Below are 144,179 nucleotides of genomic sequence, written 5' to 3' on the forward strand. Positions count from 1 at the left end.
ATTCAGTAAATAAAGTAAAACAAGTGTAACTTTTAAAATAAAAGAATTTTTTTGTCCAGCCGTCAGTTTTCTTTATTTTTGATAATATAAAATCTTTCGCTACTACATTAACTCAGACTTTCGGATGTTTTTCGTGAAGCGTTTTAAAAAAATTGAAATCCCATCTAAAATGATTTTTTTTTTGGCAATTTTCTTACATATCTTTTTAAAAGTTTTTTTTTAAATAATTAGGCGGCCGTAACTAAACAATTTTGATACTTAAACATGCTCATCTGATTTACATAGAAGTAATAGATACATATTTTATATATATTATTTTCATGTTCTAAAAAGACCAATTAGTTTTGATGAAACAGGAAAAGTATCATTATCTTAAATTTTTCAGATGCAGTAACACTTTAAGAAGATCTTTTGTAGTAGATGGATTTGGAATGAAATCTTATACGTCAAATTTTCTTTCATCAATTTTATACCTTTTCACTGCTTTTGATTGGCAATATGAATCGCTGTACTATTTTACATGTACATGTGATGTATACTAGTCTATTGCTTGTTTGATGTACATTTTCCTTTTATCATTTTAACTGTTACTGAGAAAAATAAATCGCATAGGACAAAATAAAATTAATTTTAATTTGTCTCTCTCCTTTCAGAAGTTTCTATCGGGAAATATATTTAATTTTATACTTGAACATTTATGTAAAATTTCAATTGTATTAAAAAGGAAACTTATTTTAATTATTGTTCTGTTAATGTAAAGTTTACGGAAAGCTGTCTCATTCAATTTGGAACTCATACCAACTCATCCCCGGAAATCTTCTTGCATTTATATTGTACATGTATTTGCAGAATTTTTATTTTTTTATTTATCGAATCATGGAAGTATTATATATGTCAATTTAATACTTCCATGATCGAATGAATGAGATAGTTGGAATCGTTAAAATTTAATATTATACATGCAAACAGATGCCTGCGACCCCTGTTGTTTCGATTGGCATGTTTTCTAAAGATATCCTTGTGAAGTTCACAAATTTCATCATTCATTTGATCACCTGTTGTGAATTTCAGATAACACTGTCAAGTTCAGTCAAATCCGTGGTTTAAAATTTCCTATACATATCAGTAATATTATTTTCCGGGTAGGGTATCCCCCCTTTTTTTTTATATATTATACTCGGAACATTATTGTAAACACTTTTTCTGTGGGACTTTCTTTACGGTTTTAGGAAAATTTGAGAATATCAGTATATAAATTCATTAGTATGTGCTTCGATTGGCTTATATCTATATAAAAAAAAGTAATCTAAGACTATCTCATTATTGTAAGTGAGAGACCTTTCCATCCATCAACGAACATGTGAAGCGTGTATAAATATTGTTGAAACTGAGAAATATGTATTGATATAGTGTCCATTCTAAGATCACCTGCAAACTGATCTTTTATAGAAAAACTTTGTCACTTCGGAACATCCAAACTTTTAAAAAACAATCCAATTTGAAAAATTGTCTATTGTTTTATAGGTAGCCAGTGAATGTGATAGAAGTGCCAAAATCTGCAATCTTATTTTACATAGAAGACGCTGCTTTTCAAATCGTTAAACAGTTTGTCTTAACTGAAGACATTTTTAAAGAAATTTGAAAATTTAGCTGTACATTTATACGTATTCATTATTAATACGACATTTGTCTTTCTTTCACATAGCAAAATTAAAGCTATTTAAAGAACAATACGTTGATGTACTGTAGCGTGTTTTCCATTGTGATTTATAAACAAATTGCATCGTCGCGGGCAAAAGTACTATTAAACTGCATCGTCGCGGACAAACGTACTATTAAGCATTTAGTGTTGAAGGCCATTTTTTCTCTCAGAAATCATGGCTGAAAAGTTAGAGCAAATATTGATAAACAAACAATTCTGGGAGGTAACTGAAAATAAGAGTAAAATTAGAGACTGAATTTATTCTTTTAATAAAAAAGCAAAATGTTGCAATGAGTTTGTGTTTGTGTATGTATATTCAAATTCTACGCTGTCTCATATTCGGGTTTACGTCGAAAGATATATATATATATATATGTTTGGTAATCATGATCTCATATTTGTCCTTTTTCGACTTTTTATTTTGTATGCATGGTTTGATATTCGGTAAAATCGAATTGTATATCTTTCGGGAAATAAAGTCAGTTTATAATCTTTATACAACTCGTATTCATGCCGCGGAACCTAGCATGCTACAGTGTCATATATTTATAATATTGTTTACTTAGGGTAGTCAAATTATTTACGAGTGTCAACATTGTCTTTACAAACTCAGCATGTTGTCTTGATAAGATATCACACACAGAAAAGACTGATGAGACGGATAAGAAATCAAAATCATGCGCGATAACTCGTACTGGCTTACACTGAGGACAATAGTTGGCCATGATATAACAATATAGCTAATTTTTCTTCATCTATGTTAATACCAATATTCAAAGCATTAATGTCATCAACCAAATTATTTATATATATATTAAACATTATAGACGATAAAACACAACCTTGTTTCAATCCAGAATCAACATTAAACCAGTCAGTCATTTTACCATTAATACGCACACTACATTCTACATTAGAGTATAAAGCTTTTAAAGAATACATAAACTTTGAACTTATACCTAGATTTTCTAGTTTGTTGAACAAAAAAACTCTATTAATTGAGTCATATGCTTTCTTAAAGTCTATAAAAGCTACATATGTTGATAATTTACACTTTTTCCTGGTTTCTATTATTGATGTTATAGTGCTTATATGATCAATTGTACTTTTGCCTTTCATAAAACCGTTTTGCTCGTCGTTAATTATCTCCCTTTCATCTAACCATTTGACTAATCTTTCATTTAAAATACTACAATACATCTTGTATGTGAATGGAGCTAGAGTTATGCCCCTATAAGATAAGGGGTCTCTAGGATCTGATGTAGAACATTTTGGTATTGGGGTTATAATTCCCTTATTCCATATATTTGGTACATTACCAGAACTGAAACATAAGTTAAATAATTTATGTAAAATAGAAATAATAGAGATATTTTTACAAAACTCAGCTTGAATAGGGTCAATTCCTGCACTTTTACAATTTTTTGCATTCATTACAACTTTGTGAACCTCATCAATAGTAATTTCCTTATCTAAATCAATACAAATAATATTTTCTTTAAGAATACAATTATCAACCTTATTATAATCTGCATTTACATTTGGGTTTAATAAACTGTGAAAACTGTTTTTCCATTTACTTAAAACAGTTTCTAAATTGTTAGATATAGTTCCATCATCCAAAGTAACTTCATTCGGAATACGCATCTGTCTCTCGTTACCAATACCAATTTGACCAATTCTACGCCAAAACTGATTCGTATCATTGTCACTAAAATTAACCAGCTCTTCCTGACAGCGGTACCAATACTGACGCTTATATTTTTGTGTAAGCTTGTCAAAGTCTTTGCGTTTATCAACAAAGTCTTTTCGCAATTGTTGTTTTAAGCTACCCTGTTTACAAGTTACATAGTCTCTTTCTGCCGTGCAAACAATGTTCCATTTATTTGTTAGTTTGTCATTCCACCATCATGATGGTTTCTTTATTCGTCTTTTTCGATTGTTTGTACTGTTCAGAATACATTTGGGGAGTTCGTGCAGAAAACGTATGGATTTGATTACACGGGAGGGAAACAAAATCATCGTGATTCAATTTGGTTTAACACAGAATGCCGTCGGGAAAGGAGGGCGTTTAGAAAATCAAAAAGGTTATATAAACGATATGGTTCACGTATATTCAAGGAACGTTTGAGACGTAGTGAGACTGTATATAAAAAGACTATGGATAAAAATATTAGATCATTTAACGTTGATTTACGTTCAAAAATAAAGAAAAGATGAGATAAAAAAACCCGAAAGAATTTTGGAAAATTATAAATCGAGGTAGACAAAAGAAAAAAAATGATATTAATATTGAAGATTTGTTTTCTTTTTTTAAGGATTTGAATAAAAATAACGAAACAGAAGATCGGTACATTTTAGAAAATGATGTTAACGAAAATTCATCAAATGTATTTCTTAATGCTTGTATCACTAAAGATGAAATATTGAAGGCCATAAAAAGCCTGAAAAATAATAAGACACCTGGTGATGATCTTATTGTAAATGAGTATATATGCTCGTCTGTTGAATTTTTTATTGATGTTTATGTGTGTTTATTTAATCTTATTTTTGACACAGTATTGTTGCCTGAGGCATGGTTAATAGGGAATGTAATTCCATTGTTTAAAAACAAAGGCTCTGAAAATGATCCACAAAACTATAGGCCTATAACGTTATTGTCTACTCTGGGTAAACTTTTTACCTCAATATTGAACACAAGATTATGTAATTATCTTGATGAATTATGTATACTAAATGAAAACCAAGCAGGTTTCAGAAGGGATTATTCTACGACTGAACATATTTTTACTATACATATTTTATTTGAATTATTAAAATTGGGAAAGAAAAAGTTACATTGTGCTTTTATCGACTTTGAAAAAGCGTCTGACTCTCTACAGCGAAATTTACTACTGTTCAAATTATTGCAGAATGAAGTAAATGGGAAATTTTTTCGTGTTATTCAGAGTATGTATGATTATGCCAAATCTCGTATTATTCATCAGGGTAAAAAATCTGATTTCTTCCCTTGTGAGATGGGGGTTCGGCAAGGGGAAAACCTTTCACCTGCTTTGTTTTCTATATTTTTAAATGATCTTTCAACTTTTTTTGAAAAGAAAAATATAACAGGCTTAAAATCTATATCACAAGAAATCGAAAATGAGCTGACAGTATTTTTGAAATTATTTTTACTTTTATATGCAGATGATACTGTTTTATTAGCAGAAAATAGCACTGATCTACAATACATGTTAAATACATTTTACGAATATTGTGAAGAATGGAAAATGAAAATAAATACAAATAAAACTAAAGTTTTGATCTTTTCGAGTGGCAGAATGCCAGCAAATCTCAAGTTCACAGTTAATTGTAACGACATTGAAATTGTAAAAGAATACAAATATTTAGGTATTTTATTTTCTAGAAGTGGATCCTTTTTATCAAATAGAAAATATTTAAAAGAACAAGCCACAAAAGCTATGTATAGTGTTTTAAAAAAGGTAGACAAAACAATTTGTCAATAGAATGTCAACTTGATTTATTTGACAAAATGGTTTTACCTATTTTGTTATATGGATCAGAAATATGGGGTTTTGAAAACATAGATATTCTTGAACGTGTACATTTACAATTTTGTAAAATGATTTTACATTTAAAACAGTCTACTCCAAATTTCATAGTGTATGCAGAACTTGGCAGATACCCTATTACTGTGTCTGTAAAACTGCGAATGATTAATTTTTGGAGTAGACTTCTTAATGGGAAAGAAAGTAAAATTTGTGCTCTATTATATAAACTTGTATTTTTATATTATATTGATTACGGAATAGACAGTAAGTGGATATCATATATTAAAAATATTTTTGATAATTGTGGTATGTCCAATATATGGAATGCACAGTTTTCTGATAAATGGGTGTCAAAATGTATTGAGCAAAAACTCAAAGATCAGTTTCAACAAGAATGCTTTGCATTTGTTGCAGAATCACCTAAAACTTTATGCTATCGTATTTTTAAAAATAATTTTCAATTGGAAAAATATTTTTCTGTTTTACCTTACAAATTCATTTATACATTATGCAAATATAGATGTGGTAGTCACCACTTGCCGATTGAGTCTGGAAGGTGGCAGGGTTTACCGAGAGAAGACAGAATCTGCCGTCTCTGTGACTCAAACGACATTGGTGACGAGTACCATTACATTATGAATTGTGGATCTTTTATGTTTGAAAGAAAGAAATTTTTACCTACATACTGCTGGTCAAACCCTAATATCTATAAATTTAATCAACTGTTTAATTCATGTAATATTGTAATATTAGAAAAACTATGTAAATTTATCAAAGTTATAAATGTGAAAGTCAGTCCTCCAAGTTAATTTCATTGTATTGTTCACACATGCTTGTAAAAATTGTACCTTTAATTATATTTATGTATGTTCTCTATAACTATGTAATTGTAGTTTTATGAGAAATAAAGTATTCGTATTCGACAATTATTAATCTATTCAAATACATTATGGTAAGGTCTATCTAGAATTTTGACCGTTAATCCAAGCGTAAACAAAATGATAAAATAATTAAAAGCATCAATTAAAATCAACTAATCATTATCTCTGGGCAATCCAATTCAGAAAATCAGCATCTCATTAGCTGCAATTTTCACTTCTATGTGACCGTATCACCATAGAACTACCAACACTGTAAATTATCTTCACATGGACACTCCCATGAACCTTCAACTAGTATAAGCAACCCTTCTCGGTTAACTTAACTACACCCAATACGCCCACTCTCGTAATAACAAGAGATTAAAAATTAGCTTAATCAAACATGTGTAATACAAAATAAAATGCAAAAAAACATATACAATAAAATACTAAACCTAGGCATACTACATTCTGAATGGATAAAAACATTTATGAAAACTTAAAGTTATTTACAAAAATGAAAATATTGTCCACATGCATGACTTCTTCGGTTTGAACGTGCGGAGCCACTTCTTCTAATCTTTCAACAGGGGTGCCATTTTCCTTCATTTCTGACGGTCCCTGTAGATAGGTTGTCTGTTATGGATCGACAGTTTCGGCAGTCCATACTGGTATTTACATATATACATTGACACAAACACAAAAGTTTCGATAAACACGTTTACTGCTTGTCTTTTATCACATCTCACAGTCATCTCGGGTTTCTATTCATCAAAAATTCTCACAAGCGTACGTTCTTCTAATGTTCTTCAAAGTTCGAGGATAATGCGTTTCCATAAAAATTAAATTGACTGACACAAAAGTTTCACAAATATTTACAGCAAGTCACTTCATTACATTATGGCATAAACAAAGTCATCCTATTTTAATCTCTCGTCTAATTTGATCAGAACTGCTCCGCTAGTCTCACTTGAATGAAATCGAAAAGTGTTTCTTCTTTCTGCACACGCCATGACTTTGCACATTCGTCCCAATTTCGCGTACATCATAAATCCAGTCAACATTGTGAACTCGGGTACCTCAACCAGATATAACGGGGCTTTCTTGTGTGTGTCTTAGAACTATGTCATTATTTCGGATCTACGTATCCGGGATCGTAATCCATGTTGCCCGTTAACATAGGGAACTAGCTATTGTATATGTTCCGGACCATATGAGTATCTGGACCATACGCGTATGGTCATGACCATATGGGTATATACTCATATGGTCCGACCATACGCGTATGGTCGGACCGTACGCGTATGGTCGGGGTAATCAACACGTATACTTTTAAACTCTTCATTAGGTGTGACCCTTCGGATTGTTACGTCACTAAAATGTAATTTTATGCATATTAAAAAAAAATTATTTAAAAAAAACAGTTTCGCACAGTTAATATTTCTCACTATTTGTAAGTACAATTATAAAAAGATGCCAAAATTAAATGAACATATTGTACAAGGAATTTAATTCTTTAAAGTAGGTGACATCACCGGCAAGGATCATGATATTTTTTAAAGATCATGATATTTTTTAAGACATTTTAAAAGTAAAATATTAAAAGTGTATGTTTCTTTATTTTTTCTATTCTTTTTTTCTATACTTCTATTTAACCTTAATTATAAGACGGTAAAATAGCATTTAAGAGTTATGAAATAGCCACTGTCTTTATCTAATTTGATCTGTGAAATTCATTTTACGATATTGAAGATCTAGAGTTTCTCAAAAACACCGTAGACACATCGGAATTGTCCGAGTCGATATCACTGCACGCAGCCAAAACAAGCAATCTCAGAAAAACTACATGTATGGTACCGTGTGAATTTCATTTTAAGTATACAAAAGCATACACGAATACAATTAGCGATGAAAACTAAGATCAACTGACTGTGGCATCAATATTTAATGTTTATGTAGCTTTTGACATGTAAAATTAATACATTGTTTTGTAAACACATTTGTTTTTAAGATAAATTTTATTGTATTATTTCTATTGTATATTTGAAAAAATACCTATATGGTCCAAAAACTCATATGGTCCGGTCCGTTAATAACCAAACGAGTATAATACTCATATGGTCCGACCATACGCGTACGGTCGGACCATACGCGTATGGTCGGACCATATGAGTATACGCATATGGTCATGACCATACGCGTATGGTCCAAATACTCATATGGTCCGGAACATATATATGCCACAATAAAGTAACTGTTAGAATTGAACGAAGTCTCCTTAATGTTCACATGTTTAATCGTCTAAAAGTACATGTAGATATAATATATATTTGAAGGTTCACAACTATAACTTCCAATACAAAACGTTACTAAATTCCAGCTCTATAAAACAACATGTTACTTCAAGCTACTACTCCAATATAACTCTGACCAATACCTAAAGTTTCTCACAAGATCGAGCTATAAACATGTTCTTAATTTATGTAAGGCATTGATTAATGGTCTTAGATTATTTGGATAAACTATTGCAGTTCAACTGTGCAACTAATGTATCGTATTAAGTGTCACATTAAACAAGATGAAAGGTCATTAAACTGTTTAAGAACTGACCATCAAATCTTAGATGGAATTGATTACGCCACACTTAAACGAAATAAATAATAATCAGTCTATATGATATTATATAATTATTGCTTATTTAACATACCCGTAGCCAGGGGGGGTCGGACGAACCCCCCATTAAATAAGCACTGTAAAAGGCAACGTTCTGTTCAAATTGTGACATTTTCTTTCAATTGTCTTGTGTAATAACAAATACGAATACGAATATTTTATTCTCATAAACATACATAGTTACAGAGAAATTAGTATACAATTATAATATAATAATAGTGCATGCGTAAATAAATATGGAAAAAGACAGTTCACTTAATTGTGTATGTTAAACACAATTTAACTAACCAGGAGGGACGACAATTGATAATACATGTTTAATGAATCTTGCTAGTTTTTCTAATACAATAATATCAGTTGATGAGAATAACTGATTAAATTTTGCAGTATTTGCATTTTTTTGACAATATTTCGGTAACAATTTCTTTCTTTCTGAACTAAAAAAGTTACAAACTAAAATATAATGGTACTCATCACCTATTTCATTTGAGTTACATATAATGCATGTTCTTTCGTCTCTTTGAATTTTATGCCATCTGCCCGATTCAATTGGCAAACGATGACAGCCACATCTGAATTTACATATATAATACATAAGATATGTGGGTAATAACGATAAATAACGTTCAAAACAGAATTCATTCTTAAATATTCTATAACAAATTGTTTTACTTGAATTAAAAATGTCAGACGACCATTCTTGCTTAAATTGGTCTTTTAATCTAAGTTCTACACAGTTTTCTATCCATTCTGTAGAAAAATGAGACTGGGATCTCCATACATTTGATAGACCACAGTTATCAAAAATGCTTTTAACAAATTTCAACCATTTGCTTTCAAAGCCATAATTCTCAAAATATACAAACAGCAATTTGTAAAGAATTGAGGAGATTTTTTCCTCTTCACCATTTACTAATCTACACCAAAATTTTATCATTCGCATCTTAACTGTTAGCGAGATCGGAAATCGTCCGAGTTCTCCATAAATAATGCTATTTGGCGTTGTCTGCTTTAGGTTTAATATGAGCTTGCAAAAACGCAAGTGTACTTTTTCTAAAACATCTAAATTTTCAAAACCCCAGATCTCTGAACTGTAAAGTAATACTGGTAAAATGGCTTTATCGAACATATCTAATTGACATTCAATTGATAAATTATGTCTTCGACATTTTTTTAATAAACTATACATTGCTTTTGTTCCCTGGTCTCTTAAATATTTTCTTGTGGTTAAAAAAGATCCACTTCTTGCAAAAAATACACCAAGATACTTGTAGTCTTTGACAATTTCTATTTCTTTATTACAAAAATAAAATTTTTCTTTTTCTGAAATTCTTCCTCTAGAAAATATAAGAATTTTTGTTTTTTCAATATTAACTTTCAGTTTCCAATTTTCACAATAATTTGAAAACGTATCCAACATAAACTGTAAATCCTTGCTTGATTCTGATAACAAAATAGTATCGTCTGCATATAAAAACAATAGAATTTTAAGATAGATCGTTAACTCATTTTCAATGTCGCAACTGATTGATTCTAACCCTTTTATATTATGTTCTTCTAAATATGATTGAAGATCATTAAGATACAATGAAAAAAGTACAGGAGATAGATTTTCACCTTGTCTAACTCCTAGTTCACACTTAAAAAACCCTGAACATTCGTCATTATGTCTAATATATGATTTAATACCTTCATAAATATTTTGAATAATACGTAAAAATCTACCATTTACATTATTTTGCAAAAGTTTAAAAAATAAAGAATTTCTATGAACAAAGTCGAACGCCTTCTCAAAGTCCACAAATGCACAATGGAGTTTTTTCTTTTTAAAACGCAATAGCTCAAATAAAGCATATAAAGAAAAAATGTGGTCATTTGTAGAAAAACCACTTCTAAAACCAGCTTGGTTTTGATGTAATAACATGTATTCATCAAGATAATTATTTAATCTAGTGTTCAATACACATACATACACATAGGGTACAAGCCGATCCCCAAGCTAGCTGATACATACAACCTTAAAATTAATATATTGACTATATTCGATATTACAAAAGAAAAGGTGTTATATAGAAACCTCTGATGTTACCTGAAACAAAAATACAATTAATTATTATTATATACACCAAACAAAAGATCGAATTATAAAGACCTTGTTGATTACGTAACTTTAATTAATCAGGATTTGATTGAATTAAGTGATTACGAGTGGCATTACCTTAGTTCACAATCATCAGACAGTTGTTGAATAAACAAACTAATGATTTCGTTTATATATACTGTTCAAATTTGTCACAAATTCCTCCATATAGTGAATATAGTTTATTCATATTTTATTATGGGGCCGGATCGACTTGGGCCGAATCGACTTTGGGCCGGTTTGACTTTGGGCCGGAACGACCCGATACCGATGGATTTATGTACCCACTATTTTGTACTTGGAAAGCGCAACGAAAGGTAAATATTATCTTACACATGTTTTGAATGGATAAAAGCAGATGCTAGTGCTATAATTTACAACCTTTTGACTTTATACCGGCGTACAACATGTCGCAAAGTCGGGGTTGCATTTAAGAATTGAATGCTTCTTTTTGTAAATTTATTGGGGTGTAAAAGCGTTGACCGAAGTACATTTTGTTTCCGCCGCTTCATTCTAAAAATGTACGCACGGTCAACGCTATACAACCCTTTAAAATTACAAAAAGAAGCATTCAATACTTATAATAACATTTTGTAGCTATGATCATGAAAACACGAATTTTATATATATTTCATTATTCAATTCACCTGTGCACTTTATTGTTGGAGCACGTGTTATCATGAATGAAAAAGTTGTATGAGCAATACAACTTCTTACAGAATAACATGTGATGTGCAGTTAGCCAATCAGAATAAAATATTATGATGAAACACACATCTAATGTAATTATATATGAGCAGTGGCGGATCCAGAAATTTTCATAAGTTGGGGCCCACTGACTGACCTAAGAGGGGGCCCGCTCCAGTCACGCTTCAATGATTCCCTATATAAGCAACCAAATTTTTTTCCAAAAAGGGGGGGGGGGGCGCCCCCCTCTAAATCCGCCTCTGATGAGTAAACCTGGCAAAGTGTAAAAAACCCCTGTGATGCATGTATTAAACCCGTGAAGATTCATGTGGACCCTTTGCCTATAAAAATGGCCGTATTTTTACATAAAAATGTACTCTTGAGTACAAACAAAACTGTGCATCTGTAAAAGTTTTAAGGCATATATGTAAAGCAAAATTATATCCAGGTGAAATTTGATCGGGAGGAAAAAATGTCACAGTTGTTGTTATTTTTCCTTATTTTTTCTTTGCCCTGAAATTCTATCTGGGTAGTTAACTTATTGAATAGTTATTAGAAAAAACTTATCCTTTAAAAATACTATGAAATAATAATAGTGTTTTTTAAATAAAGCGAAATTGTTAAAAAAAGAAATGTAGGATCATGTATTATAATGGGAAATAATTTCACAAATTATCCTTGAGAAAAATTTCCTCAAATATTCAAGTCAATAGCATCCTTTTAAAAAGAAAATTATCATGAAACATAGGGAGGAAAACCAGAAGTAATTTCAAAGATTGTAATTGTGAAAATAATATCATGATTAAGTAAGGTTTGTGAAATACATGTAAAAGTGAGTTGTTCTCAGATCTCAGTACAAATATAAATTTAAAAGTAAGGTAGAAATATAGTTGCATTACTACTGTTTACAGTAATAGAAGAATTTGATTATGATAATATTTTTAACAATATAGATAGTTTTGTCTGGGGACAGAGATGTAGTTGTTGATTATATGGAAATCAGATAAATCATAATATATATATATAATCAAACAATATATTGGAACAAAAGCATGTTTAACAGCTGGATAGTTTTTATCTGTGAAATGTTATCTGTCTTATTAAATCAAGTTGTAAGTCATCTTTTTATATAAATGAATATATATATATAAAAGATAATTTAAGATTCAAGAAAAAATTTCACTATAAATTAAAATAGATTCAGAAATATATTATATTAAAATCTTTAAAATATAAATTGCTCATAATTACCGCCTTTGATAAATTATGCAAATTTGGTCTACCTTTGTGAAACATTTTATAATTATAGTCAGGTATATATTGATTGTGAGTACCTTACATAGTAGTTAATGGGACTCTATTTCACACGGTTCTGTGAAATATAGTACAGCAAATATATACCGGTACATACTATCTGCATAACACAGATAGATTTTCACTCCTCTGGAAAAAATCAACCTGTGAAAAAATTACCAGGATAAAATATCACAGAGGAAGAAACAAACCGTTACACATACACAGCTACTTTTGCATAGGTACTATTTCTGTACTAAAAATCTGTAGTACTGTAAATCTACTTTTAAAATTCAGTACTATTTTGTTACTTTAAAATCATTGTAATATTTAGGTACCTGTATTTTACAGTACTTAATTTGTACTTGAAATTTAGCTACTACAGATTTTTGGTTACTACCGTTTCATTTTCAGAATTTTGAAAGTTTTTCTATTTCAAATCTCTTAAAATTATGATTTTCAAACATGGAATATTGTATTGTTTCTGTACCAAAATATTTAGTACAAATCAAGTACTGTAAAATAAAAGTACCTAAATATTACAATAATTTTAAAGTAAAGAAATAGTACTAAATATTAAAAGTAAATCTCCAGTACTACATATTTTAAGTACAGAAATAGTACCTATGCAAAAGTAGCTGTGTAGTATGCACTAGATAAATGAGGGCCTGGACAGGGTTTTGGGAGCATGGGAGAGCAGGGGCGGGAGAAGGGAGAGAGGGGATGGCAGAAAAGAGAGAAGGGGCGGAAGAAAGGAGAGAAGGGGGGTAAAAGGGAGACAAAAATGTATATTAAAATTATTAAAATTTATCAAGAAAACAATTAATTAATAAATCAGTTAATCAAAGATTCAAGAAAATAATAACAAACAAAACGACTCCGTAGAAATATAAAAATGGAAAGTCCTTCATCTAACTACAAAATCAAACAAACGGATAACTGTTATATTCCGAATCGGTACCGGCATTTTCTTATGTAGGAAATGGTGGACTGGACCTGGTTTTATGGCTAGCCAAACCTTTCACTTGTATTACAGTCGCAGAAAATTTCCCAAAATGGCATAGTAACGAAAAAATATTCTGAACATCGTCTGACACTTAATTCATTACTATCTCTTATATATGGAGAAAGTCTAAAAAAAATAACAATTTCCAGGATTTTATTGTGAGCCTATGCATGTATAGAGACACATGTCACCAACCTTGGTTTTTTTTTAAAGATAAATGGCTTCAAAGTTAACCGATATGCATATAATTTGGCAGAAAAAGGATAACATTACTTAATATAGAGTAATGTGTTTTTTCCTGATAGGTATTGGAAAACTATGAAACGAGATCTGAATGGTGTTTGTTATTTTGTTTTCATTTCCTTTGTCTGGTTTCGTAAATTTCCTATTAATTCTACTGATTTAGTTTTATTTCCAACTAACAGGGTGCCCATTCAGCTTTAAAAAGGTTATTGAGTGGTCAGTGATTTTCAAGTACAATTTGAATTGATTGATTTGAGGTTGCAAATATATGCATTTGCAAATATTTCAGGCATGTTCAGGACGATACAATACAATTTGAAATTGTTGTGTCTAAAAGACGCATTGCTAATGCAGCCATCAAACAAGGTTACTAATAAAAACATTCCGTCAGTTGTAAAAGTGAAAGATAAATAATACATGTTTTTAATATAGTATATTCTCTAGATCTGTATGATGTAAACGTTTGGGTAGTGTGAATAGTTGCAGACAAACCTAGCAAATTGTATTAAATGTAAGTTCAACATTCTGTCATTCGTGAAAAATGATACAATAAAAAAATCTGAGAACATACATGCATCCTCTATAAGTAAAACTCGGTACATAAAAAGTCATTATAAAAGTTCCACCATGAAATTGTACAATGTAGAAAGAGGAAGGCGGACTATGTGCTCTGCGTGCCTGTGTATACCAAATTTAGCAACCTGTCATTTAGAAAATTCTTGACTGTATATGCGCACTTTGGTATATTTAAAGTTGACATAAAGAAAATGTAGCTTTGAAATAGGTTGTATAAACGCTAAGCTACATCCTATATACGGATAACGTGAGGGACGGGTGGCCAAATGGACACCGGTAAACAGTAGTTCGAGGCAGTTTGTCTAGGGACCAAAATATATAATAAGCGTTTATGATTGTGTTCTATTTTACAAAGCATTTGGTGACAACATTTATTTTTGAATAAGCAGCTCATAGTGGAATATGAAAAGTGACATTTTTTAGCATATTTGATAGATTTTTCACATGAAAGGTAGAATCGTAGCATTTTTAATGAGTGAATCAGTTAAAATCTTTCGCAAAAAATGGTTGAAGCAATTGAAATAGACATTTAGGGCATACGATACAGTAGAGATCCCTCGTTGATTTTTTCTTAAAATTTTGATACAAGGTCAATTTCAATGTGTACTTTTCAAATATGCAAAGAAAAAAGTACCTTCATGACTTACTTTTTGAGATAATTTGGTTTGCAATTTGCATAATTGGAAAAAAATCCCTGAAATTTCATTAATTATGACTTTTAAAGAAAGTTACCATACTTTTGAACGAAAAGTTATAACTTAACCAGGTTTTTTGTAAAATATTCCCTTGATCCATGGCATCAACATGCTGAAATAAGTTTAAGGTTAAACCAAATCATCATGTTCTGGATTTAGATTGCTATATCCGAAAAATAAAAAAGTTGACCATATTTTTGCGTCTTTTCGGGAGTGCAGAAAAAATTTGATGTTGATTTTTTCCTGAAATTTTGGCGGAGTGTTCTTGAAATAGTACTTGATTGATTGCAAAAGAAAAATATCGGGGTCCATGTGCTTGTTTTTTCAATAAAAGCCATATACCTTAATTTTTTACAATGTCTGTCAGTATGACGCTAAATTACGTTAAATTAAGTTTTAATCGCAACAACGTTGTGCAATCATTACTGTCAAGTATATGCAGGTGTTTTTCAAAGCATTGATACTTATCATAAAAACTTATAAGATGGTTAATCATAAAACGGAAAAACATTTTTGCTAAACATTTACGAAACGAAATTTGGACAGGAACCTTTTCATAATAAAAAAAAAGACTATAAAAAAGAATTTTAGCAGATTGCTTTGTTAGATGTACAGCAAAAAAGAAAATCTGATATTAGTATAAAGGTGCATCTCTGTCCGACATTAGTTCTAAATTACTTCATGTACTGTAAGAGGATAGACAACATTATTGACATGACAAAATGTGAACCAACTATAAATTAAGTGAGGCGATACCATAAATTGACAACATTATAACCTTCAACAATGACAAAACCGATACCATATAGTCAACTTAAAAAAAGGTCCCGACGTACTTTGATTTTTTATACGACCGCAAAATTTGAAAATTACTAATTATATTGCTATCACATTGGCGTCGTCGTCTGCATCGTCATCTGCTTTGCGTCCGAATACTTTTAGTTTTCGCACTCTAACTTTAGTAAAAGTGAATGGAAATCTATGAAATTTTAACACAAGGTTTATGACCACAAAAGGAAGGTTGGTATTGATTTTGGGAGTTTTGGTCCCAACATTTTAGGAATTAGGGGCCAAAAAGGGCCCAAATAAGCATTTTCTTGGTTTTCGCACTATAACTTTAGTTTAAGTTAATAGAAATCTATGAAATTTTGACATGAGGTTTATGACCACAAAAGAACGGTTGGGATTGATTTTGGGAGTTTTGGTTTCAACAGTTTAGGAATTAGGGGCCAAAAAAGGGCCCAAATAAGCATTATTCTTGGTTTTCGCACAATAACTTTAGTTTAAGTAAATAGAAATCTATGAAATTTAAACACAAGGTTTATGACCATAAAAGGAAGGTTGGTATTGATTTTGGGAGTTTTGGTCCCAACAGAATAAGGGGCCCAAAGGGTCCAAAATTAAACTTTGTTTGATTTCATCAAAATTGAATAATTGGGGTTCTTTGATATGCCGAATCTAACTGTCATGACTGTGTATGTAGATTCTTAACTTTTGGTCCCGTTTTCAAATTGGTCTACATTAAGGTCCAAAGGGTCCAAAATTAAACTTAGTTTGATTTTGACAAAAAATGAATCAATTAGGTTCTTTGATATGCTGAATCTAAAAATGTACTTAGATTCTTGATTATTAGCCCAGTTTTCAAGTTGGTCCAAATCGGGGTCCAAAATTAAACTTTGTTTGATTTCATCAAAAATTGAATAAATGGGGTTCTTTGATATACCAAATCTAACTGTGTATGTAGATTCTTCATTTTTGGTCCTGTTTTCAAATAGGTCTACACTAAAGTCCAAAGGGTCCATAATTAAACTTAGTCTGATTTTAACAAAAATTGAAATCTTGGGGTTCTTTGATATGCTGAATCCAAAAATGTACTTAGATTTTTTATTATTGGCCCAGTTTCAAGTTGGTCCAAATCAGGATCTAAAATTATTATATTAAGTATTGTGCAATAGCAAGTCTTTTCAATTGCACAGTATTGCGCAATGGCAAGAAATATCTAATTGCACAATATTGTGAAATAGCAAATTTTTTTTTAATTAGAGTTATCTTTTTTTGTCCAGAATAGTAAGCAAGAAATATCTAATTGCAAAATATTGTGCAATAGCAAGATTTTTTTTAATTGGAGTTATCTTTCTTTGTCCAGAATCAACTTAAATCTTTGTTATATACAATATACAATGTATATTCACTTTTTACTACCAACTGATAAATTAAAATAATCTTTACCATTCAGTGATTTATAACAAGCAGTTTTTTTACATCTTAATATTTTATGATGTATTTAAATGAGTAGTTATTGTTGCAAACTCCATTAGAAATTTTAATTGAGATTAGTTTTGGAATAAGGGAAAGGGGGATGTGATTAAAAAAATTGGGTTCAATTTTTCTCATTTGAAATTTCATAAATAAAAAAGAAAATTTCTTCAAACATTTTTTTGAGAGGATTAATATTCAACAGCATAGTGAATTGCTCTAAGAGAAAACAAAAAATTTAAGTTCATTAGAACACATTCATTCTGTGTCAGAAACCTATGCTGTGTCAACTATTTAATCACAATCTAAATTTAGAGCTGAATCCAGCTTAAATGTTGTGTCCATACTTGCCCCAACCGTTCAGGGTTCAACCTCTGCGGTCATATAAAGCTACGCCCTGCAGAGCATCTGGTTTTTTTTACATTCAAAAGATAATCATCTTTCAAATTTAAATTATAAGCAGTACTTCTTGTTTTATATAAAGAGCTGTTTTGTGCAATTTAACTCTTGCCATTATTGCCTCAATCGACAGAAAATGAAGTTGTAATATAATATTTCAATGGAAGTACAGCAGACGTTATAAGAGAATAATATTGAACAAGGTCTTTATCAATAGATAAGTTACATAACCTTTTTTACGGCGTATACGTATGGATATTGGCGTACTTGTTTGTCTAGAAGTAGAGCTATATTGAAAACACTTTGTTCTTCTGTCCGATCGTCTAACTATACGACAAGTTTTAACTTGTGTTCACTTTCTGATCTGTCTGTCTGCAATTAGTGTACATTTGCTGATACTTCAATTTTTATCTCTTTTACATTGAAGTACAATAGGGACATGCTTATACAAATAAGAAGACGTGGTATGATTACCAATGAGGCAAATCTCAATCAGAGACCAAATGGCTAAACGACTTTAGGACATCGGACGGCCTTCAACAATGAGTAAAACCCATACCACATAGTAAGCTATGAAAGGCCCTACATGACAAATGCAAAACAACTCCAACGGGAAACTACCGGCCTGATTTAAGTACGAAACAATGAACAAAATACAAATATGATGAACATGATACCAAAAGACACCGTTTAATTACAAGCCCTTTTAACAGCATGTGAATGGGTGTTTTCATGTTTTATTCTATTCATAGATGTATCAATGGTCTATAACATCTAGTTTCATATACAAAAAGAATACAACCAATTAAACAAACTAACGTGTGACAATTCTGCATCTATTGGTAATATTTTGCTTAAATTCAAACCAAAAACGACACCAATATATTTTTTTGACGGACTGTTATTGACAGTTTTTCTACATATACACATACAATATTATATGTTTTCAAAATATCAATTAAAATCGGCAATTTTTTTTTTATGTATCAATTTCAAGTCCAGAACAGGATGAGACACTCTCTTTATTCATTATTTTATTTACGAATAGGGTTGTTATACGACCTTGTCTACCAATGAGGGTCTCGCACATGTAGTCGGTTTTGTTCTTTATTGATAGTCTGTTAAATTTGGCCTTACAATGAATATTCTCCGTAATATTTGGAGGCTGCCAAATGCTAAACAAGAAAAAAAAAAAAAGACACTAACTTTACTATTTTGATTCTGATGTTTTTCAATTCAAGATAGTATTATTTACTTCAAATTCATTGTCAATAAATGAAAACACCCTACGCGCCATAGATTTTGTTATTTTTTCTCATTAATCACGGGTTCATACGTTTTCTCATTTCTTTAAGTTTCATTAAAATAACAAGAAACGGCATGGCCACTTTTTTAGCAGGTACTTTTTTGAAATTCGCGCAACCGAAATTATTGACATCAGTGTATATTCCGCAAAATATGACTTCTTTTAAAGTGACGTCGGGAAATGTTAACGTTCTTATTAGAAACATCGGGAAATTACAACGTTCTGGTTACCAATGTCGCGAAAACAACACGAACAGCAGTGAGAACGTTATTATTGGCCCCTGCTACTGTATCGTATTCCCTTAAGTGTTAAAAAAGTGTCCAAAATCTTTTGTCAGATGAACTTGAAATTTGAGGCCAAAACTGGGCCTTACCGGACCTACTCCTTTAATACAGGATATTTCTAAGGGACGACATCAAAAGATCGATGTAGAATAAAAAACTTAAATCAAATAGTTTGGGGGTGGGGGGGGGGGGGGTCAACATTGCTGCAAGTTTTGTTAATCTAAAATCGATTTTACATATATCCCTATTGGTCAATCAATTTTTCCCAAATTAAGTTAAGAGGAGGGGGTGGGGGCAGTGAAAAAACTATGTGAATTCAAGTTTTTTATCCTTCATTGAACTTTTGATGTCGTCCCTAAATTGGCACATTTTGTAACTACTGATTATTATATTTATTTGCAGGGAGTCGGCGGATGCTTGATGTTATGGATGTTAATACTCAGAAAGGGATTGAGATGTCCATGAGAGACTGGGTCCAGTATTATGAGAATACTGAAAGGTCAAGGTTATTAAATGTCATCAGTTTAGAATTTAGTCACACCAAGTTAGAGAACTATGTGGAATCACCAGCTTTGGTAAGTAACAAGAGGGGCGTAAAGGGGGGTATCTGCAGGGAAGAACGCGAAATAAAATTGCCATTTCACGATAAAAGAACAATTAAAAATTTCTTGCACGTTGATCTTTTACCGATTTCACGAAATAGGGTGAATAACGAACATTTTTCACGGCTGCACATGAAATAAAAATGGTAAAACATGTTGCACGAAAATAACCCTTTACCACCCTCTTAAAGTCAGTTACATAAAGTCTATATTACTGAATACGTAGCTATTATTTTGTCTGCCTTGCAACTGCAAGACATAGGGCTAACAATCCTGTCGTGGATGTGACAGCTTGTACTTTTTGTATAAAGCTTTATATTTCAGATAGGCACAAAGACTAATAAACATCAAATATATAAAATTTCGTTTTGTGGTGGAAAAAAAGAAAATGCCTACCTACCTACCTACCTACTGTCTCAACCTTAGTAGGGTTTGGGCAAACCAAATATTTCAAGTGTGGCCTGATTCAAGAAAAAGCAGGCAACTTTGATTTATAATTGTCTCATTGGAAATCATACCACATCTCCTTAATTTTATAAGATATTTCAGGATGTGCAAACATGTTTAAACCTCAAGGACCAGTAGTACATGGGTGTTTTAGCCTAGATTTGTATGCATTCAGTCAGGAATACAATTGAAACATGTGTCAGAAAGGTGTCAAACTATTTCTGTTTGAACTCATCCTGGTTTTCTTACTACAGCTGGAAACTTCATGCAACATGTACCATGTTTACTATTGGTATTGGTGACATTAGAAAATTGAACTCCCTAAAATTTGAACCTGGGTCAATTTTCCAACCATTGGTGAAATGAGGAAAATAATAGGACCCGAGTGGTGTTATTGTCAACGCCATTGTCCTATATTATTCATATTTAACATTGAATCCTTTGATTCTCTAATTTAACATCATGGTGGCTAACAAATTGACCTCAGTATTTTAGATTTTCAAAATAATGGTAAAATCTTAACACAGGATATGATCAAAAATAACTGATGACAGACTCAACTAATTTTACTGATTCTGTGTAATATTTAATAAAAATATATACAATTTACTTATTGTTGTACATGTATCAATGTCAGGTAAAATCATTTGATTTCTTAATGTATATTTTATCCAGAAGATAAATTGAATTTTGTCAAGTTTTTGCCTTCGAAATCATAAATAAAACCTGAAGACTCATTTTGATTCAAACAAATACACATAGGATTCTTCAGTCCATCACTAAGCAGTACTTTACTCTCCTTTCCATCTTTTGATATTACTATTATTCTATCAGAATTCTTGTCTGCTACAATAATGTTACCATAAGTATCAATACAAAGTCCATTTGGTCCTGATAAATCCTGTGTATATTGCCAGATCTGTTTACCTAATTGATCAACACAGTATACTGCTTTACCATGATAGTCACTATAGATTACTCTGTCATTACAGTAAACAAGGTGAAACAGGTATGATTCACTCTTAACTTGTATTGACTTCAGTGTATTTCCATCCAAGTCTATAATACGGATTTCATCATCAATCAAACCTACAACAAGAGAATCATCTGATGATGATAATCCCCAGCAAACTTTGTCTAATGTGATAACTTTGGTTACCGTTTCATTCTCCATATTGAAGATCTTAATGGATTTCTCACAAGGATAAGTTATGGCTATAGTGTCCTGATTGATCTGTGTAACACTGAAGGCTTCACCAGGTATAGGTAACTTTTTCAGTAGTTTGCCATCAGGAGTAAGTAGGTTAACTTTGGCATCCCATTCGACTATTATAAGTCTTCCATCCATCAGACAAATCATGTCGCTTATGACCTTCCTAATGTTGATCTCTATCTTTTTCTCAATGTTGATGGTCATGTTGTTTATGTTTGATTGTTCTTGTGATTCTACTTGTGCTTCCCTACTCACACCTGTCTCTTTCTTCAAATCCATATCTGTTTTAACAACAGTTAATTTTCCTAAGGATCCTAACTTTTTTATTATCTTTTCTACTTCATTATTTTCCTCCATTTTGATGGTAAATTCTTTTGCCCTGTCGTCTTTTTCCAGATCATCTATGTATCGTTGACATTGATGTACTTTTTGTTCAATCTTATGTATGCCTAAAAATGATTGGAGTTTTGAAATGTGTGGTATGACTGTATGTAACTGGTCTTGCATTTTCTTTAAGTTTTTCTGTTTTTCTGCAATTTCAGCAATTAAATCTGTGGCTTTTGATTTTTCTTCATTCAGGATGGTATCTGCCTCATTGCATATCTTCTTCTCTAGGTGGGTTAAATGTTTATCTATTTCATTGCGTATTTTTACAATGAATTCTTTAATGCTTTCATATTCTTGTTCTCCTCTTTTAATGTTTTGTGATTTGTCATTTACAATTTTACCTAAGAGTTGTAAGATGGAGTTAATTTCTTTCTCTACAGATTCTTTAGATTTTTCAATCTTGGTTTTCTCCACAATGCTAGCTAAACTTTTTATTCCGGTACACTTTGAATGACTTCTGGAAATACATTGATCACAGCAAGGCATTAAATGACAGGGACAATACAAGTTAAGCTGTTGACCATGTTTGTCACATTCTGTTCTAATAGCTTGGACAGATGGTTTATAATTTTTGATATCAATAATCTTATGATCACGTGACAACTTAGATCTTTTGTGATGACCAGAACATGATGAACACAATCCTTCATCACAGTTGTAACACCAGATATCAGCTTTAGTGTTTACTTTTCCTGCTATACAAGGTCCACATGGAATAGGTTTACTGGATGCCATGATCTGGAAATATCCAAGATAAAAGTTATATTGCTTTATTGTCAAGGTCCAAATAGTTAATGGTGAATGGATGGTGATACTTGGCCCGAAATGACAAATGTAAAAAAATTTAAAGGAGAAAACTAACACACTATTTATGGACATAACAATGAACAAATGTATGATCTCTATGTTTCCTGTCCAATAATCTATGGAAATTTGCCTATTTCCAATGATTTTTTCGTGGAAATATAATATTCAGTACAACTTGTGACGTCATCATAAAATGCAGGAATATGAATTTTCAACAAAATGGTTTATTTCCTACTTATCACTGTATTAGCTATAATTTATTGTGATATTGCTCAATAAATCCTAACATGAAATTTACGCTAAAAAAGGGGGCCACTTTAGGACCTTACCCAACTTACTCCTCTGAACAATAAGACATATTTTTTACAATGTATGGACATAGGTTACCTACACATTACTGTGCATTTTATACCTAGTCATTAAATAAAATAACTAATAATTTAACCAAATACCTGTTGATTTTGTTATGACAAAAGTTTAGTTCTCTATCACCATTTCTTCAATGTCAACCAACCAGGAAGTTATTTAGGACATGTCTATACCTGATTCAGCTAATTATTAAATATTTAAATGACATAGAAAATAACTGACCCAAATTATAAAAGTTTAAAATATTTTTTTGTCATTAAGACATTTACAGGATTTAAATTTTCTAATAAAGAAAAATGGTGTATGTTAACTGGGACTATTATACAAACAGATGTTAATAATGTTTCTCAATAGTATTTAATACAGAAATATTCTTTTTGAAGAATCTTGATATATTTTGTTTCTCATCTTATCTGTAGGATGACAAAATATTTGCTATTTGTATTATACAGGCCCCTAGCCAAGAATTTCCAAGGGGGGTATTTGGACTCACAAACTCGACTTTAACAGTCACAATTCGAACAAAGCGTTGACTTTAACAGTGCTTATTTGTTTTTAAGGGGGGGGGGGGTCGTCCGAAACACCCGAACCCCCCTGGCTACGGGTATGTTATAGTGTAATTTTGCTATAATTATAACCTTGTCAATATGTAGAAACAAATGTTTTCTATACAATAACAATTGTTTCAGTTTAGGAATCATCCTGTCAATAGGTATCTCAATGAGCCTCACTATAATAAAACTAAATAATTTTTTTGTTAAGGTGGTACCTAACACTACAGGGAGATAACTCTGTAATATCAGCTAAACGTTTTAGGAATCATGTTGCGTTGTGAAGGCAATATAAAGCTTCACAATGATCAAAATTAGTGTTTGTCAAACTGCTATATAACCAGTGTAGTTTTTCTGATAAAATGCTTGGTTCAAATTTTTTGATTTTTTTTATATTTTTGTAAAAGGGTCAAAGTAAATTATTTGTCGAAATTTTATGAAAATTAAATTAGCCAAATTAATTTTAGTGAAAGTGTTGGGTACCACCTTAAATGACTATATTTGGCTTCAACACAAAGTCTAATGTCTAATCTAATGTCTTTACTAATCTATAAACAAAACACACCAGCAACATGTACCTGAAAATAATAGAAACAAAATAATAGAAAACACAATAGTTAAAATTTTTGCCCTGCCTGCCACAAAAGTCATTGTATGCGAAACAAAGGGATTAATATCTGGAGTCAGCATAAACTATATGTAAATTTATAAAGCTGAATATTTCAAAATGTAGAAGACCAGGATGCTTCGTACCTTGTATGCCTATTCTGTATTTTACAAAGATTCTGTCTTTCATTTGTCCATTGTCATTGCCTCATTTTCAAGATTCAGTGACTGCTTGAAATATCAGTGATTAAGGTTAAAGTTACATGACTAGGTAAACTATATGTGGTGTATGGATTGATTTTATATGAAAAACATGTGTAATAATCCATGGTCATTGTAAAGGGTCTAGCTCCTTCAGGGGCACATCCAGCCATTTAAAAAAAAAGGGGGGGGTGTTCCAACTATATGCCCCCATTCAAATGCAGTGATCGTCCAAAAAAGGGGGGGTTGCAATCCTAGGAAACAACCCCACTGGATCCATCACTGTACTGGTTAGATGATACGATACTGCTTGATGAAAGGGTCAACTAAAGTTATTTATTATTTCTTTGTAGGTCAGACAAGTGGATTGGGTGGATACAGTATGGCCAAGACACTACAAAGATTGTCAGACAGAATCCACTAACATAATTGACAAAATGAAATACCCAAAAGTTCAAAAGTAGGTTTAAATCTGAGGCAACTTTTCTACCATCAAGATTTTAGTATATGACATTACTTCCACAGGCACTCATCTCAGAAAAATGTTTCGGTATATAGGGAAATAAAATTCTAAGACAAGTGCCTGTGGTTAATTCATCTAGTGTTTTGATCAATGGTTAGACTAGCTGCTCTGTTAGAATGTATAACAATGATGTTTAGCTACAAAAAGAGAAGTGGTATTTCTAGCATTAAAAAAAATAATTTAAGTTTTCTATTTCTGAAAAAATGAGCATGTGGACCAACATTTGTTTCTTTTGATACCTACTATGTACGACTTAAGAAAGTTACAATTGTTTTTGTCGAGTCTGTGATTTTTGTCACAGAAAGCTCGACATAGGGTTAGTGATCTGGCAGCAGCTTCTTCATATTTTAGAAGGTGGGAGACCTGGATGCTTCATACTTTGTATATGGATGCCTCATGTTATGAAGTTTCCGTCAGTCACATGTCCAATGTCCAATGTCCTTAACCTCATTTTCATGGTTCAGTGACTACTTGAAAAAAAAGTTAAGATTTTTTGTAATGTTCAATACTCTCTTATTATAGGTAATAGGACAACTATATTTGGTATGTGGGTACCTTGCATAGTTCTCATCCCGTCAGACAGTTTACACTTGACCTCGACCTCATTTCATGGATCAGTGAACAAGGTTAATTTTTGGTGGTCATGTCCATATCTCAGATACTATAAGCAATAGGTCTAGTATATTCAGTGTATTGAAGGACTGTAAGGTGAACATGTTCAATTGACAGGTGTCATCTGACCTTGACCTCATTTTCATGGTTCAGTAGTTATAGTTAAGTTTTTGTGTTTTAGTCTTTTTTTTCTTAAACTTTTAAGCAATTGGTCAACTATATTTGTTGTAAGGAAGAATTGTTAGCTGTACATGCCTGCCTGGCATGGTTCATCTGACCTTGACCTCATTTTCATTGTTCATTGGTCAATGTTTAGTTTTCTTTGTTAATGTTAAGTTTATGTGACAGTTGTCATAAAGCTTTATATTGAGGACTATCAACATAATATCAATGATTAGTAAAAGCGAGACATTTCAGTGTGTGCACTCTTGTTGTCAAGAGCTTTTGATTTTGCCATTTGATTATCATTAGGGACATTATGTTTTGAATTTTCCTAAGAGTTAAGTATATTTTATCATAGATATAAGAAGATGTGGAATGAGTGCCAATGAGACACCTCTCCATCCAAGTCACAATTTATAAAAGTAAACCATTATAGGTTAAAGTACATGTATCAGTTTGTGATTAGGTCAGTTCAATGGGAACCATTAGTGGTAGGCCAATGCTGATTAGTATACAGTTGCATAAGCATTAGCACATCTTAGTTCCATCGCTTATAATTGGCCTATTGACTTTGAATCTTTTGCTTAGTTTATATACATGTATAAGTTTGTCATTGATCAGTTTAAGACGGACTGCTAATGTTAAGTCAATAATATTTGGTATGCAATTTTTTTTGGCATTTGCAAGTATTGTTCTATGGAAATTATATAGCCCCACCCCCTCATCATTGTTCATTGACTGACACTTTTACATAGTAAACAAGTTTGTGTTTAGGGTTGGTTAAATGAAACAGCTTACGATAAGTCATGGTTTATCAACTTTGATTATTCACAAAACTTACATGTTAAAGTATTGCTATTTTAATTTCAATATTTGCAATATAAAAATAACAAAAAGGCAAGACATATCTCTGTGATAACATTTTATATTATATATATTAACATTTTTTATCATGATTTTAGGTATTGTTTAATGAGTGTGAAGGGATGTTATACAGATTTCCATGTAGACTTTGGGGGGACATCTGTATGGTATCATATACTACATGGGAAAAAGTAAGTGCAAGTTGTATAGATCTAAGAAGATGTGGTATGTGTGCCAATGAGATAACTCTCAATCCAAATCACAATTTGAAAAAAAAGTAAATCAATATTATAAGTTATATGGTTAGCTACTGACCCCATACGGATCCATAGAGGGTTAGTAAAATCCATAGGGGGTGAGGCCGGAGGCCGAGTCCCCTATGCATTTTATTCACCCTCTATGGATCCGTAGGGGGTCAGTAGTTAACCGTATAACGAATTTATCGGACGCTAGACTTTTTCTGCGGCGTTTTGTTGAAAAATAAACAATGAAACACAACATTAATAGATGACGTCGCCATTAACGCGTCATGAACCCCATATGAAACTTTAATACAAACCCCATACAGTCTCATAGGGGGTCACTACGTGACGGCGTTTTACCAATCACAACGTGATAATTCATCTGTGGTCTGATAATCGTCAATGAATGGTCTTTAACATAACCTTGGTTCACACTAAACAGCAATTCTATAAAGGGCCCCAAAAATGACATGTGTAAAACCATTCGAACAGGGAAACCAATGGTCTAATCTACACAAAAAATGAGAAACGCGTATGAATCACATTAACACACAACAACTACTGAACATCAGATCACTGAATTAGGACAGGTGCAAACAAATGCAGCAGGTTTAAACGTTTTAATAGGTACAAAGCTTATGCTGTAATATACCATAAGATACCATAATATTCATAATATTGTAAATTTAAAAAAAATTTTTTTTTTACTTAAAAGCCCATGATCAGTGTAATAAAATGATGTTAATCTGAATCTAGTCATACTTTATAAATAAAATATGTTATTAAAAATTTCGTATTTTTAAAAGTTGCAGATCTATACAGTATAAGGTGTATGAATGAATCTTAAGTGTTACGGACAAGGGGAAATAACTCTAGTTGAATTGTTTTTTTGTCTAAAATATTTCCATTGCTTTAATATTAAATACAATTCAGTTCAAACTGTCAAATAATAGCAATCAAAAGCACTTTGATTTTTATATTAAGATTTTCTTCACAATTTTGGCTGACAGTGTTTTGTCCATCAGCTCATATACATAATTTTGTCATATGACTGTGACGTCATCAACATTTTTTCATGATTTACTCTGGCTTAAATTGAATTGAATTATAAGGAATATTCAAAATAACATAAAAAAATGTGGTGCACACTTTAAAATAACCAGCTACACAGGTTATTAAGTGTGCACCACATTTTTTGTGTTAGTTCTTCAGAGACAGAAAAAATATTACAGTTTTTCCTTAAATAAAATTGAAAAAAGAAACAGCATAGAAACAGCATATACAAAGTAGATTAAGATAATTTTGTTTTCAGGTATTTTGGTTAATTCCACCAACACCCAAAAACATGGAAATCTACTTAACTTGGGTGTTGTCAGGGAAACAAGGTGACATTTTCTTGGCAGACAAGGTTGAGGGATGTGAGAGAATTACATTGCATGCTGGGTACACTTTCATCATACCATCAGGTAAGTAGTTACCATGGAAACTGAAACTATATGTGTATTTCAGTTAATGGTTTTAAATGGTAGACAATTTATTGCAAGTAAGACAGTAGTGTTATAGAATAAAGAAAATTAATTTTGTAAAAGGAAAAAAGAGTTCAAACAGTTTGTTTCAAGATATCTTTCCCAGAAAAATTCACAATGGATATCTGTTTTAAAAAAAAAACAGCTGAAAAGAGTTCAGTTTATGTTGGTTGAGAAAGACCATTCGTAATCAAAGAAAGATCATCTACCGGCGGTAAGATTTATTGATTGGTTGTTGATTGCAAACTGACTATCATAGAAAAGTCAGATTGGAGTCTGTCTTTTGGTGACAAAACACAGATTGCAGTCTGTCTTTTGGTGACAAACCACAGATTGGAGTCTGTCTTTTGGTGACAAACCACTGTGCCATGAGATGCACTACCTAGACCATTTAGATGTTGGGGCCCTTCAAGATGTTTGAACCTTAGTGAATATTAAAAACTTTAGACACATGCTTCATCTTGTTTTTTTTTAAGATTGAAAGATACATTAATTTTTTCCTCCCTCATTTGTCAAAATTTTATATTTAAATATATAGATATTTTACTGACGTATTGATAATGGTATGAATGAAATAAATATAAAACTTGAGATCAATATAACCTATAATACTTATTATGTGTTTTTAGGTTGGATTCATGGAGTTTATACACCTGAAGACTCTCTAGTGTTTGGAGGTAATTTTCTTCACAATTACAACATGGAGACCCAGTTAACCGTGTCTGATATTGAGGACAGAACACATGTAAGTAATTTTTAGTGGATTTTGTGGGTATAAGTGAATCACAAAATTAAATGTTCATCAAATGACACATTCCCTTTTGTATGCAAACTTGTGCAAACCACTTAATTAAATATCCACCAACTTGCAAGTTTTCCACGAAATTGGTCGCACGAAAATAACTAAATCCACAGTATCACATGTTTAATAAAATTGATATCAAAAGTTTGAATCTGCAAGATTTTTTATGAGTCAAAAGTCAGCATTGATCAACTATTGTACATGATCTTATGTTTGATATATATATATACTTTTAATTAGTATAACAGTAAACATTTCAGATAATCCTGCAATAATTGCTTAAAAGTTAACTCCCTTTATAATTCCTTATTACCTTATCTGAAATTACAAATGGCCACCATCATACCTGCAAACTTTTCAAAATGCCCATGGGGGTTTTGCGTGCAAGATGGCTCTCATAGTCCTACAAAACCTTTAAGGGGGCCTTCAAATATATTTTGAAGTTGTTTTTTGGCTTCTTCATACTTTTTGAAGTCTATAGTCATTGTAAAATTAATTGTTTTGTTTAAATTGTGGACACAATTGCTCTTTTAAAATTTCCATTTGGGATCTCCATGGGGGGAAATCCTTCCACCAATAGTGACAGTTGGCAGGTATGCACCATCTGAGGTCACATTTGACATTTAAACTCTCTAGGAAATGGCAGGTTTTTTTTCAATAGTAGATAAGTAAATTGAAAACAAATCGTTTCCTCGAAGGTACTTACCAAATGTTGTTACTTTGACTTTAGCATCATTTCTAGAATCACTAAACAAAGTGAAACCAAACTTATTTTCAAAGATCTTTTCTAGAATCACTAAACAAAGTGAAACCAAACTTATTTTCAAAGATCTTTTCTAGAATCACTAAACAAAGTGAAACCAAACTTATTTTCAAAGATCTTTTCTAGAATCACTAAACAAAGTGAAACCAAACTTGCTACATATGTTTTGTGTTTTGATTTATGTACTGATAAAAATCTTATTTTAAGGCTATTTTGGCAAAATAAATAAAAGTGATCAATTCAGGCACCTTGCATCCTCTGATTTTGTCATGTTCAGGTCAGGATGATAGATGAATAAAATTGAGAATGGAAATGGGGAATGTGTCAAAGAGACAACAACCCGCCCAAATAAAAAACAACAGCAGAGGGTCACCAACAAGTGTTCAATGTAGCGAGAAATTCCCGCACCTGGAGGCGTCCTTCAGCTGGCCCCTAAACAAATATATACTAGTCCAGTGATAATGAACGCCATACTAATTTCCAAATTGTACACAAGAAACTAAAATTAAAATAATACAAGACTAACAAAGGCCAGAGGCTCCTGACTTGGGACAGGCGCAAAAATGCGGCGGGGTTAAACATGTTTGTGAGATCTCAACCCTCCCCTATACCTCTAACCAATGTGGTAAAGTAAACGCATAACAATACGCACATTAAAATTCAGTTCAAGAGAAATCCGAGTCTGATGTCAGAAGATGTAACCAAAGAAAATAAACAAAATGACAATAATACATAAATAACAACAGACTACTAGCAGTTAACTGACATGCCAGCTCCAGACTTCAACTAAACTGACTGAAAGATTATGATTTCATCATATGAACATCAGGCACAATCCTTCCCGTTAGGGGTTTAGTATCATACCATCATAACATATATGAGAAGAACATAACCCGTGTCATGCCAACAACTGTTTTTAGAATAAATGTGTTTAGTTCCGATGCAAAGACCTTATCAATGACTCAATATTAACGCCAAAATATGCAATCTTTAATGACTTGACAACAGTATCGTAATTATATCCCTTCTTAAGTCTATTCAAAGGTTTTGTAAGTTTCTGAGGTGAATACTGACACCTTTGTGCTTTATAAAGAATATTACCATAAAAAATTGGATGTGAAATACCTGAACGTATTAAAAGTCTGCATGTTGAGCTATATTTACGAATAATGTCTTTATACCGATGATAAAATTTAGTAAATGTTTTGACTAGTTTGTGATATCGAAAACCCTGGTGTAATAATTTTTCAGTAATACATAAATTTCTCTCTTAAAATCTAAAACATTGTTACATACACGAGCGAATCGTACAAGTTGAGATATATAAACACCGTAAGATGGTGACAAGGGAACGTCACCATCTAAAAACGGATAATTAACGATAGGAAATGAAAAATCATCCCTTTTATCATAAATTTTAGTATTCAGCTTTCCATTAGTGATATAGATATCAAGATCGAGAAAAGGGCAGTGGTCATTGTTAGTATTAGCTTTATTTAAAGTAAGTTCAACAGGATAAATTTCATTAATATACATACTGAAGTCGTCATTATTGAGAGCCAAAATATCATCCAAATATCTAAAAATATTATTAAATTTGTTTATCAGATGTTGTTTCGATGGGTCTTTGCTTATTTTTGTCATAAATTGTAACTCATAACAATACAAAAACAGGTCCGCAATAAGTGGTGCACAGTTAGTCCCCATTGGAATTCCGATAATCTGACGATATACGGAATCCCCAAAGCGAACAAAAATGTTATCTAGTAAAAATTCAAGGGCATATATAGTATCAAAGCATGTCCAATTAACATAGTTTTTTTGTTTATTGCTACTAAAAAATTACCTAAAAGAGTTTGAACATATATATTCACATTCTGATTTTTTGAATGCCCATTTAATTAGGTGTGTGAATTTTTTCTTAATGAGAATGTGAGGCAATGTGGTATACAGGGTAGAAAAATCAAAACTTTGAACAGATTCAAAATCACCAATATAAGCATGCAATTTATCAAGTACTTCCAACGAGTTCTTGACACTCCAAAAGTAATTTATTCCACTATTTTCGAAGGCCTTATTTGAACAATTTATTATCAGGTTTTTAATTGTACCAAGTGTGCTGGTAAGAAGAATAGACAATTTAGTTGTTGAACAATGGCTTGAAGACGAAATAAATCTATATTTGTAAGGGGTTTTGTGTAGCTTCGGAAGCCAATACATAGTTGGGACTTTCATTGTATTTGGCTCTGCTTGTAAAGCCAACAATTATTGTGAATAATGGTTACACACTAAATGGGGGTCTCATTGGGGAGTTCCTATCCCGGATCCCGCTCACTGTTTTGTCAGATTCCCATATCCCGCTTACACTATGTACATAAGCAATTCTCATATTTTTGTCATTTCCCGGGTCCCACTAGACCTCATTTCCCGTTTTCACGACACAATAATTTGACTTTCACGAGTCACGCTTACAAAAAATCGGCAATCCCGCGACCCACCTGAATGTGTGGATTGATTTCTTATTATTTAAATATAATTCAATTTTGGATGTAACGCGTCTTCTGATTGGCTGACGTTATTTTGTTATGAGCCCATAGACATAATTTAGTCATGTGACCGTGACGTAATTAACGTTTTTTCATGGTTTTCTAAGGTTTAAAATGGAATTTAGAATTAAATTATAAGAAATGACTGTAATATTTTTTCTGTCTATTCGAAATAACATAAAAAATGTGGTGCACACTGTTAAATAACCCGCTACACGCGTTATTTAGTGTGCACCAAATTTTTTTATGTTATTTCTGCATAGACAGAAAAAATATTACAGTCATTCCTTAAATAAGGAAAATAATACCTTCATCATTTTAAATCACAGTCATTTGTATATCCTGACATGATTCAAACGCCAAAAATAAGAACACCTGAATTTGTTGTAACAAATCAAATTGATACTTTTATACCATGTACTTAAACAAGTTTGGCAACCATACCTGTGATTCTGATTATGACAGATTTATTTCTATTTACAGGTGCCTCATAAATTTCGATATCCATTTTATGCCGAAATAGCATGGTATGTTTTGGCTCAATACTTGTGCTGTCTGACAGGGAAGCAGTGCATTGAACTTCCATCTGAGAATCAGGAGGACGAGAAACCAGATTGTCAAGATGATTCTAGACCCTCGTCAAGATGTTCACAAGAAAATGGACAAATGGAATCAAAAAATTCTCCGGAAATTGGAACTTCAAATATTTCAAAAAGTATCAAAATAGAACTCACTAGGATAGACCACCAAAGTGTGAAAAAATCTCCTTCCGCTGATGATGAAAAATCGGCAATAAAGTTGAAACAATCACCTCGGAAATCTACATCTGATAGTTGTAGTTCTGCAGACACTGAAATATACGAGAGACCAGATGATATTGCTGGTCACCATGGTGATATTGATTTTTCAAATGTATCAAAAGAAATAACTTCCAAAGCAAGCAAATTGAAAATGAATGAGGATTCAAATAGTTCGGCAGGATCAATCGAATTCAGACGAACGAAAAGAGAACGTAAGAATGTTCATTTAACCAAGTGGGAGATAAAAGGATTGAAAAAAATGATTGAATGGTTGGAAGACTTACCTCCATCTAAGAAAGGTATCCCTAAAGATCTGATTGATCCTGAGGGTGTACTCAGAGAGGCAAAGGTAAGTTACTAAGAAAACAGAATATCAAGATACAGTGAAACCTACTATAAAGGGGGTCTCATATTGTTGGGTTTGATCCAGGATTCCGCTTACTGTTTTGTCAGATTACCGTATCCCGCTTACACTATGTATGTAAGCAATTCTCAATTTTTTGTAATTTCCTGTGTCCCTATAGACTTCATATCCCGTTTTCATGGCACAATAATTTGACTTTCACATGTCACGCTTACAAAAAATCAGCAATTCCACGTTGCACTAAGACCTCAATGAGACCCACTATAAAAGTCACTTCTTTTGCATACAGTCAAACCTGCAATAAAGGTATTTTCTATAACATGTAGCCCTATTTTGTCATGTCAATTTCTTTTCCCACTGTAAAAAAATGTTTGAATTACAAACTTCAATTCAAAGTTTACATTTGATAATGTCAGTTTTCTCTGTGTCTGAAGATGATCTTTTTATGCAAGTTTAAGTAACATCAATTCCAGAAAATCCATCACCCTGATATTGTCCTGGCTAGTTAAAAACTTGACCAACAGACGACTGATTTGTTTTGTGTTTATTTTAATATATGATTTAAACTATATTGAATTAAATATAAATAAAATAAAATTAACTATATAACATATACATTTTCTTTACAAGTGACTTTTTAAGTTATCAGGTTGCTGTTTCATTAATTATTGTTATACATGTACCTTCATTATAAAATTTTAAGGCATTAAATTAACTGTTGTTCTTTTGATAAAGATTATATTTTCAAAAGGGAGATAATTTTGCAGGTTTTTCGGAAAAGAAATTGTATTTTTTCAAATAGTTAATGAAAGCTTGTCATCTTGATTATTTTTGACAAAGAGGAGAACAAATTTTGAACATTTTCTTGTTAAACTTAAAAGTTTTTGAAGCTTTTAAACTATCCAAGTTAATTAGTAATGTGTGTTGTTGCAGCAATTGGTAATAGACCATCTTCAAGACAATGCACAGCTTGCAATCACAGGAGAGGCAATTACTTATTGGCCACCATCAAAAAAGGTGAGAGTATATATGATGGAAATTACATAAGATCTTAAGTGGTTAATTAAAATTCTACTTGAACATTTTTATGCCCCCGCCGTAGCCCTTGTCCGTCTGTATGTCCGTCCATACTTGCGTCCCAAAATTGGTTTCTGTTCTCTAACTTGAGTTTGCCTCAACCAATTGCTTTGAAACTTATACACAATGCTTATTACCACAATATATAGATCAATTTTGATGTTTTGTGGTGTCACTTTTAATGTTCTTGAGTTGTGCCCCTTTACACATGTTACAAATGAAAAATTGCTTGATTTTTCATTAAGGTTCTCTTACTAAAGTTTACCTCAACTAAATGTTTTGAAACGTATACACAATGCTCATTTCAACAAAACTCAGATCAAGAACAAATTTGAATAGTGTCACTTTTACAGTTCTTGAGTTATATTCCTTTAACATTATATGCCAAAAAGGGGGGGGGGGGATCATCTGTCCCATGTATATTCCTCATTTATTTGGCATCAGACAATCATATAGGAATATGGATTTTAAATAAATGTGAAATTTTATAAAATCTTACTTAAATTATTTATATAAAACCCCTAAAAATTTCATGAAAGTTTTATTTCTGATGTTTTTATTAAACTTATTGGTAGATAAATTTACACTGTTATGTTAAATAAATAGTTGCAGGGTTCTTGGTCATAAAACTTTACACTGCAATATTGTATAAGTGATCATTTTGACTATTTATGAAATATTTGCCACTGGACTTTAAGCTAACAACAAGAAATCAGTTATCTGAGTGCTTCTAGTCCTTGGTTATCCTGACTATAACATTTATAATAACAAAATCGTGCATTTCAGTCAAAAATGACAAAATCTCAACAATAAATGCATGCAATAATTTCTAAATTTACCGTAGTTAGTTATTTCTTAATTACATCCCAGCTCCTTTGTTCTAACAGGGGTGATCTGAGCCGGATCACCCCTACCAGATCACATCAGTTTGAGTGTCTTTGTTATGCATGCTTTCCTTTGTTCTGTAACATTTTGGCGGGAATGCCAAATCCACTATAAAACTTATAATTAATTATACGGAAAAGACTATCAAAATTCACGTAGAAAAAATCCAGTGTACATGCTGGGACTCGAACTCAAGACCTTTAGCATATCAAGCCACGACACGTTCCACTACACCAGGACGACTGGATACGAACTACTAGTAATTTAACATACTTAAAGGAAGCAAGATATTTTTATAAATGGGGCGAGTTGTCAGACCTGTATTCAGTGGGGTTTCAACCCTTTTCGTTAATAAGTGAGTTGTCAGACTGATTGTTCAATTTGATTTTACACTTTTTCAAATTGGGGCGAGTCGGTAAACAAGAGTTGGGCATTTTTTTTTTATAAAGTGGCGATACAGTGTGGGCCGATTGGCCAGTGGGGCGAGTTGACATTATTTGATATCTACTCATCGTGTTCGGGGGTCATTAAGGGTATACATCATATAGTAATATATAAATTATAATATAATAGTTGTGTGGCGTTCTAAACTAGATTTTATGATTTGTAAATGGTTTTTCGTCTAATCTAAAACAGCTGGGATGTAAAATAGTTATCCCATTCGGACTTGGTGTGTCAGTGTTAGATCACTCTCTGGCCTCCGGCCATCGGGGTGATCTTACACTGACACACCGCGTCATCATGGGATAACTATTAATGAAATATCATTACATTTCTTATCAATTTTCCAGAATTCAAAACTATGCCCATGTGACTATTCCAGGTTCAAAATATTCCTTACTTGATTTGAAAATAGAGATCCGATGACAGTTCACCAATGAAATCAATCAAAACCACCCCTGACAGGAAAAAAAACCCATTTATTTTATATCAACAATACTCAAAACTACAGTTTAATTTGCAATACCAAACCCCATGAAAAAGGGTATCCTTAGAAGGGTAAGGGTTTCTAACTTTATATGCAACAATTAATATTGTTATAATGATGTTTAATTAAAATAAAATATAAGATTACAGTATTAATTTATCTGTATTTTCTGCTACAGGTTATCAAACCAAAAAAGCAGTATACCTCCACTGGACAGAAAGCACCCAAGGCTGCAAAGGGAAAATTACAAAAGTCGGAGGTTGTGCGTCGTCGGAGAACAAGATGTAAGAAATGTGAACCATGCACACGGTCAGATTGTGGGGAATGTAATTTCTGTAAAGATATGAAGAAGTTTGGTGGATCAGGCAGAATGAAGCAATGTTGTAAAAGCAAGCAGTGTCTTTCTGTAAGTATAGCGAAAGCTGGAAAGCTGGAAACAATAAATGGCAGCAGTGATTCATCCAATCAAGTTAAAATGGCCTAAATTGTATGTAGTTCAAAGGACAAGGTTCACTTATGGCACAAAATGGCCTTTAATATCAACTTTATCATAAAACACCATAAAGGTCCCAATTTGGTTCATAAATGGGTCTATTTCATAAATCTTAATGCTAGATACATCAGTTCTTCTCATTAAAGTACATAATATTCTCTAAAGTAAGCCCATTTTGGACAGTTTGTCAAAATATGATGATTTTGTGCAATTTTCTGACCTAAATCTTAAGAAACACATTGGCCGCCACCTACGATCCAGAATGTGTTGGTACCAAAAGATTCCATTTTTTTCGGATCGTGGATGGAGGCCATGGTTAATTATGCCAAAAACAATTGAAATTATGGGGAAAAAGTATCAAAATTGACCTTAAAGGGATAATTCGCGATTTTTCACTTTTCATCTTATTATGTTCATAATACCATAAAAAACATATTCACCAAGTTTTATTTTGATATGAAATCTAATAAAGAAGAAAATTGGGAATTATTAATTTTATTTTTTGAAACTTCCTGACTTATGTGACGTAGTTTAAGTCTTTGATGCATGCTGGGAGTGAAAATATCTCATTTAAGTCTTGTTCGTTAACCATCTAATAACGCGATTTAAAGCGCATCGACGACATTTGGTGTAGCTATTAACCAACGAAAAATAAGTGATAGCCATGCAACTTTTAAAATTAGATCGTGTGGATATTTTAAAACAAATTTTAATAATAAAATTAATTCATACAATAGAAATTTTTTATGATTTTTTTTCTACAAATACTTTAAACAAACATATGAAATTGACATGACCAATAATGTATTAAAAATACATGTTTGTAGTCTGACCTTTTTGCTTCATTCCATCAAACATTTTCACTTGCTTGTACGGTGGAAATAAAATGTGTATTGTTTTGTGACACCTAAAGAATGTTGAATGCGTAGGTTAACTCAAGGTAATTAAAAGATTACCATTATGTAATTCTAATCCTTTGATCCTCATTCAGTGAAATCTAGGTGTCACGGTTTACTGGCATTGCAGGTGTGAACAACATTTCGTATGAATTGTAAACGAGAGTCAGTCAAAGTTTTAGACACAGAAATGTAAAAAAAATAATTAAAATTAATTAATGGGAATAATAACTAAGGTCGCACAATAACTGGATAGCTGTTGTATATTTTTATATTTTGCATAAGCATGCTAAAATCACTTTTAAATGAATTATGACTTTTGATTAATTCAGTAACGATAAAATACTTAATTATTTTAATTGAAGTATAAATTCATAAATAAAAACAGCCTTCTAATCACGAGTGTATGAACTAAAAATTGTACTATTTTAGATTAGGATCGGCAGCCTTAAATATTTCGAACAGATCATTAACAATTGCAATTATATAATTTGGTCCATCCAAAGTTATCTTTAATTACCTTTTTGGGAATTAATGTTCTCATCAAAATATTTCAAACCTCACAACGCATGAATACTTCAGATATTTGAAAAAAAAATGCTTTAAAAAATTGACAGAAAATTTAAGAATCTTTTTGGAATGGAATCGAAATTTACGAACATATTTGCTTTTCAAGTGTGAAAAACTTCAACAAAATTTATACATAATCGGGAATGTCCTTAACAAAATAGTCTTCGTCTCACACCGTAACTATATCGGGCCCAACTATATATAATACTTTAGCTATTTGACCAACGATGTATAAAAAAACCCAGAACGAATTTAATGTCATCTTTTCCTATTGTTTAATGTAATTATAAGTCTGTTTCAACTGGCAAGAATACCACTAAAGCGGACAAGCATTTTGTTCTTTAAATTGCTGTCATTGAATATCAAGAAAGAAAATAAATCCTGAAATTGATTTGAAACTTTGATACTTTATAGTTTTCCTGGAAAATATTCACATCCCTTAGGGATTATTAGTGTACGTCCAGTTGCGTACATATTACATGCATGTCGGAACAATTGTGTTGATGACGAATTTCTTCCTTTATTCGAGAACAATCTAATTGATATATAAATGTCCATGACTTCGATGAGCCAAAGAAAGTTATATATCGACCTGTATTTAAATCTCTTCTTCTTCTTCTTTTGGTATACAATAGTCTTTCGACATTTGATGATTACATACCGTTGGCATACGTGGACTAGTCAATTAAAAAAACTTTTACCCCAATTTACACAAAATGTATGTTTCTTTCTTATGTACAATGTATACATGTATATATTTGAATTTGCGCTATAGTTCTGAAACTTATTATCCAGGCGTATATACGAATGGTCGACAAGTGCGTACATTTTTTTAAATCAATATTTCTGGTATGGTCCGATCTGTCCTTCACCATTGACAACGAGTATAAATTACATTTTACCAAATTTACCCTTGGAAAAAATATGTATATAGATTTTTATTTCATCAAATCTGTTGTTTATTTTTAGGTATTATTTATATTTTTATAAATAATTTTCTTTACACCAGAAATGTTATTCATAAACAAGCGTATGAGTTTAGTAATGACTAGTATATTATATCACTTTCGGACACGCAAGATAGAGATGCATATTATACACCGAATAGTTCAAAATGGAAAGTTTTAAGTTATCGGCCGTGTACACTGATCAATACCCTACGAAGTGAAACGATGATGAATTTGCAAGCTCGACAGGAAATCGCTTGAATACCTGGACGTGTCACCTCACATCCCCTGCAATACCTTTGGGAGTAATACCTTTAGCCATGCGGGTGATCAGTGGAGCGAAGATCCTAATTTATTTGAATAAAATTTATAACATAAAAGAATTATGAACTTATTAGATTTCCGAAAACAATTCAAGTTTCACGGACCACTATAATTATTTATTGAAATTTTTACTTTTTAACTAATTCCAATATTATCATTATTGTTATAAATGACAGATCATGACGTCGATCATGGTTATCAAAAAAAAAAAGATCAGAAAATTTTCCGTATCAACTTAGTTAACTAGTCGGATAAAACAACCGTACGATTGACAAGATTATATCGACACGCAATTACGACTACATCGGGTTACTGTAGTTTTGGTCCTTAGACATATCGTGGGGCAAATCGGAGAAGGTGACAAAATGGCTGACCGCAGAGAATTGATACTCTAAATTTAAAATCGATGGTGATCTCTTATTTAGCAGAATAAAACTTTAATATCTATGAATTTGAGCATTTTTATACAGAATGAACATAATTTCAATTTTTGATTTTTTTGCGAAGTTTCCCTTTAAAATACAAATAATGTTTTTTTAAGGGGTCATAGCTTCATAAATTGTAAAGGAAGGTGCCAGAAAAATATGTTTTTGTCTTAATAGTATTATTACAAGTACTTCTTTGTGAAATTTGTAATTTTTTAACCCGTTTTGAAAAACATCAAAAATTTAGGGCCAATTTTAACTCTTCGTGAACCTTCTCCTTTTATGATTTCAAGGACCAAATCTGACTGATATTTCATTTTTTAGCATTCTTATTTCGTGGTTCCTTTCATTCACAAAATTAGGAAAAGTAAAGTCATTACCCAAATTTCCCGCTATATATTAATTTCTCTATTTGCTTTGGTCCTGCTAAAAAAAAGCCTCTTCAGCTATTATTTTTACATGTTACAGCCTGTACTACCACACAATGCCACCTGTCTGATTTGTAATAGCTATTATTTTTACATGTTACAGCCTGTACTACCACACAATGCCACCTGTTTGATTTGTAATAGCTATTATTTCTTCATGTTACAGCCTGTACTACCACACAATGCCACCTGTTTGATTTGTAATAACTATTATTTTTACATGTTACAGCCTGTAGTGTTGTTCCGATGATCGGAATAAGTCGGAAATCAGTTGGTTGGGCCAGGCGATGTCGATAATCGATTGGGATTTTGTTCAATCGATTGTCGTTATAGTTTCCGGACTTTTAGCTTATCAACTTCCGGTCCGTTTGAGGTTTGCATTTTACATGCGCTGTTAAACAAATAATAACAAAAAATATCAGTCGATGACAATAATTAGGGAGCTACCATTTGATTTTTATGGGGGGGGCTAGGATGAAAAATTTTGTCCTGCATTTTTTTTTAGCTGTAATCTCTGTCCTGCCTTTTTATTTTTCACTCTGTTCGGTCCTGCCTTTTTTTTTTTAGTTTATCCTGACTTTTTTTTACCTAAATTGTCGTCCTGACTTTTTTTTTTTTGCAAGTGTCTCATCCTGCCTTTTTTTTTAACTCAAAACTCCTGTCCTGCCTATTTTTTTCAAATTTCATCCTAGCCCCCCCATAAAAATCAAATGGTTGCTCCCTTAACAATGTCAAACATTCTATAATTAAAGACATAACCAATTTCCGTCTTTATAAACATGACTAAAGCATTGACTATTAATATATACAGATTGATGGCATGTTATTTAAAATAAATAACTTTGTATGAAATACTTTTTCAATACCCGTACTTGTTACTTGAGAGCGTACATAAAATCATTCCGATTTTAGACAAAATAATTTCTTTGCTTCATTATAACGTGTTTCAAATTGCCTTTTATTAATGTTTGATCCATTTGTAGCATCAAAACGTCATATTCATTTCCAAATTGCTTGTCAAACATCGTTTATTTTTGTAAATTTTCCGAAATTTGTCCGCCATTTTAAAATATAAGAATCACGAATTGGATACGGTTCAACTATGTAATAATTCCGCATTCTTGCAATTATAAGTTCAGACGCACGAATGACAAAATTGACAGAAAAATAATGACCACAAAAGTGAAAAAAACGCATTCTACACGAATTAACAGACATTGGCTTAATCCCCTGTGTTAACTGTATATAATTCAATGCAAATGCATTGTTTTATTTTTTTCTGTTAATTTTGAATTTCTTAAAGTTAAAAAGTTTAAATATCTTTTCTTAACTACAATCATTCAAATGTTTAAACAGCTATGTTATTGAAATTTTAATGTGAGTTACACCATTGGACTTTAGAAATGTTAGTGTGACTGTTGGTAATTAATGTTGTAATTATGAGATACAATATGTTCAATCTGAATCTGGATTCTAATTAATTCATTGTTTTAATTGCTAAATAGATAGTTATCAAAGGTACCAGGATTATAATTTAGTATGCTAGAATATGAAAAGGAAACAAAAGATCAAATATGAATATATAAACTCTGCAATGATATGGAATATACACATTAGACATGTACAATGAGACTAAATGCATGATTTCATTTAAAAAAAAAAGGGCAATGTATTATGATGCGATTATAACCGATAGTCAGTTGGTTGCTGTCAACCGATTGTAATAGATAATCGGTTGGTAATTTCAACCGATTATCCAACACTAACAGCCTGTATTACCACACAATGCCACCTGTTTGATTTGTAATAACTATTATTTTTACATGTTACAGCCTGTACTACATTTTACAGCCTGTATTACCACACAATGCCACCTGTTTGATTTGTAATAGCTATTATTTTTACATGTTACAGCTTGTACTACCACACAATGCCAACTGTTTGATTTGTAATAGCTATTATTTTTACATGTTACAGTCTGTACTACCACACAATGCCACCTGTTTGATTTGTAATAGCTATTATTTTTTCATGTTACAGCCTGTACTACCACACAATGCCACCTATTTGATTTGTAATAGCTATTATTTTTACATGTTACAGCCTGTACTACCACACAATGCCACCTGTTTGATTTGTAATAGCTATTATTTTTTCATGTTACAGCCTGTACTACCACACAATGCCACCTATTTGATTTGTAATAGCTATTATTTTTACATGTTACAGCCTGTACTACCACACAATGCCACCTATTTGATTTGTAATAGCTATTATTTTTACATGTTACAGCCTGTACTACCACACAATGCCACCTATTTGATTTGTAATAGCTATTATTTTTACATGTTACAGCCTGTATTACCACACAATGCCACCTGTTTGATTTGTAATAGCTATTATTTTTACATGTTACAGCCTGTATTACCACACAATGCCACCTGTCTGATTTGTAATAGCTATTATTTTTACATGTTACAGCCTGTATTACCACACAATGCCACCTGTTTGATTTGTAGCTATTATTTTTACATGTTACAGCCTGTATTACCACACAATGCCACCTGTTTGATTTGTAATAACTATTATTTTTACATGTTACAGCCTGTACTACATGTTACAGCCTGTATTACCACACAATGCCACCTGTTTGATTTGTAATAGCTATTATTTTTACATGTTACAGCCTGTTCTACCACACAATGCCACCTGTTTGATTTGTAATAGCTATTATTTTTACATGTTACAGCCTGTACTACCACACAATGTCACCTGTTTGATTTGTAATAGCTATTATTTTTACATGTTACAGCCTGTATTACCACACAATGCCACCTGTTTGATTTGTAATAACTATTATTTTTACATGTTACAGCCTGTACTACATGTTACAGCCTGTACTACATGTTACAGGCTGTATTACCACACAATGCCACCTGTTTGATTTGTAATAACTATTAGTTTTACATGTTACAGCCTGTATTACCACACAATGCCACCTGTTTGATTTGTAATAACTATTATTTTTACATGTTACAGCCTGTATTACCACACAATGCCACCTGTTTGATTTGTAATAGCTATTATTTTTTCATGTTACAGCCTGTACTACCACACAATGCCACCTATTTGATTTGTAATAGCTATTATTTTTACATGTTACAGCCTGTATTACCACACAATGCCACCTGTCTGATTTGTAATAGCTATTATTTTTACATGTTACAGCCTGTATTACCACACAATGCCACCTGTTTGATTTGTAATAACTATTATTTTTACATGTTACAGCCTGTATTACCACACAATGCCACCTGTTTGATTTGTAATAACTATTATTTTTACATGTTACAGCCTGTACTACATGTTACAGCCTGTATTACCACACAATGCCACCTGTTTGATTTGTAATAACTATTATTTTTACATGTTACAGCCTGTACTACATGTTACAGCCTGTATTACCACACAATGCCACCTGTTTGATTTGTAATAGCTATTATTTTTACATGTTACAGCCTGTTCTACCACACAATGCCACCTGTTTGATTTGTAATAGCTATTATTTTTACATGTTACAGCCTGTACTACCACACAATGCCACCTGTTTGATTTGTAATAGCTATTATTTTTACATGTTACAGCCTGTATTACCACACAATGCCACCTGTTTGATTTGTAATAACTATTATTTTTACATGTTACAGCCTGTACTACATGTTACAGGCTGTATTACCACACAATGCCACCTGTTTGATTTGTAATAACTATTAGTTTTACATGTTACAGCCTGTATTACCACACAATGCCACCTGTTTGATTTGTAATAACTATTATTTTTACATGTTACAGCCTGTATTACCACACAATGCCACCTGTTTGATTTGTAATAGCTATTATTTTTTCATGTTACAGCCTGTACTACCACACAATGCCACCTATTTGATTTGTAATAGCTATTATTTTTACATGTAACAGCCTGTATTACCACACAATGCCACCTGTCTGATTTGTAATAGCTATTATTTTTACATGTTACAGCCTGTATTACCACACAATGCCACCTGTTTGATTTGTAATAACTATTATTTTTACATGTTACAGCCTGTATTACCACACAATGCCACCTGTTTGATTTGTAATAACTATTATTTTTACATGTTACAGCCTGTACTACATGTTACAGCCTGTATTACCACACAATGCCACCTGTTTGATTTGTAATAACTATTATTTTTACATGTTACAGCCTGTATTACCACACAATGCCACCTGTTTGATTTGTAATAACTATTATTTTTACATGTTACAGCCTGTACTACATGTTACAGGCTGTATTACCACACAATGCCATCTGTTTGATTTGTAATAGCTATTATTTTTACATGTTACAGTCTGTACTACCACACAATGCCACCTGTTTGATTTGTAATAGCTATTATTTTTTCATGTTACAGTCTGTACTACCACACAATGCCACCTATTTGATTTGTAATAGCTATTATTTTTACATGTTACAGCCTGTACTACCACACAATGCCACCTGTTTGATTTGTAATAGCTATTATTTTTACATGTTACAGCCTGTACTACCACACAATGCCACCTGTTTGATTTGTAATACCTATTATTTTTACATGTTACAGCCTGTACTACCACACAATGCCACCTGTTTGATTTGTAATACCTATTATTTTTACATGTTACAGCCTGTACTACCACACAATGCCACCTGTTTGATTTGTAATACCTATTATTTTTACATGTTACAGCCTGTATTACCACACAATGCCACCTGTTTGATTTGTAATACCTATTATTTTTACATGTTACAGCCTGTATTACCACACAATGCCACCTGTTTGATTTGTAATACCTATTATTTTTACATGTTACAGCCTGTACTACCACACAATGCCACCTGTTTGATTTGTAATACCTATTATTTTTACATGTTGCAGCCTGTACTACCACACAATGCCACCTGTTTGATATGTAATAAAGCCGACCAACCAGAACCAAACCAGTTAATGGAATGCAGTTTGTGTTGGGAGATTATCCACGTTCCTTGTTTACATCAGAAGTACGAGAACTTAAACAGCGAGGGTGTTATCAACGAAGACATCCGACAACAATGGGAATGTCCCAAGTGTTTACATGATACTTCAAAGGGACCACTACAGGTAGAGATTTGTGTACTTTTAATGTGTAACCACACAAATATGTACTTGCACACATACATTCTACCACAATAGAATTGTTTGAATATGTTTACAGGATTCTTAAAGGGATCATTAAATGAAATTACGTACAGAAAAATCAGTGTTAGATTCTAAGGGAAATGTGTACAAAAATGTCAATTGTAATGTCATAAATAGTTTATGTCGCAGTTAGAAATGGTCACTCTTGTATATGAAATGGCTTTACAACTTCTATAATACTTAAGATTGTTGAACAGAATTTTATTACTGAAAATATAATAGCCATAGTTTTAAATTAACACCTTGTACAGCGACTAATGAACCAAGAGTGGTAGTGGTTAGTACCCTTAAAATAACTACTTTCCACGGGTGAAAGCATGCAATGTACTCATAGATATAGGAAGATTTGGTGTGAGTGCCAATGAGACAACTCATGCATGTAAATATTAGAAACATGTATAGAAATTCATGGCATTGCAGGTCACATCAGGTCAGCTCCCATATGAACTCATGAATATGAATGTATATGAATATATGAAATAATAGCAGTACATGCATATGAAACCAAAGTGATTATGATTGAGAAAAAAATGAATACGAAAAAATATGAACAAATTATCTGTGACATATATGATGATCATTTACTAATGTTAAGCAAATGAGTAAGTTTGAATTAAAATTTGCATGGTTCCAAAGTGGTTCCAAAGGCTCTGAGAAATCAACTGGACATTTGGTCCGGTAAACCATTCTTGTTAATTGTACCAGACTCTTTTTTACAGGACATTTACACATATGATTTGGATAAAGTTAAAAAAATTACTGGTCATTTGGTCCAGTAACGCATATCACTTAACTGGACTTAACCAATTTTTACTGGATTTTGACCAATGCCTGACAACCTTCAGAATGACTGGTTCCACATAGACCTGTCTATCATGGATATTTAAAAATAAGCAGATGTTATGTAATTGCCAATGAGAAAACTCTTCACCAGAGACCAAAAAAGTAGAAGTTAACAACAATAGGTCATCGTAGGGCCTTCAACAATGAGCAAACCCAATATTGTATAGTAAGCTACCAAAGACCCTGAAATGACATTTGTTACACAATCCAATCAAGAAAATTAACAGTCTAATTTACTGGGTATGTACAAAACAAGAAACGAAAAACAAATATGATGTACAGCAACAAAGGACAACCACTGAATTAGAGGCTCCTGACTTGGGACAGGCACATACAGAATGTTGTGAGGTTAGACATGTTTGCTGGGACAAAACCCTCCCGCTAACCTGGGACAGTTGTGTAACAGTACAATATCGGAACAAACATAAAAATCACTTGAAGAGGGCCAAACTCATCAGATCAATACAAAGCACACAAAAAAACCCTAAGTAAACCAAAAAAGACACTAAGTACAGATCTGAGAGTATTTGCATTTATTGTAGAAATTTGTTAACTTGAGTAATATAAGTGGAAAATACTCTTGTTGACTTTCTACAAAATAAAATACAATGTAATTATTTAAAGCTGTAATGAAATAAAACTGTACTATAAAAGTACTTTACAAAATCACTGAAAAGATACTTTGAAGTTTACAATCTGAACCCTGATGGATCAACTGAAACTTTTTCATCACACTTTTCTCAGAAAGATGTCATATTTGGTCATCAGCTCAAAAGTCATGTGTGTGAAATTTTGGGATCTGTCCGACATCTATTTGTCTGACACTTTGAATTACAAGTAGGGATATGCTTAGCACAACAACACATGCAATATTGTTCACCGTTAAATTTTTATCAACCAATTTTAAAAATTTCAATAGAATACCTTATTTAAATTATGTAATGTCTGTTGCAGCTTAGGGTTAAAACTGAAGTAAAAAATGAGGATCCAATAGCAGTACCAGCAGTATCGATACCTGATGTCAAAAATATACCAAAGGAAACTGAAGGAAAACGGGTTACAGTCAAAGAACAGATGGTAAAATAGGACTTAAAATCATATTGATTATTCCGGTTCAATTATTTTGAATCAATGGTGCTGATAGAATGACGATCAGTGTACAATTCTTCTTCGAACTGTCTTATGTGTATCTAAGGGAATTGTCATTTTAAATTCCTAAATTTTGACATGGAATTTCTCCAAGATAAGCAAAAATCACATTTTGCAGCTAGAAATCAACTTGCTTGTAAATTTTATTACATTTTGAGGTGTGCGTGAAGCCAGGAATGTCCAGTGTTTACCTATCATACACCCAACATACTTATGACATCAACTAGCTGTGCTGTCAAAGAAAACATTTCTCTGAATTTTCATTTAATGAAAATAATACGCCAAAATAATGGCTACAATTCTTGATTTGTTTATTTTACATTAGAATAGAGATGACTGTATGGTATTTGAAGCTATGCGGACATTCATTAGAAGTTTTACTGTCACAAATATCCAATTACTTGTTACCCCTTCATGTCACCAGGTAAACAGTAAAACTACCAATGGAGTCTGCAATTCTTCAGGGCTCTCCTTTTCTGGGGAAAATTTGGTTTATTATAAATGGAATCACTGAAGCATGACCAGAGCTGGTCCCCTCTTTGGCAGTCAGTAGGTCCCCCACTCATAAAAATTTCTGGATCTGCCACTGGTATGTATTTTTATTATACGACCGCAAAAATTGAAATTTTTTTAATTGATTTTAAATTTGTTTCCAGCACTCTCCAATATCCTATGCCAGTGAAACAGATTTAGACGAAGTGGCTTTAGAAATGGAATGTTATGATGATGCAGCTGTATCACCGCAAAAAGTAACAACAGACAACCAGGAACCAATCAAAGGGAAGAAAGATGGTCTGAAAAAGAAGTTGACAGCAAAAAGGAAAATAACTGATGGAATCAAAGAAAAAAAGTCATCACCGGCAATGTCTAAACAGAGATCTCCTCTTAAAATGGTAAATAATTGTTGAAAATTATTTAATTTGTTTTAACAATGGATTAAAATGAAGCAAAATAATTGAAAAATTTAAGGCCAGCTGAAGGACGCCCCTGGGTGCGAGAATTTCTCGTTGCATTGAAGACCTGTTGGTGACCTTCTGCTGTTGTCTGTTCTATGGTCGGGTTGTTGTATTCCCCATTTCCATTCTCAATTTTATTACAATCCTATAAGACTTTAACTCCACTTTAATGATGTTGTGACAAAATTAGTCTATCAGTTTGTATAGGTATATTATAGTCATTTCCATGCTGAAGGAACTGTTATTATTTTGAATTGCTATAAAAATGTCAATACTAAGCTTTCATATAGTTTTTCTTTCTAAAAGTATTCTATATTCATAAGAATTTGCTCTTTATAGTCAATTTTTGACAATTTTCACCATAAAGTTTTGTAAATTTTTTACAAAATATTTTCCACTGTAATTACTGGGCCAAGTTCATTATAGATAAAGATAAAGTTCAGTAAAGTAAGATCTACAAACACATCACCATCAACAAAGCACAATTTTGTCACAAATTTATCTGCGTCCATTGTTTAATATGCACATAGACCAAGGTGAGCAACACAGGCTCTTGAGAGCCTCTAGTTACAACTTTCTCCAATATAAATCATCGTGAAAATTTAAAGCTACATCAAGTAAATATGAAAATAGCAAAATTAAGTCGCCACGTATTGGGAAACAAAAGGCTAAATGCAAAATGAAGCAAAATAAGTTGGTTTACAGAAGCTGGAATTGAGCATGCATTCTAACTGTATATTTAATCTATTGTAGAAGAAGTCTATAACAAATGTCAAAGCTTCTCCGTTAAAGAAAACCATCAAACCTGACGACCATGGTGATGTTATTGATGACCCTCTACCAACGTCAGAGGAAGTACAAGGGACACCCAAGGGAGATAACCCAAAAACAAATGGAGTTGCAAAAACACCAGAGTCTGTCAAAACAAGATCTGGACGAACCATAAAAAGGTCACCGACTCTGAGCGATGAAAACATGACGTCAGATCACATGGCTAAGCGACCGAGACGTGAGGTAGTTACACCTCGTAGATTTTTGGACTATTGTTAATATTCGTTATTAATGTTCATAGTTTCTTTCAGGGGATATTCAAAACTTGCCGTGTATCATTGCTCAAATCTGTTGTACTTTTTTCTTTTTTTCTCGGTGTATATAATTTTATAAAGGCCAGTATGGGTAAAAGAAAATGACGGTTTAATCTTTGGTACATCAAGGATGTTGAAAAATAAAAGTTGGGAACCAAAAAGTATATTTAACTTCCTTTATATTTTAAACAAGATAAAAATAAGGCATGGATTTCATTTTTGTTCTAAATTGCTAATGTTTGTATTAGATATAGGGCAATATACTAAAAAGATTTATGGCGGTTGAAATAATTTCTGTTCATGTCATCATTATTACTTTTGTGTAATCAGCTGATTTTTATCTTATTTTTTTTATTTGGATACTGATTTAGGTTATTAATTGTTTTTTTTTTTTTTTTTAAAGTATAATGAATTAATCCAATGATCTCAATTCCATATATGTTTAATTTATTTTCTATATGTTTTGTTTTGTTCCACGATTTCATTTTAATTAAAAAGGGAGGGTATTTTTCATAGGAAAGAAGGAAAGGTTTTGCAGTGACAAGTTTTATTGAATAAATAAATGACAAAATAAAAAGACAAAATTCATAAAATTTATAAAATTATCAGATAACTAATTATACCTGTTCAGTAAAGTAAGCTTTTTTAAAAATTTTACTCGAAAAAAGTGGATATTGGACAAATTATGAGCATAATATACATAACATAAAATTATATGACCATTCATACATTCTATAATATCATGATACTGTAATATAGATATCAAAATTTTTTCAACTTAAAAATGTACCTACTGAGACGAGAGTAAATAATTATAATAAAAAAAAGGATAATAAACTGTACTAAAACTAAAAGAATAATAAAGTTCTGAGGTTTTATAAAAGTAGATTAGTATGAAAATTATCCAAATTTATGCTCTTGCGATCCAATATTCCAAATTGACATTACTAGGGTTGTATACAAATCCTTATGTATATATATATATATATATATATTAAAGAACATTTTGTTAATGAATATCTGAATGTGCCAATTTTGTTATTACATATCGAAAAAAAGAAGAGAAATTGTGATTATTGTTAATATAATGTAATTAGATAATTTTTAAAGGTAAGTTAATTTTAGTTTCATCATTTCGAAAGGAAGTATGAATGTTTAATCAACCATTACAAATTCTACATTGGTTGCCTTATTATATATTGTAAAAGTTCACAAATTGTTATAAATTGACTGATTTTGTTTTCCTGTAAAAATTTTCGTTTTATTTTTTTCAATGATTAATTTTAAGAAAAATAAGTGTTATCCCCAATAATGAATACTCAACTTATTCATATTTAAATCTAAAATCAAAATAACACATTTGCTTTTCCTAACATTAAAATTTTGAATTCATTAATGAAATGTGTAAGAGATATCAGTAATTTTTTTTTTTATCAATGTGAAAAATTCAACAATTTTTGACACACTTTAGTTAATTTTCAAATTTATCTTCGATTATAATTTTAAAATTGTTTTTCTTTATTCTAACACCTAGTGATACTAATTTTGCCAAAAAACTAATTTTTAAATTTCTTGAAAAAAATCCTCATATTTTCAACAAACAAACAATTCTGTCAGATCCTTCATATATTTCTGTATGTTGAATATTTTATGACTGAATTAGATAGCAGACAAGGAGTGTTCCGTTCTTTATCATTGCATTATCTGAAGAAGGTGAATCATTCCTTTTTTAATGGGCTTTTGGGGCAATGAAAGGTATTAGAAAATGGCTTTTTTTATTAGGTATCCTGTTTTTATGTGTATATAAATAAATAATATGTTTGTTTTAATGGACTGTGGATTCATTATTGTTCGTGGGATACCAACTTTCGTGAATAAGCCTAAAGTAGGAATTCAGATATTGGACAAAGTACAAATTTCTATAGTCCTCAATCATTACAGACTTTGGAAAAGCCTTGAAATTAAATCTCCACTAAATACTCTTTTTCTCAAACTACGACTATTGGTACCCACAAAAATAAATGAATCAACAGTAATCGTCTTAAATTCACACAACGCTACCTCTTCATTTAGTATGATTGTTTATGTAATATTATTGAGGGGAATATATGAGGGACAGTTTACATAAATCACATAGCATATTACTTCATTGGTAATTTTGTAATATAATGCCATACTATCAGGTTTAAGTTATGTATATAAGTTATTAAAATTTTATTCATTTTATGTATATTAAATAATATTGGAAGTAAATCAACTCATTTTAAAATACTGTAAATTCAGAAATTGCTGTGTACATTTTTTATTAAGACTGTTGAAGAATGGATAACAATGTGAGATTATATGTAATTATTTCAGGAATGGCTCCATACAAATAATGCAGTCAGAATTTTAAAATGCAAGTTTTTTAATTTTCATGATATCTTCAACTTCCTATCCTAAGTTTCAGGATAATAGAAACATCACAAAATTTCTGAATTTACAGTATTCAATTATTAAATTAATTTGATTTCTTTGAATCGCAAAAAAAAAGAAGAAACAAACAAATTTGTTTTTAAATTGTTACATCATCAAAATGAAAAAGTTCTCTGAAATTTGTTTTTCTTATAATGTATAGGAAGTACTGGATAAAAAGACCAAGCTATTCTTTTTTACCTTTTTGGTATTCAATCACAGCAAAATTTATGGAACAATCACAAATTTCATTTTTGTGAGTAAAAAAATCGAAATTCAATAGAATTTTCCATTGCACTATACTTTTAAGATCATTAATCAGAAAAACAAGATTTCATTTTGATGTTTCTTTTAATTGATTGTTTGATATGTTTTTGAATGAATAAATTTTATATAGTTCAAACTGAATTTGTGTTGTTCTTCCTCCCAACCTTTGACCTTGAGAAATGAAAATGGTGTAAAAAAAGCCAAAAAAAGTTGATAAATAAAAAATCTTGAATTAACATTTTCCTTCTAGCTGTTTCTTGAACAGAGAAGATCCAACACAAATTCAGACCAGGAACTAGTTTGTGAACTTTGAAATTGGAACATCAGTGTCCTTAACTCCACATCTTTGTACTTATAGGCACTTACATCACCAAGGGGAAGACGTCTTTATGGATTCAAAAAGTTCAGGAGGTCTGCTGGGTCAAAGGTCAGAAAGAAATTGTCAACAGAGGCATTAGATTTAGTTGAAAATGTTATGGACATTGATGTTCCATCTACTTCATACGTCGAACATGGAGCCAATCACACACCTTCAAAGTCAGGTTTCAGAGGTCCAGGTCAAGGCAAGAAGAGAAAAAAACTGATTGAGAGTGCACCAAATAATACTAATGATTTGCAGAAACCAAATAAACTGTTTGCACCTGGAAGAGGGGACATAACTCCAGAAATAATTGCACCACTAAAAATAGAACCTCTGAAAGATATAAAGCGATATGTGATACGTCCCCCACCCCCACCTCCACCAGCAGACTATTTTGTAATGAACAATGGTAAAAATCATCCACTCTGTAGAGAAATATGGATGAAAATATTTGCTCATCTAAATCCAACATCCTTGGTTAAAAGTTTGGGATGCTGTAAGACTTGGAATCGATGGTGCATGCATCATACATTATGGAAAACTATAAATCTCAGTGGAAAATACATTTATCAAGTTCATTTGATTGGTATTGTGAAACGACAGCCGTCAACATTAATTCTTAAATCATCAAAACTTACACACAAACAATTAGCTTGGTTGTTAGCTAGAATTCCTCAGCTGAAAACTCTTTCTTTGTCGTCATGTTCATGGGCCGTTGTTAGTGCATTAGGATTTGCTGTTTGTCCTCTTTTGTATGCTCTTGACATCAGCTGGATTACGATGTCCGACGAACAGTTTCGGGACATAATTCGTCCCCCAGCAGACAGACACCCAGGGATGGTAGATATAAGTCGTCTGCATAAATTAAAACATCTTTCGGTAGCAGGGACAGAAATTTCGAATACATCACTATCAGAAATTCCCAATCATTTAATATCACTAGAAAAATTAGACATCAGCTACTGCCCAAGGATGACTGACGATGGTATCCGACAGTTACTGTTGCCAGGCAACTCTGTGACTCAGTCTTTGATTGCTTTGGATATAAGTGGATGCACAAAGATCACAGATCGTGCAGGAGATTCATTCCAACATTGTACACAATTACAAACAGTTAAGATGGCTTCCTCTCCGCATATCTCTGCTAAGATACGGAAGAAATGTCCTGTGGTCTCGTTTATCACACAATCCTCATTCCAGATCACATGACTTGTCACATGATATGAGTTGCCTCAGGTAGAAATTGACCTTATGCAAGTCCTCCTGTACGTGTACATGTATAAGATGTTGACCAAGTTTCAAACTTAAAGTAATAGATTAACTTTGGTCTGTGTTGTAGGGTTTTTATGTCACTAAATTTGTAAACAGTTACAAAATTGGAATACTAGTAAGAATTTCTTTCAACCAGAAAAAATGTTAAAAAAAATATGTATTGATATTCAATTGATAATCATTTGCATATGTTGATTTCTATCCGAAACAGGTCATATTTTGATTTTGATAGTGCTTAGCAAAATAGGATAGATTAGTACTTAGGTATTGTTGTTTACGAAATTACTTTCAGAAGTAATTGGAGTCATTAAAGCATTTACAGGCATACTACTTACTATACATACACACATATATATACAAGAATATTAGCAGAATGTTATCATTTTATTTTAATTGACCACAACTGCTAAGCAAAGAGAGTTGAAGTTTATCAAACAAAGTTTAGAGGATGTGACCTTATGAAATAGAAGGTTAAGTTAATTATATCAGTTAGCCATTACCGGTACTCATATTGGCATTGCCATGAACAAAGTACAAAGGTTAAAATTAAAGTGGCATCAGAAAAATGAGTAAAGCTAAACTAGATGTTATCAGCTTAAACAAAGTGTTTAATGCCTATTAGAAGTGTCGCTTTTTTCTGACCATATTGCCTGTTTTCTTTGACTTGACAGCATAATTTACCATATTTAAGTTCCAGCATAAAACCGTGTGTAAGATTTATAAAGGGTAACATTTACCTTATGTATGTAAGTTATCATGCGACAATTTTGTATACTTTTGAAATCATGTTATATATTTTTATATTTACTTTTTGTCGTCTTTTTTTTTAAAGTGTTTCTGTCCACAATTGTGTGCATAGTTTTCTATCTTGACCCAAAGAGGTTATATAAATACGCAAGTTAAATTAAGCTAATGTAACCTATATTTCATTTCAATATTCATACCTATGGTTATGCAATCAGGTCATCTTTATGAATAGATTGGTTTGAATTGATATACTCTGAGTTTCATGTTTAAGTTGTTTCCCTTGGTCGCCATTTTAGACAGATTGATGGTTTAATTTCTTGTTTGACTAACCAAAATGCAGCATGCCATACATCGATTGATTGATTGGCGTTTAAAGCCACTTTCAACAGTATTGTGCTATTTCGTGGCAGTCACGTGCAGTTTTTATAAGTTGAGGAAGCTGGAGAGAACCAGCTATATGCTATACAACCAAGTCTAATACGAGATCCTTATTATGGGATAGGGATGAGTTAAAAGCAAGGCTATACAAAATTTAAATTGTTCAGAAATTTATTTTTTACTCAAGTCTAGCGGTCTGTATAACAGTTGAATTTGACTAATTTATGCAAGATTCTTTAAAAGAGTTTGTGCACTTAAACCTCCAAAATGGTATTATAAGGGAAGTAACTCTTGCTGAATTTGTATCAATTGAAAGGTAAACATACAGTATGAAATATAAGTCAACAGTTTTGGGTTTACAATCTTTAATATCAAATTATTTATAGTCATTTCATTTTGATGGAGGCAGGTCTTCCTTATTTTTCATTCCAGTTTAATAGGACATGTTATGTTTTGATATTCTTGAATATTTTTATAGACATCAAAAATCAAAGGTATTAGTTGTTACTGTATACTGGTAGTTGATGATGATGATTTAGCTTTTATGTTTTTTTGTTGTACAAATGTATTTTGTAAACATACTTTTTCTACCTCCTTTTTTCAATTCATTGCCACAGGTATCAAAAGTCTTATGTCTTGCATGCAAAATCTCAGTGCTATTATGCAAACTGATAAAAATCAGGACTTTTGTTAAGCATTGCTGATCCTGAAATTGCTATAGTTTCAAGAATGCAGTGTCAGGTCATAATCCTGGAAAAAGTCTATTATATCTAATGTTTACAAGCATGGTTCTTGTACATTGTTTTATGTTAATTGTATGAAGTTTTTTTGATAGTTTATTTGTAGCATGTTTACTTAGAATTTAGCTAGTTTTTTTTTTATATATGAAGTACAATTTCCTTCAGTTCCAAAAGCTTTTATTCAATAAGAATGACATTGTCTGGAAAACCATTTTTAGAGTTTAAACCAAAGTCATTCAGTAGAAGTAAGAGTAAATGATAGTTTCTTCCTCCCATAATCTTATTCAATACAATCATTGAAAATAGGTCTTGAAGAAATCTTAGAAAAATCCTTGGAATTTTTGTAAAAAATTTTGTAATGTGAAAAACCATATATGAAAATGTCTTTGAAGTTGAGGTAAAATCTGTGACAATTGTCATATAAAATTTTGTACTGTAAGTTATATGGTTCGCTACTGACCCCCAACCGATCCATAGAGGGTTAGTAAAATCCATAGGGGGTGAGGCTGGAGGCTGAATCCCCTTTTGATTTTATTCACCCTCTATGGTCAGTAGGGGGTCAGTAATTAACTGTATCACAAATTTATGGCACGCTGGAATTTTTCTGCTGTTTATTTGAAAAATAAACAATGAAACACAACAACATTAACAGATGACGTCATCATTAACAGTAGACATGACGACACGAACCCCCTATGAAATTTACTAACCCCTATTAAACTCACAAACCGAATGTATTTGCAGGAGTCATATTAAAAAGTTCATCATTTTGTTTACATTGTAGAATTCTGCTGTTTTGTGACTTTAAATATAGAAGTAGAGATCTTGATATGTATATGTTTACTGGTAGTATTTATAGTTTATTTGTTATTATTGGTCTGTGATAATAAGACGCCTCAATTCACATAAAATAAAACATATAACACAACATTTCATGTTTGATATTACTCAAAGTAAGTTATAGTTAGTAAAACTGGACTATGGGCTTTGTTTGCTCATTGTTGAAGGCTGCACAGTGACTAATAGTTGTTAATTTAATTATTTAAGTGTCATTTGGTCTCTTGTGAAGAGATGTCTCATTAGCAATCACACCGCATCTTGTTTTTTAAGCCCCACCTACGATAGTACAGGGGTTATGTTTTCTGGTCTGTGTGTCTGTTTGTCCATCTGTTTGTGTATTCTTCTGTTCATCCATCTGTCCTGCTTCAGGTTAAAGTATTTGGTCAAGGTAGGTTTGATGAAGTTGAAGTCCAATCAACTTGAAACTTAGAACACATGTTCCCTTATGATATGATCTTTCTAATTTAATTGCCAGATTAGAGTTTTTATCCTAATTTCATGGTCCACTTAACATAGAAAATGATAGTGCGAGTAAGGCACCCGTGTACTATGCACACATTCATGTTATATCTCTAGATAGAGTGGGTAAAACTGGCATACTCCGTTTGAGCTAGGAATGTTGCACCAAGCCTCCAAGGACATATCCTTCTACTTGTAACTCCCAGTCTTTTTCCTAAATGTCAGATGTTTTGTTAAAGAAGCAACAAATACCATTTTTAAACTTGTTTGGCTTGACCCAGAAAGGGATGAAACTTAATGACTACTATACACTACAACATGGAAACCTGAGGCAATTCCTATTAATTTAAAATACTGTAAATTCAGAAATAATGGCGTGCATTTATTATTGCGATTTTGTCATTTTAGACTTAAATGCAATTTTGAGAAAAATCCTGTTTATTTTATATAAAATATCTCAAAATGAGTGTTTAAATTATTGCGTTTACAACTCGGTCGCATTTTTTGCAATAATTTCTGAATTTACAGAAATGACAGAGGAAGAAATATAAAGAATCCAATAAATTAGAGCTATTTTTCTAAGATCTTTTAATGCTTGCAGTTTAAAAGTTTGGCTTGCTTGCTTGCTTTGTTTGTATAAAATTGAGAATGGAAATGGGGAATGTTTCAAAGAGACAACAACCAGACCATAGATCAGACAATAGTGAAAGCCACCATTGGGTGTATATAAAAATGTATACATGCTTGTTCAAGCACTGTAATTAAGATTGACATCTGAAAGTGAAAGATAGCCAGGGCTTCAGTTTGTATACATTATATTCTGCATTATATTTAGCATCCAACAACATTCAAGTACACAAACTGAAGCCCTGTCTATCTATTGATTGCATATATGCTCTTAATTACAACGATAAAAGCAAACATTTATAAATTTATACAAACAAAGCAACCAAACAAACCAAACCTAGAAATAAATTACATTAGGAAAATTACATAATGATGCCTTTTGACGCCTGTGTAGTGCCTCAGTTGAAACGTCTTACGGTACCTAAGGCAAATCTGATCAGACTTGATAAAATTTGTATCTAATATAAAAAGGATATACATGAGAATATCTGACTGAATTCCAGTCAGATATTCTCCTGTATATCCTTTTTATATTAGATACAAATTTTATCAAGTCTGATTCAGATTTTAGCAAACAGGGAAGTATGAGAAATGAATTTTTGATAATATGGTGACCAGTACACGGTGACACAAGGCCTCTCTTCTGCTCTCTACTGCAAGTTCTATAATTTTCAAGTCTTTCCATGGGTACACAACAACAAGGAAAACTAAGGCAATTCCTACACAGGCAAAAGTGCCATGCATGATTTACGCATGAAGGCCATTACATGCGTATATCATGCGTAAATCATGCGAAATATGAAGTATGCGTAAATCGCATGATCTTTATGTGGGGTTTTTGCATGTTTCAAACATGCATGTATCGCATAATTTCTAAAACGCATGATTTACGCATGAAGGCTATTACATGCGTAAATCATGTGTGAATCGTGCGAAAATCATGCGGTGTCTGGAGGATGCGTTAAACGCATGATCTTCACATGCGGTTTTCGCACGTAATAAATACATGCGTGTATCACATATATCATATATTGTAAACGCATGATTTACACATGAAAGCTAAGTACATGAGAAAGTCATTTGTGTATTATGCTCAACTCATCCGATTTATGTAATAGTTGTAAATTTCATGTGTTGTATATAAATCATTATATATACTGCACATATAAAGTCAATTCTTTACTTGCTTTTAACATTCTGCATGCCAGATCATGCCAGATGTACATGCATATTGTAAATCTCTGCTTAAAGCTTTGAACTTAAAATATTGGGATATGAGTACAAATGGAGTGATTTCTTTCCAGCAAAGACCACATGATTAATCTAATTTAATTAAAAATATGAAATATAAAAATAATTTAATACAGCAATTTAATGAAAAGGGTATTGTAATATACAAAATAAAATGGGCAGCCTCTCTTGACAACAGTTTCACATTTTTTTATATGATGAAAAGACAGTGAGTTTCTTAACGCTGATTTTTTTTAAATTTCTTCATGTACAATGAATTTATTTAATTTAAAATATTTTTGTACCATCAACATGATCAACCATAAACATATCTCTTCAGAAAAAAACAATGTTGATTTAAAGAATAGGTTTTTCCTGTACATTGTATGTAATTGAAAAAAATCTTTCTTTTAAATTTGAAGTTTATGTGTGTCCCTGACAGTCGGAAACCAGGTTGAAATAGAACAAAAGAATCGAAGCTCTTTGTTAGAGAAGGCGACAAAATTTTTAAAAGTTAATAGAAACAAACAAAATTGCAATTTTCTTCTCAATTACGAGGTGTTTTATTTCAAAAACACCATTTGCATAAGTTTTCAATTTATCTACTAGTACATAGTTAAGCAGAACAATTAGATATCAAGTCGACGACATGGGTATCTTTCAAGTTGGATGAAGAAAATGCATAACCTCCGATTTTTATGAAAAAAAATACCACGGACGGAAAACATGTCAATCTATTAGTTCAGTAATTTTCGTGTCTGCCCTTCTATTATGTGACTGAAGAAAAAATTCAAAAAAATGGGTAACAATTGTATCGAAAAGAGAAAATTGAGTGCACCTTTTTATGTTAGGGCGTGTTTGAGTTGAGTATTTTGTCTTGATATCGTACAAAGTAAGAATATTTCATACATCGTCTCGCTTCAGATTCCATCATTTTTATATATTAAAGCTACAGGTTGACTTTATAACACAAAAAAAAATCACAGTACTAAAAGATGAAATATATGGGTCAAGTGATCTCAAGTGAAATACCTATCTAATGAGTCACAAAAACAGAGAAGGTGTGTTCGAATAGCTATTTTTTTACTGAAAGTACTTGACGACAGTCTTTCAAGTTGGATGATGAAAATGCATATCTTCGAAAAATTTTAATTTTTTGTGTGTGATTACTAGGGTTTATAGTCTTCATACACTAAAAAAATCTAGTCTGCCCTTCCACGAAATATTTAATTAGAATTTTTCTAAATGTTTATGAATTTTCGAAAATTCCACCTGACAACCGATCAGACAATAGTTTTAAGTTAAATCAATGCAGCCAAGATTATTAACTGATGCTCATTAGCTAGTTGATGCATTTGTCTTTTAAAATACAACTGACATATAAGGATCGTAATGGTGCAATGTGAATAAATTTATCGGTTTCCAAGAGCAATATTGGTAGCGCGTCATCCCTACAATGGCTTCCATTTCTACGATTGTGAAAATGAACTGGCGTAATGGGGAGATAATTTTGACGAAGTAGACTCCTGACTGCTGAGTTACAAAAAGTGCCTAGTGTCTTCCCAACAAACAACTAAAGTAATGGTGGATGGCATATCAGTTAATGTTTTTCTTTATTTGAAGAATTTGGTGTTAACATGGTTAATGACAGATCTTTTGTTCTTGATTTATCACCACTTTGGAAAAAAAAAGTTTAAACTAATGATATAGAACTTGGAATATCTAAATGTGTTGTGTTGTGTTAATATTGTTATCGAGTATATATAACTTTCTCAAAAGTTTAGTACAATACCTTACATCTCTTTTTCTGTTTATATGTATATGTGTGCCAACTATCCGGCCCCCCCCCCCCAAATCTTTGACCAAAAGGCAGTTACATGTAGATGTATTTTAGACTTTAAAAGGTGCTTCATACAGTTATGACTATAATCAAATTAAAGTAGCCATTTACTTCGTCCCTAATAGTCCGGCCATATACAATGACAGAACAATGTACCATTATAAATTTATCATACATTTCTTCTTCTTTGGAGAGGAATATAAAAATCAAAAGACATAACTACCTGCTTCTATTCTATTTGTGTTTTAAGCAAGCATGTGGGAGAGGTTTACTGTTACATGTATAAACTTCCATTTGTGACCACCTCCTGCATGTCCTGCGGGTGGTTTCAAAAGTTACCCGCGCTTCTGGTTTTTCATTGGCAAATCCAGAGGGGGGTTCCGGGGGTTGGAACCCCCCTTTTTTTGGCCAATCAATGCATTTGAATGGGGACATATAGCTGGAGCTCACCCTTTATCCTGGGTTGGGAACCCCCCCCTTTTTTAAATGGCTGGATCAGCGCCTGTTTTTCAAAGTTCATAACTCCTCAATTCTTTATTCTATACATGTATAAAGGAAACAAAAAATGTCAATTTTCGAGGCATTTATAAATACCAGTGTGCGGGAAAACATTCACGGAACGGATTTTGATTAAAGTACTGCAAAGAAGTCGTTAGTTAAGATCAAATGTGAACACATTTTAAAATTGCGATTTATACCATGCAGACTTGGTAAGAAATTTTGACAGATTAGAAAGATGAAAGATAAGATAAAAAATAACAATACATGGTCTTTAGCTGTGTGTCTGCTGTTAACCGTGAAATCAAAGGAGGATACAAATTAATATTTTAATTTATTACCATAAATCCAATAAAACGAGAAAGCCTTAAATATAAAATGTTCATGCAGTAAAACACCAATAACTTTACATTACCATTACAAAGAAACTATAACGATTGTGCCAGGGACGGATCCAGAAATTTTGATAACTTTAAAAGAGGGAGGGCACTGACTGCTACTTGAAAGATTTTCCGCTCTATAGTCATGCTTCAGTGGTTCCCTATATATAATCCATTGCCTTCTTTGGGGAACACGAACCTCCAAAATACATGGGTGAACTTAGGTACTATAAATGGTAAACAGTTCGGAACGTTCTGCTGTCAACATGTGGCAACCTAGCCTCAGCAGGTTTTAGTAAAATTACAAATGAAGCTGGGACTATTATACTAACATAGTGAACATAAGGTTTGGCGAGCTTTTCGTGGAATATAAGAGATAGTGTTAAAAGTATGTGCATAGTTAATAAATCCATGAGTTGATTATTATAAAAGAAAAACATATTGTTTAACCTTGGACCAATAGATCGAGTCCAAAATTTAGCCATTTCCAGGATCAACTATGCTGATAATGTAGGCTAGCACTGGCTATTATTTGTGTATACCGTAGACCTTTGTAGAGTGTGCAATTCTAAGTCACAAAGACAGTAGCAAACTTAAAGTATATTTTCTAATAATATAACACGTCTTTAAATTCAGATTAGTAAAATGTATAATTCACTTATTAAATGAATATATTTGCATCCAAGACTTATTGATTAATCATTTTTGCGCCACTGTCAACAGTATTGACTATTTCTCAAAGGTTATTTCGTGGTGGTAAGTTTTTATTAATGGAAGAAGCTGGAGAGATCTTCGACAGGAACACTAACAAACCAAGAGTATTCCTATGTGTTGTATTTTATTTATTCACACTCTAAGATTTCTAAATTCTCTGATTTGATTAATTCTCGTTTGTCAACTTTCCCAAATTCCATCTCCCCCTTCTCCACAAACACACTACATCCCACATCACAAAAGGGGGCACAGCCTGAAGAATGTCAACCCCTCAGCAGAGTAACTTGATTCTGAATCATGGAAAAAATGTAAAATAAGTTAATGACTTAAACGAAATAAATAATAATCAGTCTATATGATATTATATAATTATTGCTTATTTATCATACCCGTAGCCAGGGGGGGGGGGGGGGGGGGGGTCGGACGAACCCCCCTTAAATAAGCACTGTAAAAGACAACGTTCTGTTCAAATTGTGACATTTTCTTTCAAATTGTCTTGTGTAATTTAGTTAAATACACAACGGGTACAAGCCGATCCCCAAGCTGATACATACAAACTTAAAATATATTGACTATATTCGATATTACAAAAAAAAGTGATATATATATAAAAACCTCTGATGTTACCTGAAACAAAAATACAATTAATTATTATTATATACACCAAACAAAAGATCGAATTATAAAGACCTTTGTTGATTACGTAACTTTAATTAATCAGGATTTGATTGAATTAAGTGATTACGAGTGGCATTACCTTAGTTCACAATCATCAGACAGTTGTTGAATAAACAAACTAATGATTTCGTTTATATATACTGTTCAAATTTGTCACAAATTCCTCCATATAGTGAATATAGTATATATTTTATTATGGGGCCGGATCGACTTGGGCCGAATCGACTTTGGGCCGGATTGACTTTGGGCCGTATCGGTTTTGGGCCGGAACGACCTGATACCGATGGATTTATGTACCCAATATGATTTTGTACTTGGAAAACGCAACGAAAGGTAAATATTATCTTACACATTCTTGACTGTGTATGCGCACTTTGGTATATGTTTTTGTATCTTGCCTGACAAGGGCCCATGATTGGAAAAATAAAATAATGTCTAATGTCTAATGTCTATATATATTTTTAAAGTTGACATAAAGGAAATGTAGCTTTGAAATAGGTTGTATAAACGCTAAGCTACATGCATCCTATATACCAATAACGTGAGGGACGGGTGGACAAATGGGTCACAAATGGACACGGGTAAAACAGTACGCTCGGGGCAGTTTGTCTAGGGACCAAAATATATAATAAGCGTTTATGATTGTGTTCTATTTTACAAAGCATTTGGTGACAACATTTATTTTTGAATAAGCAGGTCATAGTGGAATCAGTGGCGGATCCAGAACTTTGCCTAAGGGGGGGCCCTCTGACTGACCTAAGGAGGGGCCACTCCAGTCAAGCTTCAGTGATTCCCTATATAATCAACCAAATTTTCCCCACGAAAGGGGGGGCCCGGGCCCCCAGGGCCCCCCCCCCCCCGAATCTGCCTATGGGAATATAGTTGGGAAATCTGAATAATTTGTACATCATGTCAAACTCAACAACAAAACACAACCATTCCTGTAAGCCCAAGTGTAAATTAACGTGTACCAAAAGGATATTAAAATGTAAGTGGCGTGTTTTCAGTTTGTTTCTGCATTTGAAGAAATATAGGCAAACAAACATATCTCTTCATATTTTTTTGGCGTTCAGAGCGCTTTTCCTGGTTTACCTTCATCAAAATTCCGATTATTCATTTATTATTGGCCACTGGGTTTTATTTAATGAATCGTGTGATTGTAAATTTCAAGAAATAATTTTTGAAATACAGAATTGAAAGATAAGAAAAAATATGTAACAGGGTCTGAATGATCTAATTTTATTTTGTCCCAACGGGTGCGCATTAAGTGTTGACATCCCATTAATGGCAATATGACAGGTCTTTGTTAACTTTTTCCTCATTCCGATGTTGCTGTCCTATGTAAACTGCGCTTAAATGATTACAGTATTGGCAATCTATTTTTACAAGCTTCCTGAACCATATTTTCTGTACAGTCCAATAAAATTCCAAAACTTGTTACACTAATGGAAAATATCATAGGGAAAGTTGTGTACCAAAATAACCAAGTTCAATGACAATTTTATTCTTCTTTGTTAATTCCATTCCAAAAATCATTTTCTGCCTGATTTCCAACGACTGCTTGTAAAAATATGTATTTTCGATAAATTATATCCCGTACTATTTTCGAAAAGAATTTTATTTTTGTTTTTTGCAGGCAGCATTTTTTTTTGGCTACCATTTTAAAACGAATTGGTTTCTTGTGAAATTGCACTCATAGTGTCACAAAAATTCCCCGTATTTTCACACATTATCCTGCATTTCTATAGTTTGGATTTATAATTTTGAAAAAGATCATCGGGAAACAGCGTGCATCAGAGTTAAGCTGAGGTCACACATTCACGATTTTTACTGCCGTCCTTGACAGGACTATTCCCGATTAAAATTTGTCAAAAATTGAAAATATGGGAGGTTGCTTTGGAATACATGTCCCTCCTAGATGGGAATTTGTATGCGTCTCATCACGTTGCAGGCATATTGCATCCTATCTGTCTATCAATGTATATCTGTTTAGTGCATCTCAAGTCTCCTCCTAAACAACTGGATGGATATTGAAGAAATAAATTTACATGAGAAAGTTATAAATGTTACAGGGGAAATACTCGTTACTTTAATGTATGGCATTACTTTTCTTCTAAGCGAAACTCTTCCTGAATGTTTAATGGATTTTAATGAAATGTATATCGGAAAAGGTAATGGAAAGAGAAAAGGGAGGGAGAAGGGAGAAGAGAGGTGGGAGAAGGGAGACGAGGGGCGAGAGTAGGGAGAAGCTTACCCCCCTGTCCAGCCCCTTTAAGAATGAATAAATTGGCATCCGGAAGACTATCTATAGCTTTTTCTCTAACATGTCCAATATAACTTTAGTTTTGTTACACATCTTGGGGAAAATATATATATTATTCAACACAAATTTTGCCAAAATATCTTAAAGTATAGTCTTTGGCATGTTTCATGTGTTTATAATTTGCAGGCGAGGATCCAGCCATTTTAATTGAAAAGAGGATTTCAACCATTGGAACACAATGAAACGTTCAGCATTCATGAACACATTTTGTTGCTAAACATACATTTCGTTTGGGGCTTCTGTTTACATATTTGCCGAATTACATTGATTGAACATTTACCATAATTATATTTTACATTTCTCAACTGCTTGAAAAATGTAGATTTTTTGGGGGCTCGAAATGTGTAAACCGTACTACATTGTTACTGTTATTCTGAATTATTTGTATAATAAAAATTGATATATGTTTGAATATGAGTGTTGTCAACTTAAAAGTCTATGAACTTGCTTACCGTATAATGCAATATTCATTGTTGAAGGCTGTACGATTAATTTCTGTGTCATGTTGGTCTCATTGGCAATCACACCACATCTTCTTTTTTATATATAAAATGCTAACTTACATTCAAATCGTTTTCATTTTAAAACAATGCCTTTTTTTTTTAAATCTATGAAAGCCTTCTCTCTCCCAACATATGCCCAAGATGGAGTGAATAAAACTTTTCTTTTCTGCTCTCATTCATTGTGAATATATTTGGTAAATATTTATTTACAAATATAATATATCTGCTCTATTTTAAGGCATATTTTTAAATAGATAAATGGTATTTTTTTGTGATTAGATTCAACCTGCTGTCGAATTAGGGAATCTATTTAATAACAAACTATTGGATTTCTATACTTGGTATAGGTGATTTATGAATACACAAACATGACGGTTACCTACATTTTAAAGATAAATATATATGTAATATGTTAACATTTAGATTTCATCAAAGTATGTTTTCAAATAAAAATTGAAAATTTACATAACTGAGCTTTCTTCGTGAAATTGCAACGTGTATGTACGATCAAGGATTTGTAACTACATGTAACTACATGTACAAATCCTTGGTACAATGTAACACAATCTGTAAATTTTACGTTATTAACGTAAAATTGTGAACAAAACGTGTTACCATGTTTTATGCAGCCTCAGGAATATGACTGATATGAAATAATCAATTATGAAATGACAAGATAATTTTTTAAAACCATAACAAGTAGCTGGTGATGGAGCTCAGTAAAATTTGATACAAAGATGATTTTCTTTGACACTCTCAATTCATCGACATGTACAATTCTAGAAATTTTTATGCTAACATATTGAGTACTAAATAACTTTGTGGTACCACCTCCTCATATAATATATATATATATATAATGTTTGTAAATGTGGTCAGATATACAGTCAGGGGTACTACTTGTACAAGTGTATTTTATTTACTTGAAGAAGTAAAAAAAAATATACACATATCAGTAAATTTGTAGGATACTTATACAAGTGAATTTTATTTACTTGTATAGGTAAAAAAAAAATTGGCTTATTTATGTCCCTTAGGCATTCGGAATTTTTTACTTGTATAAGTAAAAAATTCATCCTTTCTTCTTTTCTTTAATTCTTAAGATTTCTTTGCTCTAATAGAACTTTAAATTGTGTAACCTTTACAGATGTCTTTACTAATCATTTAAGTGTAATTTCATGGACAATGAAAATCCCATTTGTCTGTTATCTTCATAACACTGCTCATTTACAAGCCCCCAAGGAGTAATTTTGGATTGCCTTGCGCAAATATACAAGATCTTTGCTCAATCAGTTTCTTTGATGAATTAATAAGGTGAAACATTGAACTTTAATGAAAAAATTTGAGCAAACCTGGGAAAAATCATTAAAGGCATGATTTTACATCTCAAAACTTGAGTATTTTTGTGGGATTGTAAGAAAAATTTACTTATACAAGTAAATTTTTTAGAAAATTCAGGGGAGATTATTCAAACATTATTTATTTACTTATATGTGTATATTTTTTTTTACTTCTTCAAGTAAATAAAATACACTTGTACAAGTAGTACCCCTGACTGGATATATATGTGTTTGTACGTTTGTGTATAACCAATTTGTATTGTCTTGGTATCAATCCTGTAATTTTGGATTTTAGACCAATAAAATATCTTATCTTTTATCTTATCAAAGCACACTGTCCATAGGCGGACCCAAGGGGACGACCCGGGTCCCCCCCTTTTTTGGGAAAAAATTTGGTTGATTATATATATAGGGAATTACTGATGCATGACTGGAGCGGACCCCCCTTAGGCCAGTCACCAGGCCACCCCCTTAAGAAAAGTTCTGGATCCGCCACTGCTGCCCCATTTAATTTCTTGATTGTTTAGTCAAACCCAATATTTAGGATCATATACATACGTAGGTGACCTCATTTATAACCAGAGATATATGATACAAATATATATGTATATATAATATAAGGTAGAAAGATAAGAAAGGAAAAGGAATGATTACCTGTTTACCAAGTCATCATAAATTATACCGTACATTACTTATCTTAATTTGGTTTTTTAAAAGTTAAATTGTATAATTTTCTTCATTTAACTCCAGTATTTTTCAAAAGATCTTCTTTTATTCCTACCTCCATGACTCTTAAAGTTCTCCTGTACATTCACTCTGAAAATAATAGTTGGGCAAAGCAGTCAAAATTTACTTCTTTAAAATAATGCAACAATGAATAAGATAAGAGATAAGATAAAGATATTTTATTTCCTAATCATAGGGCTCATAACAAGCATGTAATCACATAAAGTAAAAATAAATGAATACATTAATAACGGACTAATTTCAATGCTGTGGACAAGTTTCATTTAAGAAATTCTGATTAGTTGTTGGATTTATAGTTGCTTAATGTCCAGTGGCAAATATTTCATTCATGTTCTTGACTAAAAAAGCCTCTTTGTCATGGGTGATACAAGTAAGTGACTGTTAGATTAATGTTTTTTAAACCATTGTTAACCATCATAACAGAAAAAGAAAGAGAAAACTGATTTTGAAAGCAAGACATTGACTCTACACATGAGCTCAGCATTCAGCTTTTGTTTTACAGAGAGTTGAAGAAAGTTTTTCAGAATTGTCTTTTATGTATTTATCTCCCTTTGACAGAGTTGAAAACCTTTAGTCTAAAGATCTGTTGAGAGGAGCATGAAGAGGTTGTCGATCGTAATCTTAAATGATATTTTTCTCTTCTTTCAGAGAGTGAAAGAAAAGAAGATTTATTCAGAGGAAGGTATTGATGATGATGAGATTGAAGGGAAAAGAACGTACAGTGTGGAGGAAAAACTTAAATCCACCAAATATAACAAGGAATTTGTTAAAATATTGAAAGGGGAAGGTTAGTATACTGTATGGAGAACAAAGTGTGTACAAGGGGAGGTAACTCTCATTGCAACCAAGTGGTCATGACTTGTTCATGAGTTGTATCCCCTTGTTTCATTCTTGTAGAGTTACATTCTAGATGAGGTATGTGCAGGAAATGCTATAGACATGAAAGATATAAGGGTGCTATAAACAGTTTCGTACTAAAAACTAGGGGTACATACTGATGGAATTCCCTGCTATTTATATACCACTAAATGAAAAAGTTGATTGTTTTTTATGTTCAATGTGAAAAACATATATTGAAGTTCAATTAAAATGCCACTTTTGTCAAGATTTAAAAAAAAAAATGTTTTTGTGACTTCCTACTATATGGGAGGCAACTCCATAAACAGCTGATTTTCACCTGTTGCAAAAAGCACTTTGATTTGTCAGGTAAGATAGCTCCTTTCGGAGCAGGCGAACGTAGGCTGAAACTACATTTTCTTAAATCAGCCGGATAAGCTCTTCGAAATGCATATTATAAGAAATCTCAAATATATGCACAGGTTACTGATCCGTGTGTCCAAAGGTGGTCTGTTTTTAAGGTTTTTTAGGGGGAAAATGCCTAATTTCCAGCTGATAACTTGTACCAATTTGCATGTTTAAACAAGAGATGTTGGATTTTTTTTTATTTATTCAGAAAGTTCATAGAATTATCTTTCCATTGATGTATAGATATCTATATAACTATGAATATCTGACTTCTGCATGATGGGTCCACTATTACATGCCCTGTTACAGAATGACGTCACGTAAAAAACTGTTGATTGCACCCTAAGAAGATGTGGAATGAGTGCCAATGAGACAACTCTTCATCCAAGTCACAATTAATAAGTAAATAATTATAGGTCAAAGTACGGTTTCAACATGGAGCCTTGGCTCACATCGAAAACAGCAAGCTATAAAGGGCCCCATAAATTACTGGTGTAATAAGTAAAACCATTCAAACGTGAAAACCAACGGTTTAATCTTTATAAAAAACGAGAAACGAGAGAAACACTATATAACCACATTAACAACCACAACAACTGAATTAGGGTGTCGTAAACAGCGAGAATTAGAAATTAAATCCACGATAAATTATGTTAAAATTCAGACAATTAAAGTTTAGTGATCAGTGTGGATAACAAATTTAATTCACATCCTTGCACATACATAAACAAGTCCAACAAATAATATTTCAATATAATTTAATTTTGGATGTAACACATCTTTTGATTGGCTGACGCTGTTTTGTTTATCAGCTCATAGACAAAATTTTGTCATGTGACCTTGATGTCATCAACATTTTTTCATAGTTTACGCCGGTTTAAAATGGAATTTAGAATTAAATTATAAGAAATGACTGTAATATTTTTTTCTGCCTTTTAGAAATAACATAAAAATTGTGGTGCACACTATGAAATAACCAGCTATAGTTAGTGTACACCACATTTTTTATGTTATTTCTTCATAGACATAAAAAAATATTACAGTTATTCCTTAAATAAAAAAGAAATTGTGGTATGATTGCAAATGAGACAACATTCCACAAAAGTCTTGTTGTGGCAAGCCCTACACTGACATAAAACATTTGTTTGCCATTACACAATTCAGATACTTTGGATAACAAATCAAATTCACAAAATATATCAAGAATGTTCAAATTGTGAAATGAGGAACAGAGGGGATAAATGAAAAAATATATTCATAAAAATAAAAGCAAGTCTTGTTGTATTGAAAAGCAGAAGGTTGGAAAATAATGAAGATACAGTGAACAGATAAATAGTAATAAGTGGTCAGTGAAGGCAATCTATCTTTTATTTCAGATTTTACTGTAAAGTATTTACAAGAACATGGGTTAGAGACACCAATTGTTTTCCATGAAAAGAGTGGTCTAGGTTTACGGTAGGTATGAATACACACATGTAAATATATGTGTTTTGTATATGATTATATATAGATGTATTAGCTGACCTTGCAGGTCATTCGTGGGTAGTCAAGGTCTTTGAAAACCTTTCATCATATATTGTGTATTTGCAAATTAGGCAACTATCCACCAAATATATGCAAGATTATAGGATAAAGATAAAAATTACAGGTCACTGTACAGCCTTCAACAATGAGCAAAACCCATTCTGTAAATTAAGCTATTAAAAGCAATGTGTGAAATAATTCATAAGTGAAAACCAATGTCTAATTGTTAATATATATTTAATTGTAAACCAGTTAGTTGGAAACCCAACAACACAACTTGACTAAAATAAGACATTAACATATATACAACTTTCTTTTAATCTGACATTAAAATTTGGCAGTTGGTAATATTAATACATTTGTCATTGTATATTTTGTATTTTTCAGGGTACCAAGTGAGAACTTTAAAGTCAGTGATGTCAAGCAGTGTGTGGGTATGTACTCTATTCCTTTATAAAAAAAAGAAAATGATGAAATTTTTGCCTGTGCAAATATTGTAGTTTCATTTTTTTACAATTCATATGTTACTGTTTGATTAAACAGTAAGTGAGAATAGAGATCTTGTAACGTTGTATTGAAATGAAACTACAATGTATATGTAACACAACACATGGTTATTTGGAACAGTAGTTTATTAAAGCCGGTCTGGACCAGTGTCCATAACGGACGGTCTCCTCTATACAGTCAAATACACAAGTATATATACAGAATATAAACAGTGTCAAGGTTTCTATTAATTAAAAGATACAGGGATGAATATCTATTAAAGGGAAACTTCGCAAAAAAATCAAAAATTGATATTATGTCCATTCTGTATAAAAATTCTCAAATTTGTAGAGATTAAATTTTTATTCCGCTAGATAAGAGATCACCATCGATTTTAAATTTTGAGTATCAATTCTTTGTGTACCGCCATTTTGTCATCTTCTATGATTAAAAATCACGATATGTCTATAAACCACAAAGGACCAAAACTACAGTAACCCGATGTAGTCGTAATTGGTGTCGATATCTTGTCAATCGTACGGTTGTTTTATCTGACTATATAACTAACTTGATACGGAAAATGTTCTTATTTTTTTTAAATAACCATAATCTGTTATTTTTAAACTGTTAATATTTGAATTAGTCAAAAAGTCAAAGTTCAAATCTTAAATAAGTGTTCCGTGAAACTGATTGTTTTCGAAAATCTAATTCGTTCATAATTCTTTAAAGTAATAAACTTTATTCAAATAAATTCGGATCTTCCCTTATCTGATCACCAGCATGGCTAAAGGTATTACTCCCAAAGGTATTGTGAGGGGTGTGAGGTGACACGTCCAGGTATTCAAGCGATTTCCTGTCGGGCTTGCAAGTTCATGCATCGTTTCACTTCTGTAGGTATTAATCAGTGTACACGGCCGATGACTTATAAATTTTCGATTAAATTGTCACTAATGTATTCACCCAATTCAATATTACCACCAAAGAGAGTAAATTCGTGGCAACAAAGACATTCCGTTATTAACGGCATAACTATGCATTTAGTACACGAACACCAATCTGTGTTAAACTGGCGAGGGTTGCTAAGGATATCTTGATTTCAGGAACTTTCTGCAGCTTCCATTTCATGGAGCTCTTCGTCGGTATACTCTGGCTCTAGTGCGTACCCAAATTGACCATACTCGTCAAAATCTGCCTCTCTTGATGGACTGGAACCACTGTTATTACTATCATTCTCCGAACAAGACATTTTTAATTATGATTTTATGATTATTTTTCGGACCATATAATTACACTGTCCTATAGAAACAAGCACGCACAAATCATAAGAGAAAAATATGTGAGTAAAAGTTAATTGAATTATCAAAGTTAATATCCTTTGGTCTCGAATGTATGTTAACTAATTAATGTGTTTTTATAGGCTAGCTCAAATCCTCATCCAAATAATATAATATATATATGTAATAATCGTTTCCTACCACACCGAGATTTAATGCCAAGCGTTAGACACATTTTAGGTACTAATAAAGTTATTAAAGAACAATAGATAACAATAATTAATCATAAATGTGTAAAGATTTTTTTTTTTTAAAGCATTTTTTCTTTATTCGTACATATTATATTTCGCTTCGGTAGAGTTATCTTCAGATATTAATTAATACATGGGTTTTAAAAGTCTAAATGTAAGTGTTCCCGTACACTTTTTTGCCTAATAAAGACAATCGAAATGCTTTGGTAAAGCTATTTCTAATGTCTAAGTTCCCCTTTTTTATGAGACACAAATCAAGGACAAGAGGTGTATATCATTTAATTCTGACACATGAATTAAGTTTCCCGTCTTTTAACCGATTTTTTTTTTATTTCTTAGTAAATTAATTTATTTGAATTCAAATAGATGATAGCACCAAATATAATTAAATAATTCCACGGCGATCTATTTTCGTTTGTCACCAACTTGAATATGTATTTTAAATGTGTGTATTAAATGCTCCCTTGTTTTATAATCCACTGATTCGAATAGACAGTCACACCTGGCAAGGTGTGCCCTAGAGGCGTGGTTAAATACCGAAGTGCAAATAACAATCTACCTTTCAACAAGCCATCTACGAGGTATTGCCACAGAACCGTGAATACACACATCGTATAAACCTAGTCATAGCAGAGACAGTAAAAGGTCAATAAGAGTACACCAACATATTGTCTTTACATATTATTGTACTTTAATTTGTTCACCTTATCAGTCTGAAAATGCATTAATTAACAATAAATTTATAACTTTTTGTGTTGTCTAAAAAAATAATTCGAATATATACGTTTAACATAGAAAATTTATCTCATGAATGTGTACAATTGCACGTCTGTGCGTTTTATCTTCTTATTATCGGCTGGTTATTAGATAAAGCATAAGTCATCGGCGCGCTTACGATTACGTTAAAATATGATTAAAAACCAAGACTTTTAATGATTGTATTTTAAATCCCGGCATGCAAAAACCAGGAGAAAACGTCACGACCTACAGGAAGTTGTTAATATTTTTTCATTAATTATTGAATTTCTCCTTTATTACTGCACATATAGCGATAAAACTTTGTGAATATATATATTATGTCATAATGAACATATTTAAACCATAAGTAAAAAATCGCGAATTTCCCTTTAAGTTGACTCTAATTAACATGTTTTGACTTACCTGGAGATTGATGGTCAAAGAATACACATATGTCCTGTGTTTTAACTAATTGTTATTGCTACATGTCACCACATGGTCTGCATGTAAATATGTTATATGCAACGTAGCGGTCAATTGAACAACCTTTTACAAGGTCATGATTTTCTTTATAGATATTCCCCTGTATTTATATTATTCAATTTAATAAACATTTTGAGAATATATATAAATCATAAATATAAATATATATTATATATATTTTAAGCCCATCATATTGTCACATATAGTAAGTATAAATAATAATTTTAATAAAACTCCCAAGGCAAATTCAAAAAGGGGAAGTCCATAAAAACTGACAACAATTGGCCGTTTCAGAATCTAATGCATTCTGGGTAATATTTTCAAAAGTGTACATCAAAGCGTCGTGATTGGCTAAAAACGTCCTACACAATTGAAATTCAACCAATGACGTGACGTTATTTTCATTTTGGGGTACAAACAATAAAATTACCCATAGTCCTTTAGATTCTGAAACGGCCAATTGAACGCTATCAATCACCGGCAAAAGTGAAAAACAACTGCCATATTCCTGACTTGGTACAGGCATTTTCTAAAGAAAATGGTGAGTAAAACCTAACATCCCAAATGTATTACAGATGTTTATAGTTCTATGAAGGGACAATCAATCATCAATCAAAAAAAAAAAATTCTTGAAAAAACAGGATCTGTAATCTGGTATTTAGCAACTGCCAAGTAAAATTCTTCAATGTAAATTTAGTAGTCATGAAGTTTTCAAAACTGTCTTTTCTTTGTTAAAGCTGAAAATTTATCAGAGTTATCTATCTTATGACTGAAACAAAATATTTGGTCCTGAAGTGGACAAACCTTACAGACCAGCTTAACATTTATTTTCATCTTAAACTGATATTTTGTGTAAAAGTAAAATAAAAATAAAAGTATATATATTGTAACAGGAGGGTCGGGTGGCTATGCGTCACCGTTCCCTCTTGTCGATTTATGGTTAGTTCCGCTGTGACTGAGCTCTGGCAAATGAGACCAAATACAGATGTTAGATACTTTATTAAAATACACATCTTTAACATGTGAACAGTGAAATCAAAACATAAATTTTGGATAATTAAGGCAACAATTCAATTGTCGGATTAATGATAAATCCATGTTGTTAATGATGTAAAGCGGTTTAATGATAAATCCAAGTGGTCAATTTGAGACCCAGAACAAAATATTTCTTTAATAAGTCTATACTTTTTACAAGTCCATTTAACAAGGTACAATTCCTCCACGAGAATGGCAAACTATCTTCTTTTAAATATCCAGTAACTTGGATAAAACGTCTACCAAATCATTACCATATAATCTATCTGAAAATACACTTTGTTATTTCTTTCTCTGACAGTGAAATGGTTCATTTTGCATCATCCCACATTTAGCAAAGGGAGATTATTCCACAGCATCTCCGTTACATTATATTCAAATTTATACACTATTGATTGAGAAAAATGTATTTTTAAGGTTCATCATAACCTTTTGGCTAAAATGGCCGTATTTACACCCCAAATTTTACTCTGGCAGGAACTAGATATATAAAAGTTATATGAAGTCTACGTGTCAGAAAATTAAAAACTTACCTGGATTTTGATGTTCATTTTTTTCCAGTCTGCAGAAGATAGCAAAATAAACAAACACCCAAGTTTCATTTGATGCGGTCCACTCAGTTACACAGTTTAAACCTGTTAAATCACCTATTGTTTACAGGTGTCTATTGTCCATCTATTGTCCATTTAAATCAATACTACTCACAACATTGATTATATGAGGGGAGCTTCTCAATCGTTTTCACTACTTAGTTAATTTTTGCACCTTCTGCAGGAACGAAAAAAAATGGATAGCAAAATCTAGAAAAGTTTATAATTTTCTGAAACATAAAATGCATTTAAAATTTATATATCTAGTTCCTGCCATCCCTTAAAACTGTTGCAGGTGTATAGGTTAGTCTGTACTCAGAGTAAAGTTTGTGGTGTAAATACGGCCATTTTAGCCAAAAGGTTATGATGAACCTTAAACTCGCACCAGAACTTTACTTTGAAAAAGTAAAAAACACTGAGATATGTTATGTTTTGCCTGTATAACTTGTAAATCAATTGTTGAAGCTGCTGATGCACTGCACATTTATAGATAAAATTTAGGTTTAACTTAACAAAAAGATAATTTACGAGAAAGATATCGATCAGGGGACTTATTGAAATAAGTGATTTTTAAATCACTTATTTAAGTAGCAAATTTGAAATTTTGTCATAAATTGTGATTTTGTAGTTTTACCAAAATTTTAAACACATAGGTTTAGATAATATCTTTTCATTAGTATAATTGAAAAAAAATGAACTTTTTGCTTCTTTTAAAGTAGAAAGGTTTATGCCTTTGGTGCAATAATTTAGCTGCAAATTCTATTTTAGTGGATAAAATGCTATAATAACGGTCTAACTTAATGAACTGATACTTTCCTAAGAGATTTATTTACAGTGGGAGTATTTTTCCTGTAAAGTTCAAGGTTTCATCTTTCAGATTATGTAATAAAATTCTACTGTTCGCGGTAAAAATTTCAGTGTAATTTCACTGTTCGGGGGTGTTGAAATTACTTTAGTAGGGGTTATTAGAATAATGATACTTAAAGAAGTGATTTTTATGCCCCACCTACCATAGTAGAGGGGCATTATGTTTTCTGGTCTGTGGCTCCGTTTGTGCGTTCGTTCTTTTGTTCGTGCGTCGTTCGTCTGTCCTTTTGTTCGTCCGTCCGTTCGTTCGTCTGTCCGTTCAGGTTAAAGTTTTTGGTCAAGGTAGTTTTTGATGAAGCTTAAGTCCAATCAACTTGAAACTTAGGACACTTGTTGCCTATGATATGATCTTTCTAATTTTAAAGCCAAATTAGACTTTTGACCCCAATTTCACGGTCCACTGAACATAGAAAATGAAAGTGGGAGTTTCAGGTTAAAGTTTATGGTCAAGGTAGTTTTTGATGAAGCTGAATTCCAATCAACTTGAAACTTAGTTAACTTGTTGCTTATGATATGATATTTCTAATTTTAAAGCCAAATTAGACATTTGATCCCAATTTTATACATTAAAAACCGAAGTTATATGTTTGAATACTTTTAGTTTTCGCTCTCTAACTTTAGTAAAAGTGAATAGAAATCTATGAAATTTTAACACAAGGTTTATCAATACAAAAGGAAGGTTGGGATTGATTTTGGGAGTTTTGGTCCCAATATTTTAGGAATTAGGGGCCAAAAAGGGCCCAAATAAGCATTTTCTTGGTTTTCGCACTATAAGTTTAGTTTAAGTAAATAGAAATCTATGAAATTTTGACACAAGGTTTATTACCACAAAAGGAAGGTTAGGATTGATTTTGGGATGTTTGGTTCCAACAGTTTAGGAATAAGGGGCCAAAAAAGGGCCCAAATAAGCATTATTCTTGGTTTTCGCACACTAACTTTAGTATTAGTAAATAGAAATCAATGAAATGTAAACACAAGGTTTATGACCATACAAGGAAGATTGGGTTTGATTTTGGGAGTTTTGGTCCCAACAGTTTAGGAATAAGGGGCCCAAAGGGTCCAAAATTGAACTTTGTTTGATTTCATCAAAAATTGAATAATTGGGGTTCTTTGATATGCCGAATCTAACTGTGTATGTAGATTCTTAAGTTTTGGTCCCGTTTTCAAATTGGTCTACATTAAGGTCCAAAGGTTCAAAAATTAAACTTAGTTTGATTTTAACAAAAATTGAATCCTTTGTGGTTCTTTGATATGCTGAATATAAAAATGTACTTAGATTTTTGATTATTGGTCCAGTTTTCAAGTTGGTCCAAATCGGGGTCCAAAATTAAACTTTGTTTGATTTCATCAAAAATTGAATAATTGGGGTTCTTTGATATGCCAAATCTAACTGTGTATGTAGATTCTGAATTTTTGGTCTCGTATTCAAATTGGTCTACATTAAAGTCCAAAGGGTCCAAAATTAAACTAAGTTTGATTTTAACAAAAAATGAATTCTTGGGCTTTTTTGATATGCTGATTCTAAACATGTACTTAGATTTTTGATTATGGACCCAGTTTTCAAGTTGGTTCAAATCAGGATCCAAAATTATTATATTAAGGGGGCTCGCGGGTCTAAATGAAATTTTTTATTTAATATAGGATTTCTCTATATTTTTCTATAAATGAACTTTATCTTATACTTAATGGAAAAATGAAATAAAAAAATGGGGTCACCGTTCATTTACGCTCACAATCTGCCTTCGAAAGAAGCATACATTTTTGTTAATGTCCTTTTTATGCCCCACCTACGATAGTAGAGGGGCATTATGTTTTCTGGTCTGTGCGTCCGTTCGTCCGTCTGTTCGTTCGTTCGTTCGTTCGTCTGTTCGTTCGTCCGTCTGTCCCGCTTCAGGTTAAAGTTTTTGGTCAAGGTAGTTTTTGATGAAGTTGAAGTCCAATCAACTTGAAACTTAGTACACATGTTCCTTATGATATGATCTTTCTAATTTAAATGCCAAATTAGAGTTTTGACCCCAATTTTACGGTTCACTGATAGAAAATGATAGTGCAAATTTCAGGTTAAAGTTTTTGGCTTCAGGTTAAAGTTTTTGGTCAAGGTAGTTTTTGATGAAGTTGAAGTCCAATCAACTTGAAACTTAGTATACATGTGCCCTATGATATGATCTTTCTAATTTAAATGCCAAATTAGAGTTTTGACCCCAATTTTACGGTTCACTGAACATAGAAAATGATAGTGCAAATTTCAGGTTAAAGTTTTTGGCTTCAGGTTAAAGTTTTTGGTCAAGGTAGTTTTTGATGAAGTTGAAGTCCAATCAACTTGAAACTTAGTATACATGTGCCCTATGATATGATCTTTCTAATTTAAATGCCAAATTAGAGTTTTGACCCCAATTTTACGGTTCACTGAACATAGAAAATGATAGTGCAAATTTCAGGTTAAAGTTTTTGGTCAAGGTAGTTTTTGATGAAGTTGAAGTCCAATCAACTTGAAACTTAGTATACATGTGCCCTATGATATGATCTTTCTAATTTAAATGCCAAATTAGAGTTTTGACCCCAATTTTACGGTTCACTGAACATAGAAAATGATAGTGCAAATTTCAGGTTAAAGTTTTTGGCTTCAGGTTAAAGTTTTTGGTCAAGGTAGTTTTTGATGAAGTTGAAGTCCAATCAACTTGAAACTTAGTATACATGTGCCCTATGATATGATCTTTCTAATTTAAATGCCAAATTAGAGTTTTGACCCCAATTTTACGGTTCACTGAACATAGAAAATGATAGTGCAAATTTCAGGTTAAAGTTTTTGGCTTCAGGTTAAAGTTTTTGGTCAAGGTAGTTTTTGATGAAGTTGAAGTCCAATCAACTTGAAACTTAGTATACATGTGCCCTATGATATGATCTTTCTAATTTAAATGCCAAATTAGAGTTTTGACCCCAATTTTACGGTTCACTGAACATAGAAAATGATAGTGCAAATTTCAGGTTAAAGTTTTTGGCTTCAGGTTAAAGTTTTTGGTCAAGGTAGTTTTTGATGAAGTTGAAGTCCAATCAACTTGAAACTTAGTATACATGTGCCCTATGATATGATCTTTCTAATTTAAATGCCAAATTAGAGTTTTGACCCCAATTTTACGGTTCACTGAACATAGAAAATGATAGTGCAAATTTCAGGTTAAAGTTTTTGGCTTCAGGTTAAAGTTTTTGGTCAAGGTAGTTTTTGATGAAGTTGAAGTCCAATCAACTTGAAACTTAGTATACATGTGCCCTATGATATGATCTTTCTAATTTAAATGCCAAATTAGAGTTTTGACCCCAATTTTACGGTTCACTGAACATAGAAAATGATAGTGCAAATTTCAGGTTAAAGTTTTTGGCTTCAGGTTAAAGTTTTTGGTCAAGGTAGTTTTTGATGAAGTTGAAGTCCAATCAACTTGAAACTTAGTATACATGTGCCCTATGATATGATCTTTCTAATTTAAATGCCAAATTAGAGTTTTGACCCCAATTTTACGGTTCACTGAACATAGAAAATGATAGTGCAAATTTCAGGTTAAAGTTTTTGGCTTCAGGTTAAAGTTTTTGGTCAAGGTAGTTTTTGATGAAGTTGAAGTCCAATCAACTTGAAACTTAGTATACATGTGCCCTATGATATGATCTTTCTAATTTAAATGCCAAATTAGAGTTTTGACCCCAATTTTACGGTTCACTGAACATAGAAAATGATAGTGCAAATTTCAGGTTAAAGTTTTTGGTCAAGGTAGTTTTTGATAAAGTAGAAGTCCAATCAACTTGAAACTTAGTATACATGTTCCCTTTGATAAGATCATTCTAATTTTAATGCCAAATTAGAGAATTTATTCCAATTTCACAGTCCTTTAAACATAGAAAATGATAGTGTGAGTGGGGCATCCGTGTACTGTGGACACATTCTTGTTTTCTGTTGAACTAATAGGAGAAATAGCGGTAATATCGATATAAAAAAAGAACTAAATTACAGAAATCGCTAAAATTTTACAATTATTTAGTTTATGTACAGCTTATTCGAAAACAACAATAAAAAATATAGGTCACTGATGAGTTAAAAAAGATATTTCAATTTTAATGCCAAAAAATGGCATTTTTGCACCAAAGGGAGATAATTTGGAGCTTTTTCAATGATAACTACATTTCAAAAATTCGCTGGGGCCAACACGAATTGATTTTTTGGAATTATTTTTGTACCTTATGATAAAGTAACAACTACTTAAGGTAATAAATGAAATTTGTAATGAAAAATTAATGTTTAATTTTTTTCTGAAAATCTTACACCCGCGAGCCTCCTTAAGTATTTAAGTGCAATAGCAAGAAATTTTCAATTGCACAGTATTCAGCAATAGGAAGAAATCTTCAATTGCACAGTATTGTGCAATAGCAAGAAATTTTCAATTGCACAGTATTGCGCAATAGCAAGAAATTTTCAATTGCACAGTATTGCGCAATAGCAAGAAATCTTCAATTGCACAGTATTGTGCAATAGCAAATATTTTCAATTGCACAGTATTGCGCAATAGCAAGAAATATCTAATTGCACAATATTGTGCTATAGCAAGAAATTTTCAATTGGAGTTATCTTTCCTTCTTCAGAATAATAGTTGAATCAACTTAAATCATTGTTTTATACAATATACAATGTATAATCACTTTTACTACCAACCAATCTTTACCATTCAGTGATAACAAGCACTTTATTTTACATTTTATGATGTAATTAAAAGAGTAGTTATTGTTGCAAACTCCATTAGAAATTTGAATTGATATCAGTTTTGGAAAACGGGAAAGGGGGATGTGAAAAAAAAATGGGGGGGGGGGGGGGGGTATTGCACTTAAATTTTTCTCATTTCAGATCTCATAAATAAAAAGAAAATTTCTTCAAACATTTTTTTGAGAGGATTAACATTCAACAGCATAGTGAATTGCTCAAAGGCAAAAAAAAATTTTAAGTTCATTAGACCACATTCATTCTGTGTCAGAAACCTATGCTGTGTCAACTATTTAATTTTAGATTTAAATAAGTTTAAAGAAGAAATCTTTAATTGATTTGTAAAATCTTGACATTTGTTTTGTGTAAAAAAAACCATATAATGTCAAAAATTTGATCACAATCCAAATTTAGAGCTGTATCACGCTTGAATGTTTTGTTCATACTTGCCCCAACTGTTCAGGGTTCGACCTCTGCGGTCGTATAAAGCTGCGCCCTGCGGAGCACCTGGTTCAGTTTATCAGGTACATTTAGCAATTGTTCAACTATATTTGGTGTATAGAATTATTAAATCTACATGTCTGTCTGGCAGAGTTCTTATGACCTTGACCTCATTTTCAATGCTCAATGATTTCGTCATGGTTTTGTTGTTTTTTAAAGTACATTAAGCAATAGTCAAATATATTTGTTGAATGGAATGTTTGTAAGGTATGTCTGTATGGCAGGGTTCACTTTATCGTCACCCTCTCATTTTCACTTGACTAAAAAAAGAAAAGGTTTGTTTGCCCCAACCCTACTTACCTAGAAAAAAAGCTGCCTACTCAAAATATTTTATTTTCCTGATTTGAATAAGTTTTTTTTAATCAGATAGGCACAAAGACTAATAAACATCAAATAAAAAAAGTTCGTTTTGTGGGGGGAAAAAAGAAAATGCTTACCTACCTCCCTACTGTCTCAACCTTTGGGTAAGGTTTGGGCAAACCAAATATTTCAAGTGTGGCCTGATTCAAGAAAAAGCAGGCAACTTTGATTTATAATTGTCTCATTGGAAATCATACCAGATCTCCTTATTTTAATAAGACATTTCAGGATGTGCAAACTTTTTTAAACCTCAAGGACAAGAAAAGTACTAGTGTGTTTTAGCCTAGATTTTTAACCGGATTTTTGTGACAAAAATGTCGGTTATTGATTTGGGGATGTACGGCAGGCGGCCGGGCGGGCGGCAATCAAATGTTGTCCGTGCATTAACTCATGAACCGTTCAACCAAAGCTTTTAAAATTTTAATTTGTTATTACTGACAACTATACGAAGGTCAAGTTCAATAATGACTATTTTGACTTTTACCGTTCAGGAGTTGTGGTTTTTGAAAGATTGAAAAATGGTGTTTCCAGTCGTGTCCGTGCATTTATGCATGAACTGTTCTACCAAAGCTTCCGAAATTTTAATATGCTGTTACTGATGACAAAATGGAGGTCAAGTTCAATAATGACGATTTTGACTTTTACTGTTCAGGAGTTATGGTTCTTGAAAGATTGAAAAATGGTGTTTCCCGTCGTGTCCGTGCATTTTCTCATGAACCATTCAACCAAAGCTTTTGAAATTTTAATATGATGTTACTGATGACAAAATAGAGGTCAAGTTCAATAATGACGATTTTGACTTTTACCGTTCAGGAGTTATGGTTCTTGAAAGATCGTAAAATGGCGTTTCCATTCACATTGTTGCATTTACTCATGAACCTTTCAATCTAAGCTTTTCAAATTTTAATATGTTGATACTGATGACAAAATGGAGGTCAAATTTGATATTGACGATTTTCACTTTCACCATTCATCAGTAATGGTTCTTGTGATATTGCCAGGACACAAATAAATGTTAATAAATCCGGTTTGCTGTCGTTGTGACAGCCTCTTGTTATGTATTCAGTCAGGAATTCAATTGATGTTTGAACTCATCCTGGTTTTCTTACTACAGCTGGAAACTTCATGCAACATGTACCATGTTTACTATTGGTATTGGTGACATAAGAAAATTGAACTCCCTACAATTTGAACCTGGGTCAATTTTCAAACCAGTGGTGAAATGAGGAAAATAATAGGACCTGAGTGGTGTTATTGTCAACGCCATTGTCCTATATTATTCATATTTAACATTGAATCCTTTGATTCTCTAATTTAACATCATGGTGGCTAACAAATTGGACCTCAGTATTTTAGATTTTCAAAATAATGGTAAGATCTTAACACAGGATATGATAAAAAATAACTGATGACAGACTCAACTAATTTTACTGATTCTGTGTAATATTTAATAAAAATATATACAATTTACTTATTGTTGTACATGTATCAAAGTCAGGTAAAATCATTTGATTTCTTAATGTATATTTCATCCAGAAGATAAATTGAATTTTGTCAAGTCTTTGCCAGCTTCGTCACATATAAAACCTGAAGACTCATTTTGTTTCAAACAAATACATCTAGGATACTCCAGTCCATCACTAAGTAGTACTTTACTCTCCTTTCCATCTTTTGATATAACTATTATTCTATGAGATCCCAAGTCTGCTACAATAATGTTACCATTAGTATCTGTACAAAGTCCACTTGGTCCTGATAAATCCTGTGTATAGTGCCAGATCTGTTTACCTGATTGATCAACACAGTATACTGCTTTACCATAATAGTCACTATAGATTACTCTGTCATTACAGTAAACAAGGTGATACAGGTTTGATTTACTCTTAACTTGTATTGACGTCAGTGTAATTCCTTCCAAGTCTATAATACGGATTTCATCATCAATCAAACCTACAACAAGAGAATCATCTGATGATGATAATCCATTGCAATATTTGTCTAATGTGATAACTTTGGTTACCGTTTCATTCTCCATATTGAAGATCTTAATGGCTCTCTCATCAGGATAAGTTACGGCTATAGTGTTCTGATTGATCTGTGTAACACTGCAGGCTCCACCAGGTATAGGTAACTTTTTCAGTAGTTTCCCATCAGGAGTAAGTAGGTTAACTTTCTCATACCATTCCACTATTATAAGTCTTCCATCCATCAGACAAATCATGTCACTTATGTTCTTACTAATGTTGATCTGTATCTTTTTCTCAATATTGATGGCCATGTTGTTTATGTTTGTTTGATTGATTGATTCTACTTGTGCTTCCCTTCTCACACTTGTCTCTCTCTTCAAATCCATATCTGTTTTAACAACAGTTAATTCTCCTAAGGATCCTAACTTTTTTATTATCTTTTCTACTTCATTATTTTCCTCCATTTTGATGGTAAATTCTTTTGCCCTGTCGTCTTTTTCGAGATCATCTATGTATCGTTGACATTGATGTACTTGTTGTTCAATCTGATGTATGCCTAGAAATGATTGGAGTTTGGAGGCATGTGGTATGACTGTATGGAGTTGGTCTTGCATTTTCTTTAAGTTTTTCTGTTTTTCTGCAATTGCAGCAATTAAATCTGTGGCTTTTGATTTTTCTTCATTCAAGATGGTATCTGCCTCATTGCATATCTTCTTCTCTAGGTGGGTTAAATGTTTATCTATTTCATTGCGTATTTTCACAATGAATTCTTTAATGCTTTTATATTCTTGTTCTCCTTTTTCAATGTTTTGTGATTTGTTATTTACAATTTTACCTAAGAGTTGTAAGATGGAGTTGATATCTTTCTCTACGGATTCTTTAGATTTTTCAATCTTGGTTTTCTCCACAATACTGGCTAAACTTTTTATTCCGGTACACTTTGAATGACTAATGGATATACATTCATCACAGCAAGGCATTAAATGACTCTGGCAATACAAGTTAAGCTGTTGACCATGTTTGTCACATTCTGTTCTAATAGCTTGGACAGATGGTTTATAATTTTTGATATCAATAATCTTATGATCACGTGACAACTTAGATCTTTTGTGATGACCAGAACATGTTGAGCATAATCCTTCATCACAGTTGTAACACCAGATATCAGCTTTAGTGTTTACTTTTCCTGCTATACAAGGTCCACATGGAATAGGTTTACTGGATGCCATGACCTGAAAATTTCAAAGATAAATGTTATTTTGCATTCTTGTAGAGGTCCAAATAGTTAATGGTCAATGGATAATGATATTTGGCCAGAAATGACCAATGTAAAAAAAATCAAAGGAGAAAACTAACACACTGATTTATGGACATAACAATGAACAAATGTATGATCTCTATGTTTCCTGTCCAATAATCTATGAAAATTTGCCTATTTCCAATGATTTTTTCGTGGAAATATAATATTAGTACAACTTGTGACGTCATCATAAAACGCAGGAATATGAATTTTCAACAAAATGGTTTATTTCCTATGTAATCACTGTATTAGCTTATTGTGATATTGCTCAATAAATTCTAACTTGAAATTTACGCTAAAAAAGGGGGCCATTTTAGGACCTTACCCAACTTACTCCTCTGAACAATAAGACATATTTTTACAATGTATGGACATAGGTTACAAACACATTACTCTGCATTTTATACCTAGTCATTAAATAAAATAACTAATAATTTAACCAAATACCTGTTGATTTTGTTATGACAAAAGTTTAGTTCTCTATCACCATTTCTTCAATGTCAACCAACCAGGAAGTTATTTAGGACATGTCTATACCTGATTCAGCTTATTATTAAATATTTAAATGACATAGAAAATAACTGACCCAAATTATAAAAGTTCAAAATATTTTTTTGTCATTAAGACATTTACAGGATTTAAATTTTCTAATAGAGAAAAATGGTGTATGTTAACTGGGACTATTATACTAACAGATGTTAATAATGTTTCTAAATCATTGGCTGATCCAAGGGGAGGGGGGGGTCTGGGGGTTGGAACTCCCCCCTTTTTTTTAATGATCATTGCATTTGAATGGGAACATGTGGTTGAAACCCCCCTTTATTGTGGGTTGGGACCACCCCCACCCCCTTTTTAAAATGGATGGATCCGCCCTTGTAAATAGTATTTAATACAGAAATATTCTTTTTGAAGAATCTGGATATATTTTGTTTCTCATCTTATCTGTAGGTTGACAAAATATTTGCTATTTTGTATTATAGTGTGATTTTGCTATAATTTAAACCTTGTCTATATGTAGAAAAAATGTTTTCTATACAATAACAATTGTTTCAGTTTAGGAATCATCCTGTCAATAAATAATTCAATGAGCCTCACTAATAAAACTTAATAATTTTTTTGTTAAATTACTATATTTGGCTTCCACACAAAGTCTAATGTCTAATCTAATGACTTTACTAATCTTTAAACAAAACCCACCAGTAACCATGGTTACATGTACCTGAAAATAATAGAAACAAAATAATAGAAAACACAATAGTTAACATTGTTGCACTGCCTGCCACAAAAGTCGTTGTATGCGAAACAAAGGGATTAATATCTGGCCTAGAAGGCACAAAACTTTGCTCAGTGCTCGGAGCAAAAAAATCATGCTCAAAACATGAAATCCAGCAATTTGATTGGTTGATTTTCGAGTACGAGTACAAAAAACTGACTCAAAAGTTTTATGACCGCAAGCATAAACTATATGTAAATTTATAAAGCTAAATATTTCAAAATGTAGAAGACCTGGATGCGTCATACCTTGTATGTGTATTCTGTATTTTACAAAGTTTCTGTCTTTCATTTGTCCATTGTCCTTGACCTCATTTTCAAGATTCAGTGACTGCCTGAAATATCAGTGATTAAGGTTAAAGTTTCATGACTATATAATAAAAAGGTAAACTATAAGTGGTGTTGGATTGATTTTATATTAAAAAATGTGGTCATTGTAAAGGATTTAGTTCCTTCAGGAGCTCATCCAGCCATTTTTAAAAGGGGGGTTTCCAACTATATGCCCCCGTTCAGATGCATTACTCGTCAAAAAAGGGGGGTTAAAACACTGGAACCACCCCCACTGGATCCACCCCTGATCTGGTTTGATGACACCATTCTGCTTGATGTATGGATCAACTAAAGTTGTTTATAATTTCTTTGTACCGGTAGGTCAGACAAGTGAAGATGACACACAGGCACTTACTTGTCTCAGAAAAAAAATTCTTATATAACTTATATAGGTATATTATTATAGGGGGAATAAATTCTGAGACAAGTGCCTGTGAGATGACACCATACTGCTTGATGTATGGATCAACTAAAATTGTTTATTATTTCTTTGTAGGTCAGACAGGGGATTGGGTGGATACAGTATGGCCTAGACACTACAAAGATTGTCAGACAGAATCCACTAACATAATTGACAAGATGAAATACCCAAAAGTTCAAAAGTAGGTTTAAAATGGAGGTAGTCCAGATAATCATGCCGTCTGCTGTGGGTATTTTTTGATTTTGACTTTTTTTTATCCCACATTTCAGAAAAAATTAAAATAGCCTTGCCAGACGTCATAATTATTTGGACTAAATTTGAGGCAGCTTTTCTACTACCAAGAATTAAGTGTATGACATTAATTCATCTAGTGTTCTGATGAACAACTAGACCAGCTGCTCTGTGGTGTTGCATTTTACCCTAAATGCAATACAATGTTATTTATAGCGACAAAAAGAGAAGTGGGATTTCCAGCATTACAAAAAATATAATCATTAGAGACCTTATGTTTTGAATTTTCCTCAAAGTTTAGTATATTTTATCATAGATATAAGAAGATGTGGAATGAGTGCCAATGAGACACCTCTCCATCCAAGTCACAGTTTATAAAAGTAAACCATTATAGGTCAAAGTACATGTATAAGTTTGTGATTATGTCAGTTCAAGGGGGGTCCATTAGTGGTAGGCCAATGTTGATTAGTATACAGTTGCATAAGCATTAGCACGTCTTAGTTCCATGTCTAATATTTGGCCCTGCCCTCTAAGTCATGGTCTATTGACTTTGAAACTTTTGCTTAGTTTTTTTATGTATTAGTTTTTGATTAGATTAGTTTAAAATGAAATGCTAATGTTAAGTGAATGATATTTGGTATGCAAATTTTTTTGGCATTTGCAAGTATCATTTCCATGTGGCCACAATCAAAAATATTTTGGTTTGCCCAAACCCTACTCAAGGTTGAGACAGTGGGTAGGTAGGTAGGCATTTTTTTTTTTTTTTTTTTTTTAAAGAAATTGAAGTATCGGATGTTTATTAGTCTTCATGCCTATCTGATTAAAAAAAAACTTCTTTAAATCAGGACAATAAAAGAATTTGAGTAGAAAGCTTTTTTCTGGGTAGGTAGGGTTTGGGCAAACAAACCTATTCTTTTTTATGGCCTGGGGATCATATAGCTCCAACCCTCATCATTGTTAATTGACTGACACTTTTACATAGTAAATAAGTTTGTGTTTAGGGTTGGTTAAATGAAACAGTTTACGATAAGTCAATGGTTTTTGGTATGCAGTTGTATTGGCATTGGCATATCTTTATTTCGATGGAGATTGTGTAGCCATGTACCTTCAGTCATGGTTTATCAACTTTGATTATTCGCAAAACTTACATGTTAGAGTATTGATTGCTATTATAATTTCAACATTTGCAATATTAAAATAACAAGGTGGGACATACGTCTGTGACAACATTTTATATTATATATATTAATATTTTTTAGGTATTGTTTAATGAGTGTGAAGGGATGTTATACAGATTTCCATGTAGATTTTGGTGGTACATCTGTATGGTATCATATACTACACGGGAAAAAAGTAAGTGCTAGATATATAAATCTAAGAAGATGTGGTATGAGTGCCAATGAGACAACTCTCAATCCGAGTCACAATTTGTAAAAGTAAATCAATATAGGTCAATGTACGGTCTTCAACATGGAACCTTGGTTCACACTAAACAGCAAGTTATAAAGGGCCCCAAAACGATGTGTAAAACCATTCAAACAGGAAAACCAACGGTTTAATCTACACAAAAAATGAGAAACACTTATGAACCACATTAACACACAACAACTACTGAACACAGCTATATTAACCCTATTGACACAGCTATATTAACCCTATTGACACAGCTATATTAACCCTCTTGACACAGCTATATTAACCCTATTGACACAGCTATATTAACCCTATTGACACAGCTATATTAACCCTATTGACACAGCTATATTAACCCTATTGACACAGCTATATTAACCCTATTGACACAGCTATATTAACCCATTGACACAGCTATATTAACCCTATTGACACAGCTATATTAACCCTATTGACACAGCTATATTAACCTATTGACACAGCTATATTAACCTATATTCCAGACCTTATCTTTACCCTATTGACACAGCTATATTAACCCTATTGACACAGCTATATTAACCCTATTGACACAGCTATATTAACCTATTGACACAGCTATATTAACCTATATTCCAGACCTTATCTTTACCCTATTGACACAGCTATATTAACCTATATTCCAGACCTTATCTTTACCCTATTGACACAGCTATATTAACCTATATTCCAGACCTTATCTTTACCCTATTGACACAGCTATATTAACCTATACTCTATACCTTATCTTTACCCTATTGACACAGCTATATTAACCTATACTCTATACCTTAGCTTTACCCTATTGACACAGCTATATTAACCTATACTCTATACCTTATCTTTACCCTATTGCCACAGCTATATTAACCTATATTCCAGACCTTATCTTTACCCTATTGACACAACTATATTAACCTATATTCCATACCTTATCTTTACCCTATTGACACAGCTATATTAACCCTATTGACACAGCTATATTAATCTATACTCTATACCTTATCTTTACCCTATTGACACAGCTATATTAACCTATACTCTATACCTTATCTTTACCCTATTGACACAGCTATATTAACCCTATTGACACAGCTATATTAACCTATACTCTATACCTTATCTTTACCCTATTGACACAGCTATATTAACCTATACTCTATACCTTATCTTTACCCTAATTACTAACAGAGTTGCAGTGAAGTAAAGATATGAAATGATGTAATTTTTTTTTTAAATAACCGTATTTAACAAAAAAATCTATTTCTTGTATTAAAGATTTCATATCAAAGTTGCAATGATGAATCTAACTGTTATTGACAAAGAGGAATAACTCTAGTTAAAAACTTTTGTTTAAATTTGTTCCATTGCTTAGTTTAATATAAAATACAATGTAGTTCAAAATGTCAAATGATAGCAATCAAAGGCACTTTGATTTTTATGTGAAGATTTTCATCACAATTTTGAACTTTTGATATGCAACACACATGTACAGAAATGAAATAAAAGAAATAAAATGCAGTTATATCCACATTAAAAAGAAATAAACAGCACATGTACATACAAAGTGGATTTAAATTGTTTCTGTTTTCAGGTATTTTGGTTAATTCCACCAACACCAAAAAACATGGAAATCTACTTAACCTGGGTGTTGTCAGGGAAACAAGGTGACATTTTCTTGGCAGACAAGGTTGAGGGATGTGAAAGAATTACATTGCATGCTGGGTACACTTTCATCATACCATCAGGTAAGTAGTTACCACGGAAACTGAAACTATATGTGTATTTCAGTTAATGGTTTAAGTGGTACACAATTTATTGCAAGTAACACAATAGAGCTTTAGAAAAAGAATATAGATTTTGTAAAAGAAAGAAGGAGTTTGATAATCATTTGTTTAAAGATATTTCTCTTAGAAAATTCACAATGGATTTCTGTTTTGAATAAAAACAGCTGAAAAGAGTTCAGTTTATGTTGATTGAAAAAGACGGCCCGTTATCAAAGAAAGGCATGTACTTGGGCAAGGATTGATTGATTGTTTGCTTAATATTAAATACTGACAATCATAGAAAAGTCTGATTGGTGTCTGTCTTTTGATGACAAACCACTGTGCCATGAGATGCACTACCTAGACCATTTAGATGTTGGGGCCCTTCAAGATGTTGGAACCTTAGTGAATATTAAAAACTTTTAGACACATGCTTCATCTTGTATTTTTTAAAGATTGAAACATACATTAATGTTTTCCTCCCTCATTTGTCAAAAATTCATATTTATAGAAATAAAGATATTTTACTGACGTATTGATAATGGTATGAATGAAATAAATATAAAACTTGAGATCAATATAACCTATAATACTTATTATGTGTTTTTAGGTTGGATTCATGGAGTTTATACACCTGAAGACTCTCTAGTGTTTGGAGGTAATTTTCTTCACAATTACAACATGGAGACCCAGTTAACTGTGTCTGATATTGAGGACAGAACACATGTAAGTAATTTCTAGTGGATTTTGTTGGTATAAGTGAATCACGAAATTAAATGTTCATCGAATGACACATTCCCTATAGGCGTGTATGCAAACTTGTGCAAAACCACTTAATTAAATATCCACTAACTTGCAAGTTTTCCACGAAATTGGTCGCACGAAAATAACTGAATCCACAGTATCACATGTTTAATGAAATTGATATCAAAAGTTTGAATCGGCAAGATTTTTTATGAGTTCAATAGTCAGCATTGATCAACTATTGTACGTGATCTTATGTTTGATATATATATATACTTTTAATTAGCATAACAGTAAACATTTCAGATTATCCTGCAACAATTGCTTAAAAGTTAACTCCCTTTTTAATTCCTTATTACTTTATTTGAAATTACAAATGGCCACCATACCTGCAAACTTTTCAAAATGCCCATGGGGGTTTTGCGTGCAAGATGGCTCTCATAGTCATACTTTTTGAAGTCTATAGCCATTGTAAAATTAATTGTTTTGTTTAAATTGTGGACACAATTGCTCTTTTAAAATTTCCATTTTGGAGCCTCCATGGGGGGAAATCCTCCCACCAATAGTGACAGTTGGCAGGTATGCACCATCTGAGGTCACATTTGACATTTAAACTCTCTAGGAAATGGCAGGGTTTTTTTCAATAGTAGATAAAGTAAATTGAAAACAAATCGTTTCCTCGAAGGTACTTACCAAATGTTGTTACTTTGACTTTAGCATCATTTCTAGAATCACTAAACAAAGTGAAACCAAACTTATTTTCAAAGATCTTTTCTAGAATCACTAAACAAAGTGAAACCAAACTTATTTTCAAAGATCTTTTCTAGAATCACTAAACAAAGTGAAACCAAACTTATTTTCTCAAAGATCTTTTCTAGAATCACTAAACAAAGTGAAACCAAACTTGCTACATATGTTTTATGTTTTGATTTATGTACTTATAAAAAGCTTATTTTAAGGCTATTTTGGCAAAATAAATAAAAGTGATCAATTTAGGCACCTTGCATCCTCTGATTTTGTCATGTTCAGGTCAGGATGATAGATGAAAACAATTATTGTGAATAATGGTTACACACTAAATGGGGGTCTCATTGGGGAGTTCCTATCCCAGATCCCGCTCACTGTTTTGTCAGATTCCCGTATCCCGCTTACACTATGTACGTAAGCAATTCTCATATTTTTGTCATTTCCCAGGTCCCACTAGACCTCATTTCCCGTTTTCACGACACAATAATTTGACTTTCACGAGTCACGCTTACAAAAAATCGGCAATTCCGAGACCCACCTAAATGTGTGGATTGATTTCTTATTATTTAAATATAAGGAAAATAATACCTTCATCATTTTAAATCGCAGTCATTTGTATATCCTGACATGATTCAAACGCCAAAAATAAGAACACCTGAATTTGTTGTAACAAATCAAATTGATACTTTTATACCATGTACTTAAACAAGTTTGGCAACCATACCTGTGATTCTGATTATGACAGATTTATTTCTATTTACAGGTGCCTCATAAATTTCGATATCCATTTTATGCCGAAATAGCATGGTATGTTTTGGCTCAATACTTGTGCTGTCTGACAGGGAAGCAGTGCATTGAACTTCCATCTGAGAATCAGGAGGATGAGAAACCAGATTGTCAAGATGATTCTAGACCCTCGTCAAGATGTTCACAAGAAAATGGACAAATGGAATCAAAAAATTCACCTGAAATTGGAACTTCAAATATTTCAAAAAGTATCAAAATAGAACTCACTAGAATAGACCACCAAAGTGTGAAAAAATCTCCTTCCGCTGATGATGAAAAATCGGCAATAAAGTTGAAACAATCACCTCGGAAATCTACATCTGATAGTTGTAGTTCTGCAGACACTGAAATATACGAGAGACCAGATGATATTGCTGGTCACCATGGTGATATTGATTTTTCAAATGTATCAAAAGAAATAACTTCCAAAGCAAGCAAATTGAAAATGAATGAGGATTCAAATAGTTTGGCAGGATCAATCGAAATCAGACGAACGAAAAGAGAACATAAGAATGTTCATTTAACGAAGTGGGAGATAAAAGGATTGAAAAAAATGATTGAATGGTTGGAAGACCTGCCTCCATCTAAGAAAGGTATCCCTAAAGACCTGATTGATCCTGAGGGTGTACTCAGAGAGGCAAAGGTAAGTTACTAAGAAAACAGAATATCAAGATACAGTGCTGACTACTAAGCTTGTGATACCCTCGGGGAAATAAATCTCCACCAGCAGTGGCATCGACCCAGTGGTTATAAATAAACTCATCATAGATGCCAGGACTAAATTTAGTATATACGCCAGACACGCGTTTCGTCGTCAACAAAAGACTCATCAGTGACACTCGAATCCCCAAAAGTTCAAAATGCCAAATAAATTACGAAGTTGAAGAGCATTGAGGACCAAAATATCTTATTTTTTAAAGTGCATAAATTTTTGTGCGAGCTTTCAGATCACTGCCAAATTTCAGTAATGCTAAAAATAGATTGTAAAATTAAGACTCATCAGTGACGCTCGAATCCCAAAAAGTAAAAAATACCAAATAAAGTACGAAGTTGTAGAGCATTGAGGCCCAAAATTCCTAAAAGTTTTGCAAAATACAGCTAAGGTATTCTATGCCTGAGGTAGAAAAGCCTTAGTATTTCAAAAAATTCACAAATTTGTATCTTCTATAACATACATCTATCACATACAGTGAAACCTGCTATAAAGGTGTCTTCTATAACATACATCTATTACATACAGTGAAACCTGCTATAAAGGTCTCTTCTACAACATACATCTATTACATACAGTGAAACCTGATATAAAAGTCTCTTCTATTACATACATCTATGACATTCAGTGAAACCTGCTATAAAGGTCTCTTCTATAACATACATTACAGTGAAACCTGCTTTAAAGGTCACTTCTATAACATACAGTGAAACTTGCTGTAAAGGTCACTTCTATAACACACAGTGAAACTTGCTGTAAAGGTCACTTCTATAACACACAGTGAAACTTGCTGTAAAGGTCACTTCTATAACACACAGTGAAACTTGCTGTAAAGGTCACTTCTATAACATACATTGAAACTTGCAATAAAGGTCACTTTTATAGTAAATAGTGAAACTTGCTATGAAGGACACTTCAATATCATACAGTCAAACTTTTTATAAAGGTCACTTCTATTACATACAATCAAACCTCCTATAAAGGTCACTTCTATAACATACAGTCGAACTTTCTATAAAGGTTAGTTTTTTTTGCATACAGTTCTGTAACATATAGTGAAATCTGCTATTAAGGTCACTTCTGAGACATACAGTCAAACCTACTATAGGTTGCACTTTGTAAATACAGCTGTTTTTCAAAACACGCCTCTTTTGGGGAGATCTTGAATATTCATAGAAAATTAGTTTTGTTTACATACTGGTTTCCAGTTATGCTCTGTATGTTCTATCTCACAGAGACCTAACTTGGGAATGTTACCAGTAAATAAACATGTGCATATTGTTAACATTGAAATCTGTGGTTACCTTTCATTCGAGGTAGGGGTAGTTAAGAAAATTAGTGTTAGTTTAAACTCTGTAAAGTTCAGGGCATATAAACATTGAAAATATGCCACACAGCCCTATATTTTGACCTTGTGGTACTTATGAACTTTCAATTCTAGGATAAGATTTTTTTTCAAAACTTCATAGTAAAAGTGGTAGTTTTAGCCGTAAAAGGAGTTCCTATGGGAAATTGCATTGTCAATATTTACAGAAATGCAACCTATAAAGGTGATTTCTGTGAAATACAGTCAAATTTTGTATATAGTTCACTTCTATAACATCCAGTCAAACTAACTTATTTTCCCAAATACTTTATTTCACGTTTTACCCTTTCAAGTCTACTTCGCAGCTATTTAATTTCGCGATTTTTTTATTTACTTGATTTAGTTTGATAAGGAAAGATCCAAGTTTTTATGCCCCACCTACGATAGTAGAGGGGCATTATGTTTTCTGGTCTGTGCGTCCGTTCGTCCTTCCGTTCGTTCGTTCGTCCGTCTGTCCCGCTTCAGGTTAAAGTTTTTGGTCGAGGTAGTTTTTGATGAAGTTGAAGTCCAATCGACTTCAAACTTGGTACACATGTTCCCTATGATATGATCTTTCTAATTTTAATGCCAAATTAGAGATTTTACCCCAATTTCACGGTCCACTGAACATAGAAAATGATAGTGCGAGTGGGGCATTCGTGTACTGAGGACACATTCTTGTTGTGTTTATTTCAAAAAGAGCAATATACATGTATGATATAAGTAATATTGAATTAAATAGGATATACACACAAACTTCTTCTGATTTTATTACTCGTCAGGTTGCTGTCTCATACATGTAATTATATACTTTCATTACTTTAATTTACTGGTAGATAATTTTGCAAATTTTTCAGAGAAGAAAGTGTTTTTGTAAAAACAAATGTCTGTTACCCCTTAATTTAAACAAGTCTTATACTTTTTATATTTCATAAAGAATAGACATTTAAAATGTTTATTTGCGCAACAAGTTTTTCACATTTTCTTGTTTAAGTGTTTGAAGCTTTGAAACTATCCAACTTATTTCATGTATTTAGCAATTTGTTTTTGTTGTTACAGCAATTGGTTATAGACCATCTTCAGGACAATGCACAGCTTGCAATCACAGGGGAGGCCATTACTTATTGGCCACCATCAAAAAAGGTAGGAGAATATATATGATAGAAATTGATGTCATTAGATATCGGAAGATGTGGTGTGAGTGCCAATAAGACAACTCTCCATCCAAATGATAATTTATAAAAGTAAACCATTATAGCTCAATGTATGGCCTTCAACACGGAGCCTTGGTTCACACCGAACAATAAGCTATAAAGGGCCCAAAAATGACTTGTGTAAAACCTATCAAGGGAAAACCAACGGCTAATCAGTCATTGTATGTATTAGATCTAGAGTGGGTAATAAAGGAAGTCTACTTGAACATTTGCTGGGATCAGACAAACATACTAAAAGAAAGATTAAAATCTGACTTAATTATTTATATAAAACCCCTAAAACTTTCATGACAGTTTTACTTCTGATGTTTTTATGCCCCACCTACGATAGTAGAGGGGCATTATGTTTTCTGGTCTGTGCGTCCGTCCGTCCGTCCGTTCGTTCGTCCGTCCGTTCGTTCGTCCGTTCGTCCGTTCGTCCGTCTGTCCCGCTTCAGGTTAAAGTTTTTGGTCGAGGTAGTTTTTGATGAAGTTGAAGTCCAATCGACTTCAAACTTGGTACACATGTTCCCTATGATATGATCTTTCTAATTTTAATGCCAAATTAGAGTTTTGACCCCAATTTTACGGTTCACTGATAGAAAATGATAGTGCAAATTTCAGGTTAAAGTTTTTGGCTTCAGGTTAAAGTTTTTGGTCAAGGTAGTTTTTGATGAAGTTGAAGTCCAATCAACTTGAAACTTAGTATACATGTGCCCTATGATATGATCTTTCTAATTTAAATGCCAAATTAGAGTTTTGACCCCAATTTTACGGTTCACTGAACATAGAAAATGATAGTGCAAATTTCAGGTTAAAGTTTTTGGCTTCAGGTTAAAGTTTTTGGTCAAGGTAGTTTTTGATGAAGTTGAAGTCCAATCAACTTGAAACTTAGTATACATGTGCCCTATGATATGATCTTTCTAATTTAAATGCCAAATTAGAGTTTTGACCCCAATTTTACGGTTCACTGAACATAGAAAATGATAGTGCAAATTTCAGGTTAAAGTTTTTGGTCAAGGTAGTTTTTGATGAAGTTGAAGTCCAATCAACTTGAAACTTAGTACACATGTTCCTTATGATATGATCTTTCTAATTTAAATGCCAAATTAGAGTTTTGACCCCAATTTTACGGTTCACTGCTAGAAAATGATAGTGCAAATTTCAGGTTAAAGTTTTTGGCTTCAGGTTAAAGTTTTTGGTCAAGGTAGTTTTTGATGAAGTTGAAGTCCAATCAACTTGAAACTTAGTATACATGTGCCCTATGATATGATCTTTCTAATTTAAATGCCAAATTAGAGTTTTGACCCCAATTTTACGGTTCACTGAACATAGAAAATGATAGTGCAAATTTCAGGTTAAAGTTTTTGGTCAAGGTAGTTTTTGATGAAGTTGAAGTCCAATCAACTTGAAACTTAGTACACATGTTCCTTATGATATGATCTTTCTAATTTAAATGCCAAATTAGAGTTTTGACCCCAATTTTACGGTTCACTGCTAGAAAATGATAGTGCAAATTTCAGGTTAAAGTTTTTGGCTTCAGGTTAAAGTTTTTGGTCAAGGTAGTTTTTGATGAAGTTGAAGTCCAATCAACTTGAAACTTAGTATACATGTGCCCTATGATATGATCTTTCTAATTTAAATGCCAAATTAGAGTTTTGACCCCAATTTTACGGTTCACTGAACATAGAAAATGATAGTGCAAATTTCAGGTTAAAGTTTTTGGCTTCAGGTTAAAGTTTTTGGTCAAGGTAGTTTTTGATGAAGTTGAAGTCCAATCAACTTGAAACTTAGTATACATGTGCCCTATGATATGATCTTTCTAATTTAAATGCCAAATTAGAGTTTTGACCCCAATTTTACGGTTCACTGAACATAGAAAATGATAGTGCAAATTTCAGGTTAAAGTTTTTGGTCAAGGTAGTTTTTGATAAAGTAGAAGTCCAATCAACTTGAAACTTAGTATACATGTTCCCTTTGATAAGATCATTCTAATTTTAATGCCAAATTAGAGAATTTATTCCAATTTCACAGTCCTTTTAACATAGAAAATGATAGTGTGAGTGGGGCATCCGTGTACTGTGGACACATTCTTGTTGTGAAATGTGTTGGTAGATATGATAACACCATTCGGTTAAATAAATAGGAGCAGGGTTCTCAGTCATAAAACTTTACACTTGTGAAAATCTGCTATATTGTATAAGTGATAATTTTGAATAGGTATGAAATATTTGCTACTGAACCTTAGCAAAGTCATATGAAACCTTAAATTCAAAAAAAAAATATGTGTATGTTTTTATAACTAAATGGATAGTTTTTATGCCCCACCTACGATAGTAGAGGGGCATTATGTTTTCTGGTCTGTGGCTCCGTTCGTCTGTGCGTCCGTCTGTGCGTCCGTCCGTTCAGGTTAAAGTTTTTGGTCAAGGTAGTTTTTGATGAAGCTGAAGTCCAATCAACTTGAAATTTAGTAGACTTGTTGCTTATGATATGATCTTTCTAATTTTAAAGCCAAATTAGACTTTTGACCCCAATTTCACGGTCCACTGAACATAGAAAATGAAAGTGGGAGTTTCAGGTTAAAGTTTTAGGTCAAGGTAGTTTTTGGTGAAGCTGAAGTCCAATCAACTTGAAACTTGGTAAACTTGTTGCTAATGATATAATCTTTTTAATTTTGAAGCCAAATTAGACTTTTGACCCCAATTTCACAATCCACTAAACATAGAAAATGAAAGTGGGAGTTTCAGGTTAAAGTTTTTGGTCAAGGTAGTTTTTGATAAAATTGAAGTCCAATCAACTTGAAACTTAGTACATATGTTCCCTATAGTATAATCTTTCTAATTTTAATACCAAATTCGATTATTACCCAATTTCACGGTCCATGGAACATGGAAAAGGATAGTGCGATTGGGGCATCCGTGTACTTTGGACACATTCTTGTTATTATATAACTTATGTACATATACTTTTTTCTGAAGAAAATTCTTTAATTTGTCCACATTTAGAAGAAGTTTACTTTTTTTTAATTGCTTCCTGGAATCAGGTGATCTCAATACTCATGGATCTGTAACTGTTATTAAGATAAATAACTATCTGATTGTACATGTTAAACATGTGCTCAATACCCATGCTTTTTTAGTGATTGTTGACTTTAAGGTGACAATTGGTAAACTTCAGCTTTAAAACATGGCATTTAATGAGCAGCCATATTTGTTAAATCTTAGCAGACAGAGAGAAAAAAAATTGACGATTATACAATATGGTTGCGTAAAAAATGATAAAATCGATGCACAGAAAACTAATTTTATGACATATACATGCATTGGTGCAAGAATTGGATAGACATTATTTTTCATCGGTCACTCCTTTCTTATAACTTTAAGCAAACAACAAGAAATGAGTCATCTGAGTGATTCTAGTCCTTGGTGGTCCTGACTATAACATTTATAATAACAATTCTTATTAAAATAGCATTGCAGTCAGAATTGACAAAATCTCAACAATAAATGCATGCATTTATTTCTGAATTTACCGTAGTTAGTTATTTCTTAAGGCAATATCATTACATTTTTTATCAATTTTCCAGAATTCAAAACTATTCCCAAATGACTATTCTAGGTTCAATATTTCTTACTTTATTTGAAAATAGAGATCAGATTACAGTTCACCAATGAAATCAATTAAAAGCACCCCTGACAGGAAAAAAAACGTTTGATTTTATATAAACAACACTCAAAACTACATTTTTTTTACAATACCAAACCCTAAGAAAAAAGGGGTCCTTAAAAGGGTAAGGGTTTCTAACTTTATATACAACAATTAATATTATTATAATGATGTTTAATTAAAATAGAATATAAGATTACAGTATTAATTTATCTGTATTGTCTGCTACAGGTTATCAAACCAAAAAAGCAGTATACTTCCACTGGACAGAAAGCACCTAAGGCTGCAAAGGGAAAATTACAGAAGTCGGAGGTTGTGCGTCGTCGGAGAACAAGATGTAAGAAATGTGAACCATGTACACGGTCAGATTGTGGGGAATGTAATTTCTGTAAAGATATGAAGAAGTTTGGTGGATCAGGCAGAATGAAGCAGTGTTGTAAAAGCAAGCAGTGTCTTTCTGTAAGTATTTATGGGAAACTAGTTAAAGGGGAGGGGTGTTGTAATAGCAAGCAGTGTCTTTCTGTAAGTATAGCGAAAGCTGATCAAATGTATTTAAGTTTAGTGGAAACAGTTTAAACAAAACTATAATGATTTTTACATTTTCTTTAGATAGACTGCAAATGCTTTTTAAAGTGCTATAACACTTTGATTAAATTGTAAACTGGAAACAATAAATGGCAGCATTGATTCATCCAATCAAGTAAAAATGGCCTAATTTTATCTAGTTCAAATTTTATGATTTCAAGGACCAAATCTGACTGATATTTCATTTTTTAGCATTCTTATTTCGTGATTCCTTTCATTCACAAAATTAGCAAAAAGTAAAGTCATTACCAAATTTCCCGCTATATATTAAGTTCTCTATTTGCTTTGGTCCTGCTAAAAAAAGGCCTCTTCAGCTATTATTTTTACATGTTACAGCCTGTACTACCACACATTGCCACCTGTCTGATTTGTAATAGCTGTTATTTTTACATGTTACAGCCTGTACTACCACACAATGCCACCTGTTTGATTTGTAATAGCTATTATTTTTCATGTTACAGCCTGTATTACCACACAATGCCACCTGTTTGATTTGTAATAGCTATTATCTTTACATGTTACAGCCTGTACTACCACACAATGCCACCTGTTTGATTTGTAATAGCTATTATTTTTACATGTTACAGCCTGTACTACCACACAATGCCACCTGTTTGATTTGTAATAGCTGTTATCTTTACATGTTACAGCCTGTACTACCACACAATGCCACCTGTTTGATTTGTAATAGCTGTTATTTTTACATGTTACAGCCTGTACTACCACACAATGCCACCTATTTGATTTGTAATAGCTATTATTTTTACATGTTACAGCCTGTATTACCACACAATGCCACCTGTTTGATTTGTAATAGCTATTATCTTTTCATGTTACAGCCTGTATTACCACACAATGCCACCTGTTTGATTTGTAATAGCTATTATCTTTACATGTTACAGCCTGTACTACCACACAATGCCACCTGTTTGATTTGTAATAACTATTATCTTTACATGTTACAGCCTGTACTACCACACAATGCCACCTGTTTGATTTTTAATAGCTATTATCTTTTCATGTTACAGCCTGTACTACCACACAATGCCACCTGTTTGATTTATTATAGCTGTTATCTTTACATGTTACAGCCTGTACTACCACACAATGCCACCTGTTTGATTTGTAATAGCTATTATTTTTACATGATACAGCCTGTACTACCACACAATGCCACCTGTTTGATTTGTAATAGCTATTATTTTTACATGTTACAGCCTGTACTACCACACAATGCCACCTGTTTGATTTATTATAGCTGTTATCTTTACATGTTACAGCCTGTACTACCACACAATGCCACCTGTTTGATTTGTAATAGCTATTATTTTTCATGTTACAGCCTGTACTACCACACAATGCCACCTGTTTGATTTGTAATAGCTATTATTTTTTCATGTTACAGCCTGTACTACCACACAATGCCACCTGTCTGATTTGTAATAGCTATTATTTTTTCATGTTACAGCCTGTACTACCACACAATGGCACCTGTTTGATTTGTAATAGCTATTATTTTTACATGTTACAGCCTGTACTACCACACAATGCCACCTGTTTGATTTGTAATAACTATTATTTTTACATGTTACAGCCTGTACTACCACACAATGCCACCTGTTTGATTTGTAATAACTATTATTTTTACATGTTACAGCCTGTACTACCACACAATGCCACCTGTTTGATTTGTAATAGCTATTATTTTTTCATGTTACAGCCTGTACTACCACACAATGCCACCTGTTTGATTTGTAATAGCTATTATTTTTACATGTTACAGCCTGTATTACCACACAATGCCACCTGTTTGATTTGTAATAAAGCCGACCAACCAGAACCGAACCAGTTAATGGAGTGCAGTTTGTGTTGGGAGATTATCCACGTTCCTTGTTTACATCAGAAGTACGAGAACTTAAACAGTGAGGGTGTTATCAACGAAGACATCCGACAACAATGGGAATGTCCCAAGTGTTTACATGATACGACAAAGGGACCACTACAGGTAGAGATTTGTGTACTTTTAATGTGTAACCACACAAATATGTACTTGCACACATACATTCTACCACAATAGAATTGTTTAAATATGTTTACAGGATTCTTAAAGGGATCATTAAATGAAATCGTGTACAGAAAAATCAGTGTTAGATTCTAAGGGAAATGTATACAACAATGTCAATTGTAATGTCATAAATAGTTGTCGCAGTTAGAAATGGTCACTCTTGTTTATGAAATGGCTTTACAACTTCTATAATACTAGTGATAGGTGAACAGAATTTTATTACTGAAAATATAATAGCCATAGTTTTAAACTAACACCTTGTACAGTGACTAATGAACCAAGAGCGGTAGTGGTTAGTACCCTTAAAATAACAATTTTCCGCGGGTGAAAGCATTCATTTTACTCATGCATGTAAATATTAGTAACATGTATAGAAATTCATGGCATTGGAGGTCACACCAGGTCAGCTCCCATATGAACTCATTAAAATGAATGTATATGAATATATGAAATAATAGCAGAACATGTATATGAAACCAAAGTGATTATGATTGAGAAAAAAATGAATACGAAAAAAATATAAATAAATTATCTGTGACATATATGATGATCATTTACTAATGTTAAGCAAATGAGTAAGTTTGAATGAAAAATTGCATGGTTCCAAAGTGGCTCCAAAGGCTCTGAGAAATCAACTGGACATTTGGTCCGGTAAACCATTCTTGTTAATTGTACCAGACTCTTTTTTACAGGACATTTACACATATGATTTGGATAAAGTTAAAACAAAATACTAGTCATTTGGTCCAGTAACGCATATCACTTAACTGGACCAAACCAATTTTTACTGGACTTTGCCAAATGTCTGACAACCTTCAGAATGACTGGTTCCACATTATCTTTATATACACCTGTCTATCATGGATATTTAAAAATAAGCAGATGGGATATAATTGCCAAAGAGAAAACTCTTCACCAGAGACCAAAAAAGTAGAAGTTAACAACAATAGGTCATTGTAGGGCCTTCAACAATGAGCAAACCCAATATTGTATAGTAAGCTATACCCTGAAATGACATTTGTTACACAATCCAAACAAGAAAATTAATAGTCTAATTTACTGGTTATGTACAAAACAAGAAAAGAAAAACAAATATGATGTACAGCAACAAATGACAACCACTGAATTAGAGGCTCCTGACTTGGGACAGGCACATACAGAATGTTGCGAGGTTAAACATGTTTGCTGGGACAAAAGCCTCCCGCTAACCTGGGACAGTTGTGTAACAGTACAATATCAGAACAAACATAAGAATCACTTGAAAAGGGCCAAACTCATCAGATCAATACAAATCACACACAAAAAACCAACACCTCAGTAAAACAAAAAAGGACATTAAGGACATTAAGGACAGATCTGACAGTATTTGAATTTGTTGTAGAAATTTGTTAACTTGAGGAATATAAGTGGAAAATACTCTTGTTGACTTTCTACAAAATAAAATACAATGTAATTTTTTAAAGCTGCAATGAAATAAAACTGTACTATGAAAGTACTTTACAGAATCACTGAAAAGATACTTTGAAGTTTACAACCTCAACTCTGATGGATCAACTGAAACTTTTTCATCACACTTTTCTCAGAAAGATGTCATATTTGGTCATCAGCTCAAAAGTCATGTGTGTGAACTTTTGGGATATGTCCGACATCTATTTGTCTGACACTTTGAATTACAAGTAGGGATATGCTTAGCACAACAACACATGCAATCTTGTTCACCGGTAAATTTTTATCAACCAATTTAAAAAATTTCAATAGAATAACCTAATTTAAATTATGTAATGTCTGTTGCAGCTTAGGGTTAAAACTGAAGTAAAAAATGAGGATCCAATAGCAGTACCAGCAGTATCGATACCTGATGTCAAAAATATACCTTAGGAAACTGAAGGAAAACGGGTTACAGTCAAAGAACAGATGGTAAAATAGGACTTAAAATCATATTGATTATTCTGGTTCAATTATTTTGATTCAATGGTGCTGATAGAATGACGATCAGTGTACAATTCTTCTTCGAACTGTCTTATGTGTATCTAAGGGAATTGTCATTTTAAATTCCTGAATTTTGACATGTAATTTCTCCAAGATAAGCAAAAATTACATTTTGCAGCTAGAATTCAACTTGCTTGTAAATTTTGTTACATTTTGAGGTGTGCGTGAAGCTATGAAATGTCCAGTGTTTACCTATCATACGCCCAACATACTTATGACATCAACTAGCTGTGCTGTCAAAGAAAACATTTCTCAGAATTTTCATTTAATGAAAATAATACGCCAAAATAATAGCTAGAATTGTAGATTTGTTTATTTTATATTAGAAAATAGATGACTATGGTATTTGAAGCTATAGAGACATCCATTAGTAGTTTTACTTTTACTTTTACAAATATCCATTTACCTGTTACCCCTTCACGTCACCAGGTAAACTTAATTTTTGACAGTAAAACTACTGATTGAGTCTGTAATTCTTCAGGGCTCTCCTTTTCTGGGGAAAATTTGGTTGATTATAAATGGAATCACTGAATCATGACCAGAGCTGGTCCTCTCTTTGGCAGTCAGTAGGTCCCCCACTCATAAAAATTTCTGGATCTGCCACTGGAATGTATTTTTAATTGATTTTAAATTTGTTTCCAGCACTCTCCAATATCCTATGCCAGTGAAACAGATTTAGACGAAGTGGCTTTAGAAATGGAATGTTACGATGATGCAGCTGTATCACCGCAAAAAGTAACAACAGACAACCAGGAACCAATCAAAGGGAAGAAAGATGGTCTGAAAAAGAAGTTGACAGCAAAAAGGAAAATAACTGATGGAATCAAAGAGAAAAAGTCATCACCGTCAATGTCTAAACAGAGATCTCCTCTTAAAATGGTAAAAAACTGTTGAAAACTATTTAAATTGTTTTAACAATAGATTAAAATAAAGCAAAATAATTGAAAAATTTAAGTAAAATAAAACATACTTACAATCCTATAAGACTTTAACTCCACTTTAATGATATTGTGACAAAATTAGTCTATCAGTTTGTATAGGTATATTATAGTTATTTCCATGCTGAAGGAACTGTTATTATTTTGAATTGCTATAAAAATGTCAATACTAAGCTTTCATATAGTTTTTCTTTCTAAAAGTATTCTATATTCATAAGAATTTGCTCTTTATAGTCAATTTTTGACAATTTTCACCATAAAGTTTTGTAAATTTTTAACAAAATGTTTTCCACTGTAATTACTGGGCCAAGTTCATTATAGATAAAGATAAAGTTCAGTAAAGTAAGATCTACAAACACATCACCATCAACAAAGCACAATTTTGTCACAAATTTATCTGCGTCCATTGTTTAATATGCACATAGACCAAGGTGAGCGACACAGGCTTTTGAGAGCCTCTAGTTACAACTTTCTCCAATATAAATCATCGTGAAAATTTAAAGCTACATCAAGTAAATATGAAAATAGCAAAATTAATTCACCACGTATTGGGAAACAAAAGGCTAAATGCAAAATGAAGCAAAATAAGTTGGTTTACAGAAGCTGGAATTGAGCATGCATTCTAACTGTATATGTTATCTATTGTAGAAGAAGTCTATAACAAATGTCAAAGCTTCTCCATTAAAGAAAACCATCAAACCTGACGACCATGGTGATGTTATTAATGACCCTCTACCAACATCAGAGGAGGTACAAGGGACACCCAAGGGAGATAACCCAAAAACAAATGGAGTTGCAAAAACACCAGAGTCTGTCAAAACAAGATCTGGACGAACCATAAAAAGGTCCCCGACTCTGAGCGATGAAAACATGACGTCAGATCACATGGCTAAGCGACCGAGACGTGAGGTAGTTACACCTCGTAGATTTTTGGACTACTGTTGATATTCGTTATTCATGTTCATAGTTTTTTTCAGGGGATATTCAAAACTTGCCGTGTATCATTGCTCAAATCTGTTGTACTTTTCTTTTTTTTTCTCTGTGTATATAATTTTATTAAGGGCAGTATGGGTAAAAGAAAATGACGGTTTAATCTGTGGTACATCTAGGATGTTGAAAAATAAAAGTTGGGAACCAAAAAGTATATTTAACTTTCTTAATATTTTTAATTTACAAACAAGATAAAAATAAGGCATGGATTTCATTTTTGTTCTAAATTGCTAATGTTTGTATTAGATATAGGGCAATATACTAAATTACTAATGTTTGTATTAGATATAGGGCAATATACTAAAAAGATTTATGGCAGTTGAAATAATTTCTGTTCACGTCATCATCATTACTTTTTTGTAGTCAGCTGATTTTTATCTTATTTTTTTTTGGATACTGATTTAGATTATTAATTGTTTTTTTAAAAGTATAATGAATTAATCCAATGATCTCAATTCCATATATGTTTAATTTATTTTCTATGTTTTGTTTTGTTCCTGGATTTCATTTCAATTAAAAAAATTTAAAAAAAAATTGGGGGGGGGGGGGAGGTATTTTTCATAGGAAAGAAGGAAAGGTATTGCAGTGAGAAGTTTTATTGAATAAATAAATGACAAATTAAAAAGATAAAATTCATGAAATTTATAAAATGATCATCATCATTATTTTTGTGTAATCAGCTGATTTTTATCTTATTTTTTTTATTTTGATACTGATTTAGATTATTAATTGGTTTTTTTTTTAAAGTATAATGAATTAATCCAATGATCTCAATGCCCAATATGTTTAATTTATTTTCTATATGTTTTGTTTTGTTCCTGGATTTCATTTTAATTTAAAAAAAAAAAAAAAAAAAAAATTTTGGGGGGGGGGGGGGAAGTATTTTTCATAGGAAAGAAGGAAAGGTATTGCAGTGACAAGTTTTATTGAATAAATAAATGACAAAATAAAAAGATAAAATTCATGACATTTATAAAATGATCAGAAAACTAATTATACCTGTTCAGTAAAGTAAGCTTTTTTTTAATTTTTCCTCGAAAAAAGTGGATATTGGACAAATTATGAGCATAATATACATAACATAAAATTATATGACCATTCATACATTCTATAATATCATGATACTGTAATATAGATATCAAAATTTCTTCAACTTAAAAATGTACCTACTGAGACGAGAGTAAATAATTATAATAAAAAAAAGGATAATAAACTGTACTAAAACTAAAAGAATAATAAAGTTTGAGTTCTGAGGTTTTATAAAAGTAGATTAGTATGAAAATTATCCCAATTTATGCTCTTGCGATCCAATATTCCAAATTGACATTACTAGGGTTGTATACAAATCCTTATGTATATATATATATATATATATATATATATTAAAGAACATTTTGTTAATGAATATCTGAATGTGCCAATTTTGTTATTACTTATCGAAAAAAAGAAGAGAAATTGTGATTATTGTTAATATAATGTAATTAGATAATTTTTAAAGGTAAGTTAATTTTAGTTTCATCATTTCGAAAGGAAGTATGAATGTTTAATCAACCATTACAAATTCTTCATTGGTTGCCTTTAATATTATATATTGTAAAAGTTCACAAATTGTTATAAATTGACTGATTTTGTTTTCCTGTAAAAATTTTCCTGTTTTATTTTTTTCAATGATTAATTTTAAGAAAAATAAGTGTTATCCCCAATAATGAATACTCAACTTATTCATATTTAAATCTAAAATCAAAATAACACATTTGCTTTTCCTAACATTAAAATTTTGAATTCATTAATGAAATGTGTAAGAGATATCAGTAATTTTTTTTTTTATCAATGTGAAAAATTCAACAATTTTTGACACACTTTAGTTAATTTTCAAATTTATCTTCGATTATAATTTTAAAATTGTTTTTCTTTATTCTAACACCTAGTGATACTAATTTTTGCCAAAAAACTAATTTTTGAATTTCTTGAAAAAAATCCTTATATTTTCAACAAACAAACAATTCTGTCAGATCCTTCATATATTTCTGTATGTTGAATATTTTATGACTGAATTAGATAGCAGACAAGGAGTGTTCTGTTCTTTATCATTGCATTATCTGAAGAAGGTGAATCATTCCTTTTTTAATGGGCTTTTGGGGCAATGAAAGGTATTAGAAAATGGCTTTTTTTATTAGGTATCCTGTTTTTATGTTTATATAAATAAATAATATGTTTGTTTTAATGGACTGTGGATTCATTATTGTTCGTGGGATACCAACTTTCGTGAATAAGCCTAAAGTAGGAATTCAGATATTGGACAAAGTACAAATTTCTATAGTCCTCAATCATTACAGACTTTGGAAAAGCCTTGAAATTAAATAACCACTAAATACTCTTTTTCTCAAACTACGACTATTGGTACCCACAAAAATAAATGAATCAACAGTAATCGTCTTAAATTCACACAACGCTACCTCTTCATTTAGTATGATTGTTTATGTAATATTATTGAGGGGAATATATGAGGGACAGTTTACATAAATCACATAGCATATTACTTCATTGGTAATTTTGTAATATAATGCCATACTATCAGGTTTAAGTTATGTATATAAGTTATTAAAATTTTATTCATTTTTTTGTATATTAAATAATATTGAAAGTAAATCAACTCATTTTAAAATACTGTAAATTCAGAAATTGCTGTGTACATTTTTTATTAAGACTGTTGAAGAATGGATAACAATGTGAGATTATATGTAATTATTTCAGGAATGGCTCCATACAAATAATGCAGTCAGAATTTTAAAATGCAAGTTTTTTAATTTTCAAGATATCTTTAACTTCCTATCCTAAGTTTCAGGATAATAGAAACATCACAAAATTTCTGAATTTACAGTATTCAATTATTAAATTAATTTGATTTCTTTGAATCGCAAAAAAAAGAAGAAACAAACAAATTTGTTTTTAAATTGTTACATCATCAAAATGAAAAAGTTCTCTGAAATTTGTTTTTTTATAATGTATAGGAAGTACTGGATAAAAAAGACAAAGCTATTCTTTTGTACCTTTTTGGTATTCAATCACAGCAAAATTTATGGAACAATCACAAATTTCATTTTTGTGAGTCAAAAAATCGAAATTTAATAGAATTTTCCTTTGCACTATACTTTTAAAATCATTAATCAGAAGATCAAGATTTCATTTTGATGTTTCTTTTAATTGATTGTTTGATATGTTTTTGAATGAAATAAATTTTATATAGTTCAAACTGAATTTGTGTTGTTCTTCCTCCCAACCTTTGACCTTGAGAACTGAAAATGGTGTAAAAAAAGCCAAAAAAAAGTTGATAAATAAAACATCTTGAATTAACATTTTCCTTCTAGCTGTTTCTTGAACAGAGAAGATCCAACACAAATTCAGACCAGGAACTAGTTTGTGAACTTTGAACTTGGAACATCAGTGTCCTTAACTCCACATCTTTGTACTTATAGGCACTTACATCACCAAGGGGAAGACGTCTTTATGGATTCAAAAAGTTCAGGAGGTCTGCTGGGTCAAAGGTCAGAAAGAAATTGTCAACAGAGGCATTAGATTTAGTTGAAAATGTTATGGACATTGATGTCCCGTCTACTTCATACGTCAAACATGGAGCCAATCACACACCTTCAAAGTCAGGTTTCAGAGGTCAAGGTCAAGGCAAGAAGAGAAAAAAACTGATTGAGAGTGCACCAAATAATACTAATGATTTGCAGAAACCAAATAAACTGTTTGCACCTGGAAGAGGGGACATAACTCCAGAAATAATTGCACCACTAAAAATAAAACCTCTGAAAGATATAAAGCGATATGTGATACGTCCCCCACCCCCACCTCCACCAGCAGACTATTTTGTAATGAACAATGGTAAAAATCATCCACTCTGTAGAGAAATATGGATGAAAATATTTGCTCATCTAAATCCAACATCCTTGGTTAAAAGTTTGGGATGCTGTAAGACTTGGAATCGATGGTGCATGCATCATACATTATAGAAAACTATAAATCTCAGTGGAAAATACATTTATCAAGTTCATTTGATTGGTATTGTGAAACGACAGCCGTCAACATTAATTCTTAAATCATCAAAACTTACACACAAACAATTAGCTTGGTTGTTAGCTAGAATTCCTCAGCTGAAAACTCTTTCTTTGTCGTCATGTTCATGGGCCGTTGTTAGTGCATTAGGATTTGCTGTTTGTCCTCTTTTGAATTCTCTTGACATCAGCTGGATTACGATGTCTGACGAACAGTTTCGGGACATAATTCGTCCCCCAGCAGACAGATACCCAGGGATGGTAGATATAAGTCGTCTGCATAAATTAAAACATCTTTCGGTAGCAGGGACAGAAATTTCTAATACATCACTATCAGAAATTCCCAACCATTTAATATCACTAGAAAAATTAGACATCAGCTACTGCCCAAGGATGACTGACGATGGTATCCGACAGTTACTGTTGCCAGGCAACTCTGTGACTCAGTCTTTGATTACTTTGGATATAAGTGGATGCACAAAGATCACGGATCGTGCAGGAGATTCATTCCAACATTGTACACAATTACAAACAGTTAAGATGGCTTCCTCTCCGCATATCTCTGCTAAGATACGGAAGAAATGTCCTGTAGTCTCGTTTATCACACAATCCTCATTCCAGATCACATGACTTGTCACATGATATGAGTTGCCTCAGGTAGAAATTTACCTTATTCAAGTCGTCCTGTACGTGTACATGTATAAGATGTTGACTGAGTTTCGAACGTAAAAATTTAACTTTGGTCTGTGTTGTAGGGTTTTTATGTCACTAAATTTGTAAACAGTTACAAAATTGGAATACTAGTAAGAATTTTTTTCAACCTGAAAAAATGTTAAAAAAATATGTATTGATATTCAATTGATAATCATTTGCATACATTTGATTGCTATGCGACACAGGTCATATTTTGATTTTGATAGTGCTTAGCAAAATAGGATAGATTAGTACTTAGGTATTGTTGTTTTCCAAATTACTTTCAGAAGTAATTGGAGTCATTAAAGCATTTACAGGCATACTACTATACATACACACATATATATACAAGAATATCAGCAGAATGTTATCATTTTATTTTAATTGACCACAACTGCTAAGCAAAGAGAGTTGAAGTTTATCAAACAAAGTTTAGAGGATGTGATCTTATGAAATAGAAGGTTAAGTTAATTATATCAGTTAGCCATTACCAGTACCCATATTGGCATTGCCATGAATAATAAGTACAAAGGTTAAAATTAAAGTGGCATCAGAAAAATGAGTAAAGCTAAACTAAATGTTATCACCTTAAACAAAGTGTTTAATGCCTATTAGAAGTGTCGCTTTTTTCTGACCATATTGCCTGTTTTCTTTGACTTGACAGCATAATTTACCACATTTAAGTTCCAGCATAAAACCGTGTGTAAGATTTATAAAGGGTAAGATTTATAAAGGGTAACATTTACCTTATGTATGTAAGCTATCATGCGACAATTTTGTATACTTTTGAAATCATGTTATATATTTTTATGATTACTTTTTGTCGTCTTTTTGTTTAAGTGTTTCTGTCCACAATTGTGTGCATAGTTTTCTATCCAAAGAGGTTATATAAATACGCAAGTTAAATTAAGCCAATGTAACCTATATTTCATTTCTATATTCCTACCTATGGTTATGCAATCAGGTCATCTTTATGAATAGATTGGTTTCGATTGATATACTCTGAGTTTCATGTTTCAGTTGTTTCCCTTGGTCGCCATTTTAGACGGATTGATGGTTCAATTTCTTGTTTGACTAACCAAAATGCAGCATGCCATACATCGATTGATTGATTGGCGTTTAAATCCACTTTCAACACTATTGTGGTATTTCGTGGTGGACAGTTTTTATAGTTTGAGGAAGCTAAAGAGAACCAGCTATATGCTATACAACCAAGTCTAATAAGAGATCCTTATTATGGGATAGGGATGAATTAAAAGAAAGCAAGGCTATACAAAATTTGAATTGTTCAGAAATTTATTTTTTACTCAAGTCTAGCAGTCTGTATAACAGTTGAATTTGACTAATTTATGCAAAATTCTTTAAAAGAGTTTGTGCACTTAAACCTCCAAAATGGTATTATAAGGGAAGTAACTCTTGCTGAATTAGTATCAATTGAAAGGTATACATACAGTATGAAATATAAGTCAACAGGACATGTTTTGGGTTTACAATCTTTAATATCAAATTATTTATAGTCATTTCATTTTGATGGAGGCAGGTCTTCCTTATTTTTCATTCCAGTTTAATAGGACATGTTATGTTTTGATATTCTTGAATATTTTTATAGACATCAAAAATCAAAGGTGTTAGTTGTTACTGTATAAGTGATGATGATGATTTAGCTTTTATGGTTTTTTATTGTACAAATGTATTTTGTAAACATACTTTTTCTACCTCCTTTTTTCAATTCATTGCCACAGGTATCAAAAGTCTTATGTCTTGCATGCAAAATCTCCCTGCTATTATGCAAACTGATAAAAATCAGGACTTTTTTAAGCATTGCTGGTCCTGAAATGGCTATAGTTTCAAGAATGCAATGTCAGGGTCCTGGAAAAAGTCTATAATATCTAATGTTGACAAGCATGGTGGTTCTTGTACATTGTTTTATGTTTATTGTATGAAGTTTTTTGATAAGTTTATTTGTAGCTTGTTTACTTAGAATTTAGCTTGTTTTTTTTTTATTATATGAAGTACAATTTCCTTCAGTTCCAAAAGCTTTTATTCAATAAGAATGACATTGCTTGGAAGACCATTTTTAGAGTTTAAACCAAAGTTTTTCATTTGTAGTAAGAGTAAAAGATAGTTTCTTCCTGCCATATCTTATTCAATACAATCCTTGAAAATAGGTCTTGAAGAAATCTTAGAAAAATCCTTGGAATTTTTGTAAAAAATTCTGTAATGTGAAAAACCAGATGTGAAAATGTCTTTGAAGTTGAGAACAAATCTGTGACAATTGTCATATAAAATTTTGTACTGTTAGTTATATGGTTCGCTACTGACCCCCAACGGATCCATAGAGGGTTAGTAAAATCCATAGGGGGTGAGGCTGGAGTCTGAATCCCCTTTTGATTTTATTCACCCTCTATGGTCAGTAGGGGGTCAGTAATTAACTGTATAACAAATTTATGGCACACTGGAATTTTTCTGCTGTTTATTTGAAAAATAAACAATGAAATACAACAACATTAATAGATGACGTCATCATTAACAGTAGACATGACGACACGAACCCCCTATGAAATTTACTAACACCTATAAAACTCACAAACCGAATGTATTTGCAGGAGTCATATTAAAAAGTTCATCATTTTGTTTACATTGTAGAATTCTGCTGTTTTGTGACTTTAAATATAGAAGAAGAGATCTTGATATGTATATGTTTACTGGTAGTATTTATAGTTTATTTGTTATTATTGGTCTGTGATAATAAGACGCCTCAATTCACATAAAATAAAACATATAACACAACATTTCATGTTTGATATTACTCAAAGTAAGTTGTAGTTAGTAAAACTGGACTATGGGCTTTGTTTGCGCATTGTTGAAGGCTGCACAGTGACTTGTAGTTGTTAATTTAATTATTTAAGTGTCATTTGGTCTCTTGTGAAGAGATGTCTCATTAGCAATCACACCACATCTTGTTTTTTAGGCCCCACCTACGATAGTAGAGGGGCTTATGTTTTCTGGTCTGTGTGTCTGTTCGTCCATCTGTTTGTGTATTCTTCTGTTCATCCATCTGTCCTGCTTCAGGTTAAAGTATTTGGTCAAGGTAGGTTTTGATGAAGTTGAAGTCCAATCAACTTGAAACTTAGAACACATGTTCCCTATGATATCATCTTTCTAATTTAATTGCCAGATTAGAGTTTTTATCCTAATTTCATGGTCCACTTAACATAGAAAATGATAGTGCGAGTAAGGCATCCATGTACTATGGACACATTCATGTTATATCTCTAGATAGAGTGGGTAAAAACTGGCATACTCCGTTTGAGCTAGGAATGTTGCACCAATGCAAGCCTCCAAGGACATATCATTCTCTTTGTAACTCCCAGTCTTTTTCCTAAATGTCAGATGTTTTGTTGAAGAAGCAACAAATACCATTTTTAAATTTATTTGGCTTGACCCAACTAGAGGCTCTAAAGAGCCTGTGTCGCTCACCTTTGTCTATGTGAGTATTAAACAATGGACACAGATGGATTCATGACAAAATTGTGTTTTGGTGATGGTGATGTGTTTGTAGATCTTACTTTACTAAACATTCTTGCTGCTTACAATTATCTCTATCTATAACAGAACTTTCTGTGGAAAATGTTATTGAAAATCCTCAAATTTCAAGAAAATTGTTAAAAATTGATCATGAAGGGCAATAACTCCTTAGAGGGTCAATTGACTATTTTGGTCAGACTGACTTATTTTTAGTTCTTACTTTGCTGTACATTATTGCTGTTTACAGTTTATCTCTATCTATAATAATATTCAAGATAATAACAAAAAAACAGCAAAATTTCCTAAAAATTACCAATTCAGGGGCAGCAACCTAACAACCGATTATCCGATTCATCTGAAAATTCCAGGGCAGATAGATCTTGACCTGATCAACAATTTTACTTCCTGTCAGATTTGGTCTTAATGCTTTGGTTTTTGAGTTATAAGCCAAAAACTGCATTTTACCCCCATGTTCTATTTTTAGCCAGGTTTGTTGGCCGAGTTACCGGACACATTTTTTTTAACTAGATACCCCAATGATGATTATGGCTAAGTTTGGTTAAATTTGGCCCAGTAGTTTCAGAGGAGAAGAATTTTCTAAAAGATTACTAAGATTTACGAAAAATGTTTAAAAATTGACTATAAAGGGCAATAACTCCTAAAGTGGCCAACTGACCATTTTGATCATATTGACTTATTTGTAGATCTTACTTTGCTGAACATTATTGCTGTTTACAGTTTATCTCTATCTATAATAATATTCAAGATAATAACCAAAAACAGCAAAATGTCCTTAAAATTACCATTTCAGGGGCAGCAACCAAACAACAGAATGTCCGATTCATCTGAAAATTTCAGGGCAGATAGATCTTGACCTCATGGACAATTTTACCCCGTCAGATTTGCTCTAAATGCTTTGGTTTTTGAGTTATGAGCCAAAAACTGCATTTTACCCCTATGTTCTATTTTTAGCCATGGCGGCCATCTTGGTTGGTTGGGCGGGGCACCGGACACATTTTTTAAACTAGATACCCCAATGATGATTATGGCCAAGTTTGGTTAAATTTGGCCCAGTAGTTTCAGAGGAGAAGATTTTTGTAAAAGTTAACGCAGGACGACGACGACAGACGACGGACGCCGGACGCCAAGTGATGAGAAAAGCTCACTTGGCCTTTCGGCCAGGTGAGCTAAAAAGGATATACATGAAAATATCTGACTGGAATTTCATTGATAAAATATTTGTTTTACCAATGCAAATTAACACTTTAAACATGATGATTTTTTTTTATTGAAAAAATCCTATGCCAATCAAGTGTGTTAAAAATAATTTTCATGGAGGAAAGGGTTAATGAGAACAAAGATTTTAGCAAACAGGGAAAGTATTAGAAATAAATTTTTGATAACATGGTGACCAGTACACCACAATGCCTCTCTTCGAATCTGCTCTCTACTGCAAGTTCTATAATTTTCAAGTCTTTCCATGGGTACACAGCAACAAGGAAAACTAAGACAATTCCTACACAGGCAAAAGTGCCATGCATGATTTACGCATGAAGGCCATTACATGCGTATATCATGCGTGAATCATACGTAAATCATGCAAAATATGAAATATGAGTAAATTGCATGATTGTTACGTGCGGTTTTCACACGTTTTAAACATGCGTGTATCGCATCATTTCTTAAACGCATGATTTACGCATGAAGGCTATTACATGCGTAAATCATGTGTGAATCGTGCGAAAATCATGTGGTATCTGAAGTATGCGTTAAACGCATGATTTTCACATGCGGTGTTCGCACGTAATAAATACATGAGTGTATCACATATATTGTTAACACATGATATACACATGAAAGCTATAAGTTCATCAGAAAGGTTCTGGATCTGCCACTGCTGTTCTGCGGGTGGTTTCAAAAGTTACCCGTGTTTGTGGTTTTTCAAAGTTCATAACTCCTCAATTCTCTATTCTATACATGTATAAAGGAAAACAAAAAATGTCAGTTTTCGAGGCATTGTGCGGGAAAACATTCACGGAACGGATTTTGATTAAAGTTGCAAAGAAGTCGTTAGTTGTAAGATCAAATGTGAACACATTTTAAAATTGCGATGTACTTAGTATACCAAAACAGACTTGGTAAGAAATTTTGACAGATTTCTCCAGCCTACTGGTGAAAATAAAATTGGGTAAGAAAAGATAAGATAAGAAATAACAATACAGGGTCTTTAGCTGTGTGTCTGCTGTTAACCGTGAAATCAAAGGAGGATACAAATTAATCAGATGATTTATTACCATAAATCCAATAAAACAAGAAAGCCTAAAATATAAAATGTTCATGCAGTAAAACACCAATAACTTTACATTACCATTACAAAGAAACTAACGATTGTGCCAGGGACGGATCCAGAAATTTTGATAACTTTAAAAGGGGGAGGGCACTGACTGTTACTTTCGCTCTATAGTTATGCTTCAGTGAATCCCAATATGATCCATTGCCTTCTTTGGGGAACACGAACCTCCAAAATACATGGGTGAACTTAGGTTCTATAGATGGTAAACAGTTCGGAACTTTCTGCTGTCAACATGTGGCAACCTAGCCTCAGCAGGTTTTAGTAAAATTACAAATGATGTTGGGACTATTATACTAACATAGTGAACATAAGGTTTGGCGAGCTTTTCGTGGAATATAAGAGATAGTGTTAAAAGTATTTGCATAGTATTTGCATAGTTAATAAATCCATGAGTTGATTATTATAAAAGAAAAACATATTGTTTAACCTTGGACCAATATAGATCGAGTCCAAAATTTAGCCATTTCCAGGATCAACTATGCTGATAATGTAGGCTAGCACTGGCTATTATTTGTGTATACCGTAGAGCTTTGTAGAGTGTGCAATTCTAAGTCACAGAGACAGTAGCAAACTTAAAGTATATTTCCTAATAATATAATATGTCTTTAAATTCAGATTAGTAAAATGTATAATTCACTTATTAAATGAATATATCTGCATCCAAAACTTATTGATTGATCATTTTTGCGCCACTGTCAACAGTATTGACTATTTCTCGAAGGTTATTTCGTGGTGGTAAGTTTTTATTAATGGAGGAAGCTGGAGAGATCTTCGACAGGAACACTTACAAACCAAGAGTATTCCTGACCTATGTGTTGTATTTGATTTATTTACACTCTAAGATTTCTAAATTCTCTGATTTGATAAATTCTAGTTTGTCAACTTTCCCAAATTCCATTTCCCCCTCCTCCACAAACACACTACATCCCACATCACAAAAGGGGGCACAGCCTGAAGAATGTCAACCCCTCAGCAGAGTAACTTGATTCTGAATCATGGAAAAAATGTAAAACTTAAACGAAATAAATAATAATCAGTCTATATGATATTATATAATTATTGCTTATTTAACATACCCGTAGCCAGGGGGGTCGGACGAACCCCCCTTAAATAAGCACTGTAAAAGGCAACGTTCTGTTCAAATTGTGACATTTTCTTTCAATTGTCTTGTGAAATAACAAATAGTTACATACACAACGGGTACAAGCCGATCCCCAAGCTGATACATACAAACAGAGACATATAATACATATTATATGTCTCTGATACAAACTTAAAATATATTGACTATATTCGATATTACCATGATTACAAAAAAAAAGTGTTATATATATGTTCCAGACCGTATGAGTATTTGGACCGTACGCGTACGGTCTGGACCGTATGCGTACTTTTTTTAAAATACTCATACGGTCGGACCGTATGCGTACGGTCTGACTAAGACCCTGTTCACACTAGCATTTGTTTGTATCGATCTAATCTGAATCGATCTAAATAAAACCAGTTAGCGTTCACATTATCTTTAATCATAACGATCTATATCGGTCTAATCTGAACCACTGCGTTCACACTACAGTTAAAAACGCAATCGATCTAACCTTTTTGTCCGTAAAACTGTAAACACTGTGTATAAATAGAAATTCATGTGTTGATACACTGATACACACACTTGGAAAAAAAATGGATAACGTTATTGTTTCTCTTGAATCACAAGTTAAAATTTTGATACTGGTGTTATTGCAGTTTTCCGTTTAATTTTGAAAAAAATAACTGTAGCAACGAAGTTACAACACGACGCCGGAAATACTGCGGTTCCTGCAAAGAAAAAAATCAACATAAGAAAAGAAGACACAGATTTCGCAAATCTATGCTACGGCGAAGACAACATGTTTTCAGTTTGTTTTAAAGGTCTTTTAACAGGGAACGCACCTCTGAGATAGTTTTGCCGCTATACATGCGCATACGTTATTTTCGATTCAATCGTACTAGTTTAAACCGATCTATGCGTTCACATCTAAAGTAAGATCGGTTTACTTTAGATCGATTCAAACTAAACTACCTCTTTTGGTGTTTTAGTTTAGACCGATTAAAGATCGATTCAATACGTTCACATTAGCCCTTAAACCGATCTAAAGTGAACCGGTCTAGTTTAAATCGATAAAAATGTCCTAGTGTGAACGGGGTCTAATATTAAGAAGTTGGTCAAGTTTACTATATACAAATGCATATAACAGATCAACATAACTTAACTCTCAAATTAATATAAAAAAAGCTCAATTGTAATTGAAATAAAAACTTTACATTTTAACTATATAAAAATTTAAATCTGTTAATCTCTTGTATTTATCTTGTCGACCAGTACATTGATTGAATTATGATCACTGTAATTGAAGATATTGGAAGTAAACATAATGTGGGAGGACAATTGTTTTGAAATATTTAGCAACTTTACAAAAAAATGAAATGCGAAGACCGGAACATGCATGAACTTCAAACATGTAAATGTAAAAACTATACCGTTACTTGTGGTAGCAAGTGTTACATTGGGCGAGAGTACCAAATTAGTATTCATATATACAGTTAAACAAATATTTAATTTCAATTGTTCGTTTGTTCATTTTCTACATCTAGTTGTAATAATAACAATTTGTAAAACTACAAAAAAAGATTTTGATAAATGTTTGTTTAGATTTAACCCACACGATCCAATAACACGTATGGTCAGCTCGTACTGGACCATACGCGTATACTCATACGGTCCGACCGTACGCGTATGGTCGGACCGTACGAGTATACGTATACGGTCCGGACCGTACGCGTACGGTCCAAATACTCATATGGTCTGGAACATATATAAAAACCTCTGATGTTACCTGAAACAAAAATACAATTAGTTATTATTATATACACCAAACAAAAGATCGAATTATAAAGACCTTGTTGATTAATTGTCTTTTTGACGTAACTTTAATTAATCAGGATTTGATTGAATTAAGTGATTACGAGTGGCATTACCTTAGTTCACAATCATCAGACAGTTGTTGAATAAACAAACTAATGATTTCGTTTATATATACTGTTCAAATTTGTCACAAATTCCTCCATATAGTGAATATAGTTTATTCATATTTTATTATGGGGCCGGATCGACTTCAATCTTTGTCGTGATGACAGAGTAATCTCTCTTGTGAATTATCCTCTCTTGTAAAATTAATATCACTTAAGGTGGCAGAAACCAGTTATTTTACAATAAATCTTTAGAATTTCATGGATTTATGATTTTATTTTCTTGAAAATTCATTCAAGCTTATATACAAATAAAATGTATGGTTTCAAGGAACTAAGATGTGTGCGTGCTTATGTAAATATGTAGAAAACCTTTAAATTTGGGTGTCTGTCCAGCATGGAGATTTAAAAATTTATAAATGCATTACAAATAAGGCAAAAAATGTGATGATCTGATACCAATCTAATCCTCACCTGCAGAATCCTGCTAAAAGCCGACAAGAATTTTAGCTAAAATTCAAGAGAGAAAGGATATTCAGTGAATTAGAGCCTTGTCCGAACCTATCCTTACCATCAAAATCTCAAGATATTTTTGTTTACATAAAACTGAATTTTTTCCCCACTTTGATTGGATGCCGTCAAGTGAGGAGACCACAATTTTGACATCTGATTGGACCTATATGTGAAGGAAATCCCCAACCTGTGTATGCAACTACTTACTTGTGTAGTACAGTAGCCTAGAATTTACATTCATTTATTTTTTCAGTCCACATGATGCAGTTATATACCTCAATACTTAACTATAACAAAATTTCTGCGTGGGACACATGTTCTGGTACACCAAAACTGGTACCTGCCACCAAATGTAGTTTCTCCTTTGTACTTAGATATTGTAGGTGGCGCTTTAAAAATATTATATAAATGTATCAAGTGAAAAAAAAAGAAAAAAATGGTTAATTGGGTTATCGAAATGGCATGAAAAATTAAAATATATTAAAAATTAAAAGAAATTTGTATTAAATTATCCACTAAAACGGTTTGTTTCCTCTATGTACTCCGCTAATAGTTGATTGATACTTTCTGCATTTGGCAAGTTGATTGTTAATAAATTGTCTAAATCTGTTGGAATTTGTCCTGTTATGAAGTATATTTGATGGAATAATTTGTCTCTGGCATCTGAATACAGGTCACATTCAAAAAGGTAGTGTTGTACATTTTCTTTTTGTTTGCAGTGATCACAGGTTTCCGAGTTGATGTGCTGATTTATAATAAATTGGTATGCATTTAATTTAGAATAACCTGTTCGTAAACTGTTGATAATGTTGTACATTCTTTTTGACGGGAAATCTTTTTTTACTTTATTTTTAACTTCAGGATGAAATCTGAAATAATGACGTCCAGCATTACTGTTTTCCCATCTGCGTTGCCATTTTTTTGTTACTGAATTTCTAGCAGCTTTTTTTACATCTTGTTTTGTAAATACAAATGTACTATGTCATCAACTGCTAGTGTTTCTGCTTCTTTAGCAGCTTCTTTTGCCAGGGAGTCTGTCTCATCATTTCCTTTTATATTGGCAGGTCCTGGTGTCCAGTTTAAGTTGATTAAAATTCCATGTTCATTTAAATTTTTTATTTTCCCTTTGATTTCGTTAATGGTTTGATGATAGCTGTCACTTTTCCAATTAAGAGTTAAGATACCTAATGCGGTCTGACTGTCCGAAAATAACTTGAGTTAATGTATCAATTTGCTGTTTTGAAAAAGATTCTATGTAATCTAGTACAATTTTTATTGCTATAAGTTCGGCTAGCAAGATTGATCCTTTGTTAGAGACAGGTCTTTTTAATTTTTCTTCTTGATTATTGATGTAAATTATAGCTCCTGCACCGCAGGGGCCTGGATTTCCCAAACATGACCCATCTGTAAAAGCGACTGCTGTGTTTGGTGTTTGAGAATTGAGTTGTTCTGAGATAATTTGTTTCCCTTCTTCTATTTGGGCTGTTGTTCTTGATTTTGAGCTGCCTATGTTACGCCAGTAGTAAGGGGCTCTAATGACTGATACTAGACCTTGGTATTCATAATGTGGTTCTATCTTGTTTATATCAACCAATTCTGTATCTTTCATGTCTTCTGTTTGTTGGTACATTTTTCCTAATGGTGATATAAATTTTTCTGGATTTTCCTCCTCTTTCCAAATTTCAAATTTTCTTTTAATTGGGACATTATTACTGTATGAATTAATTTTTCCTAACTCTCTGATGGCCATTTCTTCTCTTCCTAAATCTATTGGTAATGTTCCACTAAGTACTTCTAATGCTTCAAGAGATGATTGAGATGGTAAATCTAAACACAATGCTAACCCTTTTCTTTGAATTTCATTTAATTTGTCAAGATGACTTGAAGTGCTGGATTGCCAAATGCTGCTAGCATAATTAAAAATTGAACATACTAAGCTGTCATATATTTGAATGAGTGTTTTTGTTGGTACTAATGCTATTCCCTTGATTTCTCTTATAATTCCTAAAGATCTTTTGGCTTTCTTTACTGTAGATTCTATGTGACTATTGAAATTTAATTGTTCATCCAATTTTAATCCAAGTATAACTGGATTAGGGTTGTATTTTAGAATTGTGTTACCAAGCTTTAGTTTGATATTTTGGACTTTATTTTTTTTCTTTACTGAATATACTGTACTCTGTTTTTTGAATGCTAAGTTTCATTCTCCAATCATTGCTCCATTTTTGTACTTGATTGAGATCTTTTTGCAATTTTTCTTGTATAACTTTTGGATCTAAATGTGAATGCCAAATAGTTGCATCATCTGCAAACTTACAGCAGTCTACAGACACGGATTTAAAAATATCTAAAATGTTAAACAGGATTGGGGAGATAACAGATCCTTGTGGCAGACCAATACTGGTTTGAAACCAGGGACTTTTGTAATTGTTGACCATGCATCTAGCTTCTCGGTGACTGAGGAAGGCATTAATCCACATCCACATTTTTCCTTTGATGCCGTCATTGTACAACTTTACCATTAGACCCTCTCTCCAAACGCTATCATAAGCTTTTTCAAAATCTATAAAAATTACAATAGTGGTTTTGTCTTTGTTAAATCCATTAAAAACAGCTTGTGTTAAAGATAATAAGGCATTTGTGGTACCTCTAAAATGTCGAAAACCTTCTTGTTCTTGGTCCATGATGTTGTTCATTTCTACAAATCCTTCTAACCTGTATGTTATAATTCTTTCCATTAATTTTGCCACTACACTAGTTAAGCTGATAGGTCTGTAAGATGATGGTAAATTGTAATTTGGTTTATATAATTTTTTTATAAATTTGACATTTGCTCTTCTCCAATTTAATGGTATAATTCCTTCTTCCCATGACTGGTTAATGATGTCTAAAAGTTTGGATTTTAATTGGCTTCCACCATTGATGAAAAGTTCAGTAAAAAAGAAGTCTGGACCTGGTGCTGATTCTTTTTTTAATTTAAAAATGGATCCTTCTAACTCTTCCATTGTAATATAATCATTGTACTTGATGTTATTTGTATTTTCTTCTTGATTAGAAGTACTAATGCTGATGTATTGCTGTGTGATGTCATCATAAAATTGTTGATTAAAATTATTTGCTTTTAAATGGTAACCTTCAAAGAAGTATTTTTCAGGATGTTAGATTTTTCTGATTCACTGAAAAGAATATTTCCATAATTTTCTTGCAATGGATGTACTAAATTTTCAGATTTCTTTTTAGTTAATTTTTTAAAAATTTGACCATTTTTCCCTTAAAGATTTTGCTTCTCCAATTTTTTCACACAAGTCTTCAGACCATTTGTTTTGGGCATCTCTTTTTGTCATCTCAAAATCATTTTCTGCTTTTGCAACATTTTCAAAATTTTCTGGTGTACTTCTTAATTTAAATTTCTTTTGAGCTTTGTTTAGTTTTCCTTTCATTTCTCTGATATCATCATTCCACCATGGGGGGTGTTGTATTATCGTTTTTTTCTTTGGTTTTACTAAGGGAATGCATTTTGTCATACAGTTTGTTAAAGTTTCTTCAAATCTGTTGTAGTTATTTTCTATATTTTCATTTTGTGGAAAGGATAATTTTGAAAATGAGTCTTTTGCTGTTTCTTTCCATGCATTCCAATCACATTTTTTGATATTCCAATATTCCTCTTCTGATGTATTTTCTTCATGAGGATTACCTGCATTAAAATCTAACAATACTGCAATATGGTCTGATTGTACCTTTTCATGAGTTAGGGTTACACAATTTTTAACATCATTAAATAGTTGCCTTGAAATTAGAAATAAGTCTATCACAGAACTACTTGCTCTTCTTGTAGCCTGTTCATCATTAACACAAATCAGCTTAGATGTCGTCATACATTGTTCTAGTAATTCTCCATGTTTATTTTCAACTGTATTGTTCCATTCGAAGGATTTAGCATTTAGATCACCTACCAATATTAAATTGTTTAAATTTTGTTGTTCAATATGTGTACAAAGCTTTTTCATCAACTCTGGTTTTTCTGGTGGGATGTACGGAACCCAAAGATGAAATGTTTTGTTTATGTTGTCTTTTACCTCAATACTGACCATTTCAATGTCTTTTAGTTCCAAATGTTCCTGTCTTTGTCCTATGAAATGATTGCTTGGCTTTAAAAATATTGCAGATCCTCCCCTTGCTTTATTTGGTCTAGGTGATGTTATTGGTTTCCAATCACCAAATGACAGTGGATTTTTTTCTGATTCAAATGATTCATTTATACATAAGATGTCAACATTATATTTTTCACAAAGTTCTTTGAGTCCAGTTGCTGTTTTAAAAAATTGAGTATTAAGGAAAAGGATTTTCATGTTGAATATATATATATGGTTAGATACAGTTTTTAAATTTATGTTGGTTGATAAAGCGAATGAAGGCTGGGCAGTGAGACGATGACGATTTATGGTTTCCTTGACAGTTTCTACAGGTAGCTGGCTTTGTACAGAAAGTTTCTGAATCCACAGTTGGTCCGAGATCACCATTGTCGTCCCTTGATTTTCGTTGTCCACAAATATAGTCCCTAGTGTTGAGGGTTGGTTACTTGCCATTAATTTTTATACCCCTTCCAAATTTATTTCTCCATGTTCAATGCCTCAAATTGCAAGGAGGGGGATGAAATTACACTGTAAAAAAATTTGGGTCCAGAATTTTAAAGGAAAGTAGTGATTTGGTCCAGCTGAAAAAGGTTGAAAATGAGCACTTCGGAAGCTGTCAAAAGATTTCAAGACGCCCTAAACATAAAATTGTCCATATTTTGAGTTAGAGGCGATGAAGTTTTCTATAAATTTGATATAATTTGTCCCAAAAGTAGTACAACACACTGTAAAAGTTTCTTTGAGAAAGCGCAGGTGGGATTTTTTTTATTTTCATTTATGTTCTAAAAGAAATGCACTACGAATTAATTGTGTTCTCGGACCTAAGAGGTGAAATCTGTAAATATAGAATTTGTACTCTGGCAACTTCCCTTAATGATTTGATGGTGTCAACTTGTCAAATAGCATGAAACTAAAGGATTTAAACTTTTATTTTATAGAATTTCTGCAAAAACGACCAATTTTGGCATTTTATTGTCAAAATAGGCATTTTATAACTTTTTCAATATTGATGCATAAATGGCATCCTGACTTTCTATCTGACAGGTTTTAATGTGTCAATATTTGTGTTTCTATGCCTTTATCTGCTTCTTTTACTTATTTATGAACTCTGAATCTACAGAAAAGAAATTTATCTCAGATAAAATGTGCAAAATGTGTTGTATAAATGACCCTTGTCTAACGCCTTGTTCGGATGCAGTCAATAGTGGGGAACTTGGTATATAAAATTTGATGTCCATATTAGAGACCTCACTAAATTTGCATCAAATGCACTTTACAATGTCTATTGTACCTGTTTCATTTCACATAATATATTTCTTTTCTTCTGTAGGATAGCAAGTGGTTTAAATATAAGCCTGTTGAGAATAAATTGCATGCAAGTTTTTCCCTAAAAAGGCAAAAATCTTTGTTTCAGCCCATACTGCTTGTAAGAAAAGTTAATTGCAAGAGTCTTTTTGTGTTCAGATTTGTTGTATCATGTCACATGAGTATAGAAATGATAAAAAAGACACAAATTTTTATTTCTTATAGCCTCAACATGCACTTTTTAATGTAAATATGTGGCAAGGCCTAAATTGACCCTAAATTTTTTCCAGTCTTACTTGGCCTAAGACCCTTTTAAACTAATATGATATGTTATTTGTAACTTTTCTTTCCATTTAAAGTACTTTAAATACATATGTAAGGATTATTTATAACCAAAAAGCTTCACAAATTTAAAATTGCTGGAAAATATTACATCTTCATGTAAGGCTCCCCTTCATTGAAAAACCTAAATTTTTAGGGGCAGGCTCATATAAATTTGACTTTTGAATAATTATGCCAAGTCTGATAAATCAAATGAGTACTCTATTGCTTTTAGTACATGATAAGTTATATATTAAGGCATTTAAAAAGTATTTTTTTGCAATATTTTAATTTTCAAAGCCCCAAATGTTGATAGTTGAAATTTTTCAATTTTAACGTCAAAATTTTACACGCAAAGATGAGTATAGAACTTAATTTAATGTCTACAATATACATCCTATTGACATGAAACTTTGTAAGCAGTGTTATAATACATTAAACTTTGTTCATACCAAGTTTTTTTAAGATTTGTCAACTCTTTCTACCCTATTAGGTCCGAGATCACCATTGTCGTCCCTTGATTTTCGTTGTCCACAAATATAGTCCCTAGTGTTGAGGGTTGGTTACTTGCCATTAATTTTTATACCCCTTCCAAATTTATTTCTCCATGTTCAATGCCTCAAATTGCAAGGAGGGGGATGAAATTACACTGTAAAAAAATTTGGGTCCAGAATTTTAAAGGAAAGTAGTGATTTGGTCCAGCTGAAAAAGGTTGAAAATGAGCACTTCGGAAGCTGTCAAAAGATTTCAAGACGCCCTAAACATAAAATTGTCCATATTTTGAGTTAGAGGCGATGAAGTTTTCTATAAATTTGATATAATTTGTCCCAAAAGTAGTACAACACACTGTAAAAGTTTCTTTGAGAAAGCGCAGGTGGGATTTTTTTTATTTTCATTTATGTTCTAAAAGAAATGCACTACGAATTAATTGTGTTCTCGGACCTAAGAGGTGAAATCTGTAAATATAGAATTTGTACTCTGGCAACTTCCCTTAATGATTTGATGGTGTCAACTTGTCAAATAGCATGAAACTAAAGGATTTAAACTTTTATTTTATAGAATTTCTGCAAAAACGACCAATTTTGGCATTTTATTGTCAAAATAGGCATTTTATAACTTTTTCAATATTGATGCATAAATGGCATCCTGACTTTCTATCTGACAGGTTTTAATGTGTCAATATTTGTGTTTCTATGCCTTTATCTGCTTCTTTTACTTATTTATGAACTCTGAATCTACAGAAAAGAAATTTATCTCAGATAAAATGTGCAAAATGTGTTGTATAAATGACCCTTGTCTAACGCCTTGTTCGGATGCAGTCAATAGTGGGGAACTTGGTATATAAAATTTGATGTCCATATTAGAGACCTCACTAAATTTGCATCAAATGCACTTTACAATGTCTATTGTACCTGTTTCATTTCACATAATATATTTCTTTTCTTCTGTAGGATAGCAAGTGGTTTAAATATAAGCCTGTTGAGAATAAATTGCATGCAAGTTTTTCCCTAAAAAGGCAAAAATCTTTGTTTCAGCCCATACTGCTTGTAAGAAAAGTTAATTGCAAGAGTCTTTTTGTGTTCAGATTTGTTGTATCATGTCACATGAGTATAGAAATGATAAAAAAGACACAAATTTTTATTTCTTATAGCCTCAACATGCACTTTTTAATGTAAATATGTGGCAAGGCCTAAATTGACCCTAAATTTTTTCCAGTCTTACTTGGCCTAAGACCCTTTTAAACTAATATGATATGTTATTTGTAACTTTTCTTTCCATTTAAAGTACTTTAAATACATATGTAAGGATTATTTATAACCAAAAAGCTTCACAAATTTAAAATTGCTGGAAAATATTACATCTTCATGTAAGGCTCCCCTTCATTGAAAAACCTAAATTTTTAGGGGCAGGCTCATATAAATTTGACTTTTGAATAATTATGCCAAGTCTGATAAATCAAATGAGTACTCTATTGCTTTTAGTACATGATAAGTTATATATTAAGGCATTTAAAAAGTATTTTTTTGCAATATTTTAATTTTCAAAGCCCCAAATGTTGATAGTTGAAATTTTTCAATTTTAACGTCAAAATTTTACACGCAAAGATGAGTATAGAACTTAATTTAATGTCTACAATATACATCCTATTGACATGAAACTTTGTAAGCAGTGTTATAATACATTAAACTTTGTTCATACCAAGTTTTTTTAAGATTTGTCAACTCTTTCTACCCTATTAGGTCCGAGATCACCATTGTCGTCCCTTGATTTTCGTTGTCCACAAATATAGTCCCTAGTGTTGAGGGTTGGTTACTTGCCATTAATTTTTATACCCCTTCCAAATTTATTTCTCCATGTTCAATGCCTCAAATTGCAAGGAGGGGGATGAAATTACACTGTAAAAAAATTTGGGTCCAGAATTTTAAAGGAAAGTAGTGATTTGGTCCAGCTGAAAAAGGTTGAAAATGAGCACTTCGGAAGCTGTCAAAAGATTTCAAGACGCCCTAAACATAAAATTGTCCATATTTTGAGTTAGAGGCGATGAAGTTTTCTATAAATTTGATATAATTTGTCCCAAAAGTAGTACAACACACTGTAAAAGTTTCTTTGAGAAAGCGCAGGTGGGATTTTTTTTATTTTCATTTATGTTCTAAAAGAAATGCACTACGAATTAATTGTGTTCTCGGACCTAAGAGGTGAAATCTGTAAATATAGAATTTGTACTCTGGCAACTTCCCTTAATGATTTGATGGTGTCAACTTGTCAAATAGCATGAAACTAAAGGATTTAAACTTTTATTTTATAGAATTTCTGCAAAAACGACCAATTTTGGCATTTTATTGTCAAAATAGGCATTTTATAACTTTTTCAATATTGATGCATAAATGGCATCCTGACTTTCTATCTGACAGGTTTTAATGTGTCAATATTTGTGTTTCTATGCCTTTATCTGCTTCTTTTACTTATTTATGAACTCTGAATCTACAGAAAAGAAATTTATCTCAGATAAAATGTGCAAAATGTGTTGTATAAATGACCCTTGTCTAACGCCTTGTTCGGATGCAGTCAATAGTGGGGAACTTGGTATATAAAATTTGATGTCCATATTAGAGACCTCACTAAATTTGCATCAAATGCACTTTACAATGTCTATTGTACCTGTTTCATTTCACATAATATATTTCTTTTCTTCTGTAGGATAGCAAGTGGTTTAAATATAAGCCTGTTGAGAATAAATTGCATGCAAGTTTTTCCCTAAAAAGGCAAAAATCTTTGTTTCAGCCCATACTGCTTGTAAGAAAAGTTAATTGCAAGAGTCTTTTTGTGTTCAGATTTGTTGTATCATGTCACATGAGTATAGAAATGATAAAAAAGACACAAATTTTTATTTCTTATAGCCTCAACATGCACTTTTTAATGTAAATATGTGGCAAGGCCTAAATTGACCCTAAATTTTTTCCAGTCTTACTTGGCCTAAGACCCTTTTAAACTAATATGATATGTTATTTGTAACTTTTCTTTCCATTTAAAGTACTTTAAATACATATGTAAGGATTATTTATAACCAAAAAGCTTCACAAATTTAAAATTGCTGGAAAATATTACATCTTCATGTAAGGCTCCCCTTCATTGAAAAACCTAAATTTTTAGGGGCAGGCTCATATAAATTTGACTTTTGAATAATTATGCCAAGTCTGATAAATCAAATGAGTACTCTATTGCTTTTAGTACATGATAAGTTATATATTAAGGCATTTAAAAAGTATTTTTTTGCAATATTTTAATTTTCAAAGCCCCAAATGTTGATAGTTGAAATTTTTCAATTTTAACGTCAAAATTTTACACGCAAAGATGAGTATAGAACTTAATTTAATGTCTACAATATACATCCTATTGACATGAAACTTTGTAAGCAGTGTTATAATACATTAAACTTTGTTCATACCAAGTTTTTTTAAGATTTGTCAACTCTTTCTACCCTATTAGGTCCGAGATCACCATTGTCGTCCCTTGATTTTCGTTGTCCACAAATATAGTCCCTAGTGTTGAGGGTTGGTTACTTGCCATTAATTTTTATACCCCTTCCAAATTTATTTCTCCATGTTCAATGCCTCAAATTGCAAGGAGGGGGATGAAATTACACTGTAAAAAAATTTGGGTCCAGAATTTTAAAGGAAAGTAGTGATTTGGTCCAGCTGAAAAAGGTTGAAAATGAGCACTTCGGAAGCTGTCAAAAGATTTCAAGACGCCCTAAACATAAAATTGTCCATATTTTGAGTTAGAGGCGATGAAGTTTTCTATAAATTTGATATAATTTGTCCCAAAAGTAGTACAACACACTGTAAAAGTTTCTTTGAGAAAGCGCAGGTGGGATTTTTTTTATTTTCATTTATGTTCTAAAAGAAATGCACTACGAATTAATTGTGTTCTCGGACCTAAGAGGTGAAATCTGTAAATATAGAATTTGTACTCTGGCAACTTCCCTTAATGATTTGATGGTGTCAACTTGTCAAATAGCATGAAACTAAAGGATTTAAACTTTTATTTTATAGAATTTCTGCAAAAACGACCAATTTTGGCATTTTATTGTCAAAATAGGCATTTTATAACTTTTTCAATATTGATGCATAAATGGCATCCTGACTTTCTATCTGACAGGTTTTAATGTGTCAATATTTGTGTTTCTATGCCTTTATCTGCTTCTTTTACTTATTTATGAACTCTGAATCTACAGAAAAGAAATTTATCTCAGATAAAATGTGCAAAATGTGTTGTATAAATGACCCTTGTCTAACGCCTTGTTCGGATGCAGTCAATAGTGGGGAACTTGGTATATAAAATTTGATGTCCATATTAGAGACCTCACTAAATTTGCATCAAATGCACTTTACAATGTCTATTGTACCTGTTTCATTTCACATAATATATTTCTTTTCTTCTGTAGGATAGCAAGTGGTTTAAATATAAGCCTGTTGAGAATAAATTGCATGCAAGTTTTTCCCTAAAAAGGCAAAAATCTTTGTTTCAGCCCATACTGCTTGTAAGAAAAGTTAATTGCAAGAGTCTTTTTGTGTTCAGATTTGTTGTATCATGTCACATGAGTATAGAAATGATAAAAAAGACACAAATTTTTATTTCTTATAGCCTCAACATGCACTTTTTAATGTAAATATGTGGCAAGGCCTAAATTGACCCTAAATTTTTTCCAGTCTTACTTGGCCTAAGACCCTTTTAAACTAATATGATATGTTATTTGTAACTTTTCTTTCCATTTAAAGTACTTTAAATACATATGTAAGGATTATTTATAACCAAAAAGCTTCACAAATTTAAAATTGCTGGAAAATATTACATCTTCATGTAAGGCTCCCCTTCATTGAAAAACCTAAATTTTTAGGGGCAGGCTCATATAAATTTGACTTTTGAATAATTATGCCAAGTCTGATAAATCAAATGAGTACTCTATTGCTTTTAGTACATGATAAGTTATATATTAAGGCATTTAAAAAGTATTTTTTTGCAATATTTTAATTTTCAAAGCCCCAAATGTTGATAGTTGAAATTTTTCAATTTTAACGTCAAAATTTTACACGCAAAGATGAGTATAGAACTTAATTTAATGTCTACAATATACATCCTATTGACATGAAACTTTGTAAGCAGTGTTATAATACATTAAACTTTGTTCATACCAAGTTTTTTTAAGATTTGTCAACTCTTTCTACCCTATTAGGTCCGAGATCACCATTGTCGTCCCTTGATTTTCGTTGTCCACAAATATAGTCCCTAGTGTTGAGGGTTGGTTACTTGCCATTAATTTTTATACCCCTTCCAAATTTATTTCTCCATGTTCAATGCCTCAAATTGCAAGGAGGGGGATGAAATTACACTGTAAAAAAATTTGGGTCCAGAATTTTAAAGGAAAGTAGTGATTTGGTCCAGCTGAAAAAGGTTGAAAATGAGCACTTCGGAAGCTGTCAAAAGATTTCAAGACGCCCTAAACATAAAATTGTCCATATTTTGAGTTAGAGGCGATGAAGTTTTCTATAAATTTGATATAATTTGTCCCAAAAGTAGTACAACACACTGTAAAAGTTTCTTTGAGAAAGCGCAGGTGGGATTTTTTTTATTTTCATTTATGTTCTAAAAGAAATGCACTACGAATTAATTGTGTTCTCGGACCTAAGAGGTGAAATCTGTAAATATAGAATTTGTACTCTGGCAACTTCCCTTAATGATTTGATGGTGTCAACTTGTCAAATAGCATGAAACTAAAGGATTTAAACTTTTATTTTATAGAATTTCTGCAAAAACGACCAATTTTGGCATTTTATTGTCAAAATAGGCATTTTATAACTTTTTCAATATTGATGCATAAATGGCATCCTGACTTTCTATCTGACAGGTTTTAATGTGTCAATATTTGTGTTTCTATGCCTTTATCTGCTTCTTTTACTTATTTATGAACTCTGAATCTACAGAAAAGAAATTTATCTCAGATAAAATGTGCAAAATGTGTTGTATAAATGACCCTTGTCTAACGCCTTGTTCGGATGCAGTCAATAGTGGGGAACTTGGTATATAAAATTTGATGTCCATATTAGAGACCTCACTAAATTTGCATCAAATGCACTTTACAATGTCTATTGTACCTGTTTCATTTCACATAATATATTTCTTTTCTTCTGTAGGATAGCAAGTGGTTTAAATATAAGCCTGTTGAGAATAAATTGCATGCAAGTTTTTCCCTAAAAAGGCAAAAATCTTTGTTTCAGCCCATACTGCTTGTAAGAAAAGTTAATTGCAAGAGTCTTTTTGTGTTCAGATTTGTTGTATCATGTCACATGAGTATAGAAATGATAAAAAAGACACAAATTTTTATTTCTTATAGCCTCAACATGCACTTTTTAATGTAAATATGTGGCAAGGCCTAAATTGACCCTAAATTTTTTCCAGTCTTACTTGGCCTAAGACCCTTTTAAACTAATATGATATGTTATTTGTAACTTTTCTTTCCATTTAAAGTACTTTAAATACATATGTAAGGATTATTTATAACCAAAAAGCTTCACAAATTTAAAATTGCTGGAAAATATTACATCTTCATGTAAGGCTCCCCTTCATTGAAAAACCTAAATTTTTAGGGGCAGGCTCATATAAATTTGACTTTTGAATAATTATGCCAAGTCTGATAAATCAAATGAGTACTCTATTGCTTTTAGTACATGATAAGTTATATATTAAGGCATTTAAAAAGTATTTTTTTGCAATATTTTAATTTTCAAAGCCCCAAATGTTGATAGTTGAAATTTTTCAATTTTAACGTCAAAATTTTACACGCAAAGATGAGTATAGAACTTAATTTAATGTCTACAATATACATCCTATTGACATGAAACTTTGTAAGCAGTGTTATAATACATTAAACTTTGTTCATACCAAGTTTTTTTAAGATTTGTCAACTCTTTCTACCCTATTAGGTCCGAGATCACCATTGTCGTCCCTTGATTTTCGTTGTCCACAAATATAGTCCCTAGTGTTGAGGGTTGGTTACTTGCCATTAATTTTTATACCCCTTCCAAATTTATTTCTCCATGTTCAATGCCTCAAATTGCAAGGAGGGGGATGAAATTACACTGTAAAAAAATTTGGGTCCAGAATTTTAAAGGAAAGTAGTGATTTGGTCCAGCTGAAAAAGGTTGAAAATGAGCACTTCGGAAGCTGTCAAAAGATTTCAAGACGCCCTAAACATAAAATTGTCCATATTTTGAGTTAGAGGCGATGAAGTTTTCTATAAATTTGATATAATTTGTCCCAAAAGTAGTACAACACACTGTAAAAGTTTCTTTGAGAAAGCGCAGGTGGGATTTTTTTTATTTTCATTTATGTTCTAAAAGAAATGCACTACGAATTAATTGTGTTCTCGGACCTAAGAGGTGAAATCTGTAAATATAGAATTTGTACTCTGGCAACTTCCCTTAATGATTTGATGGTGTCAACTTGTCAAATAGCATGAAACTAAAGGATTTAAACTTTTATTTTATAGAATTTCTGCAAAAACGACCAATTTTGGCATTTTATTGTCAAAATAGGCATTTTATAACTTTTTCAATATTGATGCATAAATGGCATCCTGACTTTCTATCTGACAGGTTTTAATGCGTCAATATTTGTGTTTCTATGCCTTTATCTGCTTCTTTTACTTATTTATGAACTCTGAATCTACAGAAAAGAAATTTATCTCAGATAAAATGTGCAAAATGTGTTGTATAAATGACCCTTGTCTAACGCCTTGTTCGGATGCAGTCAATAGTGGGGAACTTGGTATATAAAATTTGATGTCCATATTAGAGACCTCACTAAATTTGCATCAAATGCACTTTACAATGTCTATTGTACCTGTTTCATTTCACATAATATATTTCTTTTCTTCTGTAGGATAGCAAGTGGTTTAAATATAAGCCTGTTGAGAATAAATTGCATGCAAGTTTTTCCCTAAAAAGGCAAAAATCTTTGTTTCAGCCCATACTGCTTGTAAGAAAAGTTAATTGCAAGAGTCTTTTTGTGTTCAGATTTGTTGTATCATGTCACATGAGTATAGAAATGATAAAAAAGACACAAATTTTTATTTCTTATAGCCTCAACATGCACTTTTTAATGTAAATATGTGGCAAGGCCTAAATTGACCCTAAATTTTTTCCAGTCTTACTTGGCCTAAGACCCTTTTAAACTAATATGATATGTTATTTGTAACTTTTCTTTCCATTTAAAGTACTTTAAATACATATGTAAGGATTATTTATAACCAAAAAGCTTCACAAATTTAAAATTGCTGGAAAATATTACATCTTCATGTAAGGCTCCCCTTCATTGAAAAACCTAAATTTTTAGGGGCAGGCTCATATAAATTTGACTTTTGAATAATTATGCCAAGTCTGATAAATCAAATGAGTACTCTATTGCTTTTAGTACATGATAAGTTATATATTAAGGCATTTAAAAAGTATTTTTTTGCAATATTTTAATTTTCAAAGCCCCAAATGTTGATAGTTGAAATTTTTCAATTTTAACGTCAAAATTTTACACGCAAAGATGAGTATAGAACTTAATTTAATGTCTACAATATACATCCTATTGACATGAAACTTTGTAAGCAGTGTTATAATACATTAAACTTTGTTCATACCAAGTTTTTTTAAGATTTGTCAACTCTTTCTACCCTATTAGGTCCGAGATCACCATTGTCGTCCCTTGATTTTCGTTGTCCACAAATATAGTCCCTAGTGTTGAGGGTTGGTTACTTGCCATTAATTTTTATACCCCTTCCAAATTTATTTCTCCATGTTCAATGCCTCAAATTGCAAGGAGGGGGATGAAATTACACTGTAAAAAAATTTGGGTCCAGAATTTTAAAGGAAAGTAGTGATTTGGTCCAGCTGAAAAAGGTTGAAAATGAGCACTTCGGAAGCTGTCAAAAGATTTCAAGACGCCCTAAACATAAAATTGTCCATATTTTGAGTTAGAGGCGATGAAGTTTTCTATAAATTTGATATAATTTGTCCCAAAAGTAGTACAACACACTGTAAAAGTTTCTTTGAGAAAGCGCAGGTGGGATTTTTTTTATTTTCATTTATGTTCTAAAAGAAATGCACTACGAATTAATTGTGTTCTCGGACCTAAGAGGTGAAATCTGTAAATATAGAATTTGTACTCTGGCAACTTCCCTTAATGATTTGATGGTGTCAACTTGTCAAATAGCATGAAACTAAAGGATTTAAACTTTTATTTTATAGAATTTCTGCAAAAACGACCAATTTTGGCATTTTATTGTCAAAATAGGCATTTTATAACTTTTTCAATATTGATGCATAAATGGCATCCTGACTTTCTATCTGACAGGTTTTAATGTGTCAATATTTGTGTTTCTATGCCTTTATCTGCTTCTTTTACTTATTTATGAACTCTGAATCTACAGAAAAGAAATTTATCTCAGATAAAATGTGCAAAATGTGTTGTATAAATGACCCTTGTCTAACGCCTTGTTCGGATGCAGTCAATAGTGGGGAACTTGGTATATAAAATTTGATGTCCATATTAGAGACCTCACTAAATTTGCATCAAATGCACTTTACAATGTCTATTGTACCTGTTTCATTTCACATAATATATTTCTTTTCTTCTGTAGGATAGCAAGTGGTTTAAATATAAGCCTGTTGAGAATAAATTGCATGCAAGTTTTTCCCTAAAAAGGCAAAAATCTTTGTTTCAGCCCATACTGCTTGTAAGAAAAGTTAATTGCAAGAGTCTTTTTGTGTTCAGATTTGTTGTATCATGTCACATGAGTATAGAAATGATAAAAAAGACACAAATTTTTATTTCTTATAGCCTCAACATGCACTTTTTAATGTAAATATGTGGCAAGGCCTAAATTGACCCTAAATTTTTTCCAGTCTTACTTGGCCTAAGACCCTTTTAAACTAATATGATATGTTATTTGTAACTTTTCTTTCCATTTAAAGTACTTTAAATACATATGTAAGGATTATTTATAACCAAAAAGCTTCACAAATTTAAAATTGCTGGAAAATATTACATCTTCATGTAAGGCTCCCCTTCATTGAAAAACCTAAATTTTTAGGGGCAGGCTCATATAAATTTGACTTTTGAATAATTATGCCAAGTCTGATAAATCAAATGAGTACTCTATTGCTTTTAGTACATGATAAGTTATATATTAAGGCATTTAAAAAGTATTTTTTTGCAATATTTTAATTTTCAAAGCCCCAAATGTTGATAGTTGAAATTTTTCAATTTTAACGTCAAAATTTTACACGCAAAGATGAGTATAGAACTTAATTTAATGTCTACAATATACATCCTATTGACATGAAACTTTGTAAGCAGTGTTATAATACATTAAACTTTGTTCATACCAAGTTTTTTTAAGATTTGTCAACTCTTTCTACCCTATTAGGTCCGAGATCACCATTGTCGTCCCTTGATTTTCGTTGTCCACAAATATAGTCCCTAGTGTTGAGGGTTGGTTACTTGCCATTAATTTTTATACCCCTTCCAAATTTATTTCTCCATGTTCAATGCCTCAAATTGCAAGGAGGGGGATGAAATTACACTGTAAAAAAATTTGGGTCCAGAATTTTAAAGGAAAGTAGTGATTTGGTCCAGCTGAAAAAGGTTGAAAATGAGCACTTCGGAAGCTGTCAAAAGATTTCAAGACGCCCTAAACATAAAATTGTCCATATTTTGAGTTAGAGGCGATGAAGTTTTCTATAAATTTGATATAATTTGTCCCAAAAGTAGTACAACACACTGTAAAAGTTTCTTTGAGAAAGCGCAGGTGGGATTTTTTTTATTTTCATTTATGTTCTAAAAGAAATGCACTACGAATTAATTGTGTTCTCGGACCTAAGAGGTGAAATCTGTAAATATAGAATTTGTACTCTGGCAACTTCCCTTAATGATTTGATGGTGTCAACTTGTCAAATAGCATGAAACTAAAGGATTTAAACTTTTATTTTATAGAATTTCTGCAAAAACGACCAATTTTGGCATTTTATTGTCAAAATAGGCATTTTATAACTTTTTCAATATTGATGCATAAATGGCATCCTGACTTTCTATCTGACAGGTTTTAATGTGTCAATATTTGTGTTTCTATGCCTTTATCTGCTTCTTTTACTTATTTATGAACTCTGAATCTACAGAAAAGAAATTTATCTCAGATAAAATGTGCAAAATGTGTTGTATAAATGACCCTTGTCTAACGCCTTGTTCGGATGCAGTCAATAGTGGGGAACTTGGTATATAAAATTTGATGTCCATATTAGAGACCTCACTAAATTTGCATCAAATGCACTTTACAATGTCTATTGTACCTGTTTCATTTCACATAATATATTTCTTTTCTTCTGTAGGATAGCAAGTGGTTTAAATATAAGCCTGTTGAGAATAAATTGCATGCAAGTTTTTCCCTAAAAAGGCAAAAATCTTTGTTTCAGCCCATACTGCTTGTAAGAAAAGTTAATTGCAAGAGTCTTTTTGTGTTCAGATTTGTTGTATCATGTCACATGAGTATAGAAATGATAAAAAAGACACAAATTTTTATTTCTTATAGCCTCAACATGCACTTTTTAATGTAAATATGTGGCAAGGCCTAAATTGACCCTAAATTTTTTCCAGTCTTACTTGGCCTAAGACCCTTTTAAACTAATATGATATGTTATTTGTAACTTTTCTTTCCATTTAAAGTACTTTAAATACATATGTAAGGATTATTTATAACCAAAAAGCTTCACAAATTTAAAATTGCTGGAAAATATTACATCTTCATGTAAGGCTCCCCTTCATTGAAAAACCTAAATTTTTAGGGGCAGGCTCATATAAATTTGACTTTTGAATAATTATGCCAAGTCTGATAAATCAAATGAGTACTCTATTGCTTTTAGTACATGATAAGTTATATATTAAGGCATTTAAAAAGTATTTTTTTGCAATATTTTAATTTTCAAAGCCCCAAATGTTGATAGTTGAAATTTTTCAATTTTAACGTCAAAATTTTACACGCAAAGATGAGTATAGAACTTAATTTAATGTCTACAATATACATCCTATTGACATGAAACTTTGTAAGCAGTGTTATAATACATTAAACTTTGTTCATACCAAGTTTTTTTAAGATTTGTCAACTCTTTCTACCCTATTAGGTCCGAGATCACCATTGTCGTCCCTTGATTTTCGTTGTCCACAAATATAGTCCCTAGTGTTGAGGGTTGGTTACTTGCCATTAATTTTTATACCCCTTCCAAATTTATTTCTCCATGTTCAATGCCTCAAATTGCAAGGAGGGGGATGAAATTACACTGTAAAAAAATTTGGGTCCAGAATTTTAAAGGAAAGTAGTGATTTGGTCCAGCTGAAAAAGGTTGAAAATGAGCACTTCGGAAGCTGTCAAAAGATTTCAAGACGCCCTAAACATAAAATTGTCCATATTTTGAGTTAGAGGCGATGAAGTTTTCTATAAATTTGATATAATTTGTCCCAAAAGTAGTACAACACACTGTAAAAGTTTCTTTGAGAAAGCGCAGGTGGGATTTTTTTTATTTTCATTTATGTTCTAAAAGAAATGCACTACGAATTAATTGTGTTCTCGGACCTAAGAGGTGAAATCTGTAAATATAGAATTTGTACTCTGGCAACTTCCCTTAATGATTTGATGGTGTCAACTTGTCAAATAGCATGAAACTAAAGGATTTAAACTTTTATTTTATAGAATTTCTGCAAAAACGACCAATTTTGGCATTTTATTGTCAAAATAGGCATTTTATAACTTTTTCAATATTGATGCATAAATGGCATCCTGACTTTCTATCTGACAGGTTTTAATGTGTCAATATTTGTGTTTCTATGCCTTTATCTGCTTCTTTTACTTATTTATGAACTCTGAATCTACAGAAAAGAAATTTATCTCAGATAAAATGTGCAAAATGTGTTGTATAAATGACCCTTGTCTAACGCCTTGTTCGGATGCAGTCAATAGTGGGGAACTTGGTATATAAAATTTGATGTCCATATTAGAGACCTCACTAAATTTGCATCAAATGCACTTTACAATGTCTATTGTACCTGTTTCATTTCACATAATATATTTCTTTTCTTCTGTAGGATAGCAAGTGGTTTAAATATAAGCCTGTTGAGAATAAATTGCATGCAAGTTTTTCCCTAAAAAGGCAAAAATCTTTGTTTCAGCCCATACTGCTTGTAAGAAAAGTTAATTGCAAGAGTCTTTTTGTGTTCAGATTTGTTGTATCATGTCACATGAGTATAGAAATGATAAAAAAGACACAAATTTTTATTTCTTATAGCCTCAACATGCACTTTTTAATGTAAATATGTGGCAAGGCCTAAATTGACCCTAAATTTTTTCCAGTCTTACTTGGCCTAAGACCCTTTTAAACTAATATGATATGTTATTTGTAACTTTTCTTTCCATTTAAAGTACTTTAAATACATATGTAAGGATTATTTATAACCAAAAAGCTTCACAAATTTAAAATTGCTGGAAAATATTACATCTTCATGTAAGGCTCCCCTTCATTGAAAAACCTAAATTTTTAGGGGCAGGCTCATATAAATTTGACTTTTGAATAATTATGCCAAGTCTGATAAATCAAATGAGTACTCTATTGCTTTTAGTACATGATAAGTTATATATTAAGGCATTTAAAAAGTATTTTTTTGCAATATTTTAATTTTCAAAGCCCCAAATGTTGATAGTTGAAATTTTTCAATTTTAACGTCAAAATTTTACACGCAAAGATGAGTATAGAACTTAATTTAATGTCTACAATATACATCCTATTGACATGAAACTTTGTAAGCAGTGTTATAATACATTAAACTTTGTTCATACCAAGTTTTTTTAAGATTTGTCAACTCTTTCTACCCTATTAGGTCCGAGATCACCATTGTCGTCCCTTGATTTTCGTTGTCCACAAATATAGTCCCTAGTGTTGAGGGTTGGTTACTTGCCATTAATTTTTATACCCCTTCCAAATTTATTTCTCCATGTTCAATGCCTCAAATTGCAAGGAGGGGGATGAAATTACACTGTAAAAAAATTTGGGTCCAGAATTTTAAAGGAAAGTAGTGATTTGGTCCAGCTGAAAAAGGTTGAAAATGAGCACTTCGGAAGCTGTCAAAAGATTTCAAGACGCCCTAAACATAAAATTGTCCATATTTTGAGTTAGAGGCGATGAAGTTTTCTATAAATTTGATATAATTTGTCCCAAAAGTAGTACAACACACTGTAAAAGTTTCTTTGAGAAAGCGCAGGTGGGATTTTTTTTATTTTCATTTATGTTCTAAAAGAAATGCACTACGAATTAATTGTGTTCTCGGACCTAAGAGGTGAAATCTGTAAATATAGAATTTGTACTCTGGCAACTTCCCTTAATGATTTGATGGTGTCAACTTGTCAAATAGCATGAAACTAAAGGATTTAAACTTTTATTTTATAGAATTTCTGCAAAAACGACCAATTTTGGCATTTTATTGTCAAAATAGGCATTTTATAACTTTTTCAATATTGATGCATAAATGGCATCCTGACTTTCTATCTGACAGGTTTTAATGTGTCAATATTTGTGTTTCTATGCCTTTATCTGCTTCTTTTACTTATTTATGAACTCTGAATCTACAGAAAAGAAATTTATCTCAGATAAAATGTGCAAAATGTGTTGTATAAATGACCCTTGTCTAACGCCTTGTTCGGATGCAGTCAATAGTGGGGAACTTGGTATATAAAATTTGATGTCCATATTAGAGACCTCACTAAATTTGCATCAAATGCACTTTACAATGTCTATTGTACCTGTTTCATTTCACATAATATATTTCTTTTCTTCTGTAGGATAGCAAGTGGTTTAAATATAAGCCTGTTGAGAATAAATTGCATGCAAGTTTTTCCCTAAAAAGGCAAAAATCTTTGTTTCAGCCCATACTGCTTGTAAGAAAAGTTAATTGCAAGAGTCTTTTTGTGTTCAGATTTGTTGTATCATGTCACATGAGTATAGAAATGATAAAAAAGACACAAATTTTTATTTCTTATAGCCTCAACATGCACTTTTTAATGTAAATATGTGGCAAGGCCTAAATTGACCCTAAATTTTTTCCAGTCTTACTTGGCCTAAGACCCTTTTAAACTAATATGATATGTTATTTGTAACTTTTCTTTCCATTTAAAGTACTTTAAATACATATGTAAGGATTATTTATAACCAAAAAGCTTCACAAATTTAAAATTGCTGGAAAATATTACATCTTCATGTAAGGCTCCCCTTCATTGAAAAACCTAAATTTTTAGGGGCAGGCTCATATAAATTTGACTTTTGAATAATTATGCCAAGTCTGATAAATCAAATGAGTACTCTATTGCTTTTAGTACATGATAAGTTATATATTAAGGCATTTAAAAAGTATTTTTTTGCAATATTTTAATTTTCAAAGCCCCAAATGTTGATAGTTGAAATTTTTCAATTTTAACGTCAAAATTTTACACGCAAAGATGAGTATAGAACTTAATTTAATGTCTACAATATACATCCTATTGACATGAAACTTTGTAAGCAGTGTTATAATACATTAAACTTTGTTCATACCAAGTTTTTTTAAGATTTGTCAACTCTTTCTACCCTATTAGGTCCGAGATCACCATTGTCGTCCCTTGATTTTCGTTGTCCACAAATATAGTCCCTAGTGTTGAGGGTTGGTTACTTGCCATTAATTTTTATACCCCTTCCAAATTTATTTCTCCATGTTCAATGCCTCAAATTGCAAGGAGGGGGATGAAATTACACTGTAAAAAAATTTGGGTCCAGAATTTTAAAGGAAAGTAGTGATTTGGTCCAGCTGAAAAAGGTTGAAAATGAGCACTTCGGAAGCTGTCAAAAGATTTCAAGACGCCCTAAACATAAAATTGTCCATATTTTGAGTTAGAGGCGATGAAGTTTTCTATAAATTTGATATAATTTGTCCCAAAAGTAGTACAACACACTGTAAAAGTTTCTTTGAGAAAGCGCAGGTGGGATTTTTTTTATTTTCATTTATGTTCTAAAAGAAATGCACTACGAATTAATTGTGTTCTCGGACCTAAGAGGTGAAATCTGTAAATATAGAATTTGTACTCTGGCAACTTCCCTTAATGATTTGATGGTGTCAACTTGTCAAATAGCATGAAACTAAAGGATTTAAACTTTTATTTTATAGAATTTCTGCAAAAACGACCAATTTTGGCATTTTATTGTCAAAATAGGCATTTTATAACTTTTTCAATATTGATGCATAAATGGCATCCTGACTTTCTATCTGACAGGTTTTAATGTGTCAATATTTGTGTTTCTATGCCTTTATCTGCTTCTTTTACTTATTTATGAACTCTGAATCTACAGAAAAGAAAT

The 144,179-nt window shown here is 32.0% G+C and overlaps 3 protein-coding genes and 1 pseudogene across 5 annotated transcripts; 2 read left to right on the top strand and 2 right to left on the bottom strand.

Annotated features, from left to right (window-relative positions):
• The first annotated feature begins 11,139 nt into the window (after positions 1-11,139).
• On the top strand, positions 11,140-112,016 carry LOC143074171 (lysine-specific demethylase 2B-like; annotated as a pseudogene).
• LOC143076539 (uncharacterized) lies at positions 21,271-23,657 on the bottom strand. The gene is made up of 2 exons (XM_076252366.1): positions 23,580-23,657; positions 21,271-23,058 (listed from the first exon to the last, which is right to left on the bottom strand). The coding sequence occupies exon 2, from the start codon at positions 23,053-23,055 to the stop codon at positions 21,388-21,390; it is 1,668 nt and encodes a 555-aa protein (XP_076108481.1). The 5' UTR covers positions 23,056-23,058; positions 23,580-23,657; the 3' UTR covers positions 21,271-21,387.
• Positions 28,576-57,474, top strand: LOC143076537 (lysine-specific demethylase 2B-like). Its single transcript, XM_076252362.1, has 10 exons — positions 28,576-28,723; positions 29,413-29,528; positions 33,378-34,043; positions 34,992-35,075; positions 37,127-37,354; positions 45,993-46,214; positions 48,090-48,212; positions 48,941-49,177; positions 49,994-50,254; positions 53,405-57,474. The coding sequence occupies exons 1-10, from the start codon at positions 28,603-28,605 to the stop codon at positions 54,614-54,616; spliced, it is 3,270 nt and encodes a 1,089-aa protein (XP_076108477.1). The 5' UTR covers positions 28,576-28,602; the 3' UTR covers positions 54,617-57,474.
• Positions 84,244-111,529, bottom strand: LOC143076538 (uncharacterized). 3 transcript variants are annotated; one of them, XM_076252364.1, is made up of 2 exons: positions 111,414-111,529; positions 84,244-86,017 (listed from the first exon to the last, which is right to left on the bottom strand). In XM_076252364.1, exon 2 carries the CDS (start codon positions 86,012-86,014, stop codon positions 84,347-84,349), a length of 1,668 nt encoding a protein of 555 aa, XP_076108479.1. In that variant the 5' UTR covers positions 86,015-86,017; positions 111,414-111,529; the 3' UTR covers positions 84,244-84,346. The 3 variants fall into 3 exon arrangements, with proteins under 3 accessions (XP_076108479.1, XP_076108480.1, XP_076108478.1); XM_076252365.1 differs by lacking the exon at positions 111,414-111,529 and adding an exon at positions 87,607-87,629; XM_076252363.1 differs by lacking the exon at positions 111,414-111,529 and adding an exon at positions 86,533-86,631.
• Positions 112,017-144,179: the final 32,163 nt, after the last annotated feature.

This window comes from Mytilus galloprovincialis, chromosome 5 (genome assembly GCF_965363235.1).
Source record: "Mytilus galloprovincialis chromosome 5, xbMytGall1.hap1.1, whole genome shotgun sequence".
Taxonomy (NCBI): Eukaryota; Metazoa; Mollusca; class Bivalvia; order Mytilida; family Mytilidae; genus Mytilus; species Mytilus galloprovincialis.

What these genes read in the sequence shown, in the direction of transcription:
- LOC143076539 (XM_076252366.1), bottom strand. Translation starts at nt 23,055, where the DNA reads ATGGCATCCAGTAAACCTATTCCATGTGGACCTTGTATAGCAGGAAAA.
- LOC143076537 (XM_076252362.1), top strand. Translation starts at nt 28,603, where the DNA reads ATGGAAATCTACTTAACTTGGGTGTTGTCAGGGAAACAAGGTGACATT. An exon ending in ATTGGCCACCATCAAAAAAG is followed by an intron (nt 35,076 to 37,126) that starts GTGAGAGTATAT and finishes TTTCTGCTACAG; the next exon opens with GTTATCAAACCAAAAAAGCA. An exon ending in AAAGCAAGCAGTGTCTTTCT is followed by an intron (nt 37,355 to 45,992) that starts GTAAGTATAGCG and finishes TACATGTTGCAG; the next exon opens with CCTGTACTACCACACAATGC.
- LOC143076538 (XM_076252364.1), bottom strand. Translation starts at nt 86,014, where the DNA reads ATGGCATCCAGTAAACCTATTCCATGTGGACCTTGTATAGCAGGAAAA.